This window comes from Pinus tabuliformis, chromosome 5_2 (genome assembly GCF_031772625.1).
Source record: "Pinus tabuliformis cultivar Carrire ecotype Pingquan chromosome 5_2, CPIR1, whole genome shotgun sequence".
Taxonomy (NCBI): domain Eukaryota; kingdom Viridiplantae; phylum Streptophyta; class Pinopsida; order Pinales; family Pinaceae; genus Pinus; species Pinus tabuliformis.
Genome location: NC_142306.1, coordinates 695,985,016 through 696,129,194, shown reverse-complemented (window position 1 = coordinate 696,129,194; position 144,179 = coordinate 695,985,016).

Genomic DNA, 144,179 nt, shown 5'->3' with positions numbered 1-144,179 from the left:
TGTCCTTGAAATGCCTTGGAGATGAGGGAATCCTTTTGATGCTTTGATGTCCTTGATACTTTTCTCAAACTTTGATCCTTGAGTGTCCTTTATTGAGTTTCCCTTCCTTGACTTGTTACCTTAGCTCTGATACCATGTTGAGAAATCTAGGGCATTAGGAATTAGATGATTTCTCTTATAATGATAACTGCTTGTGAGGACTTTTTACTTTTCTTAATTAGGTTCTTCTTGTACTTGATTATTATTATGTGTTCTTCTTCATCAAACAACTATCAAACCATAAAGAACAATGAGACAAAGGACACAAGATGTAGGCGATCAGCCAGGGCCAAAACCTCTCCAAGCTTGAGAGGAAAACCCAACGAATTCTTCTTCTTATAGAATCTTCAATTGACGAATTCCAAGACCTAGACCCTTGACCAAGAACCCTTCCAAGACCAAGTCAATGCTCCTTCTTTGAGTAGCTCCTCTTTCCAGCAACTTCGACCTATCCTACAACTACACCTTCGACTTGCCCAGAAACTGCAACTTCGACTTGCCCAGAAATTGCAACTGCAACTTCGATTTTGCCTAGAAACTGCAACTTCTCTTCTTCGCTTAGGTAGATTCTCTCTCCTAGAGAATTCGGCTTCCAAAACAACTCTTCTTGGTGACCTAACTTCAATTCTGTAACTCGGCTTCACTGCAACAAAATGTGCCCTAATTCCTTCGCACGTGTGGAGAGAAGTAGCCCAAAACAAAACCCAAAACTTCGACTTCTTCTCCTTCCTTTGATCTCCTCTTCTTCGCACTTCTTTTCGTCTCTATGATCGAACTTGTGTGAGTAAGGGTGTTTTCCAAATGAGGCTGAGGTCTTCTTTATATAGGCTTCACATAGGGTCAAATTGCTTCCTTTAGGCTGACTAGAAGTTTCCTTAGGCCGACTTGAACTTTGTGCCATGACGAGGTCTTGGAGGGCCTTTTGACTTGATTATGACTCAATAATTTTTCCTTTACAATATGTAACATGCCCAAATGGGTCATTCATACATGACAATGACTTAATAACTTTATAACAAACCTAGAAACACTCAATGGGTGCTTGACCTGTAAAATAAATTTTCTTGAGCATGAAACCCATGCCTCAAGACTTGCAATAATAAATTTATTTTCTTTTCATTAAATACATAAAATCATAATTACACGTCATTATGAAGACCGAACCTAGTTACATATTTCAACACTTAGAGAATAAATTCCAAGGGATTTTAAGTACAAATCCTTTGAGTACCTATAAACGCTATCTACATAAAAGATTATCACATATCTACAAACCCTAAATATCATGAATTAGGAACAAGAATATTAGGGTAAGGGTTTTCATATGTTCAATCTTCTTCACATAGAAAAACTTGCAAACCCTTAGAAGTTACTGAATTCCAATGCTTTTCATACTAGACAATGAATATGTTGTACATACCTTGGATTTGATTGAAAGATTAATGTTCCATAGGACTTGATGCCTTTTCTTGCAAACTGCATACACATTGTGAGATGACTAAAACATGAAGAGCAGCAACAATACTTGATTTAAATGAAGACTTTGAGTTGATTTCTAAAATGTTGGATGTGATTTTCTTGACAGCAGTAGATGCTTCCTAGAGCCTCTTTTTCCAATGACACTTTCCGGAACAAGATGCAATATGCTACTACTCCCTTGTTACAGGTCTTCAAGATAGGACTTGTTACTGCTTCTTCTTATCACATTTGGATAGGGCTTCTCAAAATACTGTTGTATATTGGATCAATGCTTAGAATGCTTTAAAATGACAAATTCTGTAGGAGAGGAGACCAATATATGTGTGAGATTTTGTCAATCACTGTTGAGGCTTCATAGGTCGACATCTTACCTCACAGTTTAAGCTCGAATTTCAGGACTATGTCTTCTTACCACACCTTCTCGGCTTCTGAATTATACAGGACTGCGAATTTTATTGATGACTGTATATAGGTGATGACGATATATAGGTCTTCGACTCCTTTTTGTGAGTGATGGAGGCTACAATTCAGGTCTTTAAAATATTTTCATGCTCATAACTTCGAGGGAGACTTGACTCCTCTTTTTACAAGTGACTGTAGCTTCATTACCAACAGTTCGGTCTCCAATTATTTTAAGTGTTTGTACCTTTATAACAGGTCTTTCAAAATAAACCATCAATGCTTCTAAACCACTCGGCCTATGCCCCTTTCTTGCTAGCTGTCTAGTCGTCAAATGATACTTTATTAAAGATAGACTTTGGATTTCTGAGGTTAGAGAATTTCAGACGTCTGGAGAGATTTCAATTTATGCCTAGGGCTCCAATCCTTTCATCAAGGAATTCTGTCTTGAAAGGGCTATTCATCTAGCCTCTCAGATCTGCAAATGATGCTTCTTTCTTCCTTAAATCCTTCGCTTCTGTTGCTCAGGTTTGTGGCCCTAACCACAGAGATATTGACTAGTAGATGTGCCCAAAATTCAGAATTTCTTCCCTCTAGGAGCTCGGTTCTAAGTGATTATCTTCCTTGCTATTTTGAAGTTCATGTGACCTTCTTTCTGCCCTTATATAAGTGTACCCCGCTTTGATTCCATGTTGAGAAATCTAGGGCAAAATATATCTGATTACTCCTAACAATATTTCTCTTATGATTTGACAAGTTCTTGTGATTATATTACTTCTTCATTGTTATTATTACGTTCTTTTACATCATCAAGACAAATGCCAAACAAGAAGATCACATAAACACCAGAAATAGGTGCACAACCAGGGCAAAACCCCTCTTTGTGGGGAAAACCATGTCAAACTTCTTCAATAGAATCAAATCAAGATGAGACACATCCAAGACCCTAAGACTTTTCTCCATCAAGTCAGCTTTCCAAATAGACTTGTGGTTCATTTCTTAATGATTCAACATCAAATAGTTCTTTAAGACATTATTCAGCCCTCTCTGTCATTATGCTAGAAAAATCTCGGTCCTGCAATCCTCCTTGACAAACTTCAGTCTGGAATAACTTTAGTCCTGCAACAATTTTGGCTAACTTCGGTTCTGCAATTTCTTGGTCCTTTGTCTCTTCTCTATACCCTCGACTTCTGCAATACATCAGATCTCTGTAGTAAGTTGTTCCTCTTGCAGGGGTGACAGAGAGATACATATTTCGGCATCATTTTTCTTCTTCTTTGGGCTGCTTCGCATCCTTCTTTCTCACTGTAATGTTGCAGATCAAATTGCTTGTTTTCACTTCAAACTGGGTCGAGTTCATGGGCTATAAATAGTTGTTTTTGTCTTTAATTAGGCTGACTTGAACAGTTTGAATAGGCCGACTTGATGAGGGACAGCGCCGATTTGATGGAGGAGAAGCAAGACCTATTTTTGACATAATATGTTTCTTTCTATGACATAATGAGCCCAAGAAGGTTTTATAAAATAATGAAAATGACATAAGCCTAGAAGGCTTCAGTGGAGGCTTGACTTAGAAGCATGAAACCATCCTATTTTTTTTTTTATCTTTTATAATATTTCTATTTTCTTTTGACCAATACATTACATCATAACTCAAATACAATTATGAAGACCGACACTAGTTACATTCTTCAACAGCGACCACGCTACCAAAATCAGGGTTTCCTAAGTAGTTCCCATCCTAAAACTGTAAGCTAGTAAGGGAGATTCCATAGGACTAAGGTTGAGGATTAACCGCCCAGTTAAGGTAAGGGAACAAGACTACAGTGAAAACCCTCTTTCCAAGTCACCCAATAATCCATACCCATGTGTGCCCAAGAAAAACAAGCATAAACACCCAATTACATAATGAAAAATCATACCTTTAGGATTGGATGGCCCACCTTCAAACATGTGATCTCGATAGATGGGCGAGGGGACATATGACTGACTTAGGGAGTAGAGACATCTGACACAACATCGACTACACTGGTCGCTGTTAGGGGCTACTGGCTGTGTGCTGAAGACAAATCTAGGAGAAATATTCTCCTATGGGGTCACCCACTGGTGGGGGGTAGCAAGGCATGGGGAAAGAGTTCAATTGAATCTTGTTCAATTTGCAACTAACTAATTAACACTAACTTTATTTAAAATAAACAAAGATTACATTCCAATACATTCACCTTGCAACATTGGTACTTGGAGTTTCATCTCATTTGCTTTCTAAGTATAAAGCTTGTCTATTTTTTTAAGCAATTGTCAATTTCTTCAAGTATATACATTTTTTTTAACAATGCATCTTGTTCCAAGCTTTTACTTTCAAAACATTACTTTATAGCATTGTCATACTTTTTTAACATTTATTTTCAAGCCATCTTCTTCACTTGGAATATTTACTTTATATTTGGCACTGGTCTACTTCTGCTCCATCTTCTTCATTTATGCAATATCTTAACTTGTGGATGGTTATTGTTATTATGATGCTTTGAATTCATTTGTTGCAATTTAATTATCAATCTAATTTGGATGCATCTTTGATCATTAAATTTTAATTCTTAGAACTTAACTTATCTAGCTTTAGAATAGTTGAGCCTTAGTTATTTTTGTAGGGTCCACCCCCCTTGGCTTCGCTAGTGTAAAAATCCGAAACTTGGAATCCTATTGCAACAACTGGAAATTATTCTCCTAATTGTTAATTTAATTTAACAATTTATTTACTGTTTACTACAACAAATACTTAATAAATCACACTGCAATCTACACAAATAAAACTGCGGAAGAATAAACACTGGAAGAAATGCTAGCACACACACATAAAATAACGCAATTATTTTTGGACAAAAGTCCCCGGAAAAACCCAACTTGGGAAAACCGGTGCAGCGATTGAGGCTTTTAATATTAAGCAACAGGGAAATAATCTGAGTACAACTAGATGTTGAAACTGGCAATCCTACATAGAAATACTCATAAGAAAAATCTAGTGAGGAAATCTCCTCACTCCATAGGCAAATCTCCTAGCACAACTTGTCTTTAGAATTTTGGCCTTCTAAGGTTCTGCGTCAGCCTTTGCACTGCTTTGCATAGCTGGCTGGACAGATTGCCTCGGACTGAACTCTGATGAAGTCTTTCTGCCTTCTGCTGACTAGAAAAAATGCTTCTCCGACACTCTGGGATTGCTTCCCGACCTCTGGAACTGAAAACATCAATCTTCCCCAGTAATTTGACTTTGCTTCTAGAGGCTACTGTGTTCCTCTGCGTCAGCCTCTCTGTGGCTCCTCTGCCACTGCAAATCCACTCATCGGATCTAGAATCCTTCCTCCGGCTTCACTGTTTCTCCCCTCTCTCACTACTTTGATCTCACTGGCTCTCTTTCTGGAAACTAACTGCTGCTACTCTGGAAATCGATCTGCTTATGAAATCGAACTTCTCAGGTGTCTTGTCCAAGTGCCCATCGAGACCATGGACCAAGATTAAATCTTAATCGATGGCTAGGATTAACTTGAAGTCAATTTGTGTGAGTTTCTAGATCATTCACGCCTTGACTTAATTAATTTTGATTAATTAACCATATTCTCTAAGTTTAGACTTAGAAAATATTTAAAAACTGGTTAATAATCTAATTAAGTGATTTCTAGGTGGAATTTCCAGAAATGATTTCTGGGTTTGAAGATCACCTGTATTCTAGCCTCTCCACAAAATTTCAAGGCTAGAACACATCCGATGCTACAAAAACTAACACTTCCTCTTAGCAAGGAATGTGTTGTAGTGCTCTACTGCACATCCTGTAGGAACACCCTGTCTCTGCATCATCTCCTGTCACGTTGCTGGTGTCTAGCCATGCAGCCCACCAACCACTGTGCAACTCTAATATACGTTGCATCTGTGCTGCTGTTGACCCTGCTAAACTGCTGCCAACACTGCATCTGCACTGCAAATCCCTCTCATCTGTTGTTGCTGCAACTGCAACTGAAAAACATCCTAAATACTGAATCAACTGTGATCAACATGATGCATCTGTCTCCCGAGTCCTAATTGCCACTAGCTACTGCACTGTCTACTGAAGACTCTGCCCTGCTGTTGACTCTGCACTGCTGCCAACTTTGCACTGTGCTCTCCAGCATCTGACCACTGCTAGACTGCAACTGTCACTCGGCCTTTGACTGCATCTACTACCATTGATCCATCCTACTACTGAATACTGTGGGCCCCTGTAACAAGGTACTGCTCCAGGAGATGGAATCCTCAAGGATCCTGCCCATCTTTAGCACTCTAGGGCTACAACACGAAATCTCCCCATCTCACTTTTAAAGTTATGTCTGCAAACATGGTGAAGTCTTCTTCTAGCCTGGAGGAAAGCCTATCTATCTCAGCATGTGCTGCTGTCTGGTCTTGCTTCTCCTCTTTGTACTTCTTTCTGAGAGGAAACTGAGTACTGTAGTGGCCAAACTTGCCACACCTGAAGCACTTGACCTTAGACAAGTCCTTCTTCTTTCTCTGCCCCCCCTGTCCCTGACTGGGACCCTTAGATGCGAGGGCCACATTCTCCTCCTCCTTCACCATTTTCGATCCATTGCTGCTGCCACTGATGGAGCTCTTTAATAGAACTCGTCTCAACTCCTCCTGTTGCAAGTCGGCCCACATCGTGTCCCATCTTGGCAACGTATCTCTGCCCAAAATACTTTGGACAAATACCTGACACTCCTCAGAGACACTGTTTAGTGCCAATCACACTAGCTCTGTGGGTTGAGGCGCTGCCCCAACAACTGACAACTGGTCTCGGACCTCCTGAATCTTGGTGAGGAAAGAGTTTATGCCTTCCCCCTTCTGCATTCGGATGAGCCTCAACTTCTCCTCTAAGTACATCTTCCGCTGCTTTGAAGTTCCCTGGTACATCATGGAAAGTGTATCCCACATCTCTTTGGTCGTTCCCTTGGCCGCTATGTGTGATACAACATGATACTTGACTCCGTCTAGGATCAACCTCTTTGCTTGTGCCATCTCCTTTCTGTACTCCTTCAGCTGATCTGCATCCTGGGGTACTGCTACCACTGCATCAATATATGGCTTCAGGCCATATTCATCTAGAAGGAAGGACATCCTTGCCTTCCAGATGACATAGTTGGAAGCTCCATCCAACCTGTCCTGATCTCGAAGCCCAGCAGTGGCCATCTCAACAAATGTCGAAAATCTCCTCTTTCCTTCTGCTTAGCTACTGCTCAGCTATTCGCACTCCCTTCTGGAGTGAGAAAATCTGCTCACAATGATTACTGATCTGCAAGGAAAATCGAACTTCTTGAGACTAGAAGTTCCCTGAGGAAAATTTTCCCTCAGTGTGTGCTCTTCTTCCTTCCACCCGACGCTAGCTCTGCTCTAGCAAACTGTTGCAAAACTACTGCATCCAACTAGAGATCTGCTCTACGAAAATACTGGGCTACTCCCTTTGCCTCTAGAATCACTCGATCTGGAGAGATCGAATTTTTTTGTCCCTCACTCAAAAAAATTGAATCTCCTCAAGTAACTCGGCCTCTCGGCAAAGTGATTGCACTGCCTTTGGGGTTTCGATCTGCTGCTCACACTGAACAACAAAACTCCTTCTGTCTTCGCTACCGAGCTCTTTGGTTGATCAACTGCGCTCCGATACCATGTGAAAATTCTGAAACCCGGAATCCTATTGCAGCAATTGGAAATTATTCTCCTAATTTTTAATTTAATTTAACAATTTATTTACTGTTTATTACAGCAGATACTGAATTAATCACACTGCAATCTACACAGTTAAAACTGTGGAAGAATAAATGCTGGAAGAAATGCCAGCAAACACACATAAAATAACACAATTATTTTTGTACAAAAGTCCCCGGAAAAACCCAACTTGGGAAAACCGGTGCAACAACTGAGGGTTTTAATATTAAGCGGCAGTGAAATAATCTGAGTACAACTGGATGCCGAAATTGGTAATCCTATAGAAAAATACTGGCAAGAAAAATCTAGTGAGGAAATCTCCTCACTCCATAGGCAAATCTCTCGGAACAACTTGCCTTCAAAATTTCGGCCTTTTGAGGCTCTGCTTTAGTCTCTATGCTGCTCTGCGTAGTTGGCTGGAAGACTTGCCTTGGACTGGACTTTGATGAAGTCGTTCTGCCTTCTGCTGACCAGAAAGACGCTTCTCCGACACTCTGGGACTCCTTCCTGACCTCTGGAATTGAAAACGTCAATCTTCCCCAGCAAATCGACTTTGCCTCTAGAGGTTACTGCGCTGCTTTGCGTCAACCTCTCTGTGGCTCCTCTGCCTCTCTGCAAATGCACTCACCGGATCTGGAATCCTTCCTCCGACTTCACTGTCTCTGCCCCTCTCTCACTGCTTCGATCTCACTGGCTCTCTCTCCGGCAACTGACTGCTGCTACTCTGGAAATCGATCTGCTCATGAAATCGAACCTCTCAAGTGTCTTCTCCAAGTGCCCATCGACTTCTTCTTATAATCCTCTGTTGGGACTCCAACGACCAAGATTAAATCTTAATCGATGGCTAGGATTAACTTGAAGTCGATCCGTGTGAGTTTCTAGATCATTCACGCCTTGACTTAATTAATTTTGATTAATTAACCATATTCCCTAAGTTTAGACTTAGGAAATATTTAAAAACTGGCTAATAATCTAATTAAGTCATTTCTAGGTGGAATTTCCAGAAACGATTTCTGGGTTTTGGAGATCACCTGTATTTTAGCCTCTACACAAACTTTCAAGGCTAGAACACATCCAATGCTACAAAAACTAACTAGGATTTAGCCTAGACGGAGGTGTTGAGATTTGAGTGACAATAATTCAACTCGAGACTCGCCCCCAAGGCCACATCAAGTGGAATTAAAAATTTTCTCCACGATAATCCCAGGTGTGGATTCAGGTGACAACAAAAGGAAAGGGAGAGGAATCACTAGTTGCTGATATCCTCAGATTGGTAGGATCTTCATCCATCAATCCTCTATCAACACTGGAAGCAAAGTTGTTTTGTTCCTTGATGTCTTTAACATGATGGACAATATGTGGCTTTCTGTAAAGGATGAATGTTTTCCATCTTAGGTGGGTATGGTAGCATAAGATAGATCCATGCCAATGGCCACCCACAGTGGCCGACCATTCTCTTGGTAAGAGCATACCCCAGGCATTGGGAACATCAATAACATCTATGTCCATAAGCATAGATATATTAGGGTTAGTAGCTAAGGTGACTTAGACATCTTTAAATAAATCATGGATAGGACTAGGCTTTGAGTCAAATTAACACACACTCCTATAGGGTCTACTAATTTGCAATTCCAATTAATTCATGACTCTCAAAGGCATTACATTTGTAGAGGCTGCAAAGTCAAGAATACAATTGTGTAGAATCAAATTATTAACCACTAATGATAATAGTTAAAGTGTGTGTCCTCCATTTTTTTATCATAGTACGTATTTTGTAGGATTATTGGAGGATCTTCGAGTCCCTATCAATGTTAAGGATATTTTTCACTTTACCTTTTCGTGAATCAAGTTTGGCCAGTTCTAAGAAAGGGACATACACATTTTCTTTAGATAACACATTTTCCAAATCACAATCTAAAGAAGAATGATTACTCCTTTGGGGTGGTGTGGGTTTGGGATTACCATTAATTACTAAAGGGCAAATGTGCCTTGGTCCAATTTTTTGATGGGGCATAACTATTGCTTGCTTCAGGGTTTTCAATTTCTTTGTTTCTTCTAGTATAATGTAACCCTTTGAATCTACCTCCTCCTTCAACAACATTTACATGTTCTTCATTATTCTTTACATATCCCCTGGTCATTTCTTCATGTTGCTATTCAATTATAGGAAAAGTTCTATTTGGAAAAGAAATCAAAGGATTGTAGTCATTTCTTAAATTTAAATGCTCTTGGCTTTGGTCCTCTTTATCATAATTGTGAGGGCACTCTTCTTTAGTATGGAAATAATTGCAAATCTGACACCAAGGAAGTCACTCTAGGGGCAAGGGTGTTAGGTTCACTTTGTTGAGGGAAACTCTTGTCGCCATCTGCGTTTGGATTCCTTCTTGGGGTCCTATCATTGTTGTATTGAGGCTTTGGAGGATAATTTGGATGGGAATCCCTTTCCTTATCCAAAAGAGTCATCTTATTCATCATCACAAGCTGTCCCTACGTAAGCTCATTGGTCACTTTATCAAATTTTTGGGCAAATGCTTGCAAAGTAGGATCAACTTGTGTTGAGGAATTAGTTTTGACTTCTGCTTTGGCTCTAGGATAGGATAGAAAGTCAACTTTGGATGTGGTTGAGTTGTGTTCAATAGTTATAACATATGCCTTGGCTTGCTCAATATATCTAGTTTCCTTGCCCTTTAAGGCATAGGAGAAATGCCCATGGAAGGCATCAACATAGGGATCCAAGATAGTTTCATTAATAGGCTTATGGATTTTGAGTACTTGCTTAAGTAATTGATCAAACCTTTGAGTGAAATCTTGACACTCTTATTCTCCATTTTCTCAGCCTCTTGGAATTTGGCTAGTAATTGCATCCCGTCTTTGTCAATTGCCCATCTGTAGTTGACGACATTATGAAATTCGTTTTGTTACCAACTAAAAGGTGGATAACCCATAGGAGAAAATTTTTCTCCTCCTTGGACAACTAGCTAGCCAACAACCTTATATGATCAACACTTGACATGATGCCAAGATCCTCCACTTCTTGCTCTAGTGAAATTCCTCTCTCCCATCTAGCATTCCTTCTTGAAGGAAGGTGGGTCAGCCATTTGCAGACACTTCAACCATTTTTGCAATCATGCACGTTCACTTAATGTTATGCACATACTAATATGGATCGAGGAGCAAATTGGATAATTGATTGATCTTGACTGTATTCTTTTTCTCTCACTTCACTTGGGAGGTTAGTCTTTGACTCTAGTCCAATGGGACCTTTTTTGACTCTAGTCCAATGGGACCTTTTTTGAGGCATTAGGATTCTAGGAAAGACACTACTAGGGAGGCTTTGAATGAAGTAGTGTGTCTAATGTATTCCATACTTACCACTTTCCGTCTTTCCCCTTGTTCATTTCCATTCTTTGGGTCGATGGTCATTGGTCATTAGGATTCACATCTTCATCCTCATCCAAGTTTGGGCCTAGAAAACTTATCCCTAGAGGTCGATGTAGCTAAAAGAAAGATAAAAAACATAAAAAGACCACAATGAAAAAAACATATAAAATGCAAAAGATCGCTGGGACATTTGTTTAGCACGTGGAGAAAAGCCTAGCATGAGCTCGACCCCCCTCATTAGCCATCATCAAGTTCCTTAAGCACAAGATGTTTCATCCATAAAAAAGGAACTGCTATATTGTTCCAACTCTCGTGAGCGATAAACTAACTTATCCTAAAGGGGTAATGGAAAATCTCAAAAGTAAGCTTGGGCTCAGGAGCTATGCACCTAAATAAAGATAATTCATAAAAAGTAAAAGGTGCACTAGAGGGGTGGAAAAAGTAGGCCGAGGAAAGGGGTAACTCATGCCTCGATGAATGCGTCATCCTTACATCTAAACACGCAAGATGTTGGACCCCCATTAGCTGGTCATATGGATATGGCGCCTTGCTCTTAAGTCCTTCCCACTCAGCAACCATCATTTTCACACACACCTACAAATTGATGGGCTAACCTGGGACATGTCACTTCCCCTTGGCAGTTGGAAACACGTAATAGGATTATTGACCTAACTGCCCCTAATACAAGGAGGTAATTTATTTACGAGACTTTATCTAGTTAGACATTTGAAGGTGAGCTTTGTGAAAAGTATTCTTGTGACTATGATGCATTTATGGTTATTGTCTAATAATGATTGGTGTTTCTTTTGATTTTGGGTAAGGTTTTGTCAGGTGTTGTTATCACAACAACAAAGGCCTCGTGAGAAATGATTCTCATCCTATTCAACAACATTCCAAAGGTCGTTTTACTTAGTCTATAGAGATTTTATGACCTTGACGATGCAACATTGCCCCTCCAGAGTAGGGCATTGGGCTATGAGTTGGTTCCACATGGTAATTGACTCATTTGAGTACCCCCAAAATTTGAAACATTCAACCAATAAGGCTTGGTATTGGATTTATTAATGATGTTCCTGGATGGACCTAGGATGTTGCTAGGTTGGCCTTGGCACTGTTTGATGGGTGCTGCTTGTTTCATAGCTTGGATGATGATGGTTATCCTCGAGATGATATGGGAGGGCTTGTGTTAGTTTTTGTAGCATCGGATGTGTTCTAGCTATGAAATTTGGTGGAGAGGCTAGAATACATGAGATCTCCAAAACCCAGAAACCGTTTCTGGAAATTCCGCCTAGAAGTGTCTCAATTAGATTATTAACCGATTTTTAAATATATCATAAGTCTAAACTTAGGGAATATGGTTAATTAATCAATATTAATTGAGATAAGGTGAGAATCATCTAGAAACTCACACAGATCGATCCAGAGATGATCCTAGCCATTGAGTAAGTTTTAATATTCGCTGTTGGTGCTCCAACAGTGGATTATAAGAGGAGAATGATGTGGTGATGGAGAACACACAAGTTTAGATACTCAGTTGCCCAGGCAGTTCAATTTTTTTAGTAGTAGTAGCTCAACAGAGAACAAAGAAGATAGAGTTAGAGGGTGAGTAGTAGGTGGAAGAGGAGGGCAACAATATTCCATGAGGAAGGTTTCCAGTCTCCGGAAGAGGTAACGGAAGGAAGGCCGAAATTCTCAAGGGCCAGTGTGAGCTTTGCGCGGGGGGTGATGCAGGAGGCTCAGCGCAGAGGTTGGGGAGGTAATTTCAGAGGCAGAAAATAGTTGTGGGGTGAGAAAATATTCCTCACTAGATTTTATCAGTGTTTTCCTCAGATTAGATCGCTAATTGGGCATCTAAATAATTGTACTTAGAATTGCTGCTGAAGAATAATAATAAAACCCTCATCTGCTACACTGGTTTCTCGCATTGGGTTTTTCCGGGGACAATTGTCCAAAAATAACTGTGTCAAAATTCTTGTGTGTGTGCTAGAATTTCTCAGTTTTCAGTATTTTATTTTCCGCAATATTTTTATGGTGAAAATTGTAGTTGTGATTTTATTCGTTGTTTGCCGTAGCAAATAAACTGCATAATTAAATTTTCAGTTAGAAGAATAATTTCCAGTAGTTGCAATAGATAAAAATTTCACATGGTATCAGAGCACAATTGATCAGCCAGAGAGCTCAGAAGCGAAAAGAAGGAATTTCGCTACTCAGTGTGGGCAACAGGCCGAAATTCCCAAGGGGCAGCGCAATCTTTTTGCCAGGAGGCTGAATTGCTTGAGGAAGACCGATTTTTTTGAGAGGGGTAGAAAAATTTGATCCTTCCAGAGCAAGTGATTCTAGAGGCAGAGGGAGCAACTAAGATATTCTCGTTGAGCGGATCTCTAGTTGGACTCAGAGGGTTTTTGTAGCAGTTTGCTAGAGTAGAGCCAACGTTGGGTGGAAAAGAGGAATAACATGCTATAAATTCTTCAGCATAGCCATGGATATAACTAACATTCAGGTGACTTCAGATTTGTCTTCCAGATTGGAGGATGAATTTGCTTGCTTATTAGGATCAGATTCACAAGGTGTCTAGTATATAGACAGTGGGGCATCAACTCACATGACAGGGGTGAGAGAATACTTCTCTAGCTACAAGGAGGAGCAGATGGACTTCCAATAGGGAGAGGTACCATAGATTTTCAGAGGGAGTCAGGAGCAAGCACCAACGCTACAGAGGTATTGCATGTGCCAGGATTGGGTATGAACTTGATTTCAGTATTCCAGTTACAGGATAAGGGGTATGATATTCACTTCGTAGAGAAGAAAGTGTATGTCAAACACCCGAGCTGGAAAAAGGTAAGAAAGATTGGAGTTCGAAGCAACAGATTGTATTGGTTATAGATCAATTCTCCAATGGCACTAATAGGCAGTGACAGTAGGAGTGGGAAGGAGTTGAATGAGTTATGGCATAGGAGAATTGGACATCTTCACCATGGAGCACTCAAGCTGCTTAGGGAAACAATAACAGGGGTTCCAGAACTTAGCACGAAACACGATGATGTGTGCAGAGGATGCGTACTTGGGAAGTATGTCAAGGCAACATTTCCGAGAAGTGACAACAGAGTTGATGGCATGTTAAGACTTATACATTTAGATATTTGCGGCCCGATGTCCACTTGAGCTCTCAACAGAGCCAAATATTTCATCACCTTTATTGATGACCATTCCAAGAAAATGTAGATCTACTTCTTGAAGACCAAAGATGAGGTCTTTGATCATTTCAGAGAGTTTAAAGCTCTTGTGGAGAATGTGACGAGGAAGAAGATCAAGGTGCTTCGCTCAGATAATGGTGGAGAATATATTGATAAAGAATTCACAGATTTCTGTGCAAAGGAAGGCATCAAGAGAGAATGGACAACTCCATATAATCCACAACAGAATGGTGTAGTGGAGCGAAAAAACAGAACCATTGTTGGAGTTGCAAAGGCTATGTTATATGACCAGGATCTACCCAGATTTCTATGGGCAGAGGCATGTAACATGACAATATATATCCAAAACAGGACTCCTCATAGAGCATTGGGGAAGAAAACACCAGAAGGAGTCTTCATAGGGAAGAAACCAGAAGTTAGCCACCTTAGAATTTTTGGTAGCGTTGCTTATTGCCACGTGATAGATGATAAACGTACCAAACTGGATCAACTTGTAGAGAAGGGGTTCTTCGTTGGGTACAACGAAACCTCAAAGGAATACAAAACCTACACTCCTAGCAATAGGAAGATTGTAGTAAGGCGAGACATGAAGTTCATGGGAGGACCGATCCTTCATGAGATCCCTTAATGAGATCTTGTGAGATGCCTGTAGGTCATCAGAATCAGTTAGCAGAAGCTCCTTTGGTCCAGTAGCAGGGGCAACCACAAGGCCAGCGAGTGGGACAGGCAGGAGGACAGTCACAAGGATCAAGTACTGTAACCAGTACCAATATTTCCTCAGGTGTAGGAAATCTGGGGAGTTCCCAGCAGATGGAGTAGCAAAGGCAGGATGAGGAGGAGATGGCTGAACCTCTCACGACTAATGGTCGAGCTAGCAGAGAGGTTCGTCAGACTTTGAGAGATGCAAAGGAGTTTAGTGGAACTCCTAGAACGAACAAAAGACAATGCATACAACCTGACAGGTACCAAGCATTGGTAGCTTAGGTTGCAAAACCTTCCATATTTTAGGAGGCCACACAACATCAGGTATGGGTAGATGCCATGGTAGAAGAGTATAGTTCTATCATGACGAATGATGTTTGGGAGGTAGTGCCAAGGCCGAAAGACAGATCAATTGTAGTTTCTAGATGGATCTAGAAGATCAAATATGCTGCAGACGACAGTGTGGAGAAATACAAGGCTAGGTTCCTGGCAAAGGGGTATGCACAGAAAGAATGGATAGATTATGAGGAGACCTTCGCCCCAGTTCCCAGATACACTTCTATTTGGTTAGTTATATCCCTAGCGGCTCAGATGGGATGACAGATTCACCAGATGGATGTCAAGACAACCTTCTTGAACGGAGTGATAGAGGAAGAAGTGTACATAGAACAACCAGAGGGCTTCGAAACACATGAGAGGCACACTCATGTGTGCAAACTGAAGAAAGATTTATACGAACTCAAGCAGGCTCCCAGGGCATGGTATGGTAGGATTGACAACTACTTGTAGTAGATGGGTTTCGTCAAGAGTGACGCAGATCCCAACCTTTACTATTTGATGGTAAAGCCACTCATTCTAGTTTTGTATGTGGATGATCTCTTTTTGACAGGATCATTAGGGCTCATAGAGGACCGCAAAAGGAACTTGGCAACAGAGTTCGACATGAAGGATTTGGGGTTGATGCACTATTTCCTAGGATTGGAAGTATGGTAGAAGAATGGGGGGATATTCCTTAGACAAGGAAGGTATGCTATAGATGTTTTGAAGAGGTTTAGAATGTAGGATCTAGTCAATACAAGGCTAGATATTTGCTTCGCAGTCAACACCCTTAGTCAGTTCATGGTAGAACCGAAGAGGGTACATTGGGCAACAACAAGGCACATTCTGAGGTATGTGTGTGGCACAGTTGAGTATGGGTTAAGATATACCCGAGGAGATGATGTCAGATTATGTGGATTTACAGATGCAGATTGGGCAGGCAGTTCAGTGGATAGGAAAAGTACCTCTGGGTATTGCTTCAGTGTTGGATCAGGAATGGTTTCTTGGTGTAGCAAGAAGCAAAAGTTAGTAGCACTGAGCTTTGCAGAAGCAGAGTATATGGCAGCAAGCACAACTACGTGTGAAGCTATATGGCTTTGGAAGCTGCTAGTGAGCTTGTTTAGGCAAAAGATGGAGGTGACCAGTGTCTACTATGATAATCAGAGTTGCATAAAGCTCTCTGAGAATCCAGTGTTTCATGACAAGTCAAAACACATAGATATTCGATGTCATTTCATTAGAGATTGTGTACAACGTGGAGCAGTCCAGCTATAGTATGTTCCCACAGAAGTTCTGGTTGCAGATATACTCATGAAAGCTCTAGGAAGAGCTAAGTTCGTCTATTGCAAAGAACAGATGGGTATGGTGGAGAACCTGTTTCAGTAGCAGAGGCAGATTACCTTGGATGTTTCTTAGTTGTAACAACAACAAATGAGAGGGAGTTGTAGTGTTGGTAGCAATATGTCAGTGTCAGCATCAGCACAAATGCAATGTATATCAGAGCTGCGTAGCAACAGCCAGACATCAGCAGCATCACAGGAGATGAAGCAGAGACAGGGTGTGCAGTAGCACTAGAACACATTCCTTGCTAAGAGGGAGTGTTAGTTTTTGTAGCATCGGGTATGTTCTAGCCACGAAATTTGGTGGAGAGGCTAGAATACATGAGATATCCAAAACCCATAAATCGTTTCTGGAAATTTCGCCTAAAAGTGTCTCAATTAGATTATTAATTGATTTTTAAATATTTCCTAAGTCTAAACTTAGGGAATATGGTTAATTAATCAGTGTTAATTGAGATAAGGTGAGAATCATCTAGAAACTCACACGGATCGATCCAAAGATGATCCTAGCCATTGATTAAGTTTTAATCTTGGCCGTTGGTGCTCCAACAGTGGATTATAAGAGGAGATCGATGTGGTGATGGAGAACACACCAGTGCAGATACTTAGTTGCCTAGGTAGTTCAATTTTCTCAGTAGCAGTAGCTCAACAGAGAAGATAGATCCAGAGGGTGAGTAGCAGGTGGAAGAGGAGGGCAACAATATTCTGGGAGGAAGGTTTCCAATCTCTGAAAGAGGCAAAGGAAGGAAGGCCGAAATTCTCAAGGGCCAGCGTGAGCTTTGCGCAGGGGGTGATGCAGGAGGCAGTAATTTCGGAGGTAGAAAATAGCTATGGGGTGAGAGAAAATTCCTCACTAGATTTTGTCAGTATTTTTCTCAGATTAGATCGCCAGTTGGGCATCTAAATAATTGTACTCAGAATTGCTGCTGAAGAATAATAATAAAACCCTCATCTGTTGCACCAATTTTCCTGCATTGGGTTTTTTCGGTGACAATTGTCCAAAAATAACTATCAAAATTCTTGTGTGTGTGTGCTACAATTTCTCAGTTTCCAATATTTTATTTTCCGCAATATTTTTATGGTGAAAATTGCAGTTGTGATTTTATTCGTTGTTTGTCGTAGCAAATAAACTGCATAATTAAATTTTCAGTTAGAAGAATAATTTCTAGTCGGTGCAATAGATATAAATTCCACAACTTGCACATCACTAATGGACCCCAATACTTCAGCATAATGGTGCCACATTACCCCTCTGGCCCTTAAAAGGGAGATGTAGGGCACCTTGGTGATGATGTCATAGTTTTGGAGGTATATGCATGGACTTTGAGCTATTTCTTGGATTATGGAGCACTTATGACCTATTTGTCACTTCTTTGTGGCATTTTGAGCACTTATGGATGACATCATAGTGGAGGAGCCTCTTTTCCCACACATGTGGGCTATTTTGGTATTATTTCTTATATTTTAAGCTATTATGGGATTGGCTTGTAGCATCACTTGTTAAACACTCGAACAAACTTGTGTGAGGGCTTTTACGTGTAAATTTGTGGAAATAAGCACTGTTAAGCCTGCGATATAAATAGAGGCTCCCCTTATTCCATTTTCATCATCACACATTTTATCACTCCTCTCTCTCTTTTTTATTAATATTATTTTTTCTTTATGTTTAGAAGAATCGACGACTGGGATGGTCTCATACTTGCATGACACAGGGTCTATTCCAACTACTACCACTATAACCCTTAGATGAACTGTGCCACCCCCTAGTATGTGGCCATGAGTAAGCAATAGGGGGATTCGAACATGGTGTACTCATAGTTCTTTACATTTTCACAGGGTTGCCAAGTGAGCTCTCCTGAGGGGGCTTTTATCACTCTCCTCTTGTACAAGAGTGCAAGTTAGCCTTTTTCAATATTTGGGCAAATTCTCTTGGAGATGGAATCTTGTTTGGGGATGTTTTCTTGGGATTGAATGAAGTGTTTCTTTGGAGAATTTTGTTAAGTTTCATTCTTTATCTTCTATATTTTGCATATTGTATTTGTGAAATAGGGTTTCTATTTTATGCCATGACTAAATGCTAAATCTATGTTGAAATCTTGCTTGATTATAGCATGAAAAATTGTTTTCTTTTAAACCTATAAGGAAATTTTGATTCTGCATTCCTTATAGTTAAATTCTCCCCTCACAAGTAAAATACTTGGGTTTTAAAAGTGGATGCCCTAGTCGTCCCCCCTTACTTCATTAAAACTGTTCTTAGTGAATTTAGCCCTAGAAGACCCCATTAAGCCCATTTAGGATAAGGCACTAACTGTAAGTTGTGTTGATTATCCTCTAAATAAATCAGATTCTTCTCCATTGCCTTTTCCCTAGATGTCTAGGGTTAGCAACTAGGGTTTGTATGTGGAGAATTGCATGAAATTGAATCTAGGTTTGATGTTTATGGTTCGTAAAGTAGGAATTGCATAAAAATTATGTAAATGCAAAATCTAGCATTGTTTCATGGTAAGATCCTTCTCTTTAGGGCAGGCGCCATCCTTATTTGTTGTTATGCATGTTTTTAGCCATAAAACTCCATTAATAAACCCCAACCCTTGGTGTCTATTGGAAGGTCTTACTTCCTTTTGTTGATTATCCATTAAGAGGCCTTTTTTTATACTGTTATATGGACATTGTATGCTGTATTGTTGCAGATCAACAAAACCCTAACTTATAACAATCCTCTATTTGGCCTAGGAATAGAGTTCTTGTACTTTGGCATAGAACATGTAGGCCTTCTAGGCTTCGCCAATACCACGTTCCATCTTATAGACCTCTTATACATCACCTTGGGCCCTAGTAATTGAATATCCCTTAGGTGATTTAGGGAAGCCTCCCTTGTGGTCAGATACCACTAAAGAGCAGGGGAAAGGTTGCTGAGATGATAGTGGCAATTCTTTCTCTTGTTGCCATAAGGTTTGGTTTTGCCTAGTGGGGCTTTGCACTAGGATTGCTAGATTTTGTGGCAGCAGGTCCCAAGTTTTAATTCCTCCCGAGAGTAAATCTGGGTACCAAGATCTAGTGTTATCTTCTAGATAAAGGACAAAGAGTCTCATGACTACATCCTCATATTGGATATTTCTTCTGCCTACACGCCAGTAAAAGAGATCGATATGTTGCTCAGCGAAAACTACATCATTTCCAGTGAACTTGGGCAACCATTCTTCATACTTATTAGGCAATTTATGGGGATATCCTTGAATGACACTCATGTCAAGGGGATTGTAGGCATTAGTGAGCCATGGCTTTGCCATTGTGGCTGAAGTAGGACTCCAAAAGAGGGATTTTGCTATAGGAGGGCCTTGAGTTACAAGAGTCTTTGGGATAGTCTTCCTTTTAGGAGGTGTTGACTACTATGTGTCAACGACCCATAGCAGTACACCCCCTTTTTTCGCAAAAGGGATAGCACCTGATCGATGTGTCCGTGTCATCCAGCGATCATCATCAACTTGACTTCCAAGATGTTATGTAAACCTGTTATGCATTTGTATAATGTAAATAATCTCAGCAGACCCGTGTCATGTATGTAACGACCAGGGCAAACCTACCTTTCTAGTGACGATCTCCATTCTAGGAGGTTTTTCGTCTCACCGATTCATTTTCGAATAATCGACAGAGTTTTTCCTTCTAGTCTTATCCCAAAGCTGGAATGGATTTTGTCGCTAGGATCTTAGGCAAGTCCTAGTGTTTTAGATGGAGTGTATGTAAAAGTGATTTGGAAATAATCTTAGCTATTTGGTTAGATTATTTTATTACAAATCACTTGGTCTACTGGATTATTCTTGTGTCGTAGCACTGAGTAGTCTGTGAGGGTCTATTACAAATGGGTTTTCCCCCTTGCGATGTAAAAAATATGTATATCATGATGTAAAATGTCTAGTGCATGATCCCTCATAATTAGAAAACCATGGCTAAACATTGAAGGGTTGGAAAAATAATTGATCCTCTCATAGGTTAATTAATTAAATTTTCTGGCCCAAAATTAATTAAAATCCTAAGCCATAAATTTAATTAATTCTAAGTCCTAAGTAAATCTAAATTCTCCAAAGACAAAATTCATCGGTCCTAAAAAATTAAATTTTAAGAGGTCCCGAGACTAAGGTAAATTAATTATTTTGATAAATTTTAAACCTTTGATCCTTGGGGGTTAAGTCAAAGTCAAATTTTTGGGGAAATTAACTCAAAAATAGAATTTTTGAGTTAATTAAAATGTATTTAAATGAAAAATTTGATTTTCCTCAAAAATAAAATATTTCAACGGATGAAATTAAAAGAAATTTTGATTTTCATCAACGGTCGAGATTACTTTGATAAGGATCACTCGAACTAGCCATTGGAGGATTTATCTTTAAATAGGAGGTCATTTGTCAGTCGATCTATTTGATCTCTGAGTCGTGTGCTTAGCAAGAAGCTCTGGTGTAATCTTTTTCTGGATAATAAAGAAAGACTTTGGGGTTAAATTCTGTTGGTGTTACTCTTCATGGGAATGTTGTAAGATGTTTTATTTCATGCATAATTTTTTCTAAAGCCATTGATGATAACTTCTAAAGAGTGATCTGAGCACATGTATCTTGTTTAGTTTGCTGGGGTTTGAATAATAATTTTAATTTTGAACGTAATAGCAGGTATCTCTATTTGTCTAAATTTAATTATTATTTTCTCGCTCTATTTTTAATGGCTGGATCGAGTTTTGTAGGGAAATCTTGAGATAGATTATCGGGCATTAGGGGATAGTTTTCAGTTGGACCAACCAACTCCCGATCTATATTTCCTAAAGAGCCCAGCTAAATAAGCTCCGGGCTTATCATAAGATTTTCGTTTTGTGATGCATGAGGGTTTCGAGCTAGCACCTCCTTTTAATTTTTTTTTTTAATTTCTGTGCAGCATAATGATAGATCTAGCTAATTAGAGCCTTCAGTTTGTAATTATTGTAATTATCTAACTGAGTTTTTGAGGTTTTTTCCGATTTTATCATTGTATATATCGTTTGGGTGTTTTCTTGTTGTCGTGTAGCTGTAGATCTGAAGGAGAATTTTTATTTGAAGCCAGATCTAGGCCCTGGAGGGTAAGATCTGGCCTCAAAATTATTTTGCAGGGGCATTATTCAAGTTTTTTACAGTTCGAAGGTTTTAAAAATTTAGATCTACAGATTTTTGAGGACAAATCTGAAACAAAAGAATATATCATTTTAATCAAAATTTCAGGGAAAACTTTTAAGGTTTTTTGGCTACCATTTTCTGCTGAGTTCATTTTTTTTAATCATTCTCTAGAAAAAATCGATTTTTTTTAAAACCCTGTCTGCCTCCATCCTCTTCCATCCTCTGTTGTTTCATAATCTCAATCTGCCTGCATATCCTCTCATTTCCTTTCCATACGCTGCCTATCGAAGCTCGAAGTTTCATCATCATCGTGCTCCTGCACTACCGTCACCATCAACCTGCAAAACCCAAACAAATTTTATTTGTTTCCTTTGTGTGTAACATATGCTTTAAAATTTCGTTTAGGTTAGAGTTGGGTTTTCACAAATGATTTCGATTTTTTTTATTTTCGTTTTTTAATTTTTGTTTTGACCTTTTTCATTTATATATATATTTTTTATTTTGTTTGAATTTAAATTTCTTTTGATTTTTTGTTTCGAGCTTTTTTTTGTTATTTAAATTTTGTTTTTCCTTTTGCTTCGAATTTTTTTTATGACATTTTTATAAAAACAAAAAACAAAAAATTTAAAAATTTCTTCATTTACCACATTAATTATTTTAATGAATTTAGCACATTAAAAAATTACCTAAGGGATAATTAAATTTTTAATGTAAAGTTCATTCTTGGGTTTTTATTTGTGTTAAGGGTTTTTCCGGACTTTAAAAATTTAAAAGGAAAATTTTGTGGTATTGACATTTTCATTTCACTATAGTCAAACACACTTAAAATCATATCTAAGATTTGACTATAGGAGAACGACAATTATTTTTTAGATCTGGGTCATTAAAGAAAATTATTTTAATTCTAGGATTGTGAATTGCTTAGCATTTGAATTTCATGGTTCTTTATGGTATTTAAATTTTTCGTGTGAAAATTTCTAACATGAAATTCTACTGCAGTAACTGATTTATTTCTCCTACTTATTTCTCACAATAAGTTGTTTACGAAACCCTTCAACAAATATTAAAGTAAATTCTATTGTAGTTATCACATAATAGCATAGAGAAAAATAACAGTGATATACAAGCATAAGAATCAATCACATCAACACAGTTATTTTTGGACAATTGTCCCCGGAAAAACCCAATGCGGGAAAATCGGTGCAACAGATGAGGGTTTACTATTACTCTTCAACAACAATCTCTTTACAAGCAATAATTTTGCAGTACATAGAGAAACCTTCAAGAAAACACCTGAGATAATTTTCCTCCTCAGCTAGGAGAGATTCTGACACCCTTGAGACCCCTTAGCCTCCATTGCATCACTGCATCACTGCGACACCGTGTCATTGCGTCACTTAGACCCCTTAGCCTCTACTGCGTCACTGCGACACTGCGATCCCTGACTGATGCTGAAACCCTCCTCTTCTCTCACCCTACAACTCTCCCTCTGAAATCGAAATCTTTCTCCTTGAGAATCGATTTCCGTTGGGATACTGAGTATTTGCCCGGTGTATCTCCAAATGACTCTCAAGTCTTCTCTTATACTTTTCCTATTGATGAATTAATGACCGAGATTAAGTCTCTAATCAACAGCTAAGATTAAAACATATTTGATCCTCGTCTCTTAGAAGCTTCTCACCCATATCTTTATTATATACCCATTAATATTTTGATTTTCTTAAGTTTAGACTTAGGAACCCATTAAAAATATTAATTATTTTAATAACTCTTCATCCGGGTGGAATTTCTCCAAACAATTTCTGGGTCTTGGAGATCTCATGTGTTCTATCCCCTCCACAAAATTTTGGAGCTAGAACACATCCGATGCTACCCAAAATCAACATTTCGAAATTTAATTGCTAGAATATTTTTGCATGCTAAGGGTTTGATCTAATTGTTCATGATCATCACTTCTATTACATCTACAAATTTCTTTGAATAACTTGTTTTCATTTGGTTTATGGTTAACTGAATATTAAGGCACTGGTTTGAAAATCATTTCTATCTTGTGGTTGTATCTTATTTGTCTTAATTGTTAGATCTATCCATCTCGGTTAACCAGGACTTGTTTTACATTCGTCAAGTTCTTCATCCTTAAGTCTCCTAGAGCCTGTGTTCCACAGACTATTCTCATTCATTCACCCTAGGGACTACCCCCCTTGGCTTGTCTAGGAGAGGGCCTAAACGGAGTGAGGAAGGATTAGAGTGACAACCCTTACTCTAAGCGTTGTCATAGTGCTTAGACACTTTGTGTGACAACAGGAGGAATGACTCTTTCGCTTGGCCTGCCACAAGAAGACCTTGGCTTGGAATAAGACCTTAGGAGTCGCTAGATGAATTTTATCTACCTTTGGATTCAAAACCTTCTCATCAAAAGTCACTGAAATATAAACTTTGGATTTCGAGGACTTAATTTCTCCTCAACAACGATGTAAAAAATGTTACTGCAAAATCTAGCATCTTAGTGCAAAGCCTCACTAGGCTACCTAGGTCTTGTGGCAACAAAGAGACCAGCCACCATTGTCACGTCAATGGTTGTTTTTCTATGGTCAAATGTTATCCCCACAAGGGAGGCTTCCCTAGCAAGACTTAGAGGTTAAATGATGTAGGGTTTCCAAGCCTAATGACTCTCTAAAAATCTTGCAGATAGAATCATCTAGAAATATGTTCAATAGAGGAAGGCTTAGGGATGATAGGAGTGTAATGGTACTGGCAAAGCCTTGAAGGCCAAGATAAGATTTACAGATATTCAAATACACTTTCCACCAACTCCAATAAACTAAAGAAGGCTGTTGTAAGTTAGGGTTTAAATGATATGCAAATTTACAACATGCAATTGCATATAACAAGAAGAAAATAGCCTTTAAAGGATGTTAATCAATAAAGGACTTAGGCTATCGAAGATGGTGAGAAAGGGATAGGTAAACAAGTAATTTTTAATGGTTGTAAATGCACAAAATAATAGTGAAAATACATAGACGTCGACCTTATTTTCAGTGGTAAAATATGAAATTTTTTTATAGAATTTTCCCTTTAAACATTAATGATTGCAAACCCTACTTAAAGGAAAACAACATATAGGTGCAAAAATGCTTTTAAAATGCATATTTAGACCAAACCCTAACCCCCACTACCATAAAATAAAAAAAGAGGAAAATTTAAGTTGATTGACACACCAAGACTAGTGCCTTTAGTCAATTGGGTAATGAAGTCAAAGGGCAAGGTCAAGATAGGAGGACTTTGGAGAGAGGTGGTGAAAGACAATTCACTTCACTTTACAAACCCTAGTGACTTTCTTCTTAAGAAATCTAAGGTCAAAGAATGCAAGAAAACTAGTTCCTTTGATGGATCCTTGATGATAAATTTTGCATAAATACATAGAAACAAGAGTTCATAAAAAATATTGCACTTTTAATGTTGCATATGACAAATCCCAATTTCAAAAATTTCATGCAAAATGGAAGAAAAATAGTATTAAACTTACACTAGTCAAGCAAGAATCACTTCATAAATCCATAAGAAAGCCTCTTCATGCAAAACATATCCTCCCTATGACAATTCACATTCTACTTGGCCATTACGTCCAAGAGAAAGAGAAGAAACACTAGTGCACACTCCTTTAAGAGAAGAATGATGAGTGTGTATAACAATGATACAAAGGAAATTGGCTCCCCTCTATTTATATGAGGGTAACCAAGTCAATTTTCTCTAATTGACAATTAAAAGCCCTAAAAGTTTGCTATAAGCATTCAACGAGGCTAATAGGTCACAAGCCAACCTAAATATAACTTTACAAAAAGATAATCATAATAAAATGCCATAAATTTCCCACGTGTGGGAGAATTATCTCTCCAACATAATGTCATCCTCCATAAATGAGCAGCTCCATTAAGTAGGTGACAAAATAGGTCCAAGAGTGCTTCTTAGTCTAAGATACCTCGTCAAAGTGAATGGGTGCAGCTCCCAACACATCTACTCATCCAATACATCATCATTAAGAAGCCCTACATCCCCTCTCTAGGGTTTGCATGAGTGACGTGGCAAACCTAGAACATGGTGTTAACATCGAAAGGGACTATGCCATGTCTCCCAAGGTGTCTCAAGTGATCTCCATCATCATTTGGGTTTAGGAACAAGGAAATGTCCATCAAGTAGGTATAAGGCTAGCCTGGGGGCATCTTGGGTCTTCTAGGGCACATCATCAATCAAGCTAACACCCTGATTTCTTGTCTCAATGTTTTTAGCATCTAGAGGTGTAGAAGGGGCCATAGATCCATTCGAAGGCTCCTTAAGGCCCAACGCTAATCTCTAGAGGGGCAAAGTTGGGGCTGCAATGTCATAAATGCTCTCATAGTTGGGCTAGACGTTGTCTTCAATGTGTTGGAAAGGTGTCAAGCCATCCCTCAAGGGACATCCAATGTATCTGTGAGAACCATTTGAAACATACCCTCAAGATCAAGTGAGATCAACATCATTAGGTAAAGAAACCATTAAAGTATCATAGTGGACCATATTCAATGCTAGGGGCACAAAAATACTTCACACAAACCTTGCCTTCAAATGTCTTTCTAGTTGATGATTTGTAAGCAAGTTACCACACTTATGTTAGGGATGATTATGCGATTAGCTCTATTTGGTGTTTCAAGCCCAAAGGGGAGAGATAGTTCCTAGGCAGGTCCATAACTCCATAGGTGCATGTGATAAATGTGGTCATGGAGTGGGAAAGGCTTATAGGGAGATGCCATAACCATGGTTCTAGATGAAGGAGGTCCAACATCTTTACTATAGTGATGATAAGAAGGAGCAATCGTAGAGGCCCGAGTTACCCCTTTCCTTGACCTGCTTTTTGTTGGAAAATCCATAGCGATGGCAGTTTAAATGATTTTCCTCTTAATGACATTAACTTGTGATATTTTCATTATTAGTATTTGATCTCTTAATTATCTTTTATTATGATCAAGATTAATGCCAAGCAACAAATAAAATAGAACACAAGATATAGGCACGCTGCCAGGGCAAAACCCCCCTTGAGGGGAAATCCCGGTCACAAAATTCTTCCTTCAGTAGATTCAAGATGAGATGACCAAGACCCTTACAACATAGACTCGAGACTACCTCCATCAAGTCATCCTTCTTTCATGTCACTGAATTCTTGTCACTAAGTTTGCCGCTCAATTCGTATCTAGACATCATTCCTTCTTACTGTGAAGAGACCGAATCCTTTTCACTGTTGTAAACTCTCATTACTGTAATTACATTGGGATCGAGATCTTCTCTATTGTAACACCGAGCCTTATCACTGTAGATATACCCTTTAGACCAAACCATCATTACTTTAAATATATCCTTAACATTGACTCTCCTCACTACTATGGTACCGAAACAAGATTATAGTAGTAGCACTGAACATGAGATAATCTTCGCTTCATTTTCTGAGATATCCGAGCTTCCTTTTAGAGATACACCGAGCCTTCTTTCAGAGATGTCTGAACTTCTTCTGAGATAGATGCGAGCTTCTTTCTGGGTTGTGGGGCGAAGTATAGGCTAGTATATATAGTAGTTTGTCCATAATAAAAGAGCCGACATTACTTCATGAACAACTGTGTCTACATTTATGATGAGGCCGACTTGAGTTCAGTTAGATGTAGCCGACTTGATGATGATCTTATTGAAGCCAATAGAAGGAGACTTGATGGAGGAGTCTTTGACCAATAAACAAATTGACTTTGACCCATATAAATAATCCTAAAGCCTACAATGGAGGCTTGACCTATACATTTGACCCAAGCATGAAGCCCATGCTTTAACAAGTCAAATATAATAATAATAAAATTCTTTTCACTTTCTTTTGACAAATATATTACATTTGACTCAAGTACAATAATGAAGACTGAACCGAGTTACATTTTCCAACACTTTTTCCACCTCTTTGGTATGCCTTTTATTTCAATATTTTTTCTTTCCTTCTTGCATAGCTTGGGTGACCAATTTGTTTTATGCTTTAGCCTTTTCCAACACCAATTTGCTCATCGGGGTTGGGACATTATAATTTCCTTTGATTTAGATAGAGTATGAGATGCTTAGGAATTGGGTGATGGCTAATGAAGGGGGTCGAGCTCAAGCTAGGATTTTTCCCATGTGCTTATCATTTTTTCCCCAAGGAAAGATCACAATTTTATTCAAAATAACAAAATTACATGTTGCATATCCTTCAAATGCATTCGATCAGACCAACTTTACTTGGTACCCAGAATGAACATAGAAAAAACAAAAAGAAGAAAGAGCACTACTCTTTCCTACCCTTCTTTTTCTCCACTTTTCACCAACCACCTGAGTTGGGAGTGGTTGATACAATAGCCATTTGATTTTCTATTACATTTATAGGGATTTCTTTATCAGAGTCCGAACTCTTTGATGCATGAATTCTTTTAGTGCCGCTTGCCTCTCTTTCAGAAGAAGTCTTTTCGATATGCTATTGGAGATATGATTCTAATGTTACTTTAGATGTTTGATCCATTGAAACTACTTGCTCCTCCCTCGTCTTCTCTATGATTTCTTGAGAGTTTTGATCAACTATATTTGTAGCATTCACTGGGGTTTCTTCCTCCTCTGTTTCAACATCCTGGGAATCTGAGAATTGCCATCCTTCAGGTTTTTGGGTCCGTCTCTTTTTTCTTTCGGGACCTTTTTTGGCCTGAGGACATGAGCTTTTTAAATGTCCAGTTTGAAGACAAATACAACATCTAAATGCCGCATTTTCAAAATCTAGAAGCTGGGACCACTGCATATTATCATGAATAAGAATAATACGATTCAGTAAACCTTTACTGAGGTCTACTTATGCACATATCCTGGAAAAGGTAAAAATTCCTTTGGTGACTCTATTCGAGTCGACCTTTAGGAACTTACCCAAAGAATTGTCGATTCCTTCTAACATTTTGTGATGCCAAAAATGCAAAGGGAGATTATGTAATTTGACTCATACCGGCATTTTGGAAACCACCATGGTATTAGCATCGAAATCTAGGAACCATGGCATCATAAAAAGGTCCGCACTGCTCTAGAACCATGGTACTTCATTTAAAACATAATCTAAATCTTTTGCTGTATCAAATTTTACTATAAAAAATCCCCTCGAAAATAGATGAATATCGTAGTTTTCAGTCCAAGTGGAGAAGATCCATTTATATAGGTCCTCTGTCTTGGGCCAGAAACTATTCAATCTGCATATGATTGCTCTTGAATGGAAATCATAGTAGAGTTCATTAACCTTTGGCAGGTTTACTGTCAAAGCTGATGCCTGATTCATTTGTTACACAATATAGGGACCGAGAAAAGTGGAGGTTTGATCAGATTTGATATTTGATTCAACTCTTCCTTTTACCACATCCTTGAAAGAAGTTGGACCTTTTGTGGTACTAGATCTCGGACAACCTCCTTGTAACCTCAGATTTAAAATAATGGATGAATCACCTATAATGCCATTATCATGTAGATTGGAATCATCTTTCATTGATTTCTCTGCGCAAATTAAACTTTGGAGGTAAGCTGGAAATTTGGAATACCCATTGTTGACCACTACCGGTCAACTCCCCATGCAGTACACCCCCTTTTTTCTTTGCAAAAAAGGGGCAGCACCTGATCAGCGTGTCTGTGCCATCCTGCAGTCATCAGCAGCTTAATCATTTTGATTGTAAACCCAGTCTGCATATATGAATTGTAAATAATCTTAGCAGACATGAGTCATGTATGTAAATTGCCTAGGTGGACCTAACTTTCTGATGGTAATCTACGTCCCGGAAGGTTTTTCGTCTCACCGATCCATGATCGGCAGAGTTTTCCTTCAAACCTGACCCCAAAGCCAGGATGGATTTTGTCATTAGAATTTTAGGAGAATCCTAGTGTGTTGATCTGCTAGATTATAAGTGTGTCGCAGAAACTGGGTGATTTGTGAGGGTCTGTATTAAGTGGGTTTGTCCCCTTGAGATGTAAATTGTAAAAAGTCATCATGAAATGTGTCTTGAGGGTTGAAAATGTTTTAAATCCCCTCACGAGTCCTAAGTCCTAGGTCCTAGGTGATGTTTCCGAAGGCTTAGTTCGATGATCCATTTAATAAAATAATAAAATAAAAAAAAATAAAAAAAAATAAAAAATCAAAAAAAAAAATAATAAAATAATAAAAAATCATAAAATAGAACAAAAACCCTAAAATAATAAAATAATAATATTTTAAGTGAATGCATGCAGAATATTATTTTTTAATAATTCGACGGATGAGATTAAGAGATGTCTTGATCTCCATCGACGGTCGAGATCATTTCGACATGGATCACTCGAACTAGCCGTTGGGATCATTTCCTTTATATAGGGTGCTAGGGGTCATTTCAGATCATTGGAATTCGATCTGTGAGTCTGGCGCTGAAGAAGCTCTCTTGTAAATCTGTTTCTGGTTAATAAAAGAAGACTTTGGGGTCCATATCTTGCTGGTGTTACTCTCTTGAAACGCTGTGAGATTGTTTAATTTTCTACATATTTCATTTTCAGCCATTAATAATAGCTAATTGTAGAGTATTGTGAACACAGGTATCTTGTTCACTTGCTAGGGTTTGAGTGCTGTTAGGGTTTCTGAAGTAAGGCAGGTATCTCCATTACTTTTTGAGATCTAGCAGCATTTTTGCCCTCTTTACTGATGGTTGTTTTGAGGTGTGCAAAAAACCCTTATTGAAGAAGACTTGGTGGGCGTTTGGGGAAGTTTTCGGCTGAACCAGCCAACTCCCACAAGCATTTTTTTTGTTGAGCCCAGTTGGATTTGATCCTGGGTCTATCATTCGGTTTATTTTTCTAATTTGCATGAGAGATTTTCTGAAGTTCTTCACAGTGACAATCTGAAATTTCTGTTCTTTAAAATATTTCTGTTCTTATTGCTTAATCTGGCTGTTAAGGGGCCTAAATTCTGTACATTAATCAGCTGTTTTGGGGTTTTAAATTTTTTTTTTGCTCTATAATTAGGGTTTTATTTTCTTTTAATTGCAGTTGCCCCCGGATCGGCCCACAGGCAGTTTCTTCAAAATTTTTGATGCAGGCTTCATTGTTAAATCTGAATGCAATAAATTTTTATGTATACAGCGTAATTTCACATATCAAACAGTGACATGAGCCAACAGACAGAACGCTGCCATTCCTGAGTCATTTCGCGCTCAGCTCATCGAGAACCTGCACTTGCAAGCACAAACAGAGCACTCGAAACTCTCTCTACATACGTTACGGGTTTGGGTTCGGGCTGTAACAGCGTGAGGTGAAAATGGCATGAGCAAGAAAATACATGATTTATGAGTTTTGCTGAGCATAAATTTTCATCCGGTCGACCTGCGTACGCATCTCCTCCACGCTGCCATTACATTTCATTATTCGCCGGATCCAATCCATATCTGTCATAGCAATGCAAAGGTTTGAAACAGATCTGCGTGCTAAGTCGTCGTAAAATCTCCATATATACATTGCAAAACTCTGCCATTGAAAAAGCTCATGCCGTCAATCATCTTGGGTGTGATCAATGTGATCGCCGGAACCTGCAAAATGTCTGATCGATGTCATCGTGCGTGAGTCGTCGAAGCCATCGGCTGGGTGGCTCGAATTCGGTCACGCCCAGGTCTCGATTTGATGAAGTCAGGTAATCTGCGGCTCAGGTTGAAGTTTCTCAAACGTTAATGCATTTGCGTATCAGGTTATAGGTTGGGTGAACTTCAAGATTATCAGGTATTCGTAAATCATCCGTCGGCTCAGGTAAATTTTTTATATGTCTGCGTTGCCGTCGACTGATTCGATTTTGTCATAGCGTTTATGTCTTAGATTACCACTTCTTTCGTTTTATTTACTTTAGATTTTTTTTTTGTATTTTAAATATATTTAGATAAGGTTTAGCATAGTTTAGAGTTAGGTTTTTCGATTTCATTTTAAATTTATATATGAAAATAAAAAAATGAAAATGCAATTTTGTTCATACATATTAAATCTCCTTTTTTTTATTTTGACTTTAGATTGTAATTTAAATGTTAGCGTAGTTTAATTTCTATTAGTTTTGGTTTTCTTTAAAATTTAATTAATAAAAATATATATATATATATATATATGTTTGTTAGTGTTTTGGTTTAGAGCTAGGTTTCTTTAGATTTTAATGTCAGGCTTTGTTTAATTTAATTTTATGTTTAGATTTATTTTCTTTAAAAAAAAAAAAAAAAATTTGAAAAGCATAAATTTTTTTTTCAGTCTTGACTCGGAAAGTACCTGTGTTTCATCTTTTATGTTGAGATTGAAATTTTTTAACGTGGGAATTAGTGTTTAATTTGATTCAATTTTCAACTGATGATTAATTGCATGAATGTGGCCTCCTGTTGTTATTTTACATGGTCATGCAAAACACTTTATCTTTCGAAAATCTTAATTTGCTGGAGTATCACTAAGTCGTTAAGCATTTTTCTCACTTGATAAAAGTTAATGATAAATGATTGCTCCTAATGATATCATATTCCTGCAGCATCTAGTACTTAATCATTTAAACATTAACTCCACAAGGCACTGGTCTTTTAACTTCTAAAATCCATTTGGTGCTTATCGTATCGTGTCTCCCAACCAGCTGGTCGACAGTTGGTCTTCATCATCTCGCAGGGTCTACCCCCCTTAGCCGCGGGAGGCAGGCTTAAACGGAGGGATCGGGGATCAGAGTGACAGCCCCCGGTCTGAGCGTTGTCGTGTCAATCTGCGCGACAACATTTTTTGGCGCCGTTGCCGGGGAAATTGTTTTCTCGGCGTTTCAACGACAATCTTCCTTCTCATTTTTATCTTTTCATCTGGCCCGGCAGCGCCAACATTTTTTGGCGCCGTTGCCGGGGACAGAGTTTTCTGTTCCTGGAGTTTCATCGACATTCATCTTCTCATCTTTCTCATCTCTCATTCGGGCTGGCATATTCAACTTTTGGGTTATCATTTGGGTCTTTTATTGCCTTATTTTTCGTCATATCAGCAGTATCTCTTTGGTTTGTTTCTTGTTTGGGTGGCGACTCCATTTTCTCATTTTTCCCAGACAAGAAGCCTTCCTCATATCTGCTTGTTGGTACCTTTTGGGATCTTAAAATCAGATTCATTGTTCAAGTGGTGACTCCATTTCTTTCATTTTTTGATTTTCTTGAGCAGAGATCTAGTTCTATCATCCATCTAATCCCTTATTGTTCATCATGGATTATTCATTTAAACCATGTCGTTTTACTCACCGTCTCCATGATTTTCCAGAGGAGGCCATTCCTGAATTACCTATTTTTTCAGGTGGTGATCCAATCGCTGTTAAAAGGCATATAGACTTGTTTATTCGCATCATGATCATATATTGCAGACCCCCTCAGTTTAATCATGAAGATATCGAAATGCGTCTATTTTTCCTTTCTTTGGAAGATGATGCTTTGAATTGGTTTAATAATTTTCCTAAGGATTCTTTCACTTCTTTGGAAGACATTATCAATGCTTTTGAAGATAGATATGGTTCTCCGGACAGCTTGCCTTCTGCCTCTAAAATTGTGCAACAGAATTTGATAAGAGGTCCAGCTGAAAGATCCCAAGACGATTCTTCATGTCAGAATGTGTCATCCACCGGAAATATTGTAGATCAAGTTCATGATAGTGAAAAATCAGGGATAAATGACAATGAAAAGGAAGAACAAAAGCAAATTATACGAGATCTAATGATGCTAGTGAAAAATATGGAAAGCAATCAAACTAGTTATATCAATGATGTAAGAACTTTATGCACCCATCTGGAGAAACGTAATAGGGAGATGGAGGTCATGCAAAATCAGCATGCTAAAGAAATTGAGGCCATAAAAACTAAATATGAAACAGAAATTAGAAGCATGCAAAGCAAGATGTCAGGCTTAGAAGGAAATATGATGACCATGAAAGCTGATCATGATAGGGAAATTGATTCCATGCAAAACAAGTTATTAGCTATGGATAAAGAAATGACTATCATGACGTTCAATCATAATAATCAGTTGGCTAACATGCAAGCAAATCATAGATAAGAAATAAATTCCATGCAGCATTGCTTGATGAACATGAAGGAAAAGAACGATAAAGTAATAAAAGACATGGAAGAACATCATGCCAGACAAATCAGTGCTATAAAGGTTGAACACTCTAGTCAGATGGATGCCATTAAAATACAGGTTCAAAGGTTTCAGCAATTGGAAGATAAGAGAAACCAGGGAACATCAACAGATCCAGAGCCTTCTCATTTGTTACAACAAGTTCCATCTTATTATGAGAAGGTTATTGATTCGATTGAAAGATGGTTAATTGAAGGAGATCCAGATAGACTTAAAAATGATAAAGATCAGATACAAGATGAAGAAAGACATAGCACGCATATCTTACATACTTCATCTGATAGTTTTGAAACAGAAAGTTCCGTGTCATCAGTCATACAACCAGCCAGAAAGAAAAAGCGCAAGAGAAAGAAAATTAGAAGAATATTTGACGTATCAGATGGCCGCGAGTAGCTTGATTTTCGGATAGGAAAAAGTCCTACCATATGCAAAATTGGACATGGCACATCCGACAAGCAACTGACAGATTTGCCTGAGAGCAGGCAAATGCTCAGTATGCACTTTATTGAACACATGTGATGCCATGGGGCATCTTTTGTATCGTATTTCTAACCCTACTCCTTGTTTTTTCCGCATTTTTATTTATGCTTTAGATAGTCAATAAATGAAGAGCTTTTATCTTTCCTGTGCTTAATGTTATATGATGATTTTTGGATGGACGCTACTTATTTTTGTGTTGTATGGATGCAGATTCTGGATTCTCACATTCCTGCAAGCAGCAACGTGTCCCCAAGTAGAGCCAGATGTTGACCACTACCGGTCAACTCCCCATGCAGTACACCCCCTTTTTTCTTTGCAAAAAAGGGGTAGCACCTGATCAGCGTGTCCGTGCCATCCTGCAGTCATCAGCAGCTTAATCATTTTGATTGTAAACCCAGTCTGCATATATGAATTGTAAATAATCTTAGCAGACATGAGTCATGTATGTAAATTGCCTAGGTGGACCTAACTTTCTGATGGTAATCTACGTCCCGGAAGGTTTTTCGTCTCACCGATCCATGATCGGCAGAGTTTTCCTTCAAACCTGACCCCAAAGCCGAGATGGATTTTGTCATTAGAATTTTAGGAGAATCCTAGTGTGTTGATCTGCTAGATTATAAGTGTGTCGTAGAAACTAGGTGATTTGTGAGGGTCTGTATTAAGTGGGTTTGTCCCCTTGATATGTAAATTGTAAAAAGTCATCATGAAATGTGTCTTGAGGGTTGAAAATGTTTTAAATCCCCTCACGAGTCCTAAGTCCTAGGTCCTAGGTGATGTTTTCGAAGGCTTAGTTCGATGATCCATTTAATAAAATAATAAAATTAAAAAATATAAAAAAAAATTAAAAAATTAAAAAAATTAAAAAATAATAAAATAATAAAAAATCATAAAATAGAGCAAAAACCCTAAAATAATAAAATAATAATATTTTAAGTGAATGCATGCAGAATATTATTTTTTAATAATTCGACGGATGAGATTAAGAGATGTCTTGATCTCCATCGACGGTTGAGATCATTTCGACATGGATCACTCGAACTAGCCGTTGGGATCATTTCCTTTATATAGGGTGCTAGGGGTCATTTCAGATCATTGGAATTCGATCTGTGAGTCTGGTGCTGAAGAAGATCTCTTGTAAATCTGTTTCTGGTTAATAAAAGAAGACTTTGGGGTCCATATCTTGCTGGTGTTACTCTCTTGAAATGCTGTGAGATTGTTTAATTTTCTACATATTTCATTTTCAGCCATTAATAACAGTTAATTGTAGAGTATTGTGAGCACAGGTATCTTGTTCACTTGCTAGGGTTTGAGTGCTGTTAGGGTTTCTGAAGTAATGACAGGTATCTCCATTACTTTTTGAGATCTAGCAGCATTTTTGCCCTCTTTACTGATGGTTGTTTTGAGGTGTGCAGAAAACCCTTATTGAAGAAGACTTGGTGGGCGTTTGGGGAAGTTCTCGGCTGAACCAGCCAACTCCCACAAGCATTTTTTTTGCTGAGCCCAGTTGGATTTGATTCGGTTTATTTTTCTAATTTGCATGAGAGATTTTCTGAAGTTCTTCACAGTGACAATCTGAAATTTCTGTTCTTTAAAATATTTCTGTTCTTATTGCTTAATCTGGCTGTTAAGGGGCCTAAAATCTGTACATTAATCAGCTGTTTTGGGGTTTTAAATTTTTTTTTTGCTCTATAATTAGGGTTTTATTTTCTTTTAATTGCAGTTGCCCCCGGATCGGCCCACAGGCAATTTCTTCAAAATTTTTGATGCAGGCTTCATTGTTAAATCTGAATGCAATAAATTTTTATGTATACAGCGTAATTTCACATATCAAACAGTGACATGAGCCAGCAGACAGAACGCTGCCATTCCTGAGTCATTTCGCACTCAGCTCATCGAGAACCTGCACTTGCAAGCACAAACAGAGCACTCGAAACTCTCTCTACATACGTTACGGGTTTGGGTTCGGGCTGTAACAGCGTGAGGTGAAAATGGCGTGAGCAAGAAAATACATGATTTATGAGTTTTGCTGAGCATAAATTTTCATCCGGTCGACCTGTGTACGCATCTCCTCCACGCTGCCATTACATTTCATTATTCGCCGGATCCAATCCATATCTATCATAGCAATGCAAAGGTTTGAAACAGATCTGCGTGCTAAGTCGTCGTAAAATCTCCATCTATACATTGCAAAACTCTGCCATTGAAAAAGCTCATGCCGTCAATCATCTTGGGTATGATCAATGTGATCGCCGGAACCTGCAAAATGTCTGATCGATGTCATCGTGCGTGAGGCGTCGAAGCCATCGGCTGGGTGGCTCGGATTCGGTCACGCCCAGGTCTCGATTTGATGAAGTCAGGTAATCTGCGGCTCAGGTTGAAGTTTCTCAAACGTTAATGCATTTGCGTATCAGGTTATAGGTTGGGCGAACTTCAAGATTATCAGGTATTCGTAAATCATCCGTCGGCTCAGGTAAATTTTTTATATATGTCTGCGTTGCCGTCGACTGTTTCGATTTTGTCATAGCGTTTATGTCTTAGATTACCACTTCTTTCGTTTTATTTACTTTAGATTTTTTTTTTGTATTTTAAATATATTTAGATAAGGTTTAGCATAGTTTAGAGTTAGGTTTTTAGATTTCATTTTAAATTTATATATGAAAATAAAAAATGAAAATGCAATTTTGTTCATACATATTAAATCTCCTTTTTTTTTTTTATTTTGACTTTAGATTGTAATTTAAATGTTAGCGTAGTTTAATTTCTATTAGTTTTGGTTTTCTTTAAAATTTAATTAATAAAAAAATATATATATATATATATATATATATATATGTTAGTTAGTGTTTTGGTTTAGAGCTAGGTTTCTTTAGATTTTAATGTCAGGCTTTGTTTAATTTAATTTTATGTTTAGATTTATTTTCTTTTAAAAAAAAAAAAAAAAAAATTTGAAAAGCATAAATTTTTTTTTCAGTCTTGACTCGGAAATTACCTGTGTTTCATCTTTTATGTTGAGATTGAAATTTTTTAACGTGGGAATTAGTGTTTAATTTGATTCAATTTTCAGCTGATGATTAATTGCATGAATGTGGCCTCCTGTTGTTATTTTACATGGTCATGCAAAACACTTTATCTTTCGAAAATCTTAATTTGCTGGAGTATCACTAAGTTGTTAAGCATTTTTCTCACTTGATAAAAGTTAATGATAAATGATTGCTCCTAATGAGATCATATTCTTGCAGCATCTGGTACTTAATCATTTAAACATTAACTCCACAAGGCACTGGTCTTTTAACTGCTAAAATCCATTTGGTGCTTATCGTATCGTGTCTCCCAACCAGCTGGTCGACAGTTGGTCTTCATCATCTCGCAGGGTCTACCCCCCTTAGCCACGGGAGGCAGGCTTAAACGGAGGGATCGGGGATCAAAGTGACAGCCCCCGGTCTGAGCGTTGTCGTGTCAATTTGCGCGACAACACCCATCTTAGCTTGAATCTAATGCTTAAGATCTTACACCAGATCTCGAGCCCTAACTTTTATTATCACTGATTTTCCAGCTAGGGTTTTGACAAAAGTTTGAAGGTCTTCTCCAACGACCAGATCTGGATTTTTCACTATCGGATCCAGTGAACTGCTATCATTTCCCTTTTTTTTTTTTGAAATATTCCACAACTTCAAAGATTTGGGTGGGATTTGTTATCGCTCAAACTAGAAGGGGTCCTAGGAGGGGATTCTATAGAGCAACTACTAGGTCAATGGGCAACAATGGAGCTATAACCCACTATCACCTCAGTTAAGGCTCCCTGCTCTTTATGGAATTTCACCGTTGGGCGGAGTCCCAGTATGAGAGGAATCACAGGAATAGATGGGTCAATGATAAGATATGGAGTGATTCCTAAACCCTATTCACAAGAGAGACTCAATTAAATAGCTTACTTGCTTGAGAAGCAAGGTGATAGGGTTTCTAGGAAGGGTTAAGAGGAAACACGAGCCTAGGTTTGGAGGATATGCCTTGACAAGGGGCTTCCTAGACTTAAGAATTCTTGTGGAGAAATGGATTCTATGTAATCCTTGTGGGATTTGAGTTGTAGAGTTGCGAGACCACAAAGAACCTAAGTGGACCCAGACTAGGTCACGGGTATGGAGTTGATCAACCAAGGAGGGGTTTGACCTAGTTAGGGGAGGGAATAAGATCAAAGGGATAATCTTTTTTTGAAATTTGAATGCAATGATCCAAATGAGGGCACTAACCCAAATTAGCCTAGGGAGAGAAATGGTCCTCGAGCTAGGGTTTGCGATATCTCGGGATTACACTGTCGGATTGTGCTCAAATTTGGAGGACCCCTTGAGAAGACCCTAGCGCAGTTGTGGACCAATTTTCAAGGTGTTTGGATGGCTACAAAAATTTTCACTTGATGCCCTGGGTGACCCTCTAGGGTTAGTCCTAGAATTTACAAAAGTGAAGAAAAGAGAGGAAAATTTGACCACCAAAGGGATATGAGGATCAAAGCCTTATTGCTTGGGCTTAATGGAGTCAAGATACACATAGATCAAGATTTTTGGTGAGCTAAGGAGCCCTAATTGATCTTTGCTAGCCTCTCTAAGGGCAACAACTAGGTCAATAGGGATTTATACTTCAAATTTTCCAAAGAGATGAAGTTTCAAGGCTTAGAACCAATTATGTGCCTCTAGGAACATTCACCCACTCTCTTCAAGTACCACACATGCATTAAATCACTTATTCAATTTTCCCAAAAGAATTTTGCATTTACTTTAAACCATACATGAATAATGATAACAATAACATGCAGTAAACCAGTAAAATAACAAGAATAGCATCAAAATTCGACTTACTCGGGAGAGAGTATATCCATTCATGAACTTTGCATTAGAAAGAAGCTCCAAAGACAATAGTGAAAATCCAAACATCATAGTGCATCAAGAAAGCTCCAAAAAGTTCACCCAGCAAAAAGTACAAAAATGTCTCAAGAGATACTAATCCAATCCAAGTGATGATGATGAAAATGAATCATCTCACTTCTATCTATACAATCCTCAAGGGATTCGAATGGCGTAATTTGGACCAATAATGCCCCTAAAATAAAATAATGTGCATAATAACAATACTTTTGGTGACAAGCCCACAAAAATAGCTCAATAAAACAAGAATAAGCATCTCAAGAGGGCAGAATGATCAATATAGTGAGCCATTGGGCCTTTGAGGAGGCCTAATGAAGTCCTAGGGGTGCCATGATGTAAAACTCGACTCCAAACATAGTGGAAAAGGGCTTGGTCCCTTGTTTTCCAAGCAAGAACCTGTGGTGCTCCCAAGTGGGTATGGGGGCACAAGGACATCCTCACGGGTCTCCAAGTGGATCGGAAATGCTTGTAGACCATCTATAAGGGTTAGGATGATGACATAAGTCCTCCCATTGCAGCGAAGACATCCTCTGGACCCTAGAACATCTGCCAAATGTATGGTGCATGTGTGGAGCCGGTTGTGCATGGTGAACCAAGTGCATGATCCTCATCTAAAAGGTGGTGGAACATGAGTAATCAACGAGTGGTGCTGGGGATCCATGAAGTACTCTCTGCTGTGGTGGAGGCCCATGGCTCTCAACGCGCACCCTATAAGTGCCAATGTGGCCCTTTGGAGGGCTAGGACCCCGTATAGGGTGACCAAGCCCAGAATGGAGACTCACCTGCAATCTTGCATAAGATCCAATGCATCCCCTTTCCCTCCAATATAACAAATCATTAGAATAATCAAGTAAAAGAGCTTACAATTCATGGAATCAGTGGGGCTCTTCATGGTGGAATGCCCTTCCATAGTGGGCTTTGGCATGTACAAGTGTCTCCAAGCTCAATAAAGGGTTAATCAAGGAGCCTATTAGGTGGTTTCAACCTTTAAAGGGAGTCGCATGTCCATGGTACATCCCTCAAGTGGTAGGTGGAAAATGATATAGTAATGGAACGGAGTGGGGATGAGAGGGTTCATCCAGACCACATGTCATGGTACAAGGGTAGCTATAATAAGGGAAGCGCACATCTGGGTATATGAGTGTAGGTGGGAGCAAATCGTGGTACATGAGTTACCCCAACCTTTGTTTTTCCACCCTTTTTCATATGCCTTTTGACTTTGTTTGATTTTTCTTCATAACTGCTCCGGGCTCCAGGGAATGAGAGCATGTTGTGTGATATATAGTAGTGGATAGCCCCTTTAGGTGGGCAGTTCATCACCCACCAGGGGTTGGGACAATCATGGGTTCCTTAATGATGGAGGGGGCCCATTTAAGGCCCATAGGAACCAGGGTGATGGCCATGGATAAGGGGTAGAGCTCATGTTTGGCTTTTGCCCATGTGCTAAATTTGTATGTCTCGACCATCTTTTACATTTTGTGGTACATTTCCTGTTGTGAATGGCCAAATTATGCCTTTTTTTTTTCTTTTTACCTGCATCAACCTCTGGGCATCGTTCTAGGCCCGACCCAAGGTGTGGACAAGGGGAGGGGGAGGTTAACCCTATGTGGACCCGGATAGGAAAAGAGATGACTGGGATTAAAATGAGTGGGAGGGGGTGATTTATATGGTGTCGGGAAGTGACAACACAACCAAAATCGGAATTTCTCGTGTAGTGTCAACCCTAAAGCTAATGGGCAGTAGAGGAGGTCCCATGGGACTAGGATATAAGGCTAACCACGAAATTGGGCAGTGGAAACACGAGTAGAGGCCTAACGCACTCTTTCCGTTGAATCCCCCACCAATCTATCCCCAAAAGTGCCCATGAAAAGTAAACAAAATTACTCAACCAAACCAATGAAAAGTGATACCCTTGGGGTCTAGAGGCCCGGCTTCAAACATACATTTATAACAGATGGGTGAGGGACCACATGGCTGGCTCAGGTGGCGGAGAAAATGGCACATCGAGCTATCTAGGGGCTCTAAGGGGTTGCTGGCTGCCGGCTGAGGACCATCTTGGAGAAATTTTTTCTCCTATGCATACTACCCATAGGTGGTGGGTAACATCAGGCTCCAACTGGGACATGAGCTCTTGGAACGATGTGCAAAGTTGCTCGAATGGGAGGTCATGAGAACACCAACAATCTCTTCATACCGTAGCCCTGTTATCTGCACATATCAAAGACCAAGCACACGGGGAAGCATGTTTTTGTGGTGTCTTATGATCACCCATGTCTAGTATTAGGCTGTACAAATCAACAAGAAATTAAAGTGCAAATTTAATCTAAATGCAACTAATCTATCCTGAGAATATCATATGATGTTAGTTCTAATGACAAAATATGTATGCAATGCATCCTACCCTAACATGCATATAATACAATGTTAATACTAAGTGAAATCATAAAGCCAGTGCAACCAACATATCATCATATCAATATACATATGCCTGCCAATATAATTACTCATGTAGCAAATCCCAAAGCGAATGTTGACACAATCACAGAGAGGATGAAGTGAGTGGGAGGTGGGAAAATATGATCTCCATTCGAGGTAACAGGAAGCCCTAGGAAAATAAGTCAATCTAGAAGTGCGAGGCTTTTCCTCTAACTACACAATAGTGGAATGAATGATCATTCTCAAGAACTCCCTATTGTAATCATTGCTCATAATATTATGCTTTGTGAACGCCACAAGGTCATGATGGGAGGGGAACAAAGGGTGAGGGAAGGAAGGAGTGCAACAAATAGGTTGCTCAAGGTGATAGTCACATTGGAGAGGGGAGGTCATGGAGTGATCATAATCTTGAGGGTGTGTCCAAGGAGATAAAGTATATTCAATGAGGGGCTCTTCCTTGACACTATACTCAAAAGGGGGAAAGGGCTCATGGTCACTTGAGATCATATGACAAGGGGTGAGAGAATCACTTGTGGATGACCCAAAATGATGAACAAGAAGGAAAGGCAATGGGGAAGATGAGGTATTGTATTCAATGGGGCTCCTTTCCTAAAAATGGTATTTTAAAGTCTTAGGTGATTTGGATACACTACCAGAATCACAAGGGAGGCATGTATGAGTAAGGGCTTCATCATTAGCATCAAAGGTAGGGTTTTCCCAAAAAGGAGAATCAATATTATTTTCAATTGCCCTCTTTCATGCAAGGGAAAATAATGATCCTCCTTCCCAAGGGTATCGATGGATATGTCATTATAAATAAAGGGAAGACTAATCCCAACCTCATCCTCCCTATCAGTGTCGTAAATGGGAGCACAATCGAATTGAGGACCAACAATTTCCCATTTCTCCTTTTCAATATGAAAATAATCTCCAATATCAACGTCCAAGGGGCTAATGGGATTACCTTCCCCAAGGTTCTCAAAAGAAGAGTCATCAGGAGTAGTATCTTTGAGAAAGTTAAAGTCAACCTGACTTTCCATAGAATCATCCTCCCCAACACATGTGTTCTCAAAATCATCGTTTTCATCATGTGGACCCAAGGAGGACTTGTCTTCCTGCTCATCACTTAGATTTTCAAGATTTTGATGATGCTTGATGAAGGCTTCCTCTTGAATGCTTAATGCGGGGCATACTTAAAAATGACTAAGAAAGCCATCAACAAACTCCTCAATAGATGTGATGCTCCTAGGTTCGTGATTATGCAACCATGAGTTATGACCATGGAGAGAACTCATGAACAATGGTATAAGGACTTCTTGGTGGACTACTTTCTCCTTTGATGTATGTGCAATAAATCTTTCCACATGATCAATTGCGGAGAGCGGATCACCATCAAATATGGGCACCCCACATACCATCCTTCTTGTGACATGATTAGGATGCCTAGGGATGCTAGTGATGTCCGAAGTAGGAAAATCATCAAAGAAATACATCCTATTGAGATATACATGTAAGTTATGTAGGAGTTGCCAGGGTGAATCGAAAGATGCTTAGAAAAATGTTTGCTTCACCCTACAAGCATCGACCTTAAAGTACAATGAAGAACTAGGGCTTCATTCTTCCAATGGAGTCACCAAGAATGATATATCAATGGTGTCATAAAGGAAACAAGACACACATCTCGTGTCCCCGACAATGATGCCAAAAATGTTACCGCTCAAACTAACAGGGGTCCTAGGAGGGGATCCTATAGAGTAACTACTAGGTCAAGGGGCAACAATGGAGTGATAGCCCATTGTCACCTCACCTAAGGCTCCCTTCTCTTTACGGAATTTTAGCGATGGGAGGAGTCTCGGTATGAGAGGAATCACAGGAATAGATGGGTCAATGATAAGATATGGAGTGATTCCTAAAGCCTATTCACAAGAGAGATTCAATTAAGTAACTTGCTTGAGAAGTAAGGCGATAGGCTTTCTAGGAAGGGCTAAGAGGACACTTGAGCCTAGGTTTGGAGGATATGCCTTGACAAGGGGCTTCCTATACCTAAGGATCCTCATGGAGAAATGGATTCTATGTAATCCTCGTGGGATTTGAGTTGTAGAGTTCCGAGGCCATAAAGAAATCAAGTGGACTTAGACTAGGTCACGGGTATGGAGTTGATCAACCAAGTAGGGGCTTGACCTAGTTAGGGGAGAAAATAGGATCAAAGGGCTAATCTTCTTTTGAAATTTGAATGCAATGATCCAAATGGGGACACTAACCCAAATCATGTCAGGGAGAGAGATGGTCCTCTAGCTAAGGTTTGTGATATCTCGGGATTCCACGGTTGTGCTCAAATCTGGAGGACCCCTTGAGAAGACCCCAACGCAGTTGTGGACCAATTTTCAAGGTGTTTGGATGGCTACAAAAAATTTCGCTTGATGCCCTAGGTGACCCTCTAGGGTTAGGCCTAGAATTTGGAAAAGTGAAGAAAAGAGAGGAAAATTTGACCACCAAAGGGATACAAGGATCAGTGCCTTATTGCTTGGGCTTAATGGAGTCAAGATACACATAGATCGAGATTTTTTGTGAGCTAAGGAGCCCTAATGGATCTTTGCTAGCCTCTCTAAGGGCAGTAACTAGGTCAATAGGGATTTATACTTCAAATTTGCCAAAGAGATGAAGTTTCGAGGCTTAAAACATATTAGGTGCCTCTAGGAACATTCACCCACTCTCTTCAAGTACCACACATGCATTAAATCACTTATTCAAGTTTCCCAGAATAATTTCACATTTACTTTAACCCATACATGAATAATGATAACAATAACATGCAGTAAACTAGTAAAATAACAAGAATAGCATCAAAATTCGACTTACATGAGAGAGAGAGTATATCCATTCATCAACTTTGCATTAGAAAGAAGCTCCAAAGATAATAGCGAAAATCCAAACATCATAGTGCATCAAGAAAGCTCCAAAATGTTCACCCAGCAAAAAGTGCGAAAATCTCTCAAGAGACACTAATCCAATCCAAGTGATGATGATGAAAATGAATCATCTCACTTCTATTTATACAATCCTCTAAGGGATTCGAATGGCCTAATTTGGACTAATAATGCCCCTAAAATAAAATAATGTGCATAATAACAATACTTTTGGTGACAAGCCCACCAAAATAGCTCAATAAAACAAGAATAAGCCTCTCAAGAGGGAAAAATGATCAATATAGTGAGTCGTTGGAACTTCGAGGAGGCCTAATAAAGTCCTAGGGGTGCCATGATGTAAAATTGGACTTCAAACATAGTGGAAAAGGGGTTGGCCCCTTGTTTTCCAAGCAAGAACCTGTGGTGCTCCCAAGTGGGTGTGGGGGCACAAGGACATCCTCATGGGTCTCCAAGTGGATCGAAAATGCTTGTAGACCATCTGTAAGGGCTAGGATGATGACATAAGCCCTCCCTCTGCAGCAGAGACATCCTCTGGACCCTGGAACATCTGCCAAGTGTATGGTGCATGTGTGGAGCCGACTGGGCATGGTGAACCAGGTGCATCATCCTCATCCAAAAGGTGGAACAAGAGAAATCGATGAGTGATGCTGGGGATCCATGAAGTACTCCTTGCTATGGTGGAGGCCCATGGCTCTCAACGCTCACCCTACAAGTATCAATGTGGCCCTCTAGAGGGCTAGGACCCCGTATAGGGTGACCAAGCCAAAAATGGAGACCCACTTGCAATCTTGCATAAGATCCAATGCGTCCCCTTGCCCTCCAATACAACATATCATTAGAATAATCAAGTAAAAGAGCTTATAATTCATGGAATTAGTGGGGCTCTTCATGGTGGCATGCCCTTCCATAGTGGGCTTTGGCATGTACAAGTGTCTCCAAGTTCAATAAGGGGTTAATCAAGGACCCTATTAGGTGGTTTCAACCTTTAAAGGGGGTCACATGTCCATGGTACATCCCTCAAGTGGTAGGTGGCAGATGATATAGTAATGGAACAGAGTGGAGATTAGGGGGTTCATCCAGACCACATGTCATGGTACAAGTGTAGTTATAATAAGGGAAGCCCACACTTGGGTATATGAGTGTAGGAGGGAGCAAATCGTGGTACATGAATTACCCCGACCTTTGTTTTTACTCCCTTCTTCATATGCGTTTTGCCTTTGATTGATTTTTCTTCATAACTGCTCGGGGCTTCAGGGAATGAGAGCATGTTGTGTGATATATAGTAGTGGATACGACATTTAGGTGGGGCAGTCCATCACCCACCAGGGGTTGGGACAATCATGGGTTCCTTAATGATGGAGGGGGCTCATTTAGGGCCCATAGGAACCAGGGTGATGACCATGGATAAGGGGTAGAGCTCATGTTTGGCTTTTGCCACGTGCTAAATTTGGATGTCTCGACCATCTTTTGCATTTTGTGGTACATTTCCTGTTGAGAGTGGCTTAGTTTTTTCTTTTCTTTTTAGCTGCATCAACCTCTGGGTATCGATCTAGGCCCAACCCAATGTTTGGACAAGGGGAGGGGGAGGCTAACCTTATGTGGACCCAGATGGGAAAAGAGATGAGTGGGGTTAAAATGAGTGGAAGGGGTGATTTATATGGCGTCGGGAAGCGGGGCCACACAACCAAAACCGAGAATTCCGGTGTAGTGTCAACCCTAAAGCTAATGGTTAGTAAAGGAGATCCCACAGAACTAGGATACAAGGCTAACCACGAAATCGGGCAGTGGAGACAAGAGTACAAACCTAACTCACTCTTTTTTCTGAATCCCCCCACCAATCCATGCCCAAAAATGCCCATGAAATGTAAACAAAATTACTCAACCAAAGTAATGAAAAGTCATACCTTTGGGGTCGGGAGGCCCACCTTCAAACATACATTCATTACAGATGGGTGAGGGACCACATGGCTGGCTCAGGTGGCGGAGAAAATGGCGCATCTAGCTATCTGGGGGCTGCAAGGAGCTGTTGGTTGTCGACTGAGGACAATCTAGGAGAATTTTTTTCTCCTATGCATACTACCCACAAGTAGTGGATAACAGGATCCATGTAGACGCTCCCAGATCTAGCGAAAAGGCCCGTTTTCCTAGCTCAACCCCCATGTGTTTATCATTAGTGCCAACCATATTTTTCATTTTTCATTTTGTTTTAGTTGTGACCATATAAACTTTTATCTTCCTTTTTATTGCATCAACCTCTTAGGGCAAAGTTTCTGGACTCTGACTAAGAGATGTGGATATATGGTGCTAGTACCAATGATAAATGATATCAACCCAAAGAATGGAAATGAATATCAAGGATAGATGGAAAATGACAAGTATGTATTACCTTGGGCATGTTATATCAATTAGTGGTCCTTGATAGTTTTTGATAGTTGGGTAGCATTGGGCAGGTGTTATAGCCTCAACTTTGGTCAAAGAGGCTTAGAAACACAAGAATTCCAGAGCCCAAAAAATGTTTCAGGAGAACACCTAGAGATGCCTCAATTAAGTTAATTAGTCAGTAATTAAATTTTTCCTAAGTCTAACTGAGGGAAAATGATTAATTAACAATAATTAATTGAGAAAGGTGAGATTTCTCTAGAAACTCACATGGATCAACTAATAAATGATCTTAGCCATTGATGAGGACTTAATAATGGCCATTGGTGAGCCAATGAGAGATTATAGGAGGAGGTCGACGGGGTTGGAGTGAAACACACATGAGGTCGAGTTCCTTGGCAAAAATCGAGCTTCCCAGTTGCAGTGATTCAACAGAGAAGAATTTGAGCCAGAGAGGGGATGTAGGGTTAGTGAGGGGTAGAGACAGTGATTCTGGAGGAGATTCCAGTTCCGGAGAGTTAGTTACAGGAGGGTCGAGTTTTCCTCAGTGAGGTTGTGTAGGGAATGCGCAGGCAAATTCAGAGGAGTTCGATTCAACTGTAGTGAGGGTCGATTCAGTTGTTGGGATTCGGGAGAGATTTCGAAATGTGAAAATTTCTAAGCTAAAATTCGCAACTGATTTATTTCACGTACTTATTATTCTCAATAAGTTATTTACGAAATTCCTTTAGCAAATATTAAAATAAATTCTACTGCAGTTATCACACAATTACCCAGAGAAAAATACATGCACAAGAATCAATCACATCGACACATTTATTTTTGGACAATTTTCCCCAGAAAAACCCAATGTTGGAAAACCGGTGCAGCAGATGAGGGCTTTGTTAATCTTCAGCAACAAATGCTTTTACAAGGAATGATTTTACAGAGGAACTAAAGGAAAACACCTGAGACTTTCCCTCTGAGACCATCTAACAATTTGGAGACCCTGCTCCCACTTCTGCGTCACCCCTGCGTCACTCTGATTAACCTAGCGTGGCTCTGAGTGGCTCTACGTTCCTCTACACCAGCTTGCGTAGGCCCTGCGTCTCTCCTCTGGACTGCGTCTCTCTTTCTGCGCTGTCTTCCACTGCCCTTGCATCACCTCCTCCTCGATCACTGCTTGCTGCTGAAGCCCTCCTCTTCCTCCACCTTGCAACTCCCTCTGAAATCGATCTCCTCTTCCTTGAGAATCGAATTTCCTTGAGATAGTGAGTATCTGTTGGTGTCTCCAAATGACCTTCAAGTCTTCTCTTATACTTTTCTTGTCGATAAATCAACGACCGCGATTAAGTCCCTAATCAACAGTTAAGATTAAAACAGACTTGATCCTCATCTCTTAGAAGCTTCTCATCCTTATCTTTATTAATACCCATTAATATTTTTATTTTCCTAAGTTTAGACTTAGGAACCCATTAAAAATATTAATTATTTTAATAACTCCTCTTCTAGATGGAATTTCTCAAAACGATTTCTGGGTCTTGGAGATCTCATGTGCCGTAGCCTCTCCTCCAAATTTCAAGGCTAGAGCACATCTGATGCTACCAAAAATTGATACTCCCTCTTAGCGAGGAATGTGCTCTAGCAATGTTTCACTATAGAAACATCACATTGATCTTCCACATCAGTACCTGTGATGATGCTTGGCTTGCTGCCTCACATCCCCTGCACTGCTGCTTCCTGTACTGCTGCCCATGACACTACTGCTCCTGTACTGCAGCTCCCTCTCAACTTGCTGCATCATGTTGCCCATAGCACTGCCATTGCTAACTGTTGCACTGCAACTTCTGATACTTATCCATTATTGAAATGGATTCTTTACCATCCCCATCTTCTCCCTGAAATAAACAAACTTTGTTCTTCCTAGAGCCTTGGTGAGGATGTCTGCCACTTGTTCTCCTGTATGAGTGTACCTCAATTGTATTTCCCCTCGTTGGACAGTCTCTGACAAAGTGCCACTTGATATCAATATGCTTCGACCGATCATGAAATACTAGATTCTCAGAGAGCTTGATGCAACTTTGATTATCACACATGATCCTAGTCATTTCCATCCTTCTCCTGAATAGATTCACAAGCAATTTCCTAAGCCACATGGCTTCGCACGAAGCTATGCTAGTTGCCATATATTCTGCTTCAGCTGAGCTCAGAGCCACAGATTTTTGTTTCCTACTGCACCAGGAGGCCATTCCTGATCCAATGTTGAAACAATACCCAGTTGTACTTTTCTGATGTACTGAACTTCCAACCCAATCTGCGTCAGTGAACCCGCTCAGCCTGATGTCATTGCCTCTGGTGTACAATATTCCATGCTCAACTGTTCCTTGTATATACCTGAGAACATGTTTGGCTGCTGCCTAGTGTGCCCTCTTAGGTTCTACCATGAACTGACTGAGGGTGTTGACAACGTAACAAATGTCTGGCCTGGTATTGACTAGATACATCAGGGACCCTATGAGCTGCCTGTACAAGGTGGGATCAACATCTTTATCTTCTGATGCATCAATCTTCTTCCAGTTGGTGATCATTGGAGTAGCCATAGGTCTACAGTCCTACATCCTGAATCTCTTCAAGATTTCTGTAGCATATCTCCCTTGTCCTAGGAAGATCTCACCCTTCTGCTGCCAAACTTCCAACCTCAGAAAATAATGCATCTGTCCCAAATCCTTCATGTTGAATTCTGTGGCTAGGTTCTTCTTGCAATCTTTGATGAGCCTCGGTGATCCTGTCAGGAAGAGATCATCCACATATAACACTAGAATTAGAGGCTCATTCTCTACAACAAGATAGTAGAGATTAGGGTCTGCGTCACTCTTGACGAACCCCATCTTCTGCAAGTAGCCATCAATTCGACTGTACCATGCCCTAGGTGCCTGTTTCAGCCCATACAAGGCTTTTTTTAATCTGCATACATGAGATTTCTTCTCATGTGTCTCAAAACCTTTTGGTTGTTCGATGTATACTTCCTCTTCTATTACCCCGTTCAAGAATGTCGTCTTGACATCCATCTGATGAATCTCCCACCCCATTTGCGCTGCAATATATATCACGGTCCTAATAGAAATATACCTGGCTACTGGGGCGAAGGTTTCTTCGTAGTCTATCCCTTCCTTCTGAGCATACCCCTTAGCCACGAACCTGGCTTTGTATTTCTCCACACTGCCGTCTGCAACATATTTGACCTTGTAGATCCATCTCAAACCTACCATTGATCTGTCCTGAGGCCTAGTACCACTTCCCAGACATATTGACCATTATAGAGCTGTATTCCTCCATAGCATCTACCCATACTTGATGCTGAATGGCCTCTTGAAAACTAGAAGGTTCCCCAACCTGAGCTACTATGGCCTGGTATCTGTCTAGATGTCTTCACTCCCTTTTACGATTTTGGGGTGCACCAATGAAGTCTTCTGCATCCCGTAGAATCTGTCGGAGTTCCCGGCTCGTTCTTCCATTGGTAGTAGGTACATCTATCAACTCCTCTTCTTTATGAGATTCCTCTTGTTCTAAAGCCTTGTCTTTAGGAGGATTTCTGGTACCAGTTTACGCGGGTTGAAGTGGTTTGACCAATGGCTTGTCTTTCGACTACTCCTCGGAAGACATTTCTCGGGATTTTCTGAAAGCTCTATCCTCCATGAACTTTACATCCCGCCAAACTACTACCTTCCTACTCCCTTGAAGATAGACTCTATATGCCTTAGCATTTTCGTTATATCCCACAAGATATCCTTTCTCAACAGTTTGATCTAATTTCTTTCTCTTCTCTTCAGGTATACGACGATATGCTAAACTTCCAAATATCCTGAAATTATTGACTTCAGGTGTCTTCCCAGTGAAGACCTTCTCCGGAGTGATTTTGCCCAATGCCTTGTGAGGAGTCCTGTTCTGAACATAAACTTTCGTGCTGCATGCTTCTGCCCACAGGAATTTAGGCATATCCTGATCATACAACATTGCCCTAGTTGCTTCCACAATAGTCCTGTTTTTCCTTTCTGCTACTCCATTCTGCTCCAGATTGTAGGGAGCTGTCCACTCTCTTCTGATGCCTTCCTTAGCGCAAAAATCGGTGAAGTCCTTGTCAACATACTCTCTACCATTGTTCGAGCTCGACACTTTTATCTTCTTTCCTGTTAGATTCTCCACTAGAGCTTTGAACTCTTTGAATCGACCGAAAACCTCATGCTTGGTTTTCAGAAAGTAGATCCAAGCCTTCTTGGAATGGTCATTGATGAAGGTGACGAAGTGTTCGGCACCACTAAGAGCTTTTGTCGACATCGGTCTGCATATGTCTGAGGGTATCAATCCTAGCACACTCTTCACCCTATTGTTACTTCTAGAAAACACAGCTTTGGCATACTTGCCTAGAGCGCACCCTCTGCATACATCATCCCGTTCAATACTTAGTTTTGGAACTCTTGATACTGTTTTCCTGAGAATTCTCAGAGCCCCATGGTGTAAGTGTCCCATCCTCCTGTGCCATAGCTCATTCAAGTCTTTGTCTCCATTACTGCCTATCAGTGCCATTGGTGATTCTAGCTATAACCTGTACAACCTGTTACTTTTGATTCCAATTTGAGCCTTCTTTTTCCAACTTGGGTGTTTGACATATACTTTCTCCTTAATGAAGAAAACGTCATAGCCCTTGTTTTGAAGTTGAGATACGGAAAGTAAGTTCATCCCCAATCCTGGCACATGCAGCACATTGGTTGCCTGAAGTTGCTCTCCTGCTTTGGTTTGAAAAACTATGGTACCTCTTCCTACTGGAGTACACTTTGCCTTATTCCCCATGGTGATCTGAAAATTCATTCTTTCTTCCTGATAATCTGAAAAACATTCTCGGATTCCTGTCATATGCCAGGAAGCTCCACTGTCTATATACCAAACCTTCGAGGAGGCAGAGCTTGCAAGGCAAGCGACTTCTTCTTCCAATCTGGAAGCTAACATCGAATATTCGTCCCTTGTGCATTCTTCTGGAAATCTGCGTGAGTCCTCTTGAGTGGATGCCTCTGTAGCAACTGATTTATTTCACCTACTTATTATTCTCAATAAGTTATATACGAAATTCCTTCAGCAAATATTAAAATAAATTCTACTGCAGTTATCACACAATTACCCAGAGAAAAATACATGCACAAGAATCAATCACATTGACACAATTATTTTTGGACAATTGTCCCCGGAAAAACCCAATACAGGGAAACCGATGCAGCAGATGAGGGCTTTATTAATCTTCAGCAACAATTGCTTTTACAAGGAATGATTTTACAGAGAAACTGAAGGAAAACACCTGAGACTTTCCCTCTGAGACCATCTAACACTTTGGAGACCTTGCTCCCACTTCTACGTCACCCCTAAGTCACTCTGATTGACTTAACGTGGCTCTGCATCCCTCTGCGTGAGCTTGCGTAGGCCCTGCGTCTCTCCTCTGGACTGTGTCTCTCTATATGCGCTGTCTTCCACTGCCCCTGCATCACCTCCTCCTCGATCACTGCCTGTTGTTGAAGCCCTCCTCTTCCTCCACCCAACAACTCCCTCTGAAATCGATCTCCTCTTCCTTGAGAATCGAATTTCCTTGAGATACTGAGTATCTGCCGGTGTGTCTCCAAATGACCCTCAAGTCTTCTCTTATACTTTTCCTGTTGATGAATCAACGACCGAGATTAAGTCCCTAATCAATGGCTAAGATTAAAACAGACTTGATCCTTGTCTCTTAGAAGCTTCTCATCCTTATCTTTATTAATACCCATTAATATTTTTATTTTCCTAAGTTTAGACTTAGGAACCCATTAAAAATATTAATTATTTTAATAACTCCTCATCCGGATGGAATTTCTCAAAACGATTTCTGGGTCTTGGAGATCTCATGTGCCTTAGCCTCTCCAAATTTCAAGGCTAGAGCACATCCGATGCTACCAAAAATCAACACGAAAGGCCTAGTGAGTCCTTCTTAGAGGCTGAGTTGGGTTGGACAACTTGATCAGAGTAGCTTCCACGCAGTGCGTGTGAGGGACTATGCAACATATGCGCAGAGGCTGATGTAGGGGTTTCGAGCAGCCTAGTTTGTGCCAAATTTGGTGTTGGATTAGTGTCGGGTAAGGCAAGATTTGTCTCACTAATTTTTATGGCCAGTTTATCTTGTAGAGGATCGCTAGTTTTGGGCATCTAGATTGTACTCAAAATTTCACTGCTGCATAATAATAAAACACTCATTTGCTGCACCGGTTTTCCCACATTGAGTTTTTCCCGGGACAATTGTCCAAAAATAACAGTATCATTTTTTTGGTGTGTGCTCTATATATCTTAGTTTCTAGCATTTTATTTTCTACAACGTTTTTTGTGAGGAAATTGCAGTGTGATTAATTCGTTATTTTGTCGTAACAAAAGAAACTGCATAATTTAATCAGTTACAAGAATTAAGTCCAGTTGCTGCATTTCAAGGAAAATTTCACATCGTATCAGAGTAAGTTTGACAGATCAGTGACTGAAAGACGAAGAGGGAGAAATTTACAGTTCAGAGGGAGCAGCAACACAATTTCTCCAGATTTGCGCAGAGCCAAGCCAGACAGTTCGAACTGCTGGGCAGACGAGTCGATTTTCTAGTGCAGGTGGCTGTTGAAGTTTCTAAGTCTACTTAGTTAGAAACCCTCCATGCATTTTATCTGATTTATTCCTACCTACTTGTTCCGTTACTTAACAAGTTATTTACAATGTAAATACTGAAAATAAACACTAGTGCATGCTCAACATATTACAGGTCAACAACCGAAAGAAACAGAAACAATCACACCATATGACACCATTATTTTTGGACCAATGTCCCTGGAAAAACCCAATGTGGGAAAACCGGTGCAGCTATTTGAGGGTTTTCTTATTAAGCAATATCAGAGTACAATCTGGGTGCCAAAACTGGCATATCCAACAGAGAATTTCCTTGGCAGTGATACCTCTCAGTTTGAGACAAATCTCCTGGCTGAAACCTCGGATAATCCTTCCTGCAGCTCCTCAGCACCAATCTGCCCCAGAAACCCCAGCGTCAGCCTTTTCTGGACTGTGTCAGCCCCTCTCTGCCCAGTGCTGGCCCTGCGTCACCCTGGATGGGTTTGCGTCAGCCTTAGGAGGCCCTGCGTCAGCCCTCTGCGTCAGCAATGCTAGCCTCTTTGAGGCTCTGCGCAGCTCCCGGCTGCCTCTGCGTCACTCTCCCCAGCTACTGTGCTACTCTCCCAGCACTATCTCTGCCTCTTTGCCTCTCTGTACTCAATGCCCCTCAGCTGCAACTCCCGATCACTAATTCTATCTCTCTTAGCAAACCCCGCTCTAGAGAATAGAATGACTGATCACTCTGGTGTATTCTCCAAGTGACCCTCAAGCCTCCTCTTATACTTTTCCTGTTGACATATCAACAGCCGAGATTAAGTTCCTAATCAATGGCTAAGATTAGATCTGGCTTGATCCATGTCTTTTGGACCATTCTAACACAGTTTCATATTAATACACATTAATATTTTATTTTCCCTAAGTTTAGACTTAGGGACTCCATTAAAAAGATTAATTATTTTAATATCTCATGAACTGTTTAGAATTTTCCCAAACCCTTTTTGGGTATTGGCGATCTCATGTGCCCCAACCTCTCCACCAAATTTCGTGGCTAGAGCACATCCGATGCTACCCCAAATCAACACTGGCCGGAAGATTCGCAAAGCCGAGTAACAGTTCTAGTAGGCGGTGGTGAAACCTGGAAGTAGTTTCGGTGAAGCATATCAGTGAATTCGCAGGGCAGATCTGGGTGCAGTTGATTAGCAGCGTTTTTGCAATAGTAGAATCAACGCCGGGTGGAAGAGAAATTACACACACCAAGCAATTTTTCTCGGAGGGTTTCAATTTCAGTCTTAAAGGAAATCCGAAATTTCCAGTTGCAGACGCAGAACCAGTAGGAAGGACTGTGCATTCCAAAAAGGAGTGCGAATTGCAAAGCAAGTAGCCAAGCAGGAAGGAGGAGATTCTTGTTTATTTTCCCAGTTGTGAGTTTTGCAGAAAATGGCCTAAACAGGACTTCGAGATCAGGATGAGCTAGATGGAGCCTCGAATTATTGTATCTGGAAAGCCATAATATCTTTCCTACTAGATGAGCATGGTCTGAGGGCATATGTAGAGAGAGTTGTTGCAGTACCGACAAACCCGCAATAACTAGAGAGCTTCAATAAGGAGATGGCCAAGGCGAAGCAGTTGATCCTCGATAAAGTGAGGGATCATGTAGTCTCACAAATAGCGACAAAGAATATGGCCAAAGTGATGTGGGATGCTCTTGTAGCACTATACTAGAATCCTTCCGATGTGCTTCAGGTGTGGTGAGTTTGGTCACTACAACACTCAGTGTTCTGAGAGGAAGAAGGACAAGAAGGAGAAGCAGGAGTAGGCAACAACTTCGACAAAGATTGATTAGTTGTCCTCTACGTTGGAGGAAGATTTCGCTTTGTATGCACTATACCTCCAGGAGAGAGGTGGGGAGACATTGAGCTCTAAACTCTAAAGTTGCGTAGAGATGGGTAGGATCCTTCGAGGAGAGCATCAATCAGATGTTTCCTCTTGGATCATTACCACCCACAGTATTCAGTAGCAGATGGACCAATGTTAGATGGCAAAGTCAGTTCTTGAGGGATAGTTGCAACACTAGTTGCAGTCAGATGCAGAGTAGCACAATGCAGTTGCAGTGCAGACAAACTCAATGGACAATGCAGAGACTGGTAAGCAGTCAATGACTTGGGAGACAATTGCAGTTCATAAGGGAGTTGATCCAAAGTCTTTTTGTTCTTAGTTGCAGTAGTTGCAACAACAACAATAGCATGAGATAGTTGTAGCGTTGAGCAGTGTTGGCAGCATTATAGGTGGTACAGTGTAGTGTCAGTAGCAGCGCAGATGAAGGTTGGTTCAACTCAGAGTGGCAGATGAATCAGAGTTGTGCAATAGTTGGTGGGCAGTGGCAGTTGTCATAGTTGTCAGACATCAATAGTGTGTATAGGAGGATGTTATAAGATCGTATAGAACACTTCCTCGTTAAGAGGGAGTGTTAGTTTTTTATGGTTGGGTAGCATTAGGCAAGTGTTCTAGTCTCAACTTTGGTCAGAGAGGCTTAAAAACACAAGAACTCGAGAACCCAAAAAAAGTTTCAGGAGAAAATACCTAAAGATGCGTCAATTAAGTTAATTAGTCAGTAATTAAATTTTTCCTAAGTCTAACTTAGGGAAAATGATTAATTAACAAGAATTAGTTGAGAAAGGTGACATTTCTCTAGAATCTCACATGGATCAACTCAGAAATGATCGTAGCCGTTGATGACTTAATCATGGCCATTGGTGAGCCAACGAGAGATTATAATAGGAGGTCGATGGGGTTGGAGCGAAACACACTTGAGGTCGAGTTACTTGGCAGAAATCGAGCTTCCCAGTTGCAGTTATTTAACAGAGAAGAATTCGAGCCAGAGAGGGGACGCAGAGTCAGTGAGGGGCAAAGACAGTGATTTTGGAGGAGTTTCTAGTTTTAGAGAGTCAGTTACAGAAGCGCTAAGTTTTCCTCAATGATTCTGTGCAGGGATTGCGTAAGCAACTTCAAAGGAGGAGTTCGATTCCGTTGGAGTGAGGGTCGATTCAATTGCTGGAGGTCGGGATAAATTTTGGAAGGGCTAGCGAGTCATTCTCAAAGGTTGAGTTGGGTTGGACGGCTTGATCAAAGCAGCTTCTAGGTAGTGCGTGTGAGTGACTGCATAGAGGCTGACGCAGGGGTTTCGAGTAGCCCAGTTTCTGCCAGAGTTGGTGCTGGATCAGTGTCGAGTGAGGCAAGATTTATCTCACTAATTTTTGTGGCTAGTTTATCTTGTAGAGGATTTCTAGTTTTGTGCATTCAAATTATCCTCTGAATTTCACTGCTGCATAATAATAATACCCTCATCTGCTGCACCGATTTTCTTGCATTGGGTTTTTTTGGGTATAATTGTCCAAAAATAACGGTGTCATATTTTTTGTGTGTGTGCTCTATATTTCTCAGTTTCTAGCATTTTATTTTCCGTAGCGTTTTTTTTTTTGTGAAGAAATTGCAATGTGATTAATTCGTTATTTTGTCGTAACAAAATAAATTGCATAATTTAATTAGTTAGAAGAATTAATTCTAATTGCTGCATTTCAAGGAAAATTTCACATTAATCTCTTGAACAATGGAAATAAAAGGCCTCAGGGGAGGTCATAATAGACTTGGGGCAAAGGATAAGCTCCCAGGTGATGTGTGTAGGATCAAGGGCACAATCAAGAGTGGTCAATCATCCTGTTTTCCTTGTGATCCATATTAGAATGCCCTTAACATTAAATGAAAGCACGTGCTTACAAAAATGGTTAGTGTACCTTTTGATATATGACCCACCTTCCTTCAAGTCGCATGCTAGATGGGAGAGAACTGTCTGGAACATGGATGGAGAGCTCTAAAGAAAAGCTATCTGTGGATCATCATAGTGCTACTGTCTGGTTGGCTAATCACAAAGGAGAAAAGTTTTATCCTACATGTTACCCGATTTTGGTGGGTAACAATTACAACAAACTCTTAGTCAAAGGAGAAACCTCCTTAAAGTAAGCAAATTCTACGTGTGGATGCCACGTGGTCAAAAGCTTGATAATTTTCGTGCAGCGATTTCTGCAGCGTCGTAACTAGGTCAATTTTTACTTGATTTTCTATCATGACCCCATATCAAAATTCTTGTGTCCAATTTGCATTCAATGGTGTTGTTCTAGTGGAAATCTAGGAACTTTGTCAAAAGATAATTGGCCTGGAAGCTGGTTGTCCTAAAAAAATGTGCTCTAACCACCTCTAACCATCCACACGTGAGAATATTCCTCCAAGTAGCTTATGCATGCTCCATATGCTAACAAGTGTGTGATGTGCTGATGTGGACACATTAATAAAAATGTGGTACCCATGTTGTCATGGATCTCAAGGCACGCTGCACGAACTCCAATGTGTAGTGCTCCAACCTATTATAATGAATCAGGACTCCTACAAGTTGTTAGGCACCAAAACATAGATTATCCCATTTAACATAAATAACATAAGTTAATTTTACCAAATTAGCTAAGTAAACTATGGTAGTACAACTTTATCCTTTCTACATGTGTCTTTCACCTAGGACATAAGGTATTTCCTAAGTTTCTTGGTTAGAAATCGGTAAAGGTGATGTCATTTATGGAAAGGGACAAGGGGAAACTTATGAAATGACTTTCAAAGTCAGAAAATGATGTGCTAGGTCTATCTTTGGTCCAATTAGCTCTTTTTTGGCTAGGAGTCTTCAATTTTAGTTGTTGCAAACCTTTGAGATGGAGAGCCTTTTGTTTGATTTTGCTATTTCAACACCCTTTTTTTCCCATTTTTTGTTATTTTATTTAATTTCTACTTCAACACCTTTTTTTTGTCATTTTCTTTAATTTCTAGTCCTTTTTTTAGATAGGCATTCAACTCTACGCCTTTAGGGGCTGGGCCTTTTAATTGCAATAGTACAACTTTTTTTCATTGCTCTTTACCTTCCAATCTTTTCCTTTGGATTTTTTATCCTTAGGTTTACTTTGGTTTCTTTTATAAGTTCTTCATAAGAACTTTCTGGCGACATTTGATAGGTTTTATTTTATTTATTTATTTAATCTTCTATTTCTAATTTTATTTATTTATTTATTGCTTTATGTATCTAATTTCCTTTTTATGCTTGTATCTAGAGGAATCATCAACTGGGCTGGGCTTGTAGTTGCATGACACAGGGTCAATTCTGACTGCTACCACTATAACCTCTAGGTGAACCCATACGTGCCCCCATGCACGGTCCACATGGTAAATTGGGAGGATTTGAACCTTGAACAACTTCCTTTCTATAAGACTTCATATCATGGCCTTTGCCAATTGAGCTGCCTCCAGGGGGCTATGGCATTTGATAGGTTTTTCACAAGTAGGGAATGCAATTTTTATATGGATGAGATGAAATATATGGGAATTTATGGAAAATTTAAAGTGTGGATATGTTATGTTTATGCTATTTATCTTAATTCCTAGAAGTACTTATTGGCGTAGGCTAAGATGCACTTATCCAAAAACAGTCATGTTCCCCCATTGTTAATCGAGGTAAAAAGATAACATCTTTACTTAGTTACAAATTATAGAAGTTCATATCTAATGTTGTAGCACACTTAGCAAGTCAGAACTATCAACAAGTAGAAAACAACACATGGAATCATCCCAACTAAAGCAAGTAATCATGGAGTAATATCTATTAGCACACATGAAGTGAAGTGTAAAGGGCACAGGAGCTGATATCCCACTGCAGGATCAATCTGAAGAGCACAGGTGTATGATGGACTGTAGGAGAGAATCAAGCTTGGAGCTAAGAAGATGGAACAAGAGCCTCATCAATGTAGCAACATCACACCCAAAAGAGTCTGTCTATAAGGTAGTTACATTGAAAGGGCAACACTGCTGAGGTGCGTATTCTGTTGAAAGATTTCTTGAAGTGCATTGATGACTAGACTTCTTTGGTTTTAGGGTTACTAATTGTAGTAAGAAGTCTGTTCATGAATGTTGTGATGAAGCCCAATTGCATGGTTTATAGGAGCAATAAATATAGTAGTGAGGAGATCAAAATAAAGTGCAATGGGAATTGTATAAATGAAGTTAATGGCACTCCTCAGTTTGCTGACTTGCCCCATGGGGAACCTTCAGATGTTAAAGGGATTCCACAATATACTGAGTATGTTTCTGTAGTGAAGACAAATTATTTTGTAGAAGAACATGGCAGTATTCAAGACTTCTAAATCCTGTTCTCCTTCCTTTCGATTGAAAAGAGCCCGCTAGGAAAGGTTTCACAATGTCTAGGAAAGGTTTCAACATCATATGATGCATTGTTTGATTCAAGCTCAAATGAGGATGAGCAGAGTGGTCTGAGGATGAGAAGGAAACATAAATCAAACTTAAAATGATTCTGGGAGGCATTCTGTTGAAGCTCATGCTGGAATGGAAAATCTCAAAGGAATCTGTATCTTCCCAAGGAAAGTAGCAAGCTAGATCATTATGATCAGCCTTCAAATAGGGTTTATTTATATTATCATGATAGTCTAACACAGTAAAATCAGAAGTTTGAGAAGGGAAGATAAAGATCAGCTTGGTCATAGTAGTCCTAACATGCATGCAAGAGATGATTCCTAGCATCTCTATTGAAGAATCACGATCAAGGAGAGCAAATCTAATGATTTCGTGCTCCAGGACTATGGCATCTTACAACTTTTATTATTCTGGTGGTACAACTTCTGAGAGTGGAGAGAAAATTGTTGAAATTGGGTAGCATCAGGAGGTACTCTCACATGCCCTTGGTGCTAGGCTTGTGAGAGAGAGACGGCCACACAATGAGTGTGTGGGCTTTGCACCCGAGTTTGGGGTTTTGGACCCAAAGGAGTGGGCTTGGAACCCAAATAAATTTTATTTTAATATTAAAGGTTGTGTTGGAGGTTTCTTGAAGGACATAAGGGCTTCCTAAGGTAACCTAAGGACAAGTATAAATAAATGAGCCAATGGAGAGGCTTAGGAAAAGAAGCATAAGGATTAGTCTGCTTGTGTGAGGAGCTAAAAGTGACCTAGTTGCAGCCCTAAGGAAGGAAGAAAGCTGCAGGAGCAAAGGACAGCTAAGAGGCCAAGTTTTCAGTGTTTTGTGCAAGCCAAAGGAGGCCACAGGCAAGGAGGAAATATGCTGATTTCTGTGGTTGAGTAGGCCTGTCTTGGACAGCTGAAGAATCGGGCCACAGGGCCGAGGACTTAAAGTGTGGCCGCAACCAAGAAGAATTAGGCCGCAGGCCTGTTAGGGCACTTGCTGGCCTGTAGTAAACCTAAAAAAGGCTGGCAGAAGGCTGTAGATTGACGTGCTAAGGAGCAGGCCTGTGTTAGGGCTGGTAAAGGAGACCGCAAAGGATAGGAAGGCTAAAGGAGCAGTCTGAGGGCTAAAAGGAAGGCCTGTAGCAGCTGAAAGAAGCAGTTGAGGGCTACAGGAAAGCTGACAGAGATACAACAAGAGGACTGAGGCCTGTTGTGGAGGTTTCCACAGTCAGAAAAGATGCTGTGTGCACTAAAGGACTGGCTGAAGGCTACAACAAAGTGATATTAACCTGCCAGGTAATCAGATCAGTGTTTGAGTGAATTTAATAAGGGATGGCTATGCCCTAGTTGTTACAGCTGTGTGATTTGGATGCTGTAGGTGTATTTATTTGGGCTGTGAGGGCTTAGAGGACAAAGCCTTAGCCCTAGGGTTTTGGTCAAGGGATAGACTTTGTATTTGGCATTTGGATAGGGATATAAAGGGCCATTATCCCTGGTACGGGAGTCATAAGGGTTTTCTTATTAATGGAATTGTAAGAAACAAGTTTGGGCATATACTATTGTGTACTATCATTGATCTGATTGCTGGTATATTTCCGTTGTGTAAAAGTTATTTGTAAAGTTAGGGATTTTCGATGTGTTTATGTTTTCTAGCTAAGAGCATAGATCAGACGTGGGGTGCATGGATTTCTAACAAAGATTGAGTTGAAAATATGCAATGATGGTACCAGTATGAAGGATTGCTTATGATGAATATGGTTGTGTGACCCTCATAGACAATCTCTATTTTGTTGATGACGTTAGGTTTGTTTCTAAGTTTATCTTTTGTGAGTTAGCCAAAGGTTGTAAGGAATTGGCATGTTGCAAGTATGGTCAGTGTCCACTTTTGCATCTCCTTTACCCAAAGGCATCTTGCTACTGTAAAAGCAAACAGAACAGCAAGAGTTGGAAGCATGAACAGCAATATACAAAACAACAGCCTTAAAGAAGTTTTACCAGCCTTTAAAACAGCCAGCAGAAGATCACTTTCAGCCATTAAAAGGATATAACTGTGAGGATTTGGTGAGAAGCACGTTTCAGAAGTATGACAGCAGTAGGATGCACTCCTGGAGATATTATTGGGCCTGTTAGATGACAGCATGCAGTGTGAAGCATAAAACACAGTGCAAATATGTTCACACAGAAATTGGGGCATGATTTCAATTTATATCAGCAGATTGCCTTTAGGAATGAAGCGTATTGGATGGTGCTTATCTATTTCATGGTGATGGAAGAGAAGGGTACATTGATAGAACTGAATGCATGTGTCTATAGATGTACTTATGTTATCTGCCAAACTGATTGAAACCACTATCCTTTGCATGAATCACAGAATCACAGTTGGTATGTTTAGTCTAAATCAAGTTTTCGTGAGCTGGGGATAAGATGGATTTGCTATTTTTGACAAGAGGATAGGTATTCCCTTGAGAAGTACCTCTTGTCCTTGTGAAAATTTCTAAACAGAAATCATACTGCAGTGATTAATATTATTTCTTCTACTTCTTACCTCAGAAATAAGTTATCCATAGTATTCTTATGGTAAATATCGAAATATATTCTACTGCAGCCTTCACAATTAAAACATTGCAGAAAGTAAATGTAAGGAAATATACTAGCACAAATACAACCGCAATGAGACAGTTATTTTTGGACAATTGTCCCCAGAAAAACCCAATGTGGGAATACCGGTGCAGCAGATGAGGGTTTTTATTATTCTTTAGCAAATTCTCTTGTACAAATTACAACCAACAAAATAGGAATGAAAAATTTTATAGACACTTATTGACCAAGTTCTACCCCAGGTGAAACACTTCTTCTTCCCCAGAATCCTTCCAATCCTCTTTGCGTCAAACTTCTCTCCCATGCTCAGCGTCAAGCTGCCCACGCAGGCTCTACGTCAAACTGCCTTTCTGCTGCCTCTTTCTGCGTCATCCCGTTCCTGCTCTGCGTCTTGCTGCCTTGCACTCTCTGAATGTGTTGATGCCCTCACTCTCTTTCTCACCTGCAACTCTCCCTCTGATTCGATTTTCTCTTGCCGAACTTCGACCAGTGAGAAAATCGATCTTACTCGGGTAACTGAGTATCTGCCTCTGGTGTGTTCTCCAAGTGCCCATCAAGTCTCTTCTTATAATCCTCTTGTTGATCATTCAATGACCCAGATTAGATTCTAATCAATGGTTAGGATCATTTGACTTGATCTCTGCCTTCTTCTAGAAGTTCCATCCACAGTTTAGATTAATACCGATTAATTTTTTTAATTTCCTAAGTTTAGACTTAGGGTCCCATTAAAAATAAATAATTATTTTAATAAAACTGTTTCCGGGTGGAATTTCCCAAAACGATTTATGGGTATTGTAGAATGCATATGTCTAAGCCTTCCTGCAAATTTTGAGGCCTAGAGCACATCCGATGCTACCCCAAATCAACAGTTCTCTGTTGGAGAGTGTCTTTATTGGGCCCTGTTACCCACCACCTATGGGTAGTATACTTAGGAGAATTTTTTTCTCTTAGATGGTCCTCAACCGGCAGCCAACAACCCCTTGCAGCCACCAGATTGCTCGATGTGCCATTATCTTCGCCACTTAAACCAGCCATGTGGTCCCTCGCCCATTTGTTATGATCGCATGTTTGAAGGTGGGCCTCTTGACCCCGAAGATATGGTTTTTCATTAGTATAGTTGAGTAAATTTCTTTACTTATCATGGACACTTTTGGGCATGGATTGGTGGGGTGATTCGACGGAAAGAGTGGTTTGGGTCTGTACTCTTGTCTCCTTTGCCTAATTGGGTGGTTAGCCTTGTATCCTAGTCTTGTGGGATCTCTTTTACTGACCGTTAGCTTTAGGGTTGCACCTACATGGGAAATCCCTATTTTGGTTGCATGGTCCCACTTTTTGATACCATATACATTACTCCCCTCCTCTCATTTTAACCCGATTCATCTCTTTTCCTATTCGGGTCGACATGTGTCCACTAGGTCCAAATAGGGTTAGCCTTCCCCTCCCCTTGTCCACACCTTGGGTCGGGCCTGGAACAATGCCTTGGAGGTTGATGCAACTAAAAAGAAAAGAAAAAGCATAATTTGGCCACTCTCAACAGGAAATGTACCACAAAATGCAAAAGATGGTCGGGACATACAAATTTAACACGTGGGCAAAAGGCAAACATGAGCTCTACCCCTTATTTATGGCCATCACCTTTGTTGATTTGGGGTAGCATCGGATGTGCTCTAGCCATGAAAATTGGTGGAGAGGCTAAAGCAAATGAGATCTCCAAGACCTAGAAATGGTTTGGGGAAATTCCACCCGGTTAGAGAGATATTAAAATAATTAATATTTTTAATGGGTTCCTAAGTCTAAACTTAGGAAAATAAAAATATTAATGGGTATTAATATAAAAATGGGTGAGAAGGTTATAAATGACATGGATCAATCCAAATCTAATCTTGGCCGTTGATTAGAGATTTAATCTCGGCCGTTGAAGACTCAACAGAAAAAGTATAAGAGGAGGCTTGAGGGTCAGTTGGAAATACACTAGATTGATCAGTTAGTTCGATTTTCTAGAGCAGGGTTTGCTAAGAGAAATCGAACCAGTGATTAGAGTTGCAGCGAGGGGCAGTGAGTGCATAGCAGAGAGGCAGAGTTAGTGTCGGAAGACCAGCGCAGAGGCAAACGCAGAGCTAGTAGGAGTCACGCAGAGGCCAGAGTTGCTGCGCAGAGGGCTAGTGGCCCTGCATGAGTGATGCAAACGCTGCAGATGTGATGCAGAGGGCCAGAAAGGCTGCGCAGAGCATTAGAGGGCTAACACAGAGCCTCAGAGAGGCGTTGGAGAGAGTTTCGTGGAGCAGATTTTCAGAATATCTGCTTTCGAAGAGAGGTATTACTGCCAGATAGATTTCTCTGTCGGGTGAGCTAGTTTGGCACCCAGTTGTACTCAAGAAAATCTGCTTAATAATAAAACCCTCAAAACTGTTGCATCGATTTTCCCAAGTTGGGTTTTTTCGGGGACGATTGTCCAAAAATAACGGTGTCCCTTGTGTGTTTGTCTATTTCTTTCAGTTGATGATCTGTAGATGGTTGAGACCGCATTGTGTTTATTTCAGTATTTATATGTTTAAATAACTTGTTTAGTAATTAAACAAGTAGGAGAAATAAACCAGATAATGCAAGAAAATTTCTAACTGGTTAGACTTAGAAATTTCAACAGTCCCTATGGGCCCTAATGAGCCTCCTCCACATTAAGGAAACCATGATTGTCCCAACCCCTGGTGGGAAATGAAATGCCCCACCTTAAAAGGGGGTATCCACTGCTATATTCTACACATAATGCTCTCATCCCCTAGAGCCCCGAGTAGTTATGAAGAAAAGTTAATCAAAGGAAAAAGGCATATGAAGAAGGGTGGAAAAAAAAGGCCGGGGTAACTCATGTACCACGATTTTCTCCCTCCTACACTCATATACCCAAGTGTGGGCTTCGCTCATCATAGCTACCCTTGTACCTTGACATGTGGCTTGGAGCCTTTCCCTAATTCCCACTCCATGCCACCTACCCATTGATGGATGTACCATGGACATGTCACCCCCTTTAAAGGTTGAAACCACCCAATAAGGTCTTTGGTTAACCCCCTTATTAAGCTTGGAGACACTTACACATGCCAAAGCCCACTATGGAACGGCATGCTACCATGAAGTGCCCCATTGATTCCATGATTTGTAAGCTCTTTTACTTGATTATTCTAATTATTTGTTGTATTGGAGGGCAAGGGGACGCACTGGATCTTATGAAAGATTGCAGGTGGGTCTCCATTTGGGGTTTAATCTTCTTATATGGGGTCCAAGCCCTCCAGAGGGCCACATTGGCACTTGTAGGGTGAGCGTTGAGAGCCATGGGCCTCCACCATAGCAGAGAGTACTTCATGAATCCCCAACACCATTCAGTGATTGCTCGTGTTCCACCTTTTGGATGAGGATGATGCATCTAGAGATGTACAATTCTGAGTTCTCTTGAAGGATTCAAGGAAAATGACTTTGCATAACATAAGGTATCAATATTTCAAGATAAATATTGCAATTTCATACATGGCACATATAAAAACCCTAATTCACATAAGATAGCATGCAAAATATAAAGATAGACAATAAACTTACAAAATTTCTACAAGAATCTCTTCAATATATCCAAAAAAACCTTCCTCATCCAAAAACCTTTCTCCAAGACAAACTTGCACCATAGAATCACATTGCGGCCAAGTAGAATAAAAGACAAGAGCTAGTTCACACTTCTATAGAGAGAGAAGTGTTAGTTTTTGGATATGGTAGCAACAAATAGGTGTTCTAGTCTTAGATTGTTTGTAAGAGGCTAAGGAGCACGAGATCTCCAAAACCTAGAAAAGGTTTAGCTAGAAAAGACTTGGAAACGCCTTAATTAAATTAATTAGCGATAATTAAAATATTTCCTAAGTCTAACTTAGGAAAAGTGGTTAATTAAAGGGAATTAATTAAGGAAGTTCGATTTTTCTCTAAAGGATTCTATTAATGAAGTCAAATTGATCTTAACCATTAGTTGAGATGTAATTGTGGCCGTTGATACTCCAACGAGAGATTATAAGAGTAGGTCTAAGGGATTGGAGAAGACACAGTGTATGAGTTGAGTAGTTCCACTGCTCAGTTCAACAAAGACACAGTTGAAGCTAGGGAAAGCATCGGAGCAAGAGTTTCAGTAGAGATTTGAGAGCAGTAGTCTGGAGGAATTTTCCTCAGTATTTTCCAATGTCCGAGAGACAGGAAAGAGGAGGCCGAATACAACAGTGCAAGTTAGCTAGATTTCCCAGTGCGAGTTGTTGGAGGAGCCACATTTTAGTTTCCAGTTGCCGGATCAGTGTCTCAGAGGCAGTGATTCCAGGGTTGTACGGATTTTTCCTCAGCTAAATCTTCGCATTCTAGTAAGAAGTGTGAATTCCAGGAGGAGGTGCGAGTGGCTAGGAGGAGGCCGAGTTGATTACAGAGGGAGGCAAAGTTTCTCCAATATGTTTTTCCAGTAGAGATTGTCGGATCCTTGCTAAATTGGCAAGCAAACCATTGTACTCTTGAATTTGCTGAAGATAATAATAAAACCCTCATTTGCTGCACTCGTTTTCCTTCGGGGTTTTTCCAGGGACAATTGCCTAAAAACAATGATGTCATTATTTTGTGTGTGTGCATATTTCTCAGTTCTAGTTTTATATTCCTCAACGTTTTTTAATTGTGAAGATTGCAATAGTGAATTTATCGTTATTTGTCGTAAAGTTAATTGCAAAAGACAAATAAACTGAAGTAATTAGAAGATAAATCTCCATTTTATTGCATTCAAGGAAGTTTCAAATGGTATCAAAGCAATAAAGATTGGATTAGAGGCTCTAGAAGTGAGATTTGTGCAGTTCAGAGGGAGATCTAAAGCACAAAATTCCAGATTTGCGTAGGCCTATCTAGGCAGTGCAAATCGTAGGAAGGCAACAACTCGATTTCCAATCCAGTCTGGGGGAAAAGTTCAATGTGTCTCAAAGAAGTAGTAGCAAGCAATGAGGATTGCTGGAAAGGGTTTCCGGTGAGTAGATCAGATATTTCGTAGAGTAGATCTGGCGCAATGATTTTGCAGCGAGGGTTTTGTAGCAGCAGATCGACGTTGGGCAAGGAAGAGATAGCGCATAGAGAGGGAATTTCCAAAAATTCTTAGAAAGTTCTCCAACATTCCAGCATCAGGAAAGGAGGCCGTAATTTATAGCAAAAGAAGGCCATAGCAGGTAAAGCAATTTTCCATTGTGAGCTTGCCAGTTTAGCTAGTGCATGCTTCAAGGTTAGCAGTGCGTGTGCCGGTCCCGGAATAGGTTCCAGTGGTAGAGTGAGTTGTTTAGACTCTAGAGGAGTAGCAAGTAGTGCAAGTTCCGGGAAAAGATTTAAGAGGCAAGTGCGAATTACCTAGAGCAGAACTCGCAGTCAAGTAAGGAGTGCGAGTTGCAGAGAAAGGCCAGTTAATTTGCTAGGAGAAGGAGATTTCCCAGTTTATTAGTTCTCCAGTTTTTGAGTTTCGCAGAGATGGCCGCAATAGGACTTAGAGATCAGGATAGGTTGGACGGAGCCTCCAACTTTGGCATCTGGAAGGCCAGGATGCTATTCCTATTGGATGAGCATGGTCTGAAGGAGTTTGTGATAGCAGTTGTAGTTGTACCAGCAGATCCTATCTTGTTACATGATTACAAGGACATGGCCAAGGCTAAGAGGATGGTCCTAGATGGAGTTTGGGATCATATTGTCCCGCATGTTGCAGAGAAGGGAACTGCAAAGGAGATGTGGGATGGCATCAACAAGTTGTACTCGGATTCGTTTGAGAGTCAGAAGAGAATACTTGAGGAGAAGCAGAGGATGGTCAAAATGCAGAAGGGCGAGAACATAACGTCCTATCTCACCAGGATTCAGGGTGTCAAAGATGAACTTGCAGCGGTTGTAGAGAAGCCAACAAAGGATGAGTTGGTGCGTACAACTCTAAATGGGCTTACTAAGGAGTGGCAAACTTCGTTCAGGTGATTATTGGACGAGATAAGCTACCAGATTGGGAATGCTTGTGGATTGACTTCACTCTGGAGGAGTTGAGGCCCAGTCTTGTCGATGGTACTACCAACTGTAGTGGCAAGGGACCGAAGGTTGAGAAGGAAGAAGAAAATGCCGCTCTTGTAGGGAAAGGAAAAGCAAAGAAGGGTCCCAGCCAGGGACAAGACTCTAAAAGAGAAAATAAGAAGGCGGCTTTGTCAAAGGTCGAGTGCTTTGGTTGTGGTGAGTTTGATCTCTACGTCCAATGTTTTTAAAACCGGAACCGGTGACCGGACCGGTCCACCTAATGAACCGGTTTACCGACCGGAACCGGTCTAACCGGGACTGATTTGGTCTAAACGAACCGGTTTTAGAAAAATACATTAAATAGTTAATTTTTAATGAAACAAAACTATTTTTAAGATTTAAAACCATGATTCCAAGCCAATAGAGACAAAATATGCAAAGTTTGCTCATTTATATACCATGTAAAGGTGAATATATCGAAATGGCACCCAGTGCAATACATATCATTGACAAAATAGCAAAATACATAAGCAATGAGGCTCTAAATGGCCTATAAAGTCCAAAAACAATGCTGCAAGCTATGAGGCCATTGGCCTACTACAAGTCTACAGTGTACACATGATCAATCATCAAGTTCATCACCACTACTAGCCACAGGATCATCATCAGGAGCTACATAGACATCATCTGGTTCAAAGTCTGAGGATGCCTCAGCCTGATTTGCAACCTCAGTAGCAATGCCACCAATAACAATAGAAGTGGACCTAATGGAAGCACGAGTTTTTCGACCTACATGACTAGTGCCTTCCATTGGTTCTTTGCCTTTCCTTGATGCCGCTATTGATCCTGGTTCTGATGCCACCACAAAATCTGCTTCATCCCCCGCTAAAGCCATGTCGATATCAAAATCAGCCTCAAACACAGGATCTTCAGTCTCCTCCACCCATTCTAATGTTGGATCAATATCGTCCAACACAATGGGATCTAGATCAGGTGCTTTGTTCATCATTTGGTTCCTCCTCAGTCGAAGGTTGTATTGCACAAAAACAAGATCATTTAACCGTTTTTGTTCCTTAAAGGCTTGGAGAGGGTGTTTTTGGAGGGAAAGCACCCTTAATTTCCCTCTAAAACCCCTAAACTACCTTGGAAAAGCCGCACTGTGGGTCCTCGGTGGGCATGGCAGGTAACCGGCCGGTTAGGACCGGTTTAGGACCGGTTAGGTCAAATTTTCCGCCACACAGCCTATTAAACCGGGTTTTTTCACTGGTTCCAACCAGTGGGCCTGCTAACCGGCCAGTTAGACCGGTAACCGGTTAGCTAGGCCGGTTTTTAAAATTATGACGTCACCTAGTGTCCGAAGAGGAAGAAGGACAAGAAGGGGAAGTAGACAACAACTTTGGCAGAGATTGATGACTTCTCTGCCATGATGGAGGCTGAGTTCGCTATGTTCGCAACATTATCCTTAGATGGAGGAGAAGTATGATACTCTAGTATGCCAGATCGAGTAGGGTCCGAGGGAGGAGCAACATCAGGAGGTCTAGATCTAGCCAAAGACAATAGCTTAGATCCAGTTGTTGTGAGTTCTCAGTTGGATCATCACCTATGCTACAAGAGGCCAAGAGATAAAGTAGTAGTAGGATTGAAGTGTCAGCAAGGCGCGATAAAATACTTGAGAGACAATGTAGAGTCAGGGAGGCACAGTCAGAGACGCGAGGGACAGTTGCAGCGACACAATAGATCAGTGAGAGTTTGAGACTTAGAGGGGGTATAGCTTCAGAGGGAGAAACCCTATGGAAGCTTGATCTTTAGGTTTTGAGAGATTAATACACATAGGTACAGTGATGGCAACAACGCAAAGACAGGTTGGAGGTAGTGCGAATTGCCCAGTTGCAGTGAGCAAGGTGCAGTTCCAGCCAAAGGGACTCCAACAAAGAGGCATCAACAGTGTGATGTTAGAGTATGCATAGTAGCATGGTGGATAGCGACGACTTGTGCATTTTCTTCACAATGGTTTCCAGTGATAGGAGGTCAGATCAACTTGAAGATGTGAAGGAAGGAGGTATCACAGATGTCAGACACTTGTAGCGTGGATTAGTTCGGCTACAACATGTTCCTACATGCCAATAGGTAGCTGATATACTCATGAAGGCCCTGGGGAGGGCAAAGTTTGTCTATTTTAGAGAACATGTGGGTATGGAGGAGAACAACTTCCTTGCTAAGAGGGAGTGTTAGTTTTTGGATATGGTAGTAGTGGACAGGTGTTTTAGTCTTAGATTGTGTAAGAGGCTAAGGAACACGAGATCTCCAAAACCCGTAAAAGGTTTCGCGAGAAAAGACTTGGAGACACCTTAATTAAATTAATTAGCGATAATTAAAATATTTCCCAAGTCTAATTTAGGAAAAGTGGTTAATTAAAGGGAATTAATTAGGGAAGTTCGATTTTTTTCTCTAGAGGCTTCTATTGATGAAGTCAAATTGATCTTAGCTATCGATTAAGATCTAATCGTGGCCGTTGAGACTCCAACGAGAGATTATAAGAGTAGGTCGAAGGGATTGGAGAAGACACAGTGTATGTGTTGAGCAGTTCGATTACCCAATTGCAGGTATTCAACAAGGGTGCAGTTGAAGCTAGGGAAAACATAATGTTGAAATTTCTAAGTCTGACACGTTAGAAATCTCTACTGCATTATCTGGTTTAATTTCTCCTACTTGTTCATTCCATTAACAAGTTATTTATAAATATAAATACTGAAATAAACACAAATGCAACCTTAACTCATATACAAATCAACAATTGAAATAACTGAGACAAACACAAAGGGACACCATTATTTTTGGACAATTGTCGTCGGTAAAACCCAATGAGGGAAAACCGGTGCAGCAGATATGAGGGTTTTATTATTATGCAGTTTCTGAATACAACTGGGGTACTAGAAATGGCTCACCCAACAGAATGCCCTTGGCAGTAGTACCTCTCCTCGGAGATAGATATTCTGGCAGGTCAATCACTGGATGAACAATCCCACATGCGTCACTCTGATAGGGACTGCGCCACCCTCTCAGCTCACCAGCACTCAGTTTGCCCCACGAAAATCACCCAACACTGCCTCTAGGCCATGCGTCAGCTCTTCTAGCCTCTGTGCAGCTACTGAAGCCTTTGCATCAGCCCCTTGGCTCTCTGCGTTAGCCCTCAGACCCTCTGCGTCATCCATGCTGGCCACTTCAGCCTCTGCGTAGCTCCCAAATGCCTCTGCGTTAGCCTCTCTAGGCTCTGCACTGTCTCTCTGGTACTATCTCTTCCTCTCTACTATGTATTCTTGGCCTCGTGTTGAGTTGCCCTTCGCTGCAACAGATCTCTAGCTCGATTCTCTCAGCAAACCCCGCTCCAGAAAATCGAACTAACTGATCAATTCAGTGTATCTCCAACTGAGCCTCAAGCCTCCTCTTATACTTTTCCTGTTGAGTCTTCAACGGCTGAGATTAAGTCCCTAATCAATGACTAAGAATAGATTTGGCTTGATCCATGTCATTTAGAACATTCTCACCCAATTTTATATTAATACCCATTAATATTTTAATTTTCCTAAGTTTAGACTTAGGAACCCCATCAAAAATATTAATTATTTTAATCTCTCTCCAACCCAAACCATTTCTGGGTCTTGGAGATCTTATGTGCCTTAGCCTCTCCACCAATTTTCATGGCTAGAGCACATCCGATGCTACCACAAATCAACACTCCCTCTTAGCGAGGAATGTGCTCTAGTAATGCTTCACCATGCAAACATCACATGGATCCTCTGCACCAGTACTTGTGTTGATGCTTGGCTTGTTGCCTTACATTATCTACACTGCTGCTTCCTGTACTGTTGCCCATGACACTGCCACTGCCACTGCTACATTTGTACTGCAACTCCCTCTCAACACGCTGCCCATGCTGCCCCTAGCACTGCCATTGCTAATTGCTACACTGCAACTCAGTTACCGAGAAGTAGGTAACTGACTTCTCCCAAATATTGACATCCCAGTAAGTCTGGAAGCCACGTGAAACTAAAGTTGCCTCTGCTGCTAACCTGTGCTCCCTCTGCTGCCACTGCGCTGCTGCATACAACTCTGTGTCTCTCGCACTGCTGCACCCTGCACTGCACTGCCTCAAATTTCTGTACCCAAGCACAACCTTGTTGCTCCACTACACTTTGCTCCACCCGACATCTGTCATCATGCTATTGTCGTTAAGGGCTCCCGTAACCGGATATGATCCAAGAGTTTGGGCACCTCAAGGATCCTGCCCCTAGTTTGTAGTCCTCCTGACTACAACTCGATGTCTCCCCACCTCTTCTCTATAGGTGCATGAACACTCATGGCACAGTCATCATCAGTCTCAACCTCTTTCTTGATTCGACTTCCCTTGCCACTACTCCCCGCCTTGGTCAACCTCCTGATCTCTTCTTGGCGAAGAGCTGCCCACATCTCCTCCCATCTTGGAAGAATAGCCTTGCCCAAAATACTTTGGACAAATGTCTTCCACTCCTCGGAGACTGCATTCAGGGCGATCCTCACCATGAACTCCGGATTCGGTGTAGAACCCACGGAAGTAAGTTGGTCACGAATCTCCTGCAATTTGAGGAGGAACGGATCTATCTTCTCTCCATCTGCATCTGATATGACCGCAACTGATTCTCCAATAGCATCTTCCGCTGCATGGAAGTGCCCTGATACAAGGTTGTCAAAGTATCCCACATCTCCTTTGCTGTGTTCTTTTTAGCAATATGTGGTATGACATGATCTTTTGACCTCGTCTAGGATCTTCACTTCGCCCTCGCCATTGCATCCTCATACTTCTCATTTTCAGCTCGGTCGACCGGGATAGCCACGGTTCTCAAGGCAAAGTCCTTGATGCGATGTCGATCCAGGACTACCAAGATCCTGACCTTCCAGATGACAAAGTTGGAAGCCCTGTCCAATCTGTCCTGATCCCTCAGTCTGTTCACTACCATTTCTGCTCCTCTTTTGGACTCCCTCTGAGTTTCGACTTACCTCCTAAAAATCTCCCTCTAAGTCTTGATTTCCCTGCTGTAAATTCTCCTGCCAAATGTCGAACCGCTCCTCTCCAATCCTCCTTGCAACTGCAACTCGGATATGGATTTCTTGGTTAGATATCCGTCAAGGTAGCGACTCCCTCTACCTTGGTTATGTCCCCTTAGGTATTGTTCTGCACTAACAGAAACAACACCCCACCAACTTCTCAATCACAATCTGCCCACAGCTCCCAAGCCCCAGCAACTGAAGAAACTGAGCCTTTCAAGCTCTGGGCAATCTCGGCAATGGAAGAATCTGCTCCTCCTGGCCACAACGTCAATCCTTCCTGGCTGAGAAAGATGACCAGGCACTGCGTAGCTCTAATCTGCCCCTCTCTGTCTTTGCGCTGACCCTCCTCCTGGCTCGAAATGATGATGCAGGCCCTCTGCGTCACTTCTTCTCTGCTGCTTCTATTCTGGAACAACGCTGTCTCTCGGGAGAGCTGCTACTGCTGCAAATTCTCTAGATTATTGCTGGTGCCTTCAGTTCTCCCGTGATCTGCAATGCTCTGATACCATGTTGAAATTTCTAAGTCTGACACGTTAGAAATCTCTACTGCGTTATCTGGTTTAATTTCTCCTACTTGGTCATTCCATTAACAAGTTATTTATAAATATCAATACTGAAATAAACACAAATGGAACCTTAACTCATATACAGAGCAACAACTGAAATAACTGAGACAAACACACAAGGGACATCGTTATTTTTGGACAATCATCCCCGAAAAAACCTAATGCGGGAAAACCGGTGCAACAGATATGACGGTTTTATTATTATGCAGTTTCTGAATCCAACTAGGGTGCCAGAAATGGCTCACCCAACAGAGAATGCCCTCGGCAGTAGTACTTCTCCTAGGAGACAGATATTTTGGTTGATCAATCACCGGATGAACGACCCCACAGCAACTATGGCAGCTTCCACTGCTCTGCGTCACTCTGATAGGGACTGCGTCACCCTCTCAGCTCACCAACACTCAGTTTGCCCCATGAAAATCACCCTGCGTAAGCTCTTCTAGCCTTTGCGCAGCTACTAAAGCCTCTGCATCAGCCCTCAGACCCTCTGCATCACCCACGCTGGCCTCTTCAGCCTCTGTGTAGCTCCCAACTGCCTCTGCGTCAGCCTCTCCAGGGCCAGCGCTGTCTCTGGTACTATCTTTGCCTCTCTGCTATGTATTCTCGGCATCGTGCTGAACTGCCCCTCGCTGCAACAGATCACTAGCTTGATTCTCTTAGCAAACCTTGCTCCAGAAAATGGCACTGACTGATAAATTTGGTGTATCTCCAACTGACCCTCAAGCCTTCTCTTATACTTTTCCTATTGAGTCTTCAACGACCGAGATTAAGTCCCTAATTAACAGCTAAGATTAGATTTGGCTCATGTCATTTAGAACATTCTCACCCAATTCTATATTAATACCCATTAATATTTTATTTTTCCTAAGTTTAGACTTAGGAACCCCATTAAAAATATTAATTATTTTAATATCTCTCTAACCGGGTGGAATTTCCCCAAACCATTTCTGAGTCTTGGAGATCTTATGTGCCTTAGCCTCTCCACCAATTTTCATGGCTAGAGCACATTCGATGCTACCACAAATCAACACATAAGAGCAAGGGTTTCAGTAGAGCTTTGAGAGCAGGAGTCCGAAGGAATTTTCCTCAGTATTTTCCAGTGTTCAGGAGACAGTAAAGAGGAGGCTGAAGACAATAGTGTGAGTTAGCCAAATTTCTCAGTGCGAGTTTCCGGAGGAGCCACGTTTCAATTGCTGCCAGATCAGTGTCTCGGAGGCAAAGCAAGTGGGTTTCAGAGGTAGAGGGAGGTAGGATGACTTGCTTGGAGGTGATTCCAGGGCTGTACGAATTTTTCCTTAGCCAGATCTGCACATTCCAGCAGGAAGTCGAATTCCAGGAGGAGGTGTGACTGGCTAGGAGGAGGTCGAGTTGATTACAAAGGGAGACATAGTGTCTCCAATATATATTGCCAATAGAGATTGCCGAGTCTTGCCAGTTTGGGAAGCGGATAATTGTACTCTTGAATTTACTGAAGATAATAATAAAACCCTCATCTTTATTTGGTTTATAGCTTAGGAGCCCAAGCTTGCTTTATATTTTTCCAATACCCTCTAAGGTGTAGCAATTTCTTTCTTATCAGGGTTGGTACATTCAAGAGTTCCTTTATTTGGACGAAGTAATGAATGCTCGAGGAACTGGGTGATGGCTAATGAGGGGGGTAGAGCTCATGCTAGGATTTTTCCCACACACTAAATATGTCCCAACCATTTTTCGTAGTTTACATTTTCTTTCATTGTGGTTTTATATGCTTTTATCATTTTTTTAGTTGCATCAACCTCTAGGCCCAAATTTTCAGCGCTGACTTAAGGATATGGATATAGGGTGTCAATCCCAATGACCAATCACTATCAACTTGAAAAATGGAGATGGATAATTGGGAGAGATGGAAAGTGATAAGTATGGATTGGCTTGGATGCACTATATCAATACGTGCCTCCCCAGTAGTGCCCTTCCTAAACCCTGTTACCCACCAACACGAGTAACCCTATAGCAGAAATTTTTTCTCCCATTCATTTACATCCAGCTGACCAACTCGTTGCCCTTGATAACCACCACTAGCCGAAGACGATGTGCCATTCATATATCTGCCACCTACCTCAGTCATATGTTTTCTCACCCATCTCGCAGGAGCACATAAACGATGGTGGGCTTTCGATCAAAAACTACTTCATTCATTTTGCAATCAGGTGTTTATGCTTGTTTGTATTTGGGCATTTGACATGGATTATGGGGTGACCTAATGTGAAAATTCCTACACCCTGAAGGAACCCCTATGCAGCAAATCTGAATCTACTTCACCTACTTGATTTTTTTAAATGACATTCATCAAGTTATTCTTCTGAATACTAAAGCAAATTATTTCTGCAACCTACTCTAATTTAATATTTGATCTCATGAAACAGAAAACAGAGCAAAGAACAAGATACATAGGACACACTTATTTTTGGACACAATAGTCCCCGGAAAAATCCAATACGGGAAAATTGGTGCAACAGTTTTGAGGGTTATTATTTAACAGTAGAAATATCTGAATACAAATCTAGGATGCCCATCTAGCAATCCTTTACAGAGAAAATATTGGTAGAAAATCTGAGTGAGTTTTACCTCACTTCACTCGGCAGAATTTTGGCTGATCCGGCACAAGACTGGCTAACCCCGGCTATTTCTGCGCTGGCTCTGCGTCACCTTCTCTGCCCTCTGCGTCAACTCTCCTGACAATTTCGACAATTCCTGGCAGTTCCGACTGTTTCGGTAGTTTTGGATTTTGCGTGACAACCAACTTTTCTGCTCTGCGCTGGCCTTTCTGGCTTTGCGTCAGGACTGCGTGGGCCCAAACTGGCCCAACGTCAGCTCTCTCGGCTACTGCGCTGCCTCTCTGCAAGCTCTCTCCACCTCTCTGTCAGTATTCTCCGGAAAGTCCTTCTCCCAGATTCTCACTGCCCCTCTGCTGCAGAATGATCACTTAGTTCGAATTTCTTAGCTTCCTAGCCCCAGAAATCGAACTCCAGATCAATTCTCTCTCTTTGTGTGTGTTTCCAAATGAACCCCAAGCCTCCATTTTATACTTTTCCTGTTGAGTCTTCAACGACCGAGATTAAGTCTCTAATCAACGACTAAGATTAAAACATGACTTGATCCGCCTTCTAGATCATTCTCACCCATATTTTGATTAATACCCATTAATATTTTAATTTCCCTAAGTTTAGACATAGACACCCCATTAAAAATTTTAATTATTTTAATAAAATACAATTCGTGTGGAATTTCACCAAACGGTTTCTGGGTTCTTTAGAACTCATGTGCCTTAGCCTCTCCACCAATTTTCAAGGCTAGAGCACTTCCGATGCTACCAAAAACTAACACTCCCTCTTAGTGAGGAAAGTGCTCTAGCAACAATGTCCACTTGCATGCTGCTCTGTTTCTGAAGCACCTCCTTTCTGCACTGTTGCTGCCACCAACACTGTGCTACTGCTGCTATTGTACTGCTGCCCATGACACTGCCACTGCCACTGTTGCATCTATACTACAGCTCCCTCTCAAACGTTGCATTTGCTATGCTGCTAGCACTGCCACTGCCACTGCTGCATCTATACTACAACTCCCTCTCAAACGCTGCATCTGCTATGCTGCTAGCACTGCCACTTCTAACACTGCATCCCTACTGCAATTTAGTTGCTGAGAGAAGCAACTCAAAAACATTCAAAATTAGCTGAAGTTAACTGTGTTCAGCATAATACAATGGATGTTGGAATCTAATTGCTGCTGATTTTGACCCTCTGAATCTTCTGCACTGCTACTGACTCCTGCACTGTGCCAACTGCACTGCTGCCAACCTTGCTCTGCGCTGATCAGTCTCTGGTCCCAGCTATTGCATCTGTCCTCCAAACACTCCACTGCATCATCTGACACTAAGTCCATCTTGCTATTGCTGAATCTTGGGCTCCCGTAGCAAGGAATTGATCCAAGAGGTGGACTCCTCAAGGATCCTGCCCACATGTAGTCCTCCCGACTACAACTCAATATCGCCCTATCTCCCTCTTGGAGATGTGTGGGCACTCATGGCAAACTCATTCTCGTCAATCTTTGCTGAAGCGGCCTTAGGATCATGTTTCTCATCCTTGTCCTTTTTCTTCAAAGGACACTGGGACGCATAGTGGCCCATCTCGCCACAACTGAAAAATTTCACCTTCGAAATGTCCATTCGCTTCGGCTTCTGCTATCCCTTCGATGCCAGAGGAGGAGAAGAACGTTGTTCTTCACTAGGTCCCTCCTTAACTCCTCCTGTTGAAGAGTCGCCCACATCTCCTCCCATGAAGGTAGCTTTTCTTTGCCCAATATGCTTTGGACGAAAACTTGCCATTCATCCGAGACTCCATTCAGGGCTATCCTCATCATCGCGGATGGCTGAGGAGTGGACCTCACTGCAGCAAGTTGGTCTCTAGTGTCTTGAAGACGTTGAAGATAGAGGTCCACCCCTTCTTCTTTCTGCATCAAAGTCCGCTGCAACTTCTGCTCTAGATACATCTTCTGCTGTTCGGAAGAGCCTTCATATAGAGAAGACAAGATATCCCACATCTCCCGGGCTGTATCCTTGCCCTGCAAGTGTGAGACCACATGATCTCGAACTCCATCGAGAATGAGCCTCTTTGCCTTCCCTTGCTCGGCCTTGTATTTCTTCTTTTGATCATTGTCAGCAAGAACAACTACAACACTATTAACGTAGGTCTCGAGATCATGTTCCTCCAGAACAACTATGATTCTGGTCTTCCATATGACATAGTTGGAAGCTCCTTCCAACCTGTCCTGATCTCTGAGCCCATGCGATGCCATCTTACCCAACTGTTGAACTGACTCCTCTAGTCACTGCTTAGCACTGCTCAATTGCTCAGCAAGTGAGAAATTCGAACTTTCTGGCGGAAAGTTCTTTGAGGAGAAAATTCCCCTTCTATGTGTCTTCGTTCTTTTCCAGCGGATTTCTGCCCCGGCAGAAACTGCACCCTTCAAGCACTGCGCTGAGGCTCTGCATCACTCCCTCTGCCTCTGCAAACTCCTGAACTGGAAATCGTACCTCTCTCTTTTGTCTCACTCAGAGAGAGATTTCCTCGGATCTGCTTCCGACAAGGACTGCGCAATCTCTTCAAGGGGATTTGAATTGCTTCCAAGTGCAGCTTTCGGCCTCACTGCTCAACACTGGATCTGCTCTTCCTATTTCAAAATCAATCCTTTGATACCATGTGAAAATTCCTACACTCTGTAGGAACCCCTACTGCAGCAAATCTGAATCTACTTCACCTACTTGATTTTTTTAAATTACATTCATCAAGTTATTCTTCTGAATACTAAAGCAAATTACTTCTGCAACCTACACTAATTTAATATTTGATCTCATGAAACAAAAAATAGAGCAAAGAACAAGATACATAGGACACACTTGTTTTTGGACGCAATAGTCCCCGGAAAAACCCAATGCGAGAAAACCGGTGCAGCAGTTCTGAGGGTTATTATTATGCAGGAGAAATATCTGAATACAAATCTAGGATGCTCATCTAGCAATCCTTGACAGAGAAAATACTGGCGAAAAATCTGAGTGAGTTTTACCTCACTTCATCTGGCAGAATTCCGGCTGATCTGGCACAAGACTGGCTAACCCCGACTATTTTTGCGCTGGCTCTGCGTCAGCCCTACGTCACCTTCTCTACCCTCTGCCTCAGCTCTCCTGGCTGTTTCGACAGTTCCGGCAGTTCCGATAGTTCCCGGTAGTTCCGACAGTTCTAGATTCTGCGTGACAGGCAACTTTTCTGCTCTGCGGTGGCCCTTCTGGCTCTGCGTCAGGACTGCGTGGGCCTAAACTGGCCCAACGTCAACTCTTTCGGCTACTATGCTACCTCTCTGCAAGCTTTCTCCGCCTCTCAATTAGTATTCTCTGGAAAGTCCTTCTCCTAGATTCTCACTGCCTCTCTGCTGCAGAATGATCACTTAGTTCGAATTTCTCAGCTTCTTAGCCCCAAAAATCGAACTCCAGATCAATTCTCTCTCTCTCTTTGTGAGTGTTTCCAAATGAATCCCAAGCCTCCATTTTATACTTTTCCTGTTGAGTCTTCAACGACCAAGATTAAGTCTCTAATCAACGACTAAGATTAAAACATGACTTGATCGGCCTTCTAGATCATTCTCACCCATATTTTGATTAATACCCATTAATATTTTAATTTCCCTAAGTTTAGACTTAGGGACCCCATTAAAGATATTAATTATTTTAATAAAATACAATCCGGGTGGAATTTCACCAAAAAAATAACACCTATAAAGAGGCGGGGTTTTGACCATGATCTTGTTCCCTCACCTTAAATGGGGGGTTAATCTTCGACCTCAGTCTAGTGGGACCTCCCATAATGGCCTAATGGGTATAGGAGGGTCACTACTTGGGAAGCCTTGATTGAGATAGCGTGTTCCATTTGCCCCGATTCCATACTTGCCACTTTCCATCTTATATCACAAGCCCTATATTCCACCGCCATACTTTGGGTTCAATTGACCATTAGTTCTTTGGGATTTGGCACTCATACATCCTCATAACGGGGTAGGGCCCGAAACTTGGCCCCGAGAGGTTGATGCAGCAAAGGGAAAAGGAAAAAGAATATATTGGCCATAAGCAAAATAAAAGAAGAATATTAAAATGCAAATGATGGCCATGACATACACATTAGCATGTCGGCGAAAGCCTAGCCTGAGCTCTACCTCACCCCTTATGGCCATCACCTAGTTCCTGAGCACCATATTGCTCCTTACATCATGAAAGGAACCCTTGCATGTCCTAACCCCGATGGGCAATGAATTGCCTCATCATTGAGGGGTAATACAACTGCCATACATCATACAAAGCAAGCTTTGGCTTTGAACTATAAGCAGTAAAACAGAAAAAAATCAAGAAAAAGTAAAAGGCGCACAAGAGGGGTGGAAAAACAAAGGTTGAGTTGGTAACTCATGCATCCACGATTACTGCCTCCTCACATCTATACACAAGATGTGGATCCCGATCTTGCTAGTCCCTTTGACCATGGCATTTGGCCATGAAGTCTTCTCCCTTCGGTTGCCATCATTGTTCACATAACACCTATTGATTGAAGGGTGGACTGAGGAAATCTCACTTCCCCTTGGGGGTTGGAAACACCTAATAGGGTTGTCCCTTAGCCACTCCTAGCTAGGGAGGTAACACCATTGTGAGTTCAAAGCCCTAATTTTAGAAATAAAGTCTTGTTTGAAGTGTTCAATAGCCCATTACTTTCAAGCTTGGTCCACTTAGATGCAAAAATGATTATTGTATCCGATGATTTGTTATTTTCACTAGACTTTGTGATGTGATCATTAGGTGGTTCCACATGTTGACTTGTGTAGCTTGGGAGGTACTTCCACAACCCTAGGGTACTGAGTTTGGGAGAGTTTGACCCGCATGGGCTTTGTGGGCAGTGTACGCAAGTTGTGGGATTTGCACCCAAAGTTGTGGGTGCGAAACTATGTGGAGAAATATTTGTTTAATCATCAAAATCAAGTGGGGCACCCTTGAAGGGCCAAGGGGCACCTAAGGGTTTGATGATGTGGTGAGATCAAATGAAAGAAACCTTTTTTCTTATGTTAGTTGAGGTTTTTCCGAAGAAAGTCAAGTCGGCTAGGCTTGGGTGGTGCTCGTTGAAGGCTGGTCGTTGCCCTCGTTGAAGACTATAAGAAGGCAAGAGAGACCATTTGAAGCATCATCCAAGTAGAGTTCTCTCATGTCATCTGCTCAAGAACAAGTGTGGATTACCTCAGGTGGACGGAGAGCGTAAGGAGGTCGAAATGTGTGCTAGGTGGTCTATTGAGAACCCTGAGTTTGCACAGGTGTGAAGGAGAAGAATCTTTATAGTTTCAGCCTCATGTAAGTATGTTATTCTGCGCATATTTGAGGGTAATTTGTTGTGGTTCATGCCCTATATTAGGGCTCTTTCTAAGCATGAAAACCAATCGAAGTTCTGTTAAGGAGTTGTAATATAACTCGCTCTGATTTCTGTTCACGTGGAGAGGGCCAAGACCCTTTAGGAGGTGAGACAAACCGTGGGATAGTACTGTGTCAAGAGGTCGTAGTTCTGGGCACCTCTATGCATGAATTCTAGGTGATGTATCTTCCTAAAAGTGGGTCATAATACATTTGGTGTGTGGACAAAAGGACGAAGAAAGAGATGGTGAGTAGGGATTTCATGGTGTGAAGGAGTAAGAGCAGAATCGAGGAGAGAAAGTGCTGAAGTGGAGGGTCTGTCTTAAGGGTTTAGGACTGAACTTTTACGTGCCCTAGTTAGGGCATATTCTATGTTGGACAACCATGTGGAGATAGTGCATAAGTGTGGTTGTGTGCATTGTCTTGGAGTGAAGAAGTTAATGGTGTAAAGGCTGTTCAAGAACGAGTCTCGAACAATAGTTTAGTGGCCCTATGTTACAGTGGTATTGTGAGAGAATCCATTGTTCAATGGGACTGATATTCTTGGAGGAGCCAAAATCAGTTAAGTGGGCAGTTTTATGTGTGCTGTAGACCAGCTATCCTTGTCTTGTAGAGGGGTTGTAAGAGGGTTGTTCCAGAAGCCCTAGATCAATCATTTGTGGATTGATAAGAGGGCATAATTGATTGTATGAAGGCAGTAAAAGAAGACCTTATGTATGGTGTTCATTGGAGGAGCTAATGGACTATTAGGAGGAAGATTTGGTGATGCCCTAGTTCAGTGATTTGATGGTGCAAATCATTGATAAGAGGGCAGATTTGAATGTCTCGAAGAGCAGTGATGTTGCAGGAGCCATATCAGTGTTAGAAGGCAGCGTTGGTGAAGACCCTATGAGTTGGCTGTCTTGGAGGAGCAGGAGAGTAGCTAGATGGCAGTTTGTTGAGCCTATGTTTAGTCATCTTGGAGCAGCCAGGAAGATTGATAGTGGCAAATTGGACAACTGGAGATGCAAGCATTCTGAAGTTGCAGTGATCAACAAAAGAGGTGGAAAAGGACCTACCAAATGTGTTCAAGGTACGTGGACTGAAAGGGTTGTGGAAGTGCTACATCAACAAGTAAATCAAGTGTACTTGTTTAGGGACAGATTGGTAGTCATAGGTTGTTGACTCCAAGCCCTAGTTTTCCTTGTATCAGGGCTATATGTAAGGGCCATGATCCCTGGTAGGGAGCCCTACGTTTGTTGTATTAAGATTTGTAATATAACAAGTTTTGGGTTAAAAATTGTCATGTGCATGAGATTGATTCACTGCTATATATTTTCCATTGTGCAAAGTGCTTGTGTTGTGGCATTTGAGTGTGTTTGAGATCACGATCTTAGGCTCAAACCTGATTCTTAAGTGTTATGGAAAAAATCAACATGGTATTAGAGCTACTTTGAAGGGCCAATGGATCACAGTGTGCACAATGTACAACTCAAGAGGGAGTTAGTTCCATTGTTGTTGAAGCACTAATAACAATGGAAAAATTGTCGGTTGGTCTACGATATGAGGATAGGTTGGATGGGTTGTCCAACTATAGTCCTTGGAAGGAAAGGATCAAGCTGGTCTTGATGGTGAACAAGATCTGGGAGTTTGCCAACAAGGAGATCAAGAAACTAACTGACCCTAAGGAGTTGGATACGAAGGCAAAGCTTATCATCCTAGATGGTGTCAAAGATCACTTGATACCTCATCTGTCCGGGAAGAACATTGCCCATGAGATGTGGAAAGCTCTTCAGGATCTGTTCCAGAATAAGAACGAGAATTGACTGTTGGTATTGAGAGATAAGTTGAAGAGCACCAAGATGTTGGATGGTGAAGAAGTGGCCCCGTATCTGATGAGACTTTCTTAGGTTCAATATGAGCTTGCTGCCATTGGTGAAACTGTTTCATATTATGAGCTGGTAAGGACTGCTTTGAAAGGGTTTACCAAGGAATGTAAGCCCTTCATCAAAGGGATTTTTGTTGGAGAGAAGTTGCCAGATTGGAACAGTTTGTGGGATGACTTCATCAAGGAGGAACTGTGGGACAAGGACCATCATAAAAAGAAGACTTTTGATGATAATTTGGCTCTTGCAGGGAGGATGAAGGGCAAGGTAAAGGACTTGAGTAAGCTAAAGTGTTATAATTGTGGTGAATATGGTCATTATTCGAGCAAGTGTTCGCGGAAGAAGAAAGGGGATAATGAGAAGAAGAAGGGCAAGGAGATAGTTGGTGCTATTACATCCTTTGAGTTGGATGACCTCTCGAGAAGGTTGGAGGACAAAGATTTTGTTCTAGTTTCTCATTTCCCTGAGGGTACCATCAATGAGACTGCATGGTACGTGGATAGTGGTGCGTCAAACCATATGACAGGTTCGCGTGATGTTTTTGAGACTCTATTTGAATGGGATTGGAAGTTGCACATGGTGGTTGGCGACAAGATTCAGAAGGCGATAAGAGGACCAGGTGTCGTGCCATTCAGGATGGAGTCAAGTCGGTTGTTGCTAGTTCAAGATGTACTGTGGGTACTAGAGCTCAAATACAACGTGTTGTCTATCTTAGTGATTGAGGCGAAGGGGTTTGAGATGATTTTCCAGGATGGGAAAGCGAGACTCAGGCCCAAAAGTTCTAACTCCACTGGAGCTGTCATTGGAGTTATGGAGCATGGTCTATATCGGTTGATGGGAAAGCCTATATATCATGAGTAGAAGCAGGAGGTTCTTGAGACTTAGAGGTAGTTGAGTTTGGGCGGGAGTATGTAGGTTCAAAGGGAGAATCCACAACCTAAGAAGAGTGCATGGTTAGTGGGGAATAACGAGACTTCTACAACTGTGGCAAGAAGGAACCGTGGGATGGAATGAAGGCCTATCGAGAAAGGAAGAAGCAGGAAGCTTTTGGTGGCAGAGACATAACCGAGACGAGTGTGGTTCATTCTACAGGGTATGCTGCAATGGTGAACGCCAGAAGTCTGGCTAGTGTTGCTAGTGACGATGATGATGAGATACTTCCGAGTGGTGGAAGCACCTCCCTTGCTAAGAGGGAGTGTTGATTTGTGTAGCTTGGTAGGTACTCCCACAACCCTAGGGTACTGGGTTTGGGAGAAGTTTGACCCACATGGGTTTTGTGGGCAGTGTACCCAAGTTGTGGGCTTTGCACCCAAAGTTGTGGGCACGAAACCAAGTGGAGAAATATTTGTTTAATCATCAAAATCAAGCGAGGCACCCTTGAAGGGCCAAGGGGCACCTAAGGGTTTGATGATGTGGCAAGATCAAATGAAAGAAACCTCTTTTCTTATGTTGGGGTTTTTCCAAAGAAAGTCATGTTGGCTAGGCTTGAGTGGTGCCCCTCGAGGGCTAGTCGTCTCCCTCATAGAATACTATTGGAAGGCAAGAGAAGAGACCATTTGAAGCACCATCCAAGTAGCATTCTCTCATGTGATCTGTCAAGAACAAGTGTGGATTACCTTAGGTGGATGCTGTTGATTTGGGGTAGCATCAAATGTGCTCTAGCCATGAAAATTGGTGGAGAGGCTAAAGCACATGAGATCTCCAAAACCTAGAAATCGTTTTGGAAAAATCCATTCAGATGAAGAGTTATTAAAATAATTAATATTTTTAATGAGTTCCTAAGTCTAAACTTAGGGAAATAAAAATATTAATGGGTATTAATAAAGATAAGGATGAGAAGCTTCCAAAAGATAAGGATCTAGTCTATTTTAATCTTAGCTGTTGATTAGGGACTTAATCTCGGCCGTTGATTCATCAACATGAAAAGTATAAAAGGGGACTTGAGGGTCAGTTGGAGATATATTGAGGGAGACCAGTCAGTTCGATTTTTGGAGCGGGGTTTGCTGAGAAATTCGAACTAGAGGTCTGGATTGCAGCAAGAGGTAGCGAGTGCGGAACAGAGAGTCAGGAATAGTACCAAAAGATAAGCGCAGAGATTAGAGAGGCAAACGCAGTGGCAGCAGGACTCTGTAGTCACTGGAGGGCCTGCGTGGGTGACGTAGAGAGGGCCAATGTTGACGCAGAGAGGTAGGAGTTGACGCAGAGGGTCTGGGAGCTGCGCAGAGGCCAGCAAGTCTGATGCTAAGTCTGGGAGCTGCACAGAGGCCAGCAAGTCTGATGCCGAGTCTGGAAGAGGTGCTAGAGAATTTATCTCTGTTGGGTAAGCCAGTTTGGCACCCAGTTGTACTCAAGAATAGCTGATTAATAAAATCCTCCTCTACTGCACCAGTTTTCCCGCATTGGGTTTTTCCGGGGACAATTGTCCAAAATATTTGTGTTGATGTGTTTGATTCTTGTGCATGTATTTGTTTCTATATTATGGTGTGATATCTGCAGCAAAATTTATTTTAATGTTTACTGAAGGGTTTTCATAAATAACTTATTGGAAAATAAGTAGGTAAAATAAATCAGTTGTTGCAGTGATAGAATTTTCACATGGTATCAGAGCAAGTAATTAGAGACAAGAAGGGAAAATCAATTATGGGTCGAGACCATGATGCAGAGGCATCTACGTCAGGAGACTCGCACAGATTTTCAGAAAATTGCACAAGAGACAGTAATTTCGATTTCTCTATGTTGGCTTCCAGATTGGAAGAAGAAGTTGCTTGTGTGACTAGCTCTGCATCATCAGAGGTATGGTATATAGACAATGGAGCCTCCTGGCATATGACGGGAATCCAGGAATGTTTCTCAGATTATCAGGAGGAAAGGATGAATTTTCAGATAACCACGGGGAATAAGGCAAAGTGTACTCCAATAGGGAAGGGTACCATAGTTTTTCAAACAGAAACGGGAGAGCGTTTTGTGCTACCAATGTGCTGCATGTACCAGGACTGGGGATGAACTTACTTTCCGTATCGCATCTTCAAGGCAAGGGCTATGACTTTTTCTTCATCAAGGAGAAAGTATATGTCAAACACCGAGCTGGAAAAAGAAAGTGTAGATCAGGATCAAAAGTAGCAGGTTGTACAAATTACAACTAGAATCACCAATGGCATTGATATGCAGTCATGGAGACAAGGATTTGAATGAACTATGGCACAGAAGAATGGGACATTTACACCATGGGGCTCTGAGAATTCTCAGGATAACTTAATAGGAGTTCCGGATCTTATTACAGAACGAGATGATGTATGCAGAGGATGTGCTCTGGGAAAGTATGCTAAAGCGACATTTCCTAGAAGTAAAAACAAGGCCAAGAGTGTACTAAGATTGGTACACTCAGATATCTGCGGACCTATGTCCACTAAAGCTCTTAGTGGTGCTGAATACTTCGTCACCTTCATTGATGACCACTCAAGGAAAACTTGGATTTATTCTCTGAAAACCAAGGAGGGTCGATTCAAAGAGTTCAAGGCTTTGGTGGAGAATTTGATAGGGAAGAAAATAAAAGTTTTGCGCTCAGATAATGGTGGAGAGTATGTCAATAAAGACTTCACTGATTTTTGCGCTAAGGAGGGCATCAGAAGAGAGTGGACAACTCCTTACAATCCGGAGCAGAATGGAGTAGCAGAAAGAAAGAACAGGACTATCATAGAAGCAGCTAGGGCCATGATGTATGATCAGGATGTGCCAAACTTCTTGTGGACAGAAGCATGCAACACGACAGTCTTTGTTCAGAATAGAGAAAGTCTTCACAGGGAAGACACCTGAAGTCAGTCATTTCAGGATATTTGGGAGCTTACCATATTGCCGCATACCCGAGGAAAAGAGGAAGAAGCTGGATCAAATTGCAAAGAAAGGATATCTAGTGGGATATAGTGAGAATGCTAAGGCATACAGAATCTATCTTTCAGGGAGCAGGAAGGTAGTAGTTCGATGAGATATGAAGTTCATGGAGGACAGGGCCTTAAGAAAATCTCAAGAAATGCCTTTCGAGGAGCAGTCAAAAGATGAGCCGTTGGTCAAACCACTTCAACCAACGAAAGTAAAGAATTCTTCCTCGAATCAGGAAGAATCACAAGAGGAGGAGCTAACAGAAGCACCTACTACCAGAGGAAGAACGAGCAGGGAACTTCGTCAGATTTTGCGAGATGCAAAGGATTTCATCGGTGCACCAAGAAACAATAAAAGGGAGCGAAAACAACTAGATAGATATCAAGCATTAGTAGCTCAGGATGGGGAGCCTGCCAGTTTTCAGGAGGCTGCTCAACATCAGGTTTGGTTGGATGCGATGGTAGAGGAATACAACTCCATAATGGTGAACGATGTCTGGGAGGTAGTGCCGAGGCCTCAAGACAGATCGGTGGTAGGTTCGAGATGGATCTACAAGATTAAATACGCTGCAGACGACAATGTGGAAAAATACAAAGCCAGGTTTGTGGCTAAGGGGTATGCTCAGAAGGAAGGAATTGACTATGAAGAGACCTTCGCCCTAGTAGCTAGGTATACATCTATTAGAACCGTGATATCTCTTGCAGCACAGATGGGATGGGAGATTCATCAGATGGATGTCAAAATGACATTCCTGAACAAGGTGATAGAAGAGGAGGTATACATTGAACAACCAGAAGGCTTCGAGACACATGAGAAGAAGTCTCATGTATGCAGATTGAAGAAAGTCTTGTATGGACTGAAACAGGCACCTAGAGCATGGTATGGTCGAATTGATGGCTACTTGCAGAAGATGGGATTTGTCAAGAGTGACGTAGATCCAAATCTCTACTATCTGGTTGTAGAGAATGAGCCTCTAATTCTAGTATTATATGTGGATGATCTCTTCCTGACAGGATCGTCCAAGCTTATTGGAGATTGCAAGAAGAATCTAGCCACAGAGTTTGACATGAAGGATTTGGGACAAATGCATTATTTCCTGGGTTTGGAAGTTTGGCAGCAAAAGGGGGAGATATTCCTTGGGCAAGGGAGATATGCTACAAAAATTCTGAAGAGATTCAGGACGCATGATTGTAGACCCATGGCTACTCCAATGATCACCAACTGGAAGAAAATTGGTGCGTCAGAGGACAAGGATGTTGATCCCACCTTATACAGGCAGCTCATAGGGTCCCTGATGTATCTGGTCAATACTAGGCCAGACATTTGTTACGCTGTCAACACCCTCAGTCAGTTCATGGTGGAACCGAAGAGAGCACTCTGGGCAACAACCAAACATGTTCTTAGATATATACAGGGAACAGTCGATTATGGACTCTTGTACACCAGGAGTAAGGATATCAGATTGAGTGGATTTACTGATGCAGATTGGGCTGGAAGTTCAGTGGATCAGAAAAGTACCTCTGGGTACCGTTTCAACATTGGATCTGGAATGACCTCCTGGTGAAGTAGGAAACAAAAATTCGTAGCTCTGAGCTCAACTGAAGCAGAATATATGGCTGCAAGCATAGCTTCGTGCGAAGCCATATGGCTTAGAAAACTGCTTGTGAACCTATTTAGAAGAAAGATGGAGGCGACCAGGATCATTTGTGATAATCAGAGTTGCATCAAGCTCTCTGAGAATCCAGTATTTCACGATCAGTCAAAGCATCTTGATATTCGGTGTCACTTTGTTAAACACTGTGTCCAACGAGGCGCTGTACAGTTGAGTTACATTCCTACAGGAGAACAGGTGGCAGACATCCTTACCAAGGCCCTTGGAAGAACCAATTTTGATTATTTCAGGGAGAAGATGGGGATGATAAAGAATCCATTTTAGTAGCAGAAATGGGTATGATGTTGCAGTGCAGTAGCAGTTAGCAGTAGCACGATGCAACATGATGAGAAGGGGTTGCAGTGTTGGGAAGAAGGACCAGCAGCAGCACGGATGCAGAGGGAGTTGCAGTGTTGGGAAGAAGGACTAGCAACAACACGGATGCAGAGGGAGCTGTAGTACAGATGTATTAGTGGCAGTGATAGAGCCATGGGTAGCAGTACAGGATGCAGCAGTGCAGAGGATGTTGGGCGGGGAGGCCTAGCATCAGCACAGGTACCAGTGCCGTATAATCAGAGTGATGCTCAGTGTGGAGTATTACTAGAGCACAGTCCTCGCTAAGAGGGAGTGTTGATTTGGGGTAGCATCGGATGTGCTCTAGCCATGAAAATTGGTGGAGAGGCTAAAGCACATGAGATCTCCAAAACCCATAAATCGTTTTGGAAAAATCCATCCGGATGAAGAGTTATTAAAATAATTAATATTTTTAATGAGTTCCTAAGTCTAAACTTAGGGAAATAAAAATATTAATGGGTATTAATAAAGATAAGGATGAGAAGCTTCCAAAAGATAAGGATCAAGTCTATTTTAATCTTAGCCGTTGATTAGGGACTTAATCTCGGCCGTTGATTCATCAACAGGAAAAGTATAAAAGGGGACTTGAGGGTCAGTTGGAGATATACTGAGGGAGACCAGTCAATTCGATTTCTGGAGCGGGGTTTGTTGAGAAATTCGAACTAGAGGTCTGGATTGTAGCAAGAGGTAGCGAGTGCGGAACAGAGAGTCAGGAACAATACCAGAAGATCAACGCAAAGATTAGAGAGGCAGACGCAGAGGCAGTAGGACTGCGCAGTCACTGGAGGGCCTGCGTGGGTGACGCAGAGAGGCCCAATGCTGACACAAAGAGGCAGGAGCTGACGCAGAGGGTCTGGGAGCTGCGCAAAGGCCAACAAGTCTGACGCTGAGTCTAGAAGAGGTGCTGGAGAATTTATCTTTGTTGGGTAAGCCAGTTTGGCACCCAGTTGTACTCAAGAATCACTGATTAATAAAATCCTCCTCTGCTGCACTGGTTTTCCTGCAATGGGTTTTTCCCGGGACAATTGTCCAAAATATCTGTGTTCATGTGTTTGATTCTTGTGCATGTATTTGTTTCTATATTATGGTGTGATATCTGCAGCAAAATTTCTTTTAATGTTTACTGAAGGGTTTTCGTAAATAACTTATTGCAAAATAAGTAGGTAAAATAAATCAGTAGTTGCAGTGATAGAATTTTCACAAATGCGAAGTTTAGGAGGTCGAAATGTGTGCTAGAAGGTATGTTGAGAAGCCTGAGTTTGCACAGGAGTGAAGGAGAAGAATCTTTGTAATTTCGGCCTCATGTAAGTCTGCTTTTCTACGCATGTTTGAGGGTAATTTGTTGTGGTTCATGCCCTAGATTAGGGCTCTTTGTAAGCATGAAAACCAACTGATGTTCAATATGTTGAAAAATATCGGGGATTAGCATTAGGTGATTTCTCTTCAATTAGTAATTGCTTGTGAATGCTTTTTCCTTCTTTAGATTAGAATCTTCTTCTTTTTAGATTATTAGTGTTCTTCTTCATCAAACAGTAACCAATGCATGAACATAAATAGACAAGAGACACAGAATGTAGGCTATCAGCCAGGGCCAAAACCTCTCACTCTTTGAGAGGAAAACCCACACAAATTCTTCTTATAGAGATTCCAATTGACGAATACCAAGACCAAGACCCTTGACCTATTTGCCACTCCAAGACCAAGACACAAGTTCTCTTGACAATCACTCTTCTTCTTGTCTCCTCTTCCACTTCGACCTTCTTAGCATCACTGAGATCTTATTACTGTCTTCACACTAAGATCTCCTTTACTGTGAGATCTCCTTGCTGTCATATAACTGAGACCTTACTTTTGTGAGTCCTTGATAACACTGCACCGAGCCTTTATTACTTGATCAATGTAATCTCATCAAGTTTCTCCTTGCTGTACCGAGACAGAGTTTCACCTTTGATACTTCACCAAATTGTAGTCTCCTTTGAACACCGAGTTGTACCGAACTGTCACTGTAATTGTCACCCGAATTTTCAGAGGTAGACTGCACTTCTTGACAACAAGATGACACCGAACTGATCTCTATAGTTTTGTACCCTATCCGAGCTTCTTTCATTGCACTGATATTCGAGCTTGCTTCTGCATTAGGCCACCCGAAATCCCAAAGAGATCTGCACTTGTCCCTTAAACAGTCCATCTGAAAAACTCAAAGATGTATCCGAAATTCTCTGACTGTGGAATGGGCCGAGGTCCCTATATATAGTAGTTTGTTCGTATATATAAGCCGACATGACCTCAACGAAGGGATGTGTCTCTAATTTTGGTGAGCCGACATTTACTTCATTGGGAGGCCGACTTGAAGTGAGGACTTGTGCCTGTCGTTGGAGGGCTATTTGACAAATCTATAGACTAGTATACATTTGTAACATGCCCATGAAGGGCTTTCCATACATGACATTGACTCTTTGACTTTAATGACAAATCCTAAGGCTCTCAATTTGAACCATCTAAAAATAAAATCTCTTGCTTATGAAACCCATGAAGCAAGCACAATAATAACTTTATTTTTCTTCTGTACATCATTTATAAACATCACAATTACACGTCATTATGAAGACCAAACCTAGTTACACTTTTCAACACTGTCCAAGAGTTCTAATATAACTAGCTCTGATTTCTATTCACGTGGAGAGGGACGATATTCTTGGAGGAGCCAAAATCAATTAAGTGGACAATTTTTTGTGTGCCCTAGACCAACTATCGTTGTGTTGTAGAGGGGTTATAAGAGGGTTGTTCTAGAAGCCCTAGATCAATCATTTGTGGACTGATAAGAGGGCATATTTGATTATATGAAGATAGTAAAATAAGACCTTATGTACAATGTTCATTGGAGGAGCTAATGGAATTTTAGGAGGCAGATTTGGTGATGCCCTAGTTCAATGATTTGATGGTGCAAATCACTGATAAGAGGGCAGATCTGAAAGTCCCTAAGAGCAATGATGTTGCAGTAGCCATATCAGTGCTAGAGGGAAACTTTGGTGAAGACCCTATGAGTTGGTTTTCTTGGAGGAGCAAGAGAGCAGTTTGTTGAGCCTATGTTCAGTCATCTTCGAGTAGCCAGGAAAATTGATGGTGGCAGATTGGACGACTGGAGATGCAAGCCTTTTGAAGCTGCAGAAGTTGCAATGATCAACAAAAGAGATGGCAAAGGACCTGCCAGATGTGTTCAAGGTACGTGGATTGAAAGGGTTGTTGAAGCGCTACATCAGCAAGTCAAGTGTACTTTGTTCAGGGACAAATTGGTCATAGGTTGTTGACTCCAAACCCTAGATTTCCTTGTATCAGAGCTGTATGTAAGGGCCATGATCCCTGGTACAGGAGCCCTACGTTTGTCGTATTAAGATATGTAATATAACACGTTTTGGGTTAAAAATTGTCATGTGCACGAGATTGATTCACTGCTATATGTTTTATGCTGTGCAAAGTGCTTATGTTGTGGCATTTGAGTGTGTTTGTGATTGTGATCTTAGACTCAAACTTGATTCTTAAGTGTCGCGGAGAAAATCAACACTACAATTGGGACCTTGCCACCTTAACTGGGACTGGGATTTCAAAGAAGCATATTGACACCCACAGGTGAAGCGTTGAGAGGCATGGGACTACAAGCAATAACAGAGCTTCATACACACCCTTGGGCACCTCCAGAACCCGCAATGTTTTGGCAACTTTTCCCCACATTTGATGACTTTTTGGGGTGACGTCCCTAGACCCAGCATGCCCTAGCTGACCTTATCACTTTGTGAGGGATGGCAGTTGATCTAGGGCTTAGATGATGATGGTCTTACCCCTTGAGACATGGGAGGGCTAGTGTCGCCTTGGAAGCCGTCAATGTTGAGCAGAGATAGGCACTATGGCCATTTGGAGACCTATGAGACCACCTTTGTTGCCCCAAGATGAATTTTGGGGTCCATAGAGGGATATTGATAAAACTCTAACGGCCAACCCTCAAAGGGTGATTTTAGAGAGCTTCCACACCAAGTTAGGCACCCAAAAGCACCAATGCATGCCCTACAATGGCTAACGCATGGATGACGCCATCAATTATTTCCCTACAGACATGTGTGGGCAAATTCTTATGTTTTTGTCTAAGCTAGTAGGTCGGCTTGTTACCTAACTAATCATTGTGACAATTTTGTTGTTTTAGGGGGTTTTAGGCTAAAAAGGACATTAATCCTCATATAAATAGAGGAGAGGAACCATTTTTTTCTGATCATCACTTGGACTTGGATATTTCGGCCTCTCGTAGGAGAATTTCGACCTCTTTCTGTTGTGGAGGAAATCAAATCTATGAATGCATTTTGATATTTGGAGCTATTGACTTATCTTTGGAGATATTGTCTTGGATCAATGGATGGAATTTTATGCATGTTTTCTTGTAAGTGAGCATTTTGTTAGATAAATCTTTTCTCTATGTCTAATGTATGGAATATAATTGAATCTAGGGTTTCCTATTGTGCCCTAATTTATTGGATAGAATCAAGATATTATTATTGCATGCATTACTGATGAATAACATGTGAATGATAATCCTAGCGATGAACTTTGATTACTTTGCCAAGAAACTTCTTGATCCATTGCATGGGTAATCATTAGGGTTTTTTGTGCTAGGGCATAAATTACCCTTCCTCCTTAGCAACTTTTAGCTATCTAATCAACTCATAGACTCCATCCTCCCAAGGAGTTAGGCACTGGCCATCCTTTATTGATGATCAAATCACTTTTCATCCATAAATTCTCTCACTTTTTCCTCTTGACCTAATTCGACCCCTTTAAGGTCAAGCGTCCAAGCCAGGGTTTGGTGCGAATTTCTAGGGAGGAAGCATTCTCGAGATTGGAGAGCCTAAACATCAAGAGGATAGTATTTGCCACAAAATCTCTCCTTTTGGTGGGCATCCACTTCAATCTTGTCTATAAATTCCTTTGCTCTACTTGTTTGCCCGGGTAAATCCCTAGTTTAGATTTAGCTTCAACTTGGGGGCTTCTTGAGGGTTTCATGTGCTTATGTCTTGTTGAAAATCATTGTTGGAAACTCTTTCTCCTTGCCTTGACCTTTGGCCATCCCAACACTCAACCTACTAATCAAGCCCTAGGTCTCGTGCCTCATAAATTCGGCCTCTCTTGGAAAAGTGATTTGCCTCCATTTGGTGATTGGAACCTTGTACTTAAGTTGAGCTTTTCCCTTAAATCCTATTGGTCGTCAAATACCTTTATACTTTGAATATCCCTCATAGTTGACCTCATACTGGGATTCCTCCCATCAGTGAAAATCCATAAAGAGCAGGTGGTTTTGGCTGTGGTGACAATGGGCCACTACCCCATTGTTGTCTCTTGGTCTAGTAATAGCCTTGTGAGGTACCCCTCTCCAAGGCCTACTAGATTTTGCGACAACAAACCCTAAGGTCTCAAAGGAGGTCCCACTGGACTAGAGTCAAAGACTAACCTCCCAAGTGAAGTGTGGGAACAAAAATACAATCGAGATCGATCAATCATCCATTTACTTCGTGATCCATATTAATATGCCCATAATATTAAATTAAAATACATGATTGCTAGAACAACTAGAGTATGTTCTAAGAGATAACCTAGATGGTGTTGGAATTTCTAAGTCTGACACGTTAGAAACCCTTCATGAACTTTACTGATTTATTCCTACCTACTTGTTCTGTTAATTAACAAGTTATTTACCATGCAAATACTGGAAATAAATACAAGTACATGCTCAACACATTACAGATCATCAACTGAAGGAAATAGAAACAAGCACACAAGTGACACCGTTATTTTTGGACTAATGTCTCTGGAAAAACCCAATGCGGGAAAACCAGTGCAACTATCTGAGGGTTTTATTATTAAGCAGCTCTTTTCTGAGTACACTGGGTGGCAAACTGGCGAACCCGACAGAGATAAAAAATTTGGCAGCAATACCTCTCTTCAAAAACAGGGATTCGGAAAGCCTGCTCCACGAAATCCCTCTCCAACACAATCTAAAGCTCAGCGTCAGCCCTGTTGGCCTCTGCGTCAGCCTGAAACCCTCTGCATCAGCCTACTGAGGCTCTGCGCAACCTCTCTGGCTCTCTGCATCACTCCTGCAGCCTCTGCGTGGATGACGCATGCCCTTCTGGCTCTGCGCAGTCTCTGCTGCTTCTGCGTGGCTCCCTCTGGCTCTGCATCTGCCTCTCTCTGCTTCTGCGCTGGTCTCTCGGCACTGTCCCTACCTCTCTGCCTCGTACTCACTGCCCCTCGCTGCAACTGATCACTGATTCTATCTCTCTTAGCAAACCCCGCTCTAGAGAATAGAATCACTGATCACTCTGGTGTATTCTCCAAGTGACCCTCAAGCCTCCTCTTATACTTTTCTCGTTGACAAATCAATGGCTGAGATTAAGTCCCTAATCGATGGCTAAGATTAGATCTGGCTTGATCCATGTATTTTGGACCATTCTAACACAGTTTTATATTAATTCACATTAATATTTTAATTTCCCTAAGTTTAGACTTAAACTTAGGGACTCCATTAAAAATATTAATTATTTTAATATCTCCCTAATTGCTTAGAATCTACGCAAACCCTTTCTGGGCATTGGAAATCTCATGTGCCCTAACCTCTCCACCAAATTTCATGGCTAGAGCACATCTGATGCTACCCCAAATCAACACTCCCTCTTAGCGAGGACTATGCTTTAGCAATACTCCTTACTAAGTATCACCTTGATCATCTGGCATCGGTCCCTGTGCTGATGCTAGGCCTGTTGCCCATCATCCTCTGCACTGCTGCATCCTGTACTGCTGCCCATAGCTCTGCCACTGCCATTGCTGCATCTGTACGACAGCTCCCTCTGCATCTGTGCTGCTGCCCATGGCCCTGCCACTGCCACTGCTGCGTCTGCACTGCATCTCCTCTCATCATGCTGCATCGTGCTGCCCATAGCACTACCACTACTAACTGCTGCACTGCAACTCAGTTACTGAGAAGTAAGTAACTGATCTCCCAACTCTGACCTCTCTGTCAGGCTAGAGTACTCCTGATGCTGAAGCTCCCTCTGCTGCTGACAAGTGCTCCCTCTCTGACCTCTACGCTGCTGCAACAACTCCCTGCATCTCGCACTGTTGCACACCTCTCTGTGCCATCCTGCACTGGTGCAACACTCCCGTGCCTCTCGCATTGTTGCAGCTTGCTAGCCTCGCGCTGTCCTGGGAATTCTGCACTATAGCTCTCTCTGTCGCTTCATCCGCATCCGTCTCTACCCACATCCGCCAGTCCTGCTACTCCTCTTCGGGGCTCCTGTAGCAAGGTCTAATCCAAGAGGCTGGGTACCTCGAGGATTCTACCCCTCATTGCCTATAGTCCGCTTGACTACAGCTCAATGTCTCCCCACTTCTTCTCAAGTGGTGTGTGTGCACTCATGGCACACAGAACAAAAAGGATCCCGACCTTCCAAATGCCAAATTTGGATGCCTCATCCAACCTGTCCTGATCCCTCAGCCCATTCATGGCCATCTCTTTGCTCTTCTTGTTGACTCCTTCGAGTCTCTCTACTTGATCCGGATTTAAACAGGAACGCAACAAATTACAGAGATAACCATATACATAAAGATGCAGCGGAAATAATACTTCATTTCATTAATGGAAAATACTGAAATATGCTTACAAACAGAAATGGAAATAAACTAGCTAGGGCGATGGTAGCTTATCTCTGAGAAGAGATGTGATGGCTACATGCCTCTGAACTGTGTTACAATGAGGCTCGAAGGCCTATTTATTGTTGAGAAACAATGGAAAACCCTTAACATTCCAAAACCTAACCCTAGGAGATGAAACGCCAAACTGTGGGCCCCGTTTGGGTAAATTGGTACATCAACTTCCCAGGGTCGTAACTTTGGCATACGATCTCCGTTTGACGCGTACAATAGCTCGTTAGAAAGATCTATCCGAGCACTACCACTTTGGGAAGGGCAACATTGGTCCATGGACCCATGTTGCCCCCAGATTTCCCAAAAAACGTCGTTTAGGGCCTCAAAACGGCTCCAGAAGTTCAGGACCCGAAAAACTGCTAAAAATAGTAAGTTGTGCTACAATTAAGGAAACTGAAAATGCTGAGAAAGACAATGGTGGGGGTCCAGGTGGACTTGGCAGGTGGCCACCAATATCCACCTGGATCATTCCTCCCCCCTTAGGAAGCAATGGTCCCCATTGCGTTGAGCTCCTCCATGAGATGAGGAAACTTCTGCTGAACTTGTTCCCTGGTGAGCCACTTGCCCTGCTGAAGGAGTTGGCCCGCTTTGACAACTCGATACAGTTGGATATTCTGTTGGCGAGTGTTCTTGATCTGTGTGTCCATGATCCGATCAGTTGCAGCTTGTTCCATGCAATCTGGATTTAATTCTGTGGGTTTGAGCTGTTCTGCAATGTCGGATGTGTCTAGCAATGGTGGAAAGTATGGCCGAAGGCGGTCCACATTAAATACTGGGTGCAGGCCAAGGAATGGGGGAATGCTGAGCTCAAATGCATTGTCTCCCATAGCCTTAGTAATGGTGTAAGGACCATATCGGAGTGGTCTCAATTTTCGATAGGCTCCAGTAAGGCGTTCCTTTTGCAAATGCAACCAGACTTTGTCGCCCACCTGAAACTTGTGTGGCACCCGATGTTGATCATGTCGCTGCTTGTACTTGGCATTTGATTTCTCAAGAATGTCATGGACCTGCTGGCGAATATGTTGGATGCGCTCAATGAAGCTGGTGGCCTTATCTGTTTCGGACTGGACATGAGCTGAATTCATGTGAGTAGCTGCAAGTGGCATGGCCACATCAATGGGGCATAGTGGCTGGAATCCCAAACCCACCTGAAAAGGGCTATGGCCAGTGGAGCTGTGAAGAGCTCGGTTGTAGCTGTGCTGAACGTAGGGGAGGCTCTCGTCCCATGTGCGTGGATGCTTTGAGTTATACATGCGCAGAATGTGCACAATCATCCTATTGACAACCTCTGTCTGGCCATCAGTTTGAGGATGGAAGGCTGTGGACTTCGTGAGTTTGGTGTCCAGCATTGACCAGAGACTGGACCAAAAGGTGCTGAGAAACCGACTGTCCCGATCTGAGATGATAGACTGTGGGATCCCAAAGTGCACCCACACTCGTTCAAAGAAGAGTTTAGCAGTGGCTTCTGCTGTGATATTCTTCTTGCAGGCCATCATAATGGCCATCTTTGAGAACCTGTCGACGACCACAAAAACACAGTCATTTCCATGCTTAGTGGAAGGAAGGCCTGACATGTAATCCATGGAGATGGATTCCCAAGGTCGACTAGGGGTAGGCAACGGGGTATAGAGGCCTTGCTTCTTAATGGTCGGTTTGGCAATGGCACAGGCAGTACATGATCGGATGTACTTCCCAACATCCTGTCGAAGATTCGGCCAATAGAAATAGTTTTGCAGTACTGCCACTGTTTTCTCGACCCCGAAATGCCCAGCAGCCCGACTGTAGTGTGCTTCCCAAATCATCTTGGCACGCTCGCTTGAAGGAACACAAAGGTGACCGAGGTGGCATAATAGGGCATCCTGGAGGTGAAAATCTGCAACCTGCCGACCCTCCAAGAGTGTCTGGTATGTGTGGCCGAATTCTGGGTCGCTTTTGTAGAGAAGTGGCCAATCAGAAGTCTCGTGCCCGCAAGAGTTGAGCACGGTGGTTAGCGCCATGATCGGTGGTCGACTGAGGCAATCTGCAACATTATTGGTGCTGCCCTTTTTATACTTGATATTCAAGTGAAACTGTTGCAGGTATGTAGACCACTTCTGATGGCGATCATTCTGCAATTTCCCTTGGGTCTGTATGAACTGCAGAGGTCGGTGGTCTGTGTGGATGACCGTTTCCTTCCCCAAAATGTAATGCTTCCATTGTCGGCAGGCCTGTACAATGGAATACATCTCTTTATCATAAGTGGGGTACTTCCGGACTGTGTCTGAAAGTGTTTCACTGTGATATGCCACTGGATGTCCATGTTGAGTAAGGACTGCCCCAATAGCATAGTCAGAGGCATCTGTCTCGACCTCAAATGGTTGTTGTAAATCTGGTAACGCGAGCACTGGTGCCGTGCAGAGGCGATCCTTCAACTCCCTGAATGCCTTCTGTTGAGATTCAGACCAAAAGAATTTTGCTTTCGCCCCGCCCTTGGTGACTTGACTCAAGGGCCAAGAAATATGAGAAAATCCCAACACAAACCTGCGGTAGAAGTTGGCAAGACCTAGAAAGCTGCGGAGCTCTGTTAGAGTGGTTGGAGAGGGCCAATCCCGAATGACTTGGACCTTGGCTGGATCGACATGCACCCCCTGTTCATCAATGATGTATCCCAGATACTGAACCTCGGTCATGCCAAAAGTGCATTTCTCCAAATTGGCACATAGCTTGTGTTGCCGCAGTGTTTGGAGAACCTGTCGGATGTGGTGGAGGTGCTCTTCCCAACTCTGGCTAAAGATCAGAATGTCATCCAAGTATACTACTACAAAGGAGTTGGTGAATGGCCGCAAGATGTCATCCATTAGCCTCATAAAGGTTGCAGGAGCATTCGTCAATCCGAAAGGCATGACCAACCATTCGAAGAGGCCCTCCTTGGATTTGAAGGCAGTCTTCCACACATCTGAGGGTTCAATTGGTACCTGGTGATATCCTGACTTCAGATCGATCTTGCTGAAATATTTCGCCCCCTTTAGTTGGTCTAGGAGGTCATCAATCCGCGGGATCGGGTACCTATTACGGACAGTGATCTTGTTCAGCGCCCGATAGTCAATACAGAGTCTCCACGTCCCATCCTTCTTCTGTACCAACACTATCGGGCTCCCACAGGGCGAAGAACTCGGACGGATGTGACCTTTCTGCAGGAGCTCCTGAATCTGCCTCTTGATTTCATTGTTCTCCAGAACGGAGCGCCGATAAATTGGTCCATTGGGTAGCGGCGCACCTGGGGTCAGATCGATGGAGTGCTTGACTTGACAGTGCAGAGGAACCCCTGCCGGGGAGGTGAAGATGTCTTCGTACTCCTCCACAATCTTGTCCATCTGTAGCTGCCGTGCAGAGGGACCCCGTTTGGAGGCCGCGGCCACTGTCTTCTTCTTCCCTTGAGGGCGTATCATCAGGAAAACAAATTTCCTGGTTTTGGAAATGATCTTACTGCATTGTTTTGCAGTAATCAAAGAGATGGCGGCAGGTGGTGCTACCTCTGGTATCCTGAACAACTTATTTCCCAAAGTAATAATAACAGCACGGGGCCTTGATTCATACACAGCATGTCGCTTCCACAAGTATGGTTGTCCTAGTAATACATCACAAACTTCAAGGGGAGCAATGTCACACAATACCTCATCCGTGAAGGGCTTGATGTTGTATGGAAGGCGACACTGCTGGCTCACACGAAGATCTCGCCCTTGGTGAAGCCACCCAATGGTGTATGGTTGTGGATGTGCTGTGGTCGGTAAGCCCAACCGCTTCACGACCTCTGCCGAAATGAGGTTCTTTTGACTCCCGCTATCAACAATGAACTGTATCGGGGAGCCCTTTACCCACATCTGGGAGTGGAAGAGACGCTCCTCCTCCTCTGGATCTTCGGGTTCATTTTTCTGGATCTTTGCGGTAGCAACAGTGGCGCTGGGATCCGCATCAATGATCTGCTTCCCTTTTTCATACCCCTTATCGAGTTCTGACTCAGAGTCGGAACATGCATCTGATTCTGAAACCTTTAGCTCAGCCACCAGTGACTGCTTGGCCCGACACTCACTTGTGTTGTGAGTGGAGCTCTTATGGAACTCGCACCATTTTCCAGTGTCCTTTCTCGGCTTCGCGGCGTTGCTCTTTGCTTGCAGCTTCGGCTGGTTGTCTTGGGTTGTCCCGCCTTGGCTTTGTCCTTTGTTCTGTGGTTTAGGGGCACCTTTCCCCTGCTTTGGATTCGCAGATCCAAAGTCTCGCTTCTTTTGTTTAAACTTCTGCTCGACCTTGACGGCATACCGGTATGCTGCGCCGAGCGAGGGGATGTTTAGGAACTGTATTTCTTCCTGGATGTACTTGTGTAGGCAGCCACGATATTTGAGTATCAAATGTTGCTCCGAATCCTTGATACCCAACTTTGTGCGAAGGGTATGGAAAAGATTGGTGAACTCCGGCACGTCTTGGTCCCTTCCCTGCCGCAGCGTGGTCCACTTTATGTATTCATCCTCATAGCTTCCGACAGGGTAGTACTGCTCCTTGATGGCATCCCGGAACGAATCCCAGGTGGGTGCGGCTGAAAATAGTGAGCCAGTACTTTCATCCTTCTGCTCGCAGTAGGTTTCCCACCAGTCCTTGACGTGGGGGGCTGCTTTGAGAAGAGCAAAAACAATCTTTTCCCGACTCGAAAATTCATGAACAGAAAAATAACCCTCTAGCAGATTTAACCATTTATCTACGGCATCGGCGTCTATCTGACCCTCGAATATGGGGATTTCAAAATTAACTTGTACCTTAAAGGGTGTGGCGTTTCCATAGGAGCTGCTGGAAGCCGATGCGCCGCTTCTGGGTAGCCGCTGAAGGATCTGCGCAAAGCTGTCCATCATCGCGTTCCGTTGTCGCTCGAGTGCTTCTTCGAGCAAGATTTTGATGGGATCTCCTGCCCCCTCGTCTTTCTTCTCGTCCGCCATGGGAGGCCGTCGGGATTTGCGAGGCTGGTCTTGCAAAGGTTCAACCAGTTCAAGCCCTAACTCCTTATATCCCGACCTTGTTGGGGACATGCAAAGAAAAACAGAGAAAAAGCAGACCGCTCTGATACCACTGATCCGGATTTAAACAGGAACGCAACAAATTACAGAGATAACCATATACATAAAGATGCAGCGGAAATAATACTTCATTTCATTAATGGAAAATACTGAAATATGCTTACAAACAGAAATGGAAATAAACTAGCTAGGGCGATGGTAGCTTATCTCTGAGAAGAGATGTGATGGCTACATGCCTCTGAACTGTGTTACAATGAGGCTCGAAGGCCTATTTATTGTTGAGAAACAATGGAAAACCCTTAACATTCCAAAACCTAACCCTAGGAGATGAAACGCCAAACTGTGGGCCCCGTTTGGGTAAATTGGTACATCAACTTCCCAGGGTCGTAACTTTGGCATACGATCTCCGTTTGACGCGTACAATAGCTCGTTAGAAAGATCTATCCGAGCACTACCACTTTGGGAAGGGCAACATTGGTCCATGGACCCATGTTGCCCCCAGATTTCCCAAAAAACGTCGTTTAGGGCCTCAAAACGGCTCCAGAAGTTCAGGACCCGAAAAACTGCTAAAAATAGTAAGTTGTGCTACAATTAAGGAAACTGAAATTGCTGAGGAAGACAATGGTGGGGGTCCAGGTGGACTTGGTAGGTGGCCACCAATATCCACCTGGATCACTACTTCTCGCCTGGAAGTTCTTTGTTCGACTCTTGCTGAGTCTACTTCCCGTTTGGAAGTTCTCTGTTTGACTCCTGCTGAGTCTACTTCCTGTCTGGAAGTTCTCTGTTACACTCCTGCTGAGTCTCTCCACTTCCCGTCTGGAAGTTCTCGGTTCGACTCTTGTTGAGTCTCTCCACTTCCCGTCTGGAAGTTCTCGGTTCGACTCTTGTTGAGTCTCTCTACTTCCCGTTTGGAAGTTCTCGGTTCGACTCCTGCTGAGTCTCTCTACTTCCTGTCTGGAAGTTCTCTTCTGGACTCTCTCTAAGTCCCGATTTCCCACATGGAAATCCTTCTGCCAACGTCAAGTTGCCCCTCTTCAATCGTCTGTGCAACAACAACACTGATCCGGATTCCTTGGCTAGAAATCCACCTCGGCAACAACTCCCTCTACCTTGGCCTTGCCCTGTTAGGTACTGTTCTACTACAGTACCCCACCAGCTCCACTCTGCAACTTACCCATAGCTTCCTAAACCCCAACAAACTGAAGGTTAGAGCTCCTAGGCTTTGCGCAATCCCGGCACCAGCAAATCGGCTTTCTCAGCCAACTGCATCAACCCTCTTGGCCTCTACGTGAGCCTGTCTTTGCCTCTGCGCAGCCTCTTCTTGACTCAATCTTGATGACGCAGGCACTGCATCACCCCTTCCTTGCTGCTACTCTGCTAGGAACAATGTCTGTCACTTGGGACAACTGTTTTCTGCTGTTGCTACTCTTGCTCGGTTGATGTCCTCAGTTCTCCTGTGATCTGCAGCCACTCTCTGATACCATGTTGGAATTTCTAACTCTGACATGTTAGAAACCCTTCATGCACTTTACTGATTTATTCCTACCTACTTGTTCTATTAATTAACAGGTTATTTACCATGTAAATACTGGAAATAAATATAAGTACATGCTCAACACATTACAGATCATCAACTGAAGGAAATAGAAACAAGCACACAAGTGACACCATTATTTTTGGACTAATGTCCCTGGAAAAACCCAATGCAGGAAAACTGGTGCAGTGGTCTGAGGGTTTTATTATTAAGCAACTCTTTTCTGAGTACACTGGGTGGCAAACTGGCTAACCCGACAGAGATAAAAAATTTGGCAACAATACCTCTCTTCGGAAATAGGTATTCGGAGAGCCTGCTCCATGAAATCCCTCTCCAGCACAATTTGAAGCTCAGCGTTAGCCTCGCTAGCCTCTGCGTCAGCCTGAAACCCTCTGCATCAGCCTACTGAGGCTCTCCGCAGCCTCTCTGGCTCTCTGCGTCACTCTTGCAGCCTTTGCGTGGATGACACAGGCCCTTCTGGCTCTGCGCAGTCTCTGCTGCTTCTGCGTGGCTTCCTCTGGCTCTGCATCTACCTCTCTTTGCTTTTGCGCTGGTCCCTCGGCACTGTCCCTGCCTCTTTGTCTCGTACTCACTGCCCCTCGCTGCAACTGATCACTGATTCTATCTCTCTTAGCAAACCCCGCTCTAGAGAATAGAATGACTGATAACTCTAGTGTCTTCTCCAAGTGACCCTCAAGCCTCCTCTTATACTTTTCTCGTTGACAAATCAACGGCCAAGATTAAGTCCCTAATCGACGGCTAAGATTAGATATGGCTTGATCCATGTCTTTTGGACCATTCTAACACAGTTTTATATTAATTCACATTAATATTTTAATTTTCCTAAGTTTAGACTTAGGGACTCCATTAAAAATATTAATTATTTTAATATCTCCCTAACTGTTTAGAATCTGCCCAAACCCTTTCTGGGTATTGGAGATCTCATGTGCCCTAATCTCTCCACGAAATTTCGTGGCTAGAGCACATTCGATGCTACCCCAAATCAACAGATGGGAGAGAGATTTGACTGGAGAAATGGGTGGAAAACTCTGGCATAATGCTATGTGCTGACCATCATAGCGCTGTTGGCTGGCTGGCTGGCTGTCAAATGAGGAGAAAATTATTCTCCTATGGGTTACCCACTTTTGGTGGGTAACAATGCTTATCTAATTCATGGTCATGGAAGGAAAGGGTGCATTGATTGAAGTGAATGCATGTGTCTATACATGTACTTATCTTATCTGCCAAACTGATTGAAATCACCATCTTTTGCATGAATCACAAAATTACGGTGGGTATGTTTAGTCTAGGTCAAGTTTGCACAAGCTATTTGCTATTTTTGACAAGAGGATAGGCGTTTCCTTGAGAAGTACCTGTTGTTCTCTGTTGGAGAATCTCTTGCACTCCCAAAATGACTTCATCTCTGTTCTAGTGAATTGAGGCATGTAAGAACTGAAGGCTGAACGCTGTGTTAGGCAGGTTCTAATAATTATATCTCCATGCATTCATGTCCTGGAAGGTCTTCTAATTAAGGTAAGGAAGAGGGGTGCATCAAGAATGGAAAGTTGGAGTTCCAGAATGGCATCCATGCAGAGTGCTGATTAAGGTAATGGAGATGCACCACTGCCTGTGAATAATTTTAGTTCACTTCTCCATTATGCATATGGATATAATAAACAAGGAAAGGAGTGCTTCATTTGGATATGCGTTTGGTCTTCTCATGCAAATGAGGGGTCATTTGGACCTTAGTTTTAGCTCGTGCACACCTTACCAGCCACTGCAGTGTAGTCTTGAAGGATAGCATCTATCCTAGAAGAGTTTGAATTTACTTGGAGTTCAATTGCTATTTTGGGCACTTTTAACCTAGTAACTTTTGATATTATCCACAAATCTACTTGCACCTACAGTTTTCAGCACTTGACATGTTCATGTGTAGCAGATTATGGTGGTGTATTGGGTTGGTGAGTGATTGTTATGTAAAAAACTAGTTAATTTTAGGTTATTATTTAATTTTAATTTTAATTATACGAAAGGGCACGATCATAAGATCATGCCCTTTCCCAAAGGGTGTCCATGGCGGTATATAAGCCAGGAACCCCATTGTAATCAATCATCATCTGTAATTCATTTTTTTAATAAATATTTATATATAAATTTCTGCATATATCTTAAGTTCTCTGCTTCATTGGTATCGGAGCAAACGATCTTCTCGCCTGGCAATCAGCACTCTTCATTCTGTGGCGTCATCCATCCTGTGGCATCATCCATCAGCACCCCTCCCAATCCACCTCCGCCACCTCTGTTTTCACTGCCAACGCAGTTGACCAGCATTACTAACCAACCTCGAGCTGCGTATTCGCTGCCGCTTTTGCCCACAGTCCACCGTAGTTTTTCTACCCATCCCTTCGCTGTCTCCGTCTGCCCAAGAGATTGCGGCCTCTGCTACCCCCGTCCGCTGACCATCTCTATCACTCCATACTCCCATACGGCCCCCATCCAAGCCACCCGCATTCCCCACCATCTGTTGTCCTCTGTGCTAACCTGTCCACTGCACTTACAGCTGCAACCCCGTGCGTATTCTCGGCTCCGTCCAGTTCCGTTCTGCCGTCCACTGTCCGCCGCATCTGCACACCGTCCACACCTCGACAGTCAACGTATCCCTCCTCTCCTGACAGTGTTGCCTGCTCCGACCGCGCGCTTGCCAAAGAGCCGTCATTGTTCCAACCACTGTGTAGCGGGCTGTTCAGCACTATTGACGCTGTCAGTTTGTCAATCAACCACATTTTCTATTGCCGACGCCCCCACCTGTAGCGGTTTTCTCCGCCTCCAACATCGACGACTAGAAAAATATAGGCAACTATTCGCTCTGTTGACCAGTTGCCAATCTTTTTTTATTCCGTTCGAAGTGTTATCTGCTCAAAGGGTTTCTGCTCTAAGGAGGTGACCCCACCAGCGAACGTGACGGTCAGGGAAACTATCAAATATACATACAGCGTATAACATTTATTTGTATATATATATAACGTGAAACATATACACGTTAATTTATATATAATATATAACATATATATAATTATATTATATATTATATATAATACGTATAATTTAATTAATTAAAATTAATTTAATTAATTAAAAAGTTATATATGTTCAAATATATATATAACATTTATTTATATATATATAACGTGAAGTATATAATATATATAACATATATACATAATCATATTATATATTATATACATAATTTAATTAATTAAATTTATTTTAATTAATTTAAAAAAAAATAACTAACTTGTGTCAAATAATTAAATTAATTAATTTAATTATTTCAAAAATATTTTAGCTGGCAAATAAATACACGTCTCCGCAAACCCGCTCAATGTCGACAATGACAATGGCGGATTTCCAAAAAAAATTGTTGGATGCAGAGCATAAGATAAATAGCAACCACGATGAGGTCAATAAAAGATTAAATGAATTCGAGAGCAAGCTTGGGGAGCAAGCAGACAAAATCAAAAATCTTCAAGATATGACAAATCGAATAGAGATAAAGATGGAAAGTCAACATGTCCAAACAGAAGTAAACATCAGAGATGCCTTAACAATGCTGAGACTTCTGTGTAAAAGGTCGAATTGTACACCCGAAGAGCTATTAAAAGAAAGTGAAGAGAATCAAGAACACCTCTCATCAGATTCAACAAAGTCAACAAATTCTCATGAAAAGGTTGAATCCCCAAGAAAATCAGCGACACCCCACCAAGAAGCAAGTAACACGGCCTTTACAAACAAGCAACTTTGGGATACCCTTACTAATCAACACCCTTTTTTTGCTCAACCATTAGCCACATACCAGAAGAGGGCAAAGGTTGAGATGCCTAAATTCGATGGAAACGAAAAAAGCAATGTTGCATGGATAAATAAAGCAGAAGAATACTTTGAGATATATGACATCAATGACGATGACGAAAAGCTCAGGCATGCATCCATGAAAATGGAAAGAGAAGCATATAACTGGTATATGTGGTGGAAAAAGACAACACACGTCATTAGCTGGAGAAAATTTAAAGATGCATTCTTCAAAAGATTCCAAAGTGTAAAGGAAGAAGAATTCTTTTCAAAACTCATCAAATTACGACAAAAAGGAAGTGTGGATGAATACACTCAAGAATGGGAGACCTTAGTAACACGAGTACCTGGGATATCAGAATCTCGTCTAATTCAGTCATACATCTCGGGACTCAAAACCCATTTACAAGCAGAACTTGAGATGCATGACATTACATCTATAGAAGTAGCAAGACGAAAAGCAAAAACAGCCGAAAAGAAATCCGAACCAATATTTTGGTCAAAAGCAGAAAAAGCTTATGCAAGACGAAGGATACCCCAGTATGTGGACTCAAATAATACAAGATATGTTCCACCACATCGTTGTGAAGACGAAAAATCTAATGTGGAAATGCAAAGGATAAAAGAGGGTAAATGTAAACGTTGTGGTGAGAAATGGGACCCCAAACATAGATGTGCTAAAGGAAAAGAACCAAAGAACCTATATAATTGTGAAGCGACTAATGATTCAAACAGTGAAGATTATGACATAGAAGACACAGAAGATGCCCCAGAATTCTCACCAGAATTAGATGACGGAAGTATTCCGCAAGTGTCATTATCAGCTATGACAGGTATATCACAACCTCAGACTTTAAAGTTAAAAGGACACATAAAGAAGAACAACGTAGTGGTTCTCATCGACTCGGGTAGCGCACACAATTTTTTAGATGCAACCGTGGCAAGGAGACTCAATATTTTTTCATTTCCCTTACCAAACATGAAAGTGATGGTAGCTAATGGTAAGAAGATTGAAAAGGTAGGGAAATGCCATAAGGTCAATTTGCAGATTCAAGACTTTAATCTAGAGTCTCCATTCTTCACGGTACCGTTAGGAGGAGTAGATGTAGTCTTAGGTATCCAATGGCTACGAACTTTAGGTACTTATGCTGCCAACCATCAAGTACAATTTATAAAATTCAAATGGGGAGGTCAGAAGTACAAACTACACGGATTCCAAGCACCCGAAAATCAAGTTGTATCATCATCTCAGATGATGAAGCTGAGTCGAAGAAGAGCACCTGCTTATGCAATACAATGTCACCAGTTAGAAATGTTATCTACAAATATGACCAGAGAAGAGTCACCAGAGATACAAGATATGATTCGGAAGCATGAAAAATTATTTCAAGACCTACCTATGAAGATGCCGCCTAATAAGGAAATTGAGCATACAACAGAAGTCAAGGCAAGGTCAGACCCCGTCGACATCAAGCCATACCGATATCCACATCTCCAAAAAGCGGAAATTGAGAGATTAATCCAAGATCTTTTAAAGTGTGTGACTTTGATCATCTTGGAGTATCTGATCAAGTGGAAGAACTTACCTGAAGAAAACGCTTCTTTGGAGAATGAAGCATTTTGTCAACAACATCCGTCGTTACATGTGCTTTGAGGACAAAGCATTCTTTCGAGAGGAAGGCAATGTTATGTAAAAAACTAGTTAATTTTAGGTTATTATTTAATTTTAATTTTAATTAAACGAAAGGGCACGATCATAAGATCATGCCCTTTCCCAAAGGGTGTCCATGGCGGTATATAAGCCAGGAACCCCATTGTAATCAATCATCATCTGTAATTCATCTTTTTAATAAATATTTATATATAAATTTCTGCATATATCTTAAGTTATCTTCTCGCCTGGCATCCATGCAGAGTGCTGATTAAGGTAATGGAGATGCACCACTGCCTGTGAATAATTTTAGTTCACTTCTCCATTATGCATATGGATATACTAAACAAGGAAAGGAGTGCTTCATTTGGATATGCGTTTGGTCTTCTCATGCAAGTGAGAGGTCATTTGGACCTTAGTTTTAGCTCGTGCACACCTTACCAGCCACTGCAGTGTAGTCTTGAAGGATAGCATCTATCCTAGAAGAGTTTGAATTTACTTGGAGTTCAATTGCTGTAAAGACCATAACTGAAACCATGTGTAAAGACCATAACTGAAATAAGGTGATAAGCAGAACAGAAATACAATAACTGTAAGGAGTTTCGAACACCTACCTGAACTGCTGCCTGCTCCGATGTAGTTGATGACGCCGCGGTTATTCTGATCCAATTACCGGGAAACCAATTCCTCCCAGCCAATCCAGTAAGCTTCTCACCGAAGCTCACTGCCCCCGTGCCCAGAACCTCAGATCAATGTAAAGCTCCCTCTGGTTTGAACTCCTGATTTCCTGGTTCTCCTACCCTCCACTCTCCATTTTTCTCCCCCTTCTCAGCCCTATCTCGGTGATTTTATAGTTAGGGCTAAGCGGTGGCCGCCCTATACACCAACGACTCCACCGCTTACTCTCGCGGTGACAGCTTCCTCCAGCTGTGAGTCATCCTCCCGTACAGACGTTTCTGCTTTGCTTAAGGTTTAGTTCTTTTTATGCGATGGTTTATATATATAAGATTGAAGGTATTATAACGTTTGATCATCATATATATATTAACACTATTATGTTATATGACATACTTTATATTACTTGATTATATTGTTATGTACCTTATATATATATACTTTGTTTTATTTATATATATATTTTTTTCTAATATATAAAGTTTATTTATGTTTGTTTTAATATAACTTTTAAACTTTAGATTAATTAATTAATTATTGATACAATACTAAATCTTTATTCTATTTTATAATTATCATTTTTATTGCTTTATTATTATATTTTAGTATTATTATTTTTTATACAGGGGCACATAATATGTGCAATTAAAGATGGGTCGTTACAATTGCTGTTTTGGGCACTTTTAACCTAGTAACTTTTGATATTATCCACAAATCTACTTGCACCTACAGTTTTCAGCACTTGACATGTTCATGTGTAGCAGATTATGGTGGTGTATTGGGTTGGTGAGTGATTCAGCGAGTAAGATTTTGGTTTTCTGGATTGATTACACAGCATGCGGGGTGCACTGAACCTGGGAGGTGCTTCATGGCTGTTCTGGGTGGCATGCACATGCTCTCTGGAATATATTGCACAGATTTCAAGGGAGCAGAGATCTAGAAAATAAAAGAATCACCCACAGTTTTTAGCAGTTGACAGGTTCAAGTGCAGCAGATAATGGTGGCTTAGCAGATTAGTGACTGATTCAGCAAGTAAGATTTCTATTTTCTGGATTGACTACCCAGGCATGCAGGGTGAACTGAACCTGGGAAGTGCACTTCATGGCTGTTCTGGGTAGAATGCACATGTATTCTAAGACTTATGGCACAGATTTCAAGGGAGAAGAGATCACAAAAACTTGAGCGCTTGGTCCACAAACTTTCTGTTATCCTGTGTTTTGGATTCTTTAATTAATTCTTGCAACTCTCTTGCTTTATGTAATTGTGTCAATTTTATGAGATTTTGTGGATGTTTCTTGCCTGATATAATGAAGCTGTTGCAAATCTGAGCAGTTTCAAACCCTGAGGGCTGGTAGGGCAAAGACTTTTTCTCTTGATTGCAACTGGGCAACTGGGATAGGACTGTCTTTGGTTTCAGTCATATTATTCTAGTGAGATTCATCCTTTGGATATGCCTCACTGGTAATTTTCAGTACAACATGGACACATGCTCTTGTTCCAAATTTGACTGCCTGACCCATGACAGGCATTAGTCTTCTGGATTCCTCCAATTGCTAGTTTTTCCTTTGTGTATTTCATATGTCCTTTGACTCAATCTATAGGTCAAAGGCAGAGATAGGGATACCCTCTTGGTGTTGGCATGAACTGACCTGAAGTGAGGCATAAATGCTGAGGTGACAATGCGCATTGTGTCTAGGGTTGCACTGAATCTCCACTGACTAATGCAGTGTAGGTTTGAGTGTAAACAGGGTACAACTGATACACATCATCAGCAGAAAAAAACATGTAATAGAATGGATGAGGAAAGATGGAGAGAAGATAAATAGACGAGAAATTGACTTAGTCAACAGGAATAGACATTAGGATAAACTGAAGGGGCTACCCCATTGGCCTTTCTTTTGTGCCCATCTGTTGGACATTAATAAGATTATCTTATCTAGTGAACAGGAAGAAATGAATGATCTCTGCATTGTTTGAAAAAGGTTAAATCTGCTATATGCTTTTTGCTCCTTCATCATGTGTAACTGGTTGTACTTGAAATGCATAAAGTTTGTAAAAACTATCTGTAGCTATAATCCAGAAACCTGATGGGGAGATTTTCAAGCCATGAAAAGCTCATTAATTTAATAGTTATATATAATTAAGTTGCTGTTATCTTTATACACAGGAAGAAATGCAGGCTGAAATTAAAACCTTGTGAAAAGTCTGAATTTCAGAGCTACATCTTCTATTGTTATTACTTTATGAGACTTTTTTTTTGGCTAAAATATATGCTCTTGGATGGAGTTGCAATTCTACTCATATATTAGCTATAAATTAAGTTTAATCTATGCTTCAGCTTTAATGGAACTTCTGTTATGAGTACTGAAGTCATGGTTTCCTTGTCTCCTTCTGATGTTCATTTGCTTCTAGGATTATGTCATGGACCTACAGTCTGCCTGAATTTTTCTTTGCAAACTTGGGTTTTGAGTTTCTCCCAAGTCTGTTTCGGCACTCGAGGTCATGTGGCACTGCCTTGACTCGGCTGCAAGGGCTTGGCCAGCCTGCAATTACTACAGTTGGAGTACACTTTTCACTCAAAGTCTGCCCATATCTTCACCTTAAGCTACAATTTATAAAATGCAACTAAGTCCTACTCAACCAAGTTCATTCAACAGTAGGCACACGTGGCTTTTAAAACATCCTAACATACTTATACTTAGCCAACACAATACATTGCAAGGAGCATAACATTCATTCAAGTAAAGAGACTACAGCACATGTATAGCTGGTATCCAAGGTTGATGCTTTAATTTTGTTATGAAGAATGTTACAAACATACAAGGGAGTTGCAGCCTTCTACTTGCAACTCCATTACAGAGGTATAAGTAATCTAAGGCAATAATTCCTTCTACCTACTGCCCAATAGACTTACACAATCCAACATTTGAAGCAATAGTAGGCTTGCTTCCTGCAGGTCTTGTCTTTTTCTTCTGACTCAGATAGTGTAATTTGCCCCATTGTCCCTGTTACCCACCAATTGTGGGTAGTGTATATAGGAAAATTTTCTCCTAGATGGTCCTTGTTGATTTGGGGTAGCATCGGATGTGCTCTAGCCATGAAAATTGGTGGAGAGGATAAAGCACATGAGATCTCCATGACTCAGAAATGGTTTGGGCAGATTGTACCCGGTTTGAGAGATATTAAAATAATTAATATTTTTAATGGAGTTCTTAAGTCTAAACTTAGGAAAAATAAAATATTAATGGGTATTAATATAAAACTGGGTTAGAAGGTTCCAAAAGTCATAGATCAAGCCAAATCTAATCTTAGCCGTTGATTAGAGATGTAATCTCGGCCGTTGAAGGACCAAAAGGAAAAGTATAAGAGGACGCTTGAGGGTCGGTTGGAGAATACACCAGAGTGATCAGTTATTTGATTTACTAGAGCGGGGTTGCTAAGTAAAGTCGAATCAGTGATCAACAATGAAGGGCAGTGAGTACTGGAGAGAGAGGCAGAGGTAGTGCCGAGAGACCAGCACAGAGGCAAAGAGGCAGATGCAGAAGCCAGAGCATGCCACGCAGAGCCCAGCAGAGACAGTGCAGAGGCTAGAGGGCTTGCGTCATCCACGCAGAGGGCAGCAAGAGTGACACAGAGGGTCCCAGAGGCTGCGCAGTGCCTCAGAGGGCTGACGCAGAGGGTTTTGAGGCTGACGTAGAGGCCAGGAGGGCTGACGCAGTGCTTCAGTGTTGCTGGAGAGGGTTTCGTGGGGCAAGTTTTCTGAATACCTGCTTCTGAACAGAGATGTATTACTGCCAGTTATTTTTCTCTCTCGGGTGAGCTAGTTTGGCACCTAGTTGTACTCAAGGATATACTTCATAATAAATAATCCTCAGAATTGCTGCACCAGATTTCCCAAGCTGGGTTTTTCCAGGGACGAGTTGTCCAAAAATAACGGTGTCACTTATGTGTTTGCTATTTCTTTTAGCTGTTGATCTGTAGATGGTTGACACTGTATTGTGTTTATTTCGATGTTTATATGTTTAAATAACTTATTTGTAATTAACAAGTAGGAGAAATAAACCAGAAGAATATAGATTAAATTTCTAATGGTTAGACTTAGAAATTTCAACATGGTATCAGAGCGTGGTTGCAGATCACAGGAGAGCTGAAGGCATCAGCTGAAGCAGAGCATTTGCAGCAGAATCAGTTGTCCCGAGTGATAGAAGCTGATCCTTGCAAAAAACGATAGAAGAAGGGTTGACGCAGAGGGGTTGCGTCATCAGTTTGGGCCAGAGAAAGGCCAGTGTAGAGGCTGAGGAGGGCAGAAAGAGGCTCACGTAGAGACCAGGAGGGTTGATGCAGTTGGCCGAGGGAGCTTTTTTGCTAGTGCCGGGATTGCGTAGAGCCTAGAGGCTCAATCCTTCAGTTGCTGGGGCATAGGAAGTTGTGGGCAGTTTGCGGGAGTGAAGCTGGTGGGGTATTGTGGGCAGAACAATACTTAACATGGCAAAACCAAGGTAGAGGGAGTCGCTACCGAGGCGAATTTCAAGCCAAGGAATCCGGATCAGTGTTGCAAGTGCATAAAAGATCGGAGAGGTGCGACTTGACGATTGGCAGAAGGATTTATAGAAGGGAAATCATGACTCAGAGAGAGTCTAGCAGAGAACTTCTAGGTGGGAAGTAGAGAGACTCAGCAGGAGTCGAAGAGAGAACTTCCCGAGGGAAGTAGAGAGACTTGGAGGAGTCGATTAGAAGAGTAAAAAGATGGCCATGAATGGGCTGAGGGATCAGGACAGGCTAGACAAGGCGTCCAATTTTGTTGTCTGGAAGGCCAGGATTCTGTCCATTCTAGATAGACATCGCATCAAGGCCTTCACCTTGAGAACAATGGCTATCCTAGTTGATCTGGCTGATAATGAGAAGTACGAGGAGGCAATGGCCAAGGCGAAATGCATCATCCTTGATGGGGTCAAGGATCATGTGGTCCAACATATTGCTGAGAAGGATACGACAAAGGAAATGTGGGACACCTTGAAGACGTTGTACCAGCATACTTCCGTGCAGAGGAAGATGTTACTTGAGAATCAGCTGAGGTCATACCAGATGCAGAAGTGGGAGCAGATAGATCACTTCCTCGGTCGGTTGAAGGAAATTCGAGACCAACTGACTTCCATAGGGGCCACGCCGGATCATGAGTTGATGGTGAGGACCACACTAAACGTAGTCTCCGAAGAGTGGGATACATTTGTATAGAGCATACTGGGCATGGCGAATCTTCTAGATTGGGAAGAATTGTGGGCGGATCTTCGCCAAGAAGAGATCAGACCACTGAGCAAGACGGGAAGTAACAACAAAGGAGTCCGGATCAAGAAGGAAGAGGAAGAGGATGCAACTCTGGCATCTGCGGGGAAGCAAGAGAAGAGGAAGAAAAAGGACCTCTCCAAGGTTAAGTGCTTCAACTGTGGGGAACTGGGTCATTATGCGAACCAATGTCCGAGGAAGAAGACTAAGGGAGAGGCGTCTGACTCCAAGGCAGCGCCAATGAAGGTGGAAAAGGAGGTAGAGGAGGATGACGATTGTGCCATGAGTGCTCATGTATCTCTAGAGAAGAGGTGGGGAGACATCGAGCTGTAGTCAGGAAGACTACAGGTGATGAGGGGCAGGATCCTTGAGGTATCCAACCTCTTGGATTATACCTTGCTACGGGAGCCCCGAAGAGAGAGTAGCAGGATTGGCGGATGTCGGTAGAGACGGATGCGGATGAAGCGACGGAGAGTGCTACAATGCAGGAGTCCTTGGGCAGCGCAAGGCTAGCAGGCTGCAGCAATGCGAGAGGCACGAAGAGTGTTGCAACAGTGCAAGATGGCACAAAGAGGTTTGTAGCAGTGCGAGATGCAGGGAGTTGTTGCAGCAACACAGAGGCCGTAGAGGGAGCACTTGATAGCAGCAGAGGGAGCTTCAACATCGAGAGTGTTTCTAGCTTGACAGGGATGTCAGTAGTTGGGTAGATCATTTACTTACTTCTTAGTAACTGAGTTGCAGTGCAGTAGCACGATGCAACATGATGAGAGGGGGTTGCAGTGCAGAAGCAGTGTTGAGAGAAAGGACCAACAGCAATACGGATGCAGCAGTGGCAGTGGCAGGGCCATGGGCAGCAGTACAGGATGCAACAGTGCGGAGGATGTTGGGCGGGGAAGCCTAGCATCAGCATAGGTACGGTGCCATATAATAAGAGTAATGGAGTATTACTAGAGCACAGCCCTCGCTAAGAGGGAGTGTTGATTTGGGGTATCATTGGATGTGCTCTAGCCATGAAAATTGGTGGAGAGGCTAAAGCATATGAGATATCCAAGACCCATAAATTGTTTCGGCAAATTGTACCCTGTTTGCGAGATATTAAAATAATTAATATTTTTAATGGAGTTCCTAAGTCTAAACTTAGGAAAAATAAAATACTAATGGGTATTAATATAAAACTGGGTTAGAAGGTTCCAAAAGTCATAGATCAAGACAAATCTGATCTTAGCCGTTGATTAGAGATGTAATCTCGGCCGTTGAAGGACCAACAGGAAAAGTATAAGAGGAGGCTTAAGGGTCAGTTGGAGAATACACCAGAGTGATCAATGATTCGATTTACTAGAGTAGGGTTGCTAAGTAAAGTCGAATCAGTGATCAGTAGTGAGTACTGGAAAAAGAGGCAGAGATAGTGCCGAGAGACCAGTGCAGAGGCCAGAGGGCCTACGTCATCCACGCAGAGGGCAGCAGGAGTGATGCAGAGGGTCCCAGAGGCTACGCAGTGCCTCAAAGGGTTGACGCAGAGGCTAGGAGGGCTGACGCAGTGCTTCAGTGTTGCTGGAGAGGGTTTCATGGGGCAGGTTTTTTGAATACCTGCTTCCGAATAGAGAGGTATTACTGCCAGTTATTTTTCTCTCTCGGGTGAGCCAGTTTGGCACCTAGTTGTATTCAAGGATATATTGCATAATAAATAACCCTCAGAATTGCTGCACCGGTTTTCCCAAGTTGGGTTTTTCCAGGGACGGGTTGTCCAAAAATAACGATGTCACTTGTGTGTTTGCTATTTCTCTCAGTTGTTGATCTGTAGATGGTTGAGACTGTATTGTGTTTATTTTGATGTTTATATGTTTAAATAACTTGTTTGTAATTAAAAAGTAGGAGAAATAAACTAGAAGAATACAGATTAAATTTCTAACGGATAGACTTAGAAATTTCAACAGTTCTCAGCCGACAGCCAGCAAGCCCCTTGTAGCCACCAGATAGCTTGATATGCCATTATCTCTACCATTTGAGCCAGCCATGTGGTCCCTTGCCCACTTGTTATGATTGTATGTTTGAAGGTGAGCCTCTTGACCCCGAAGGTATACCAACTTTTCGTTGTGTAGTTGAGTAATTTTCCTTACTTGTCATGGGCACTTTTGGGCATGGATTGGTGGGGGGATTCAGTGGAAAGAGTGGGCTAGGTCTGTACACTTGTCTCCACTGCCTGATTTTGTGGTTACCCTTGTATCCTAGTTCCGTTGGATCTCCTTTACTGGCCACTAGCTTTAGGGTTGGCACTACTTGGAAAATCTTGACTTTTGTTGTGTGGTCCCGCTTCCCGATACCACATACATCACCCCCTTCCACCCATTTTAGCCCTATTCATTTCTTTTCTATCTAGGTCCACATAGAGTTAGCCTCCCCCTCCCCTTGTCCACACCTTGGGTCAGGCCTGGAATGATACCCAGAGGTTGATGTAGCTAAAAAGAAAAGAAAAAACATAATTTGTCCACTCTCAAAAGGAAATGTACCACAAAATGTAAAAGATGGCTGGGACATACAAATTTAGCACGTGGGAAAAAGTCAAACATGAGCTCTACCCCTTATCCATGGTCATCACCCTGGTTCCTATGGGTCCTATATGAGCCCCCTCCATCATCAAGGAACCCATGATTGTCCCAACCCTTGGTAGGCAATGAACTGCCCCACCTTAAGGGGGTATCCATTGTCATATACTACACATCATGCTCTCATCCCTTGGAGCCCCGAGCAGTTATGAAGAAAAATCAATCAGAGGCAAAAGGCATATGAAGAAGAGTGGAAAACCAAAGGTCGAGGTAACTCATGTACCACAATTTGCTCCCTCCTACACTCACATACCCAGGTGTGAACTTCTCTTATTATAGCTGCCCTTGTACCATGACATGTGGTCTGGATGAATCCCCTGATCCACATTCCGTTCCATTATTATATCATTTGCCACCTACCACTTGAGGGGTGTACCATGGACATGTCACCCGCTTTAAAGGTTGAAACCGCCTAATAGGGTCCTTGATTAGCCCCTTATTGAGCTTGGAGACACCTGTGCATTGTTGATTTCTAGTAGCATAGGATGTTCTCTAAGTCTCAAAATTTGCAGGGAGGCTTAGACGCATGCATTCTCCAATACCCAGAAATCATTTTGGGAAATTCCACCTGGAGACAGTTTTATTAAAATAACTAATTATTCATAATGGCACCCTAAGTCTAAACTTTGGAAATTAAAATAATTAAAGGGTATTAATCTAACTGTGGGTGAAACTTCTAGAAGAAGACGAAGATCGTGTCCAAATGATCTGAGCCATTGATTACAATCTAATCTGGGCTATTGATTCTCAACTGGAGGATTTTAAGGAGGACTTAGATGGGCATTTGGAAAACACACTAGGCATATACTCAGTTACCCAAGTAAAATCGATTTTCTCACTGGTCAAAGTTCGGCAAGAGGAAATCGATTCAGAGGGAGAGTTGCAGGTGCGGTGGAGAGAGAGGGTAGAAACATCAGTCGGGAGTGCAAGGGCAAAAGACGCAGAGCAGAGAAGAGACAACGCAGAGGAACAATGCAGAGGCTGACGCATTGAGACACAGAGGGGGCAGCAGGTCCTCTCCTGGATCAGAATCTCGCCAGGAAGTGTGAGAGAATTGTCAGTAAATTTCTCACAGATATTTCTCCTCTATTCTGCTGGTTGTAACTTGTACATGATATTTTTGTTGAAGATTAATAAAGAAACCCTCATCTGCTGCACGATTTTCCCGCATTGGGTTTTTCTGTTGACAATTGTCCAAAAATAACTGTCATTGTGATTATACTTGTGCTAGTATTTTTCCTTGCATTTACTTTCCACAGTATTTTAATTGTGAAGGTTGTGGTAGAATTTATTTTGATATTTGCCATAGAAACACTATGAATAACTTATTTCTGAATTAATAAGTAGAAGAAATAATATCAGTCACTACAATTGGATTTCTATCTAGAAATTTTCACATGGTATCAGAGCGCAAATCATAAGCAGAAGAGCTTAGAAGTAGAGAGGAAAAGGATTTTGAAATTACTGCAAAGGAAGCAATTCGAAACCCTAGAGGTAGCGCAGTTTTAAGGCCAAGAGTTTTGAGGAGAAATCGATTTCTCTGAGTGAGTCGACAGAGAAATTCGATCTCCAGATTGAAGCTTACCAGAGGCAGAAGGGAGTAGCGTATTTTTCCTTGCAGAGCAGATCTTCAGCTCGGACGCAGATTTTTTCAGTAGTTGCTGGGGCAGAAAAGCATCAGAAATCGATAGGAAAATAACACAAAGAAGGATGGAAAACCAATATGTCCATGGATTATCTTTTAGATTAGAAGAAGAATTCGCATGCTTGGCAAGTTCAGCATCAACAGATGTTTGGTACATTGATAGTGGGGCTTCAGCCCATATGACTGGCGTACGTGAATATTTCTCGAGCTATCAAGAAGAGCAAATGGACTTCCAGATTACTATGGGAAACAGAACGAAATGTACTCCAGTAGAGAGAGGCACCATAACATTTCAAGCGGAAGTGAGAATCAGCATCCGAGCCACTAATGTTTTGCATGTGTCTGGATTAGGAATGAATCTAATTTCAGTGTCCCAGTTACAGGACAAGGGATACGATGTATACTTCATTGGAAAGAAAGTATATGTCAAACATCCAAGTTGAAAGAAGGAGACAAATTGGAGCTCGAAGCAACAAACTGTATAGGTTGTAGCTTGAGTCTCCAATGGCACTAATAGGCAACAATCTTAATGGTGAAAAGGAACTAAATGAGCTATGGCACAAACGAATGGGACACTTACACCATGGAGCACCGAGGATGCTTAGAGAGACTGTTATAGGAGTTCCAGTTCTTAGTATTGAGCATGATGATATATGAAAAGGATGCGTACTAGGGAAGTACGCTAAAGCAATTTTTTACAGAAGTAAAAACAGAGCAAAGGGTGTATTGGGATTATTACTCTCAGATATCTGTGATCCAATGTCCACAAGAGCTCTTAATGGTGGCGAATACTTCGTCACCTTTATTGATGATCACTCTAGAAAAACCTAGATCTATTTCTTAAAGACCAAGGATGAGGTCTTTGATCAGTTCAGAGAGTTTAAGGCTCTCATTGAGAACATGACAGGGAAAAAGATAAAGGTATTGCGTTCAAATAATGGTGGAGAATATACGGACAAAGACTTCACAGATTTCTGCGCAAAAGAGGGCATCAAAAGAGAATGGACAACTCCATATAATCCAGAGAAGAATGGAGTAGCAGAGCATAAGAATAGAACTATTGTTGGGGTGGCAAAGGCTATGTTGTATGATCAGGATTTGCCTAGATTTTTATGGGTAGAAGCTTGCAACACAATGGTGTATATCTAGAGACTAGAATAGAACCCCTCACAAAGCTCTGGGGAATAAAACGCCCGAAGGTGTCTTCACAGGGAAGAAGCCGGAAGTCAGTCATCTTAGAATATTCGGAAGTGTGGCATATTGTCACATTCCAGACGAGAAGCGTAGTAAACTGGATTAGACTGCAGAAAAGGGGTACCTCGTAGGATATAGTGAGACCTCGAAGGCATAAAGACTCTACATTCCTAGTAGTAGGAAGATTGTAGTAAGATGAGATGCGAAGTTCATGGAGGATAAAGCTTTCAAGAAATCTCAAGAGATGCTAGCAGAAGATCAGTCAATAGATATTCCTTTAGTCCAGTAGCAGCAGGGGCAGTAAGGAGGACAAGCAGGAGGAGAGACACCTGGAACTAGCACAGTGACCAATACCAGTATTTCCTCAGAAGAAGGAAATCCAAGTAGTTCTCAATAGGTGGAACGACAAGAACAAGAGGGGGATTTGATCGAGCCTCCCACCACCAGTGGCAGAACTAGTAGAGAAGTACGACAGACATTGAGGGACGCAAAGGAGTTTGTCGAAGCTCCTAGAACCGAGAAGAGGCAACATAGACAACTTGACATGTACCAAGCCTTGGTAGCACAGGTTGAAGAACCCTCTAGCTTTCAGGGAGCCGTACAACACCAAGTATGGATGGATGCCATGGTAGAGGAGTATATTTCTATCATGATGAATGATCTCTGGGAAGTTGTACCTAGGCCAAAGGATAAATTAGTTGTAGGATCAAGATGGATCTACAAGATCAAGTATGTTGTAGATGGTAGTATAGAGAAGTACAAGGCTAGGTTCGTAGCAAAGGGGTACGCACAAAAAGAAGGAATAGACTATGAAGAGACCTTCGCCCCAGTAGCCAAATATACCTCTATCAGATCCATTATATCCCTATTAGCTCAAATGGGATGGGAGATTCACTAGATGGATGTCAAGACAACATTCTTGAACGAGGTGATAGAAGAAGAGGTGTATATAGAACAACGTGAAGGCTTTGAAACTCATGAGAAGAGAACTCATGTATGTAGGTTAAAGAAAGCCCTGTATGGGCTCAAGAAGGCACCCAGAGCATGGTATGGTCGGATTGATAGTTACTTGCAGCAGTTGGGATTCGTTAAGAGTGATGCTGATCCAAATCTCTACTATCTGATGGTGGAGAATGAGCCACTTATTCTGGTATTATATGTGGATGATTTGTTTCTAACAGGGTCATCTAGGCTCATAAAGGACTGCAAGAAGAATCTTGAAGCAGAATTCGACATGAAGGATATGGGGTTGATGCATTATTTTCTAGGGTTGGAAGTGTGGCAGAAGGATGGGGAGATCTTCCTTGGACAAGGAAGATATGCTACAGATATTTTGAAGAGATTCAGAATGCAGGATTGTCGGCCCATGGCCATGGCCATGATCACCAACTGGAAGAAAATAAATGCATCTGGAGACAAGGAGGTAGAGCCCAACTTGTATAGACAATTCATTAGGTCGCTCATGTATCTGGTCAACACTAGGCCATAAATTTACTTTTCTTTCAACACCCTTAGTCAGTTCATGGTGAAACCAAAAAGGGTGCATTGGGCAGCAGCAAGGCACATTCTTAGATATGTGCTTGGAACAGTCAGATATGGGTTGAAATACACCCGAGAAGATGATCTCAGATTGAATGGATTCATAGATGCAAATTGGGCAGGTAGTTCAGTAGACCGGAAAAGTACCTCCGGGTATTGCTTCAGTGTTGGATCAAGAATGATCTCTTGGTGCAGCAGGAAGCAGAAGTCAGTAGCTCTAAGCTTAGTAGAAGGAGAATATATGGCGGCCAACGCAGCTACGTGCGAAGCTATATGGCCTAGAAAACTGCTTGTGAGTTTGTTCAAGAAAAAGATGGAGGTGACCAGTATTTTCTGCAATAATCAGAGTTGTATTAAGCTCTCTGAGAATCCAATATTTCATGATCGGTCGAAACACTTTGATATCAAATGTCACTCTATCAGAGACTGTGTTCAGGTGGGGCAATACAGTTGCAGTATGTCTCCATAGGAAATTAGGTAGGAGACGTACTCACAAAATCTCTAGGAAGAGCTAAGTTCATCTAGTTTAGAGAGCATGTGGGTATGGTAGAGAATCCGTTTCAATAGTAGAAATAGATGGTTTCTCAGTTGCGGTAGCAGAAAGTTGCAGTGTTGGCAGTGTTTGGGTCATCAGCAGTACGGATGCAGCATTTGCTCAGTAGTTGGTGGGAAATGATGTTAGACATCAGCAGCGCAGAGAGAGATGTTACATAGGGTGATGCTTCAGCAAGTTGCATTGCTAAAGCACATTCCTCGTTAAGAGGGAGTGTTGATTTCTGGTAGCATCGGATGTGTTCTAAGTCTCAAAATTTGCAGGGAGGCTTAGACACATGCATCCTCCAATACCCAAAAATTGTTTTGGGAAATTCCACCTGGAGACAATTTTATTAAAATAATTAATTATTTTTAATGGGACCAAATGATCTGAGCCATTGATTACAATCTAATTTGGGCCGTTGATTCTCAATTGGAGGATTATGAGAAGGACTTCGATGGGCATTTGGAAAACACACCAGGCAGATATTCAGTTACCCGAGTAAAATCGATTTTCTCTCTAGTCGAAGTTCGGCAAGAGGAAATCGATTCAGAGGGAGAGTTGCAAGTGAGGAGGAGAGGGAGGGTAGCAACATCATTCGAGAGTGCAAGGGCAGAAGACACAAAGCAAGGAAGAGACAATGCAGGGGTTTTGATGCAGAGGGACAACACAGAGGCTGATGCTGGGACTGTGTAGTCCTCACGCAGAAGCTGACGCAGTGAGATGTAGAGGGGGCAACAGGTCCTCTCCTGGATCAAAATCTTGCTAGGAAGTGTGAGAGAACTGTCAGTAAATTTCTCACAGAGATTTCTCTTCTATTCTGCTGGTTGTATCTTGTACATGAGATTTTTGTTGAAGATTAATAAAGAAACCCTCATCTGCTGCACCGGTTTTCTCGCATTGGGTTTTTTCAGGGACAATTGTCCAAAAATAACTGTCATTGTGATTATACTTGTGCTAGTATTTTTCCTTGCATTTACTTTCCACAGTATTTTAATTGTGAAGGCTGCAGTAGAATTTATTTCGATATTTGCCGTAGAAACACTGTGAATAACTTATTTATGAATTAATAAGTAGAAGAAATAATATCAATCACTGCAGTTGGATTTCTATCTAGAAATTTTCACACACATGCCAAAACCCACTATGGAAGGGCATGCCAACATGAAGTGCCCCATTGATTCCATGACCTGTAAGCTCTTTTGCTTGATTATGTTGATTTTAGGTAGCACCGAAATTTGGTGGAGGGGCTGGAACACATGAGATCTCCAGAACCCAGAAATCGTTTGGAGAATTTCCACCCAGATGAGGAGTTATTAAAATAACTAATATTTTTAATCGGTTCCTAAGTCTAAACTTAGGAAAATAAAAATATTAATGTGTATTAATAAAAATATGGGTGAGAAGGTTCTAAGTGACGAGGATCAAGCCTGTTTTAATCTTAGCCGTTGATTAGAGATTAGATCATGGTCGTTCATTCATCAACAGGAAAAGTATAAGAGGAGGCTTGACGGTTAGTTGGAGAGACACCGAATTAATCAAAGAGTTTGATTTTTCTGGGGTGAGGTTTGCTGAGAAAATCGAGCTAGTGATTTGAGTTGCAGTGAGGGGCAATTTGGTAAGGGAACTTCAGTCTGAGGCCGAAGAACACATAGAAGAGAGGCAGAGCAGCACCGGGAGAGACAACACAGCCCTAGAGAGGGTGACGCGGAGGCCGTAGGTGCTGACACAGAAGCCATAGGGGCCGACGCAGGCCCTTAGAGGCAGCGCTGAGGAGATTCTGTGGGGCAGAGAGGGAGCAGTTCAACAAATCGACTTTTTGAGCAAGGGAGGCTCACTGTGGGGGTGACACAGCTCCTAGAGGAGGTGACGCAGTTCCAGCGCAAAGCTTGGAGCAGCCATCGCTACCCAGCACTGGGAACAACCGGGTCATTTGTGGGGTTTGATCATCCAGTTGCTGAATTTTCCGGAATATCTGTCTTCGGATAGAGGTACTTCTGCTAGGATTTTTCTCTGTTGGGTGAGCCATATCTGGCACCCTAGTTGTATTCAAGAATCTGCTTAATAATACAAACCCTCTATATGTTGCACCGGTTTTCCCGAATTGCGTTTTTTCGGGAAGATTGTCCAAAAATAACGGTGTCCCTTGTGTGATTGTCTAAGTGTATTTTGGTTTATGATCTATATGTATGTGTACACTGCAATAGTGTTTTACATCGATATTTATGTAATTAAATAACTTGTTAATGCAAAGAACAAGTAGGAGATGTTAAACTAGTAATTGTAGTAGGGGTTTCTGATGTGTAGATTCAGAAATTTTCACATGGTATCAGAGCGATTGCAGATCATAGGCGACTGAAGACACTAGCCAAGAAATCTAGAGAATTTGCAGTAGAAAAGCAGCTGTCTCAAGTGACAGCGCTGTTCCAGAGCCAGAGACGTAGGAGTGACGCAGTGCAGAGAAAGTGACACAGAGGCTCACGTAGTGCCTACGTCAGCACTCTAAGCCAGGTGGAGGTGACACGGTAGCTGTGAGGAGCCCATGCAGTAGCTGTGTCAGCCGTCAAGGCTAGCGCAGAGGCAGAGGGGGAAGATCAGGCTCACGCAGAGCCATGTCATCTTTTTGAGCCAGGAAGGATTGACGTAGTTGGCCAGGAGGAGCTGATCTAGCCCACGCAGTGGTTGCGCAAAGCCTGAAGGGCTCAGATTCTTCAAGTTGCCGGGGCTAAGGAAGCTGAGCAGATTTTCGGTTTGAGGAGCTGGTGGGACGCTGTTTCTATTGGTGCAGAACAATGTCTAAGGAGACTGAACCAAGGTAGAGGGAATCACTGCCTTGACAGATTTCTAGCCAAGAAATCTAGATCCAGGTTGCAGCAGCAAAGGAGGATTGGAGAGGAGCGATTCGACAGTTGGCTAGAGGATTTCCGAGAGGGAAATCAGGACTCAGAGGGAGTCTAGAGAGGAGCTTGTTCCTTAGAGGGTTTCTTGCACCCAAGGAATCCAGATCCAAGTCCTACTAGATTGACGGCAGGAGAGGGAGAAGAGAACCAATCCTATTTTTTTGAGCAGAGATGGCAATGGATGGGTTGAGGGATCAAGACAGATTGGTCGAAGCATCCAATTTTGTCGTCTAGAAGGTCAAGATCCTGGCAATCCTAGACAAACATCGCATCAAGGACTATGCGTTAAAAGTGGTTGCTGTTGATGCAGCAAAGAAGTATGAGGAGGCCCAGGCGAAGGCAAAGTGCATGATCCTAGACGGGGTCAAAGATCATGTAGTACCACATATTGCTGAGAAGGAAACAACAAGGGAGATGTGGGAGACCCTGACCAACTTGTACCAGGGCACTTCCGTGCAACAAAAGATGCTATTAGAAAATCAGCTGCGACAGTACTAGATGCAAAAATGAGAGGAGATAGATCCTTTCCTTCTCAGGTTGCAAGGGATTCATGACCAGTTGACTTCCGTGTGGTCTACACCAGATCCTGAGTTCATGGTCAAGACTGCCCTGAATGCAGTCACCGGGGACTGGGAGACATTTGTTCAAAGTATTTTGGGCAGAGCGACTCTCCCCTGTTTGGAGGAGATGTGGGTAGCTCTTCGACAAAAAGAGCTCAGGAGGTTGACCAAGGCAGGGAGTAGCGACAAGGGAGCTCAGATCAAGAAAGAGGAGGAGGAGGATGCAGCTCTTGCATCAGTGGGACAACAGGGGTAGCAGAAGAGGAAGAAAAAGGACATCACCAAGGTCAGATGCTTCAATTGTGGGGAACTGAGACATTATGCCACTCAGTGTCCCCAGAAGAAGGGCAAGGGGGAGGCTTTTGAATCGAAGGTTGCTCCAGCGAAAGCGGACAAGGAAGGGGAGGATAACAATTGTGCCATGAGTGCTCATGCGCCTCTGGAGAAGAGGTGGGGAGACATAGCGCTGTAGTCGGGAGGACTACACAAAGGGCAGGATCCTTGAGGTGCCCCAACTCTTGGATTACATACGGCTTCGGGAGCCCTTAACGATAGTAGCAAAATGATGCGTGTCAGTTGGTGCGAGGTGTGATGGAGCAACAATGACAGAGCTAGAGTGCCAAAGTCTGAAGCAACGCAGTGGATGTTGTAGCAGTGCGAGAGGCACAGAGCAGATTGCAGCAGTAGAGGGTCAGCACAGATTAGCAGCAGAGGTAGCTTCAACATCACGAGGTATCCATACTGACCAGCATGTCATTTTTTGGTTGAAGTTTCAGTTACTTCTCAGTAACTGAGTTGCAGTGCAACAGTTAGCAGTGGCAGTGCTATGGGCAGCATGATGCAACATTTTGAGAGGGAGATGCAGTATAGATGTAGCAATGGTAGTGGCAGAGTCATGGGCAACAGTACATGAAGCAGCAGTGTAGTGGATGAAGGGCACCAGGTCGAGCATCAGCAACACAAAGGACCGATGCAGTGGATCAGTGTAGTACTTCTGTTGAGAAGTGTTACTAGAGCACATTCTTCGCTAAGAGGGAGTGTTGATTTTGGGTAGCATCGAATGTGCTCTAGCTCCGAAATTTTGGTGGAGGGGCTGGAACACATGAGATCTCCAGAACCCAGAAATTGTTTGGAGAAATTCCACCCAGATGAGGAGTTATTAAAATAATTAATATTTTTAATGGGTTCCTAAGTCTAAACTTAGGAAAATAAAAATATTAATGTGTATTAATAAAAATATGGGTGAGAAGGTTCTAAGTGACGAGGATCAACCCTGTTTTAATCTTAGCCGTTGATTAGAGATTAGATCACGGTCGTTGATTCATCAATAGGAAAAGTATAAGAGGAGGCTTGAGGGTTAGTTGGAGATACACCAAATTAATCAAAGAGTTCGATTTTTCTGGGGTGAGGTTTGCTGAGAAAATCGAGCTAGTCATCTGAGTTGCAGTGAGGGGCAGTTCGGCAAGGGAACTTCAGTCCGAGGCCGAAGAATGCATAGAAGAGAGGCAGAGCAGCATCAAGAGAGACAACACAGTCCTAGAGAGGGTGATGCAGAGGCTGTAGGGGTTGACGCAGGTGACGCAAAAGCCATAGGGGCTGACGCAGGCCCTTAGAGGCAGCGCTGGGGAGATTCTGTGGGGCAGAGAGGGAGCAGTTCAACAAATCGACTTTCTGAGAAAGGGAGGCTCATTGTGAGGGCGACATAGCTCCTAGAGGAGGTGACGTAGGTCCAGCGCAGAGCTTGGAGCAACCATCGCTGCCCAACAATGGGAACAATCGGGTCATCTGTGGGGTTTGATCATCCAGTTGCTGAATTTTCCGGAATATCTGTCTCCGGATAGAGGTACTTCTGCTAGGATTTTTCTTTGTTGGGTGAGCCATATCTGGCACCCTAGTTGTATTCAAGAATCTGCTTAATAATACAAACCCTCTATATGCTGCACCGGTTTTCTCGAATTGGGTTTTTCCGGGAACGATTGTCCCAAAATAACAATGTCCCTTGTGTGATTGTTTTAGTGTATTTCAGTTCATGATCTGTATGTATGTGTAGGCTGCAATAGTGTTTTACATAGATATTTGTGTAATTAAATAACTTGTTAATGCAAAGAACAAGTAGGAGATGTTAAACCAGTAATTGCAGTAGGGGTTTTTGATGTGTAGATTCAAAATCTTTCATAGATTATTCTAATGATTTTTCGTATTGGAGGGCGAGGGGATGCATTGGATCTTATGCAGAATTGTAGTTGGGTCTCCATGTTGGGCTTGGTCACCCTTTACGGGGTCCTAGCCCTCCAGAGTGAAACATTGGCACTTGTAGGGTGAGCGTTGAGAGCCATGGGCCTCCACCATAGTAGAGAGTACTTTATGGATCCCCAGCACCACCCGCTGATTGCTCGTGTTCCACCTTTTGGATGAGGATGATACACCTAATTCACCATGCTAACTGACTCCACACATGCACCATAAAATTGGTAGATGTTCCAGGGTCCAGAGGATATCTCTCGCTATAAAGGGGGGCTCATGTCACCATCCTAGCCCTTATATATGGTCTATAGGAATTTCCGATCCACTTGGAGACCCAGGAGGATGTCCTTGTGCCCCACATCCACTTGGGAGCACGACAGGTTCTTGCTTGGAAAACAAGGGGCCATCCCCTTGTCCACTATGTTTGGAGTCCCGTTTTACATCATGGCACCCCTAGGACTTCATTAGGCCTCCTCAAAGGCCCAATGACTCACTATATTGATCATTCTGCCTTCTTGAGTGGCATATTCTTGTTTTATTGAGCTATTTTGGTGGGCTTGTCACCAAAAGTATTGTTATTATGCACATTATTTTATTTTAGGGGCATTATTAGTCCAAATTAGGCCATTCGAATCCCCTAGAGGATTGTGTAAATAGAAGTGAGATGATTCATTTTCATCATCATCACTTGGATTGGATTAGTATCCCTTGAGAGATTTTCGTACTTTTTGCTGGGTAAACTTTTAGAGCTTTCTTAATGCACTATAATGTTTGGATTTTTGCTATTGTCTTTGGAGCTTCCTTCTAATGCAAAGTTGATGAATGGATATACTCTCTCTCTCATGTAAGTCAAATTTTGTTGCTATTCTTGTTATTTTACTGGTTTACTACATGTTATGATTATCATTATTCTTTTATGGGTTAAAGTAAATGCCAAATTCTTCTGGGAACCTTGAATAAGTAATTTAATGCATGCATTGTACTTGAAGAGAGAGTGAATGTTCCTTGAGGCACCTCTTAGGTTGAAAAACCTCGAAACTTCATCTCTTTGACGAATTTGAAGTATAAATCCCTATTGACCTAGTTGCTTCACTTGGAGAGGCTAGCAAAGATCATCAGGGCTCTTTAGTACACGAAATTCTCGATCTATGTGTATCTTGACTCCATTAAGCCCAAGCAATAAGGCACAGATCCTCGTATCCCTTTGGTGGTCAAATTTTCCTCTCTTTTCTGCACTTCTCCCAATTCTAGGCCTAACCCTAGAAGCTCTCCTAGGCAATCACACTAAATCTTTTGTAGCCATCCAAACACCTTGAAAGTTGGTCCGCAACTGCGCTGGGGTCTTTTCAAGGGGTCCTCCAAATTTGAGCACAATCCGACAGTGGAATGCTGAGATATCACAAGCCCTAGCTCAAGGAACATTTCTCTCTCTAGGTTGATTTTGGGTTAGTGTCGTCACTTGGATCATTGCATTCAATTTCAAAAGAAAATTACTTCTTTGATCCTATGCTCTTCCCTAATTAGGTCAAGCCCCTCCTTGGTCGATCAACTCCATAACCTTGACCTAGTTTGGGTCCACCTTGGTCCTCTATGGACCCGCAACTTTATAACTCAAATTCCACAAGGACTACATAGAATCCATTTCTCTATAAAGATCCTTAAGTCTAGGAAGCCACTTGTCAAGGCATATCCTCTAACCCTAGGCCAATGTACTCTCACATCTCTTCTTAGAGAGCCGATCACCTTGCTTCTCAAGCAAGCTATTTAATAGAGTCTCTCTTGTTAATAGGCTTTAGGAATCACTCCTTATCCGATCATTGATCCATTCGTCATTGTGATTCCTCTTATACTGGGTCTCCTCCCATCGGTGAAAGTTCGTAAAGAGCAGGGAGCCTTAGCTGAGGTGACATTGGGCTATCGCTCCATTGTTGCCCCTTGACCTAGTAGTTTCTCTATAGGATCCCCTCCTAGGACCCCTGCTAGTTTGGGTGGTAACAATGCCAACCCATGAACTTAGTAGTGAGCACAAATTATAGAGCTCTTACATGTCTTGTGAATGATTTTTTATTTTATGGTTTAGCACCTGTGAGGCATCCACTATTTATACAAGAATTGTCTTGCACTTGCAAGGCCCTCCAAGCCTAAGTGGACCCAAGTGCCCTCATCACTGACTTTGACTATTGCTGAGGGTGCCATTGCCCCCTTCATGATTTGTTCGTTGATTGTCCAATGTGAAATGGTGTTGGGTCCAAAGTGCCACGTGCCTAACAAGGGGGCACCCAACAAGTGCATGCAATGGATGTGTGCTCAGTGCATGTGTGACCAATGAGTGTGTCCCACGATTTGTGGTTTGTGGATGCTTATGGTCGAAGGCATGTTTACCGTTTGTCTTACCACCATGTGTGGAGCGCCCAACCCCTTGGGTCTGCGTGTAGCCCGAGCACCCATGTCTATAAAGCAAATCAAGTTCTTTATGCTAATCTTATCTATCATGCATGATACTTGTGGATCGGATCGGGTTATCTATCATAACCCCTGCTTTCCCTTCCCTCACCAATTCCCTTCCAAACATCTCTTGGTGTGTTCAACTAATGCGAGCTACAAAACTATGCGGTGTGCCCAAGATGAGCAAAGGTGCTTGACATGTTTGTGGTGTACCTTGCCACCGTGGAAGGTATCAACCTTCCGTCATGTCCATCTATGTTGGTCAATGGCCAGTGGTGGTGCTTGAAGCCATTCAAGGCTAGGGCCTTATAAATTAGGTATTGTGGTAAATGGAAAATGTCAAACACTGGATCACCTTCCATGTACCATTTCATTGCGACACATATTGGGTCCTTAAAGCATGTCTCCCACCTTCCTGCTTGGGTGTTAGTGCTCTGCCATAGTCAATCAAGGAAGCAATGGACAGTGCCCTACATAGAGCCATTAAATTACACAACACCGGGTGCAGTCAAGGGGGGCTAAAAGAGAGTTGCAAAGGTGTTAGAAGGATGAGTAGGCTGGCATAATAACAACAATGTATGATTTAGATTCAAGCATTTAAAATGCTATGCAATGTAATGCAGATGGGTGTGTAGAAAAGGCTCTAATGGAAATAGTTAGCTCTACTAATTCATGAAATCATGGTAAGAAAGATCTCAATTTCTCATCACTGTGAATGCTTACAAGCAAAATGGAAGTTTAACTCGACAATATGAGAATTAAGGCTCAAGTGATCATGAAAATAGAAGGGAAATATAATAAACGATCATTGTAACTGGTGGGAATGGTACTTCATGTAAACCATACAGTAACCTGCGAAATAACAATTTAGATGCACAACGTTTCATAAGACATGCCAATGCTTTACATAAGCCATGCCAAGACCAGTCATGCTAAAACATGATAACACACAGATCTCAAATCATGAGACATATTAAACATCAAATACTCCATTGAGTGAAGGGGTGGAACTGCAGGGGATCTGACTCGTTGTTTTTTTTTTTTTTTTTTTTAATCCGTACTGTATGTAAATATGAATACAATGGTGTTGATTGATTAGAACTAAAATCTGATCCCTTTCTGAAAACATAATTCAGCCAATAACATGATTTGCTGGGATGCCTTTCTGATGACTTAAGTTAACTGATAACATGATTTGCCCAAATATCTATCAGGCTGCACTTCAAGACTTTGCACATAACTACATTTCATAACAAAAGGAGCCTTGCAGATTTTTTTTGATTAAATGATGGACAAGACTTGAATTGCATGAAACATGGAAAGGTGTACAAGTTTCTGAAATGAAAAAACCTGAAACATGACCATTATCTTGCACGAAATTAAGAGTGATAGACATAAATGGCATTTTTAGGAGACCCATTTCTGTATTAACTCTTATAGATGATTATATGATGCAAAATCCCATAGCTTGCTGGTCTTGGCTAATGACAATCCCATTATGCTTGTACATGATGGAATCTAGTGGAATGGCTACAATCTTGCCAAAATTGAGGTCCTGAAAACTGTTAAGATTGCTGAATTTTGAATGGGATACAAAATTCTACTTTCTCCATATGAAGTCCAATGAGGTTGGAACCAATCACAAACATCCCAAGACAATTAATGGTAATGTTAAAAATTTAAGTAAAAGGATGGAAAAGATAAACTTCAAAAAAGTGCCCAAAATGTTAATGGAAATGTTGTTGGTCATACCATATGATGTTTCTAGATTTGGAAATGTTGTATGGTATGGTCAGGGGCATTTCCAAGCCATTTTGTACTCGTTTCAACATTTCCAAGCATTTTGGGTATTGGGATGTGGCCCAAGTAGGCATTTCCTGTAACCTAGGACAAGACTTGTGTAGTTTAACTGCAACATTGCTTGTATAAAGAAGGCACATTCTATTTATTCAGGTAGGACTATACATATCCTAAATTTTACATGAAATTTTGAGCTCACTTATAATCTCTCTTATATACCATATAAAAATGCCTTTTTACCAAAAGTTTACATATTTAGTATTTACATTGACTTCAATGTGGTATATCTTAGCCAACTTGGGACTAGATACTAAACGCTAACAAGTTTTCTTTTGGGTGCTTGGATCTTTGATCCAGGTGGCTCCAGAAACGCTCAAAATTCCAAAGTGGCTTTGGAAAAGTTCAAAAATCAAAGTTCTCGAATTTCACCCAAACTAGGACTAGATCGTAGTGCTCGTCATCCTAATTCCAACGGCGTGAACGACACTCAAATCCAAATTCGTATGCTCAAGATATTCACGATCAAAGTTTTGGTCAAATTAGGCCCAGTGGCAGCACTAATGAGACAAAAATTTTGAAATTTTCCAGCGCACGGATTCTGGCTGCCGGAACGGGAGAATTTGTTGCCTCCTTAATTTTGCCGGTTACCCCCAAAAACAATTCAATTTGTTTTGTACAATTTGTTTATAAAAAAACAAAAAAAAATATAAAAAAGGGGTGGCGGGCCGCCACCCCTGCTACCCCTGCCCAATGGATAACACATATATTATATATAGAGTGGTGGGTGGTCAAACCCCGTCACCGCAACACATTACTATGGCCCAAAGGCCGTTACAATAAAGCCACGTAAAGCAGGGCCGACAGGTGCCGAACCCGCGTCGGCCGGTGGGCCGACTTGCTGTCGGTGGCCCCATCCCAAAACACTCCACCATATTAACCAAACTTACCACCATATGTAATGACTTGCGTCCATAACATATTGCCAAGCTCCAACCATAAACCGCACGCCCCCCAAAAAACACTACACACCACCACCGTTATGCCTAACACTAAGTAAATGGTATATGGGGGAGGCCCGCGGGTTTGACCTCGGGACCTCCGCCCACCAAGTATAGTGTCCCACCAACGGCCCAATGGGCCTCACATTAAAATCTTTGCCCGATTATTTTTTATATACCCTCACTCAATTCACCATTTGATGGGGGGGAGTGAAGGGCACGAAGGATCAAGCAGACAAGCATGGGAGCCAAGTGTTGGAATCGTGCGCCAGAACTGTGATTGGGCGTGATTTTCGAGGGAATCTTTCAAAGGAAGATTTTTCTAGGTAATATTCCACAACATTTTTTATAGAGAATCTTGTGAGGAATCTAAAAGATTCCTTGGAGGGCAATTTTTCACAGTGACAACATCATGTCAACTTTATAATCAAACAAACTAGAATTCCATAAGGAATGGGATGGTGTGATCCATTTCTTCATATGAGCAACAGAATTTCAGGTAGTTAGCAGTAAGGAATCTTTGCAGAGTCTTGAGGAACTAAAGATTCCCTGGGAGGCTGATTTTTGACCGAAGCAGATTGATGCCGACTTTATAGTCATTTTTCCCATAATTTCGCAAGTAGTGCAGTGGTGTGCTCATAATTTTCATTGAAGATGCAGATTCTTCACCCATTCCTAGGAAGGAATTTTTAAGGGAATCTTCAAGATTCCCGGGGGTCCAGATTTTGACGGTGTCAAAACAGGGTCAAGTTTACAGTGATTCGACATGATTTCGCATCATGAATTCAACAGTGGAGTCTATTTCATCAACAGAGCTATGTATTTTCAGGTGATTTCCGAAAGTGGAGGTATATGATGCAGATATGCCATGCTTTTCTTTTGATTTGCTGAGGTGATGATTTTGTTATTGAGATCCTTGTTACCATTATGTTGAAAGATACTTGTATGCCACGTCATGTGAGAATTTATTATCTTGTCATGTTGAAGGAGGCCCCATATGAGTGAGAGTTATTATAGGAGAACGTCTCGTGGAGAGACATGCCACTCTAGTTGGGGGAATTTATCCTTGTAATGACAAAGAATTTACCATGTACTTATTGTTGATTTGTGATAGCATTGGATGTGCTCTAGCCATGAAAATTGGTGGAGAAACTAAAGCACATAAGATCTCCAAAACCCAGAAATCGTTTTGAGAAATTCCATTCGAATGAGGAGTTATTAAAATAATTAATATTTTTAATGGATTCCTAAGTCTAAACTTAGGAAAAGAAAAATATTAATGGGTATTAATAAAGATAAGGATGAAAAGCTTCTAAGAGACGAGGATCAAGTCTGTTTTAATCTTAACTGTTGATTAGGGACTTAATTTTGGCCGTTGATTCGTCAACAGGAAAAGTATAAGAGAAGACTTGAGGGTCATATGGAGATACACCAGTAGATACTCAGTATCTCAAGGAAGAGGAGATCGATTTCAAAGGGAGTTGTAGGGTGGAGGAAGATGAGGGCTTCAACAGCAAGAAATGATCGAGGAGGAGGTGACACAGGGACAGTGGAAGACAACACAGAAAGAGAGATGCAATCCATAGGAGAGACGCAGAGCCTACGCAGGTTGACGCAGAGGGACGCAGAGCCACTCAGAGCCACGCTGGGTCAATTAGAGTGACGTAGGGGTGGGAGCAGGGTCTCCAAAGTGTCAAATGGTCTCAAAGGGAAAGTCTTAGGTGTTTTCTTTCAGTTTCTCTGTAAAATCATTCCTTGTAAAAGCAATTGCTGCCAAAGATTAATAAAGCCCTCATCTGCTGCACCGGTTTTCCCACATTGGGTTTTTCTGGGGAGAATTGTAAAAAAATAACTGTGTTGATGTGATTTATTCTTGTGCATGTAATTTTCTTTGGGTAAATGTGTGATAACTGCAGTAGAATTTATTTTAATATTTGCTGAAGGAATTTTGTAAATACCTTATTGTGAATAATAAGTAGGTGAAATAAATTAGTTGCTGCCGTGATAGAATTTTAGTTTAGAAATTTTCACACTTATCATCATCTTGCAGCGTTTAATGAAGCGACCTGTCCACTCTTGACACCGCACTCGGAGACGTAACCCACACTGGGTGAACTCTGTTATCAATGTGTGTGTCCTTTGATTTTATGGTCGTCATTATGTTTCCTCTTCTTTAAATTATGCACATGTGGTTTTTTCATACTCTTTCACATGTAATTCTGCTAACATCACAAAAGTAAAAAATCTTGGTTAATTATGGTAGTTGAAGAGATCCGAATCAAGTTTGGTATCAGAACGGTCTTCTCGCTAATGTGAATTGCGAGTCTGAACGATAACCAGAGATTGAACGTGCAACAAGAAGGAAAATGGAGAACAACAAAGATCTCTATGAGGACCTCCTCAAGATGGCACGCATGGTAGATTTCATGTATGCAGATTATGAGGAGAAAATGGAAAGAGAGGAACGGGAGAAAGAAAGAGCAGACGACGATGCTCCATCTACCCCTTCGAGTGAACGCTCTTCTTCTTCATCGTCTTCTCATCATTCAAATGAGGAGATCAATCAGAGCCTTCAAGCAGAGAATGCTGAATTGAGGAGACTTCTACGAGAAGAAAAGGAGGAGAGGTAGAGATTGTAGCTTCAGCTACAAGCCATAGAAGAGACCTTGGAAAAGTTGAAATGCAACAAAGGCTTCGCGAAGCCATCATCACCTGTTTTAGAATCGACAACTGAGGTAAACAGTGTTGGTAGTTCTTCAGTTTCATTTTCACATGACACTATTTCTGTTGGAAACATGGAGGTACCCATTTTAGGAATTGGCATGAGACTCCTTACCAAGATGGGGTATAAAGGAGGAGGACTTGGTGTTAATGGCCAAGGAATGACTCAGCCATTGGAGGTTGTACAAAGACCTCGATTTGCAGGTTTGGGATACACTGAAGGAGAGTGCTCAAAGGTATCAGAAGCTTCCAAGGAATTGTTGAAGCCATCAGAGAAAGAGGATGATTGGAACACATCACAATCCTCCCATGACAGTGCACATTGCAGAGGAAGAGCTAAGGCAAGCTCTCATCACCAGGATTGCACCAGAGACAGTCAAGAGAGGTATAAAAAGTCTCAGTATTCTAAAGTTCATTTTGATTACAAGCATATTGTTAATGATGAGCAGAAATCATGGCATAGAAAACCATGTAGTTTTTGTGGTTTGCATAACCATGTGGTTGCTGAGTGCTAGAAGAGAATGGAAGCAAGAAAGAGGACGAGGCGTGAAAGGCCTTCTCCACATCAGGGAAGGAAGAAGGTTAAGCAGGTCTGGAGGAAGAAGAATTTTTGCAATCATTACAACAGAGGTGGACATCAAAGAGCCACGTGTTGGAGGTTCCATCCAGAGTAGCGTCTCAAGGACAAAGCGCCCGTATAGGAACCAACTGATGAAGATGTTCAACAAGTGAATCTGCCACCAGGAGATGACCCATTCACTTTGATGAGTGAGAGATGGTTTTACTAGAGATAGTAGCTTGTTATGGCCACATTTTGTAAATCATGTGTTGCAACATAATTATAAAAGTGATGATGTGTTTTTCATCACTTATTAAAGCAACGATGATGTTTTGGCTTTTTATTGATAGCTAGGGTATTGGTTTCTATTATGATGTAAAGTTGACCACAAAGTGTGTTATAAACTCTTGACAAGTATAGGGATGCTTGGGTCATGACTGGTCATGTAATTGAACATATAGTTTGCAAAGATTGTACTACAAGGTTGCAGAGGATGCATATGTCGGCTCATCACTTATGGGCCATGGCTCTGAAGGACAAGGGTGAATGAGAAGGAAGTGTGGCTTGTCAGGACACTTGTTGTGCAGACAATGTAACGCAACAGTTTTAGATTATATTCATGCTTTTGGAGAACCAAAAGCTCATAAGTGGGGAGGAATGATCCAGGTGGCTCCAGAAATGCTCATAATTCAAAAGTGGCTTTGGAAAATCTCAAAAATCAAAGTTCTCAGATTTCACCAAAACCAGGGTCAAATCGTATTACTCGTCGTCTTGATTCCAACGACGCAAACGATACTCAAATATGAGTTCGTATGCTCAAGATATTCGCGGTCAAATTTTTGGTCAAACTAGGCCCAGTGGTCGCCACTAACGAGGCAACAATTTGGAATTTTCTGGTGCACGGATTCCAATCGCCAGAACGGGTGAATTTGTGGCCTCCTTAATTTTTCCTGTTACCCCCAAAAAACGATTGATTTGTTTTGTACAATTTGTTTATAAAAACAAAAAAAAAATATAAAAAAAGGGGCGGCCCTGCCCAACGACTAACATATTATATATAGGGTGGCGGGTGGTCAAACCCTGCCACCACAACACATTACTATGGCCTGAAGGCCATTACAATAAAGCCACGTAAAGGGGGACCGACGGGTATCGAACCCGCGCTAGCCGGCTGGCCGGCGGCCAGTGGCCCCATCCCAAAACACTCCACCATATTAACCAAACTTACAGCGATATGTAATGGCTTGCCTCCATATCACACCACCAAGCTCCAACCATAAACCACACGCCCCCCAAAAAACACTACATGCCGTTACGCCTAACTCTAAGTAAATGGTATATGGGGGAGGCCCGCGAGTTTGACCCCGGGACCTTCGCCCATCAAGTATAGTGTTCCACCAACGGCCCAATGGGACTCACATTAAAATCTGTGCCCAATTTTTTTTTATATACCCTCAATCCACCATTTGACGGGGGGAGCGAACGCTGTGAGGGACTGAGCGGATGAGCATGAGAGCCAAGTGCCAGAACTGCGTGCCGAAACTGTGATTGGGCACGATTTTCGAGGGAATCTTCCAAAGGGATATTCGTCCAGGGAATATTCCACAAGATATTTTTTTTATGGAGAATCTTGTGAGGAATCTAAAAAATTCCTTGGAGGGCAATTTTTCACAGTGACGGAATCATGTCAATTTTATACTCAAACGAACCAGAATTCCATAGGGAACGTGATGGTGTGGTCCGTTTCCTCATCCAAGCAGCAAAATTTCAGGCAGTCAACAGTAGAGGATCTTTGCAGAATCTTGAAGAATCTAAAGATTCCTTGAGAGGCTGATTTTTGACAGAAGCAGAATGATGCCGACTTTATAGTCATTTTCCCATAATTTCGCAAGGAGTGCAGTGTTGTGCTCAGAATTTTAATCCGAGCAACAAATTCTTTGCCCATCTCCAGGGAATAATCTTTGGGGGAATCTTCGAGATACCCGGGGGTCGAGATTTTGATAGTGTCAGAACGGGGTCATGTTTACAGTCTTTCGAAACGATTTCGTGCCACGAATTCAACAGTGCAGTCTATTTCGTCAATAGAGCTATGCATTTTCAGGCCATCCCAGAAAGTAGAGGTATATGATGCAGTTATTCCATGTTTTTCTTTTGATTTGCTGAGGTGATGATTTTGTTGTTGAGATCCTTGTTACCATTATGTTGAAGGATACTTGTATGTCACGTCATGTGAGAATTTATTATTTTGTCATGCTAAAGGAGGGCCCATATGAGTGAGAGTTCTTATAGGAGAATGTCTCGTGGAGAGACAAGCCACTCTGGTTGGGGGAATTTATCTTTATAATGACAAAGAATTTACCATGTACTTATCATCATCATGCAACATTTAATGAAGCGGCCTCCCCACTCTTGACATCGGACCCAGAGATGTAACCCACACTGAGTGAACTCCGTTATCACTGTGTGTGTGTCCGTTGATTTTATGGTCATCATTATGTTTCCTCTTCTTTAAAGTATGCACAGGTGGTTTTTCATATTCTGTCACATGCAATTATGCTAACATCACAAAAGTAAAATATCTTGGGTAATTCCGGTACTCGAAGAGATTCGGATCAATGTCGCATCTTCATCCTTCTCCTTACGAAGGATCTTATTATGCTTTGGCTTGCATCTAAAAAGGTTGAGTTGAGAGGTGCTTGTTTGTAGGCTCTATTATGAAATGTTGCAATAATCGCAATCAGGATCAAATCGACAAGGGTTCAAAATTAGAAAAAATCGTAAAAATCGGGAAAAAATTAGTAAAATTTCGCAAATACAAAATAAATCATTTTTTTTCAATTTTTTTTAATATCTAAGGCATCCACAACGTAAAATAAATGCATTGACACATAAATATGAAAAGAGAACTAATATATAAGATGTGTAATATGTCTAGTGCTACATCACACATAACATTGAATCATGTCTTGAATACTGATCCCCGAGTCCTGACTCAACTTCAAAATATCAACAAAAAATATAATAATGTATCTCATGTCATAATATCATATACAATGAAATGAACCAAGTAACTAGTACTACTGTACTACTGATTTCCTATGCCCATCTTGCGAGAAAATATAACAACTTTCCCTCTAGATGAAGAAGGTCCTGGGGCTGGCAGTGGACTCTGCTGTGTTCTAGAAGCTGAAGAACTAGGAGCTATAGGAGGTAGACCACATCCTTTATTGGTGACCGTGGTAGGTGGTGTCACCTCCTCGTCATGTTGCTCCTCCTCCTTTGCAATTGCTACCCTCTCGACTACCTCCTCTAACCAATCAGGGGCCGACTCCATGATAGACCTCTAGACCTCAACCCTCCATGCAACAGTGGTGTCAATCCCATCCAATGAGATGGCCTCCACATCATGTGTCCTCTCAAGTTGCTTCACCCACAATCAAAGATTGTAGTAGAGGTAGACCATGTCATTAATTTGGAATTTTTTTATTATTTAACCTATTGCGCTTCTTGGTGTGTATTTTTTCAAATACACTCTAGTTGCGCTCGCATCTGAAGGAGCTACATGTTTGGTTGAGCACTCGAATGGCAAACTTTTGGTGATTGGGTTCTCCTCCACCATAGCTTCTCCACCATGCATCTACAACAAATAAGATAAACATAAGAAAAAAATTGAAATTTGAAAGTTGAAGCAAAGTATGAAGAGATAATGAAATTTGAAATGAACTAAAGCGTACCTAGAATTTTAGTCTTCCTATCCACAATAGCCATGTAAAAGCTAAATGTGCCACCTGCCATCCTGTATATCTCCATTTCTTTGGAGATTTCTGCACGTTCTGCTAGAGATGGTGCCATATTTTGAACACAAGTGAATAATCCATCCATGACCTCAGCATCAAATAAGAAACCACAGGAGTAAGAAAATGCGGGGTTCAAGTAGATCCCTACAGTATGAAGGGGAACATGGAGTGTATTATTGCATCGCTCATCAATCACTTCCCATATCAGTTGTTTTTTCTCAAACCCCTCATCCCCCTAATCATCATAATAGTTGCGAATTGATTCTTTGGCCCTATCCATGGCCTCATACAAGTAGTCCATTGTAGGATTGTCTCCATCAACTAATTGTAATATTCCTAATGGAAATTTTACAATGATAACAAAGTCATGCAAAGATAATAACACAATTTTTTTCAAAAATGCATACGCATAAACTAGAAATATCTCAAAATCCACACACTGGCCAAGATTTTATTAATAATTGTGTTGTGGTACAAATGAGTTGGAGAAAATGCACCTGGGCTTGCACAAGGCAAGCTACAAGCACCAGGTGATGAATACAAGAAAACTCAACAAATATGATAGCAAGCTGCTCTAGAAAACTGCGTCGCTGCTCCAAAATTGCACTGCTACTTGAATTCGCCCTCTGATTTCCCACTCTAGACTGCCCAAAAAATTCTATAAAATTAGGAGAGTGTTCCTTGCCCAAAACCCAGAAAAACCCAGAAAGGGTTTTCCCTATCTCCAAGCCAAAGTCAAACCCACAAAATGGTGCAAATTCCCCAATTAACTAGCAATTCACCCTGCTATAAGAATTAGGATTTCAGGTCTGAATATCGCCCAAAAAAATCTATAAAATTATATATAGGCTCCTCTCAATAAACCCACAAAAACCCAGAAAGGGTTTTAGTTGAATCCACCAATCACCGATGACCCCCAATAAGTGCAAATTGCCTAATTTGGCCAGAAAACGCCCCACAAAACTAATACTTCTGAAGTAAGCCCAAATCCACCACTGGAAATCTCTCCCAACTTTGGCTAAATTCTCCCCTGAGGAATACTTTCAATCTCCGACCTTTATCTCTCCTCAACCTCTATTCCTCCAACCCCTGTGCACTTCTAGAAATGTAGAATTTCGTCCCCAAGAATTCTCTCAACTCAGCCCTATTAATCACCACAAAATCTTTGGCTAAATTAGGGGAAAAACCTTGCAAATCCTTCGGTGTTTTACTTCTTCGTAATTGATCTCCCACAAGCAATTTGAAAGGCTTATGCACCCTAGAAGAAAAACATACCAACGAAAATAACTTGCAAATATGCCCAATGGAAACTTTAAATTGAGCTCCCCAAATTGTCTCAATAGGGAGACACTCAAAGTTCTCCGAAATGAGGGTGGAATTCCCGCTCGGAAATTCCTTGTGCTGAACAACACGGTTGTCTTGGCTAAACAACTCGAGAACTAATGTTGAATTGCCAAATGATCAAAGATATCAAATGGAGGCCTCCAAGCTCTATTTATAATTGCTAGTCCTCTCCCTTGGTGGTCCCCACCTTCCACTAATAAAATATTACTTTTCTTCCATTCTTCATTAAAACACAACGTAGAAAACCATGTAGTTTTTGTGGTTTGCATAACCAGGTGGTTGCTGAGTGCTATAAGAGAATGGAAGCCAGAAAGAGGATGAGGCATGAAGGGCCTTCTCCACATTAGAGAAGGAAGAAGGTTAAGCAGGTCTGGAGGAAGAAGAATTTTCGCAATCATTACAACAGAGGTGGACATCAAAGAGCCACGTGTTGGAGGTTCCATCCAGAGTAGCGTCTCAAGAGGGACAAAGCGCCCGTCTAGGAACCAGTTGGTGAAGATGTTCAACAAGTGAATCTGCCACCAGGAGATGACCCATTCACTTTGATGAGTGAGAGATGGTTTTACTAGAGATAGTAGCTTGTTATGGCCGCATTTTGTAAATCATGTGTTGCAACATAATTATAAAAGTGATGATGTGTTTTCCATCACTTATTAAAGCAACGATGATGTTTTGGCCTTTTATTGATAGCTAGGGTATTGGTTTCTATTATGATGTAAAGTTGACCACAAAGTGTGTTATAAACTCTTAACAAGTATAGGGATGCTTGGGTCATGACTGGTCATGTAATTGAACATATAGTTTGCAAAGATTGTACTACAAGGTTGCAGAGGATGCATATGTCGGCTCATCACTTATGGGCCATGGTTCTGAAGGACAAGGGTGAATGAGAAGGAAGTGTGGCTTGTCAGGACACTTGTTGGGCAGACAATGTAACACAACAGTTTTAGATTATGTTCATGCTTTTGGAGGACCAAAAGCTCCTAAGTGGGGAGGAATAATCCAGGTGGCTCCAGAAATGCTCATAATTCAGAAGTGGCTTTGGAAAATCTCAAAAATCAAAGTTCTCGGATTTCACCCAAACCAGGATCAAATCGTAGTACTCGTCATCTTGATTCCAATGATGCAAACAATACTCAAATCCAAGTTCGTATGCTCAAGATATTCGCGGTCAAATTTTTGGTCAAATTAGGCCCAGTGGTCACCACTAACGAGGCAACAATTTGGAATTTTCTGGTGCACGAATTCCAGCCGCCAGAACGGGTGAATTTGTGGCCTCCTTAATTTTTCCGGTTACCCCCAAAAACCGTTCGATTTGTTTTGTACAATTTGTTTATAAAAACACAAAAAGAAAATATAAAAAAAGGGGCGGCGGGCTGCAACCCCTGCCCAACGACTAACACATATTATGTATAGGGTGGCGGGTGGTCAAACCCCACCACAACAACACATTACTATGAACTGAAGGCCGTTACAATAAAGCCACGTAAAGCGGGACCGACGGGTATCGAACCCGCGCTAGCCGGCGGCTAGTGGCCCCATCCCAAAACACTCCACCATATT